The sequence below is a fragment of the Barbus barbus genome (assembly GCF_936440315.1).
Source record: "Barbus barbus genome assembly, chromosome: 23".
Classification (NCBI taxonomy): domain Eukaryota; kingdom Metazoa; phylum Chordata; class Actinopteri; order Cypriniformes; family Cyprinidae; genus Barbus; species Barbus barbus.
In genome coordinates this window covers 26,595,622-26,702,794 of record NC_136751.1, presented here as the reverse complement: position 1 = coordinate 26,702,794, position 107,173 = coordinate 26,595,622, and the positions used below count along the sequence as shown (strand labels likewise).

At 36.2% G+C, this 107,173-nt stretch overlaps 6 protein-coding genes across 7 annotated transcripts; 3 read left to right on the top strand and 3 right to left on the bottom strand.

The window, feature by feature from the left end:
• The first annotated feature begins 1,196 nt into the window (after window positions 1-1,196).
• Window positions 1,197-6,495, top strand: LOC306842554 (interleukin-12 subunit beta-like). The gene is made up of 7 exons (XM_079373494.1): window positions 1,197-1,667; window positions 2,271-2,352; window positions 3,066-3,314; window positions 4,605-4,716; window positions 4,800-4,963; window positions 5,528-5,691; window positions 6,056-6,495. Exons 1-7 carry the CDS (start codon window positions 1,593-1,595, stop codon window positions 6,188-6,190), a joined length of 981 nt encoding a protein of 326 aa, XP_079229620.1. The 5' UTR covers window positions 1,197-1,592; the 3' UTR covers window positions 6,191-6,495.
• Window positions 6,496-7,302: 807 nt separating this feature from the next.
• Window positions 7,303-9,942, bottom strand: LOC306842555 (cilia- and flagella-associated protein 161-like). Its single transcript, XM_079373495.1, has 7 exons — window positions 9,715-9,942; window positions 9,542-9,631; window positions 8,403-8,641; window positions 8,241-8,322; window positions 7,997-8,155; window positions 7,832-7,905; window positions 7,303-7,541 (listed from the first exon to the last, which is right to left on the bottom strand). The coding sequence occupies exons 1-7, from the start codon at window positions 9,784-9,786 to the stop codon at window positions 7,337-7,339; spliced, it is 921 nt and encodes a 306-aa protein (XP_079229621.1). The 5' UTR covers window positions 9,787-9,942; the 3' UTR covers window positions 7,303-7,336.
• Window positions 9,943-12,242: 2,300 nt separating this feature from the next.
• Window positions 12,243-17,876, bottom strand: LOC306843048 (major intrinsically disordered Notch2-binding receptor 1-like; the record flags this gene model as incomplete). Its single annotated transcript, XM_079374283.1, has 3 exons — window positions 12,243-12,425; window positions 13,129-13,317; window positions 15,909-17,876. The coding sequence occupies 3 exons, from the start codon at window positions 17,874-17,876 to the stop codon at window positions 12,243-12,245; spliced, it is 2,340 nt and encodes a 779-aa protein (XP_079230409.1).
• A 2,390-nt stretch (window positions 17,877-20,266) lies between these two features.
• LOC306842929 (CD9 antigen-like) lies at window positions 20,267-30,619 on the bottom strand. Of its 2 annotated transcripts, none has more exons than XM_079374142.1 (8): window positions 30,317-30,619; window positions 24,719-24,824; window positions 24,542-24,639; window positions 24,377-24,451; window positions 24,195-24,296; window positions 23,649-23,738; window positions 22,520-22,603; window positions 20,267-21,634 (listed from the first exon to the last, which is right to left on the bottom strand). In XM_079374142.1, the coding sequence occupies exons 1-8, from the start codon at window positions 30,383-30,385 to the stop codon at window positions 21,569-21,571; spliced, it is 690 nt and encodes a 229-aa protein (XP_079230268.1). In that variant the 5' UTR covers window positions 30,386-30,619; the 3' UTR covers window positions 20,267-21,568. The 2 variants fall into 2 exon arrangements, with proteins under 2 accessions (XP_079230268.1, XP_079230269.1); XM_079374143.1 differs by lacking the exon at window positions 30,317-30,619 and adding an exon at window positions 26,645-26,880 and having other exon boundaries at window positions 20,436-21,634.
• Window positions 30,620-34,175: 3,556 nt separating this feature from the next.
• Window positions 34,176-70,934, top strand: LOC306843198 (von Willebrand factor-like). Its single transcript, XM_079374520.1, has 52 exons — window positions 34,176-34,278; window positions 34,829-34,892; window positions 35,675-35,821; window positions 35,938-36,040; window positions 36,791-36,999; window positions 37,932-38,053; window positions 38,145-38,361; window positions 38,464-38,586; window positions 38,928-39,039; window positions 39,152-39,198; window positions 39,796-39,932; window positions 40,013-40,151; window positions 40,268-40,368; window positions 41,451-41,646; window positions 41,914-42,126; window positions 43,143-43,383; window positions 44,124-44,218; window positions 44,348-44,502; window positions 45,412-45,515; window positions 45,635-45,773; window positions 45,864-45,998; window positions 46,078-46,224; window positions 47,569-47,709; window positions 47,809-47,907; window positions 48,020-48,176; window positions 49,101-49,256; window positions 49,350-49,485; window positions 50,978-52,419; window positions 53,614-53,724; window positions 53,807-53,950; window positions 54,051-54,194; window positions 55,313-55,477; window positions 55,575-55,621; window positions 56,715-56,892; window positions 57,251-57,465; window positions 57,546-57,735; window positions 58,556-58,885; window positions 60,256-60,503; window positions 60,618-60,720; window positions 60,845-60,916; window positions 61,780-61,881; window positions 61,975-62,180; window positions 62,295-62,444; window positions 64,415-64,498; window positions 64,598-64,781; window positions 65,579-65,619; window positions 65,724-65,831; window positions 66,262-66,360; window positions 67,189-67,317; window positions 67,509-67,548; window positions 69,169-69,266; window positions 69,354-70,934. The coding sequence occupies exons 2-52, from the start codon at window positions 34,829-34,831 to the stop codon at window positions 69,543-69,545; spliced, it is 8,457 nt and encodes a 2,818-aa protein (XP_079230646.1). The 5' UTR covers window positions 34,176-34,278; the 3' UTR covers window positions 69,546-70,934.
• Window positions 70,935-72,369: 1,435 nt separating this feature from the next.
• On the top strand, window positions 72,370-106,015 carry LOC306843199 (anoctamin-1-like). The gene is made up of 26 exons (XM_079374521.1): window positions 72,370-72,411; window positions 73,433-73,599; window positions 75,088-75,393; window positions 77,586-77,678; window positions 80,231-80,382; window positions 80,483-80,537; window positions 82,062-82,113; window positions 82,237-82,292; window positions 82,408-82,455; window positions 82,636-82,700; window positions 83,862-83,996; window positions 84,414-84,574; window positions 84,936-85,027; window positions 87,231-87,308; window positions 88,239-88,304; window positions 95,897-95,971; window positions 96,047-96,248; window positions 96,378-96,489; window positions 97,026-97,083; window positions 97,165-97,265; window positions 97,485-97,636; window positions 99,825-99,977; window positions 100,086-100,138; window positions 100,292-100,473; window positions 100,575-100,680; window positions 103,136-106,015. The coding sequence occupies exons 1-26, from the start codon at window positions 72,381-72,383 to the stop codon at window positions 104,249-104,251; spliced, it is 3,867 nt and encodes a 1,288-aa protein (XP_079230647.1). The 5' UTR covers window positions 72,370-72,380; the 3' UTR covers window positions 104,252-106,015.
• Window positions 106,016-107,173: the final 1,158 nt, after the last annotated feature.

Here is a 107,173-nt window from a genome sequence, read left to right as displayed (position 1 = left end):
CCTTTTCCCTTTTAAAAACACCTCTTACACATGCCTATATGGAATCAGTTTAACACGCACAGGTTCAGTAACTCACAAACATACACACAATGCAATAAACATCCATGTTTCGTCTCTTGAAATACCCAAAACTGCCAGCCGCCTACATCAGGCAGTTTCCCCCAGCGCATGCAGCATACAGAAGTGCAGTGTTCAGTTCATTTGCAAAGCAAAGCCTGAACAGAGGAACTGCTGTACTACACATTTACACTGCCTTAACCACAGATATTTATCAGGCATCTTATCTCCTTACACCACATTGCATTTGGTTTCTGTCACACATTTATTTGAGGGGAAATTCAGACCCGATATTTTATCTAGGATTCAGACAGACTGAGCAAGAAAGAGACTGTTCTCAATTATGGCCATTTTAATGGAGTTGCATGCAGGCAAAGTGCAAACTATATAACTTTTATTTATGAGACAAAAGACAAAAAGCGCTCTGAATTCCATGCTTATACAGATACTCGCTGAACTTTACATCTTTCTTTGATGTTTGTGACTCTCTCACTTCCCTATTGCTCTCATTAATAGTGTTTATATTTGCACTTGTGGTTAAAAGTCTGGTCATGTCCTGGTTGACTTATTTTTATCGAAGACAAGAACAAAATTCTCGCACGAACGAAACGCATGAACTTTTCTTATCTCAGTTTCCTCTTCCAACCCATTACCGTGTTCTTAAGCTAAACCAGAAATAACTGAGATCTCACAAATGTTATTATTTTTCAATTACTGATTAGGAAAAGCGTGAAAAAGATGATCCATGTAACAAGGAGCAGCCCAAATCTCTCCTCTCACACAGATTTAATAAATAGTGTTGTCCTCCGTAAAATATGCATTTTAATAAAATAAATATCTCAAAGGCAAGTGTTGTTGAATATTAGGGTTGCTTTGAAGATAAAAAATAATAGCATGATCATAAAGGGGATTGTATTAAAAATCTGTGACATGCCTCTTTAATTTCTGATACTGCAATATATATATATATAGACACTAATATGTGTACCATATTACAGCAGCATAGTAAATATAAGGGGAGAGATGCGTTTCCTCATTTTTAAGGGATTTTATGATTCACTTTGTTTTGTTTACCCATGCATAGTAGTATAGATATCAGTTTACAGAATGTTATACTCAAGGGACATATAAAAATCATCAGACTACACTGAAATTGCTAGTAAATTCCACAGTTAATTGCAGTGGAGACAGCATTGAATTGAAGGTGAAATGTTGATGTAGAAGGACTGAAATATTATTTACATACTCCAGTGTGGATATAACTGCGTCTATAAGACACCTGCTCTCAAATATTTGATTTATTTACTATTTCGTCTACTTATTTATTTTATTATTGTACAGGGGAAACACTCTTTCATTCATCCAAAAATACTGTTAAGGTCGTGAAACTGGTCTAAAATAGGAATGATGACAGAGGCGAAAAGAGCCCATCTCTTAGTAATTCAGCGGTCATTATTTTAACACTTTACCTCGAGGGGAACTTGTTCTAAGAATCATTTGCCCAAGGGTTACGTGGGAGTAATCGTGTAGTGGGAATGTATGGAATAAAAGCGCGCACAGGCACAGACCCCACGAGAGGACGCGCCGAATTTGACGCAACAGCAGTGAAGGTAAGACATGCATTACGAGCTAAACATCTGCACAACCGGCTCACTTCACTTTAATCCCATCATTTTCATTCAACATTAGATGTATTTTAAATTATATATAGGCTATACAGTTTCATAGGATTATATTAATCCGGAGATGTAGAATGTTTAAAAAATATTAATTAATATTAACTTAATTTGGAGCATTTAAACGAACTTCAATAACTAACTAAATTAAAAAGATACAAATGAAAATAAAACATAGGAAATGCCTAATATTCCTTTAAATTAATGTGTTAATATAAATATTGAAAATGTAGATGTTTCATATTTTCAATTTTTGGTCCATGGGCATAGATACCCCCCTTTTATTTAATATTTATTATATATTTTTATGATGACTGGTATTTTTATAATTAATATAGATTAATGTTCAGTATGAAATAATGTTCATGCTACAATAACTATTAATTTTCAGTGCTACATTAATTATTGATGAATGTATTAAGCTGCTTATATACAAATTTTTTTTTTTTGTATTTTACTTTTGCCCAGAGAAAGTTACTAATAAGTCCATAAACATTTTCATATTAAGTATGTCATTTTTTGTGTTTCTTTCTCCAGATGGTTTGGTTGATGAGGTTCATCCTTCTCTTCTGTCTGTCCATAATGAGGATGTCCGCACTTAACTTTTTCCCTGAGAAATGTGAGTGTATTGACCACATCATTATTTAAGCATGAATACACACACACACACACTTTTTATATCATAGTGGGGATTCCCCAGCTACTAGGTTTCTACCCAGAAAAGTATTTACTGAACATATAATATAATATAATGTGACCCTGGAGCACAAAAGCAGTCTTAAGTCGCTGGGGTATATTTATAGCAATAGCCAAAAATACATTGTATGGGTCAAAATTATAGATTTTTCTTTTATGCCAAAAATCATTAGGATATTAAGTAAAGATCATGTTTCATGGAGATATTTTGTAAATTTCCTACTGTAAATATATCAAAACTTCATTTTTGATTAGTAATATGCATGGCTAAGAACTTCATTTTGACAACTTTAAAGGCAATTTTCTCAATATTTAGATTTTTTTGCACCCTCAGATTCCATATTTTAAAATAGTTGCATCTCGGCCAAATATTGTCCGATCCTAACAAATCATACATCGATGGAAAGATTATTTATTCAGCTTTTAGATGATGTATAAATCTTTGAATCTTCATAAAACCTTATGACTGGTTTTGTGGTGCAAGATCACATATATAATATTTTATTTAAATAATATTGATGGTCACAATATAGTTGACTGGTTTTACTACCATTTCACAGACATTTAGTCTCACACACACATTCAGAGAGAGTTCTGGCCCTCATTCTGTGTTCTGGATTGTTTCTCTTTATGCAGTTGAAATTGCTGAGAGACACGCACCCGTTACCCTGACCTGTAAAACAAATAAAGACATAATCACATGGAGACGTGAGGACGCAAATAGCATAGTGAACATATTGCAATCAGAATTTGAAATCCTCAGTGGGAGGAATTTGACCTTGATTGACCTGCAGGAAGACCTAACCGGGAATTACACCTGCTGGAGTGATACGGGTCTCGAAGACTACACCTATCTCCTGCTCGACAAGTCTAAAGAAGCTACAGGTGGGAACATCTGCTGAACATCATCTATCTAACATTCTTATTAAGCAATCACTTTTTATGGTTAACAATATTGCTTGATGTATGATTGTTTAAGGTTTGCCATACACTCTTAAAAATAAAGGCTACAAAAGGGGGGGTTTCACAGCAATGCCATAGATGAAACATTTTTGGTTCCCCAAAGAATCAGTGAACAGTTTCTAAAAGAACCGTTTTTCCTTAAATTCCTAAAAATAAAGCATTTTTTGCAGTGATGCCATAAAACAAGGTTTTTAGTACCATTTCAATTATCTAAGTCTAATCTTTGAATGTTCTTCACTATATCTTTATTTTTATGGGAACATCATCCTAAAACCCCAAAAGGGTGTTAATCTTACAAAGATGTGGCATCCTGATATTCATTAACCATGGCCTGAGTTAGCCATCCGATATTACATTAATACGTTACACATTAAAACACTGTCCACAATGTTTTAAACCGCAAAACCACAGTATTTTACTAATAGCTGAATGAGAGGCTGTGTATACAGAGTTAGGAAGGCACAGCCAAATAAAATGTGTACAGTTAAGCAGTAAATGAGTTCATAAAATCCTTTATTTAATTTACACATTCGTTACACACTCTAGATCGTCGATTTTCATTAATGGTGTCCTCACAGTAAAAAAATTTGCTAGATGCAAATAATAGACACAACTAACCATATAATCATGCATAGCTTAGCGAACAAGAAGAAAATGTTTTCCACACTCTTAAAAATAAAGGTTCCAATAGTGTGTTTTCACAGCGATAGCTCAGAAGAACCATTTTTGGTTCCTCACAGATTCTTCCATTGACCAGTTCTTAAAAGAACCTGGTTTTCTTGGTGTGAAGAACATTTTAATAATTGAACTTTTTTTCCATACTTTTGTGGGATGGAAAGGTTCCATGGATGTTAAAGCTTCCTCATGGAACCACCGATGCCAATAGAGAACCTTTATTTTTAAGATCTTTTGTTGTTGACATCAAAGGCTGCATCCAAATAAATTCTACAATCTTTTGTGCAAATTCTGGTATCAGTGTGTATTCTGAATCATCGCTTCAAAAAACACATTCTAGAACCTTATATTTTTAATAGCGTAGATGTGATGTTATCGACAGTTTGAAACTAGTTTCCTTAAAAAATGACTGCCTGTTGAGTCATTGACTGTCTGGGCCACAAAGCAGGAAGGCAGTTACTTTCGGTTCTGGAAATGGTCAAAGTATTCAAGCTTTATCTGTTCAGCTTTTCAGTGTATTTCGTTCTTCCTTTTCAGCATTTAATATCAACTGCACAGCAGAGACGTTTTCCTGCACTGAAAAAATCAAATGTGCCTGGACCTTAAATGAATTTTCAGATGAATTTGCTTTCAGACTTCGCAATACAAGGTATCAGAAACACCCACACCCACAGATATTGTAAGCTTATTTTATCATTGACTCAACCATGCATGCTTATTGTATCTATTTAGGGATAATGGTGACTGGGTGTCACAGCCCGTGGATGGGGTATTTTTTCTCCCACATTCCACCAATTTATACTCTGAAGAGTCCGAGCGGCTGCTGGTAACAGGGGAGGCGGCTTCCACATGCTGCTATATGAAAACTGACTACAGCTTCTACCTACGAGACATCGGTGAGAACGTGGGTTAAAGGGAATTCTGTCATCATTTACTCATCCTCAAGCTGTTCTAAACCTATATGAGTTTCTTTCATCTGTTGAACACAAAAGAAGATATTCTGAAAAATGTTGGTAACCAAACAGTTGACGGTAACCATTGACTTCCATAGTATGGGAAAAAAACACACAATGGAAGTCAATGGCTATACCAGTAACTGTTTGGTTAACAACATTCTTTAAAATACCTTCTTCTCAAAAGAATGAAACTCATACAGGTGTGGAACAACTTGTGGGTGAGTAAATTATTTTTGTGTGAACTATCCATTTAATGCAGTTTATGCTATTCTACTAATTTTATTAGTAAAGTTAGCTAAAACAAATGGCTCTTTTTACACTTGGCTCTATTGCTTGGTCCAAAACAAAGCTCAAATCTACACTCGGATCTGACTACACTTGAATTGTGAAGTCAAATGAAAAAAAAAGTAATTTTAAGTTTGCTGAGGCCCTCCAGTGGGCCCCGGCTCCCTAGTTAAAAAGCACATCATCACTGATTGAATGTGTTTTCTCTGTTTTTCCTAGTTAAGCCAGCGAATCCGAACATTTCAATCTGCACTATAAAAAATGAGGGGAGTGACAATCAAATTATAGAATTAGAGGTGGAGCCTCCTTCGACCTGGCCGCAGCCCCACAGTTTCTTTCCTCTGAAGCATCAGATCGAGTATGAGATACGACACGACGGAGAGGTACGACATGCTCTTCTCACACACAAACGGTTCACCAAAAATGGAATGAAAATTACATCCCAAACCTGTATGAATTTCATACAGGCCATTATGACCTGTATGAAGTTTATCATAATATTGACTTTAAAAGGGGAACATGCTGTCAAGCTCCGAAACAATACCAAAGAAAAAACCCAAGATGTAAAATAAAAAAAATGAGTCCATATTACATAAGACATTCAAGACTGCTGGATTTGTGCAAGGAACACACTGAAATTCAAGTCATTACTCGCTAAAAGTCATCATTTTTATTTTAAGGTGAACCGTCCCTTTAAGAATGCTGCAGTAATTAATTCTCTTGTTTTTGGCTTCTGTATCTTCTCAGCTGAAGACTAAAGAATGGGAGGCGGGGTCAAAGATCAAAGTTGAGGGCTCCATCACAAAACTGAGGGGCCGCTGCAGAGACCTGCTGCTCCTCTCTCAGTGGAGCGAGTGGAGCGTGTGGAAAAACGTAAACTAGCCATTTAAACCTCCCTTCCTCCTGAACCCTTTATTTATATGTCCTGTCCCATTTTCTAAATCCTTATTTATTCTTTGTTTATGTGTTGATGTATGAATGATCATCTCGTGGTTATATGTGACTGTCCTATTAAAAACCTTTTAAAAACCTTTACTCCTCTGTTCTGTCTCTCGATTGCTTCAGATTAAGCAATATTACAGTTGTGATCATGCTGTCGCATGGCTGTGATTCACTGGCCTTTGCTGACAGGAATTACAGTTAAATGTTGATTTTTGTGCAAACACATTAAAAACACTTCAACATACTTCCTCGTGTTGGCAGCATAATTAGAGAGGAGCTTTTCATTTACAATTAACATGCAATTAGTATTAATATGTATTGCAAATGTACATTACCGTTTAAAAACTTGGGGCCTGTAAGATTTTTTTTTTTTTATGTTTTTGAATCATTTATTTATTTGTTTGATCAAAAATCCAAGAGAAAACAGTAATTTTTAGAAAAATTGTTACAATTTTAAATAACTGTATTCTATTTTCATACAGAAATGCATGAATGTTATTTATTCCTGTGGTGGAAAAATGTCTTTACCTGTCATTAATCAATTTACTGCATCTTTGCTGAGCAAAAGCATTATTTTGCTGACCCCAAGCTTTTGAATAGTAGTGTATATTTGGGACAGAAGGTCAGATATCTGTTTGTGGTCATGACAGAATGCACATGATTTCTTGTTCTCCGTATAGGTGACCAATGGGGGAAAAAGAGGCCGGACCAAAGGACAAAGAAAGAAACAAAGAAACAAGAAGAAAAATACGTGGAAAAATAAAAACAATAAAAAAACAAAGCAGAAAAAAAAAAAAATCTGAATTGGGCATATGTATGAATTTGTAAAAGCATTTTTATGCTGAATGAAACATTGTATATAGAGACAGTGAATGTGTGTTTGAGCATGTTTATGAAACTTTTAGTAGGAGGCAGCAGAGAGTACGGAGGGGATGCTGCCTCCTTTTGGGAGCGATATGGAATTATCTTAACTTTTTGTCCAAGAAAAATCAGCAGAATTCACTAAAAGAAATATAACAGTAAATATATAAAGAAATAAAATATTGTATTTTCAAAAATATTTATTGGTGTAATTTTTATTTCCGTTTAAATGCACTCTTTTACTTGCGTGACTTCTTGGTTTTCTCTCTGCTCATCTGTTATGTCTGAGGTTTTTTTCAGTTGCATCAGGCTCTGATTTTGATTGGCAGGATGAGCCATGAAAAACAGCCAATGGTTATTGTCCCGCTCAGCTTTATGAGAGTCCAAGAAGGTGTGAGCAGAGAGCTCATACTCTTTACCAAAAGGAGTCCTAAACACACAAAACACAAACAAACCAAATAAATGAATAAACACTAGCAATTGTTCTACACAGAACTAAACATACATTAAACTAGACAGACCTGTTTATAAGGTCAAGCAGGTATTATCCTATATATAAATATCTATCTATCTATCTATTTTTTTTTCCAACAAGAAAATAGAATGGGAGTGTATTTTATTCATTAGGAACTGAATTTTGGTGTATCTGTAACATTTGGCTGTTTCCAGCTCACTTTAACTGAATCACTTACTTTTACAATATGAAACATAACATATTACCATAGGATGTGATTGCCTAGAGCAGCCAGACATTGATTGGTCTTACAGTGGGAAATCAAAACCTTGCTGTTCACCTGCCAAAACAAAGCATCCACTCCACATTATTAAGTTACTAAGTAATAACAACAAGTACATCTGGAAAAAGATTTATCTGAAAGTGTGAACCTGAACAGGGTATCCTTCATTTTCAAGCCTTTCTTGGGGGTCAAAGTAAATCACCTTCCACCAGCACAGGAAATCGAACTCCTCTATTAGGCTCAACTCCTGCAGTCGAGACTTCTTAGCACACTTCAGAAATGTTTTGTGATCACTGGCAAGGAATAGCTGTGAGGAATCCAACAGACTGCATGCTGAGACTTGGGAACTCAGTAATTACTTAAAACTGTATACATGCCATTTGCTTGTTTACCTCTCCAGCAAAGCCTGCGGTCGTTCTCAGGGCAAAGCTTTGATCGTATCGGAGCACCTCTCCATCTGAGGTCCCATCAACACTGAACACAGACCACAGATGATAAAACAGGTCAGCCACTGTGTGTGCGATTGAGTGAGTTTGAACGTGCATGCGCGATACCTTGTAATGATAAAGGCGTTTCTAACACAAGGGGTCATGCTGTGGGCTCCGCCTACTTGGAGAGGCCCGAGAAGGTGGGGGACTGAATTCGTGTCAGAATGTGATGTGATATTACTGCTGTCAGAAATGATATTGAGGACACAGGAGCCATGCTGCTCATGCTTTTCACCTCCAGAGTTCACCAGCATGACTGTGTCTCCAAAGTGCAAAAAGCCATCCTGCGACACTGATAAACTCACCTAAACAAAAAAACTAATCAGTCTCACATGCAGCAGACACACAAAAAAAAATAAAAAAATAAATAAATTTGAGCACCACTGCACTACATAAGCTGTAAATAAAACAAAGATTATTGGGGGGAAAAAAATCAGTGTATTACTTGAAGTTTCTTTGTAATCATTTGTGAAGTTTACTAGCAATTTCATAAAGAAAATTTCACCACCAATTTTCAAATCCCATACGACCAAAAATATATATTTCTGTCAAAAATAAATAAATAAAAATTAAATAAATTTAGATAAATGCTACAGTTTCAACATTCATATACAAAAATATATATCTCAAAATGTATTTCAGGGTCAAGAAAATACATCTGTGAATAGAATAGAATTCAAAACAAAATTTACAGTGATTTAATAAAATATTGTTTTAATGTTCCTTGCTGATTTTTATCCCCCCCCCCCCCCCCCCCCTATTTTGCTACTTGTTGATGTGTTTTATGTTCACGTGCTATAGAATATTGAATGCAAATAGGTTTTCTTAAAATGTGACGTGATTTTTTTTTTTTCTTGGATTGAAATATATGGAGGGCAAAGTATATTTTTTTCACTCAATCAAACTTAATTTATAAAGCACTTTAAAAACACAGAAGTGGACCAAAGTGCTGTACAGAAAAATGAAACTCATACAAGACATAAAATACAATTAAAGCACATTAAGAGACCATAGAATATGGCAATATTTAATATTACATTTATATAGATTATATATAGAGAGAGAGATATTTAAAAGGTTTTAAATATTATGTTCAATACCAAATTATATTCATCACAATGTTCAAATTAACATTAATATTTTATCTGATAACTTGTTCATCTTGCAACATTGTTGAATATATTGCAAAAAAGCACTTAAGTTACTGGTTTCAGGATGTTTTGTCTCAGATCTCCTTCTTTCTGAACAGTGAGCTCGCCTCTGTCTTTTTGCAGGATGAAGTTCTTGAGGGTTTCCTGCAGAGACACTGCTCATTTACTCACTTGTTCTCTGTCTGGACTTCACACCAACAAACATGAGATGCGTCAAAACAACAAACCTCTTCTAAAGTCACGTCTTCTTTCCAGTTGCCCACACGGACGCGCGGATTATATGTCCGGACATGAGCCATTTCACAGCTGAGGTAAAGCCAGCCAGACAGATAATTAAGAAAATTTAATTTATAACGCAAAAGGAAACTAACTACAAGCGTCTACTACAGGCAAGAAGTGTTCCCATGGATGCGTAACAACACGTGCGCTACTGAGCGTGCGTACTTTATGTCTCCAAGGTAACAGGGCTTTTTTTTTCTTCAAAGTTTTGTGCATTTCAAAATGATTTGAAAAATAATTTTGATTTTAATTTAATTTGTTGCAATTAATTTTTAAATGTAAATAATTTGAATCATTTTGACTATAAATCAATTATCTTAAATACGCATTTTTAGTAATACCTCTCTTTTTTATGTAACATTTAATCACCATTTAAAAATACAATACTGGCTTCCTGCAGTAATACATCAACTAATTGGGCTTCAGATTAATTTAATCATTATAATTTATTAAGGTTTCTAAGAGCTGACTGGCTTATAAAACAATCCCAGTGTTCACTGTGTGCATATCTTCAATAAAAAACAAACTGAAAATGTATACATAATAGGCTGAATTTATAGAAATTCCTTGATTAAATGAACACATCAGTCCAACACTGCAGAAATTAAATTATGAGAAATGATCTAACAATCATCATTCAATAAGTCTCTTCATATTAATATATTTTATATGAAGCTGGATTTTCTAATTAAATTAGCTCACTCTTCAAAGTTTCACTGGAATCAGTTTGTGAGCGATCTCTATAATGAATTTTGCAGCATTATCAAATATGAAACCAAATCACTTTCACAATATGTATGCAGAGAGAAAAAGGGCAGTGGAGATTTTAGATAAACTACATTAGAAGGAAGCCTCATTTGAGCTTGAGAGACTATGTGTGTAAGTGCTGTTAAGTGCTTTCACATCAATAACGGAACTGACAGATCATAAATAGATAATACACGTTTATGAGAGCTGTGCTCTGAAATATTAAAAATGCTTTGGGAAAAGCAGCAAGTAGCAGTGTGCAAAAGCATTGATGATATTATTAAAGAAAACCTCTCACTCCAACCACTGTCATGATCCACCTGCTTCCTATTCAACTTCTTGCTTGCTTAACTGGCGGGAAAAAATGACACACAAGACACAATCCCACTGAATAACCAAAACCGGCTTTATGAAGAGACAAAGGTATATTTTCACAGTCAAAGGTGCCCTGAAAAAGGAAAAATCCCAATCCAGAAATACATGTGTTTATACAATCATGGAATGAAATGCATAGGCTATTTATACAAGAGGAACACAAAAAATGTCAATCAAAATCAAGTCAAAACATTTCCAACATTGCCTCCTTAAAATAGGACATCTCATTCAATTGTCTTCACATTACAGTATTCAGCTGATGAAAGCATTGCCAAGGCTTACTATGCGTTTGCTAAGTTGCTCTGAGCGGCTGTCAACACTTTGCTTGTGTTGTAGGTGATCACTTACTGGGCTGTGATTGCAAATCTGATCGTTTAGAAAAGTAATTGATTGAGGTATCATTCATTCTGTAGTGCGTAGCGCAAGATGAATTACAATAGTGATCATATATCAAACTGCATGTAAAAATCCCATCAGTTCCAATTGGAAATCCTTTTACCTGAGCAAACAGCTACAGCAGACAGAAGTAGGACTCAGAAAGCTTCAGGCTCAATAAAAGAGGACACACACTCCTTGCTCTCAGTCTCTCCCCTCCCGCACTCACTCAGTCCCATCACAGCCCATTAAAAGTTTAGTGCTGTTGTTCAGCAAATTGAAAATGTGTGCCGGTATTGATCCACCATCATGCATCCATTCTGGATCTCTGGAGGCTCGTTTTCCTTTTCTTTTAAGCTTTTGTGAGGCAGGATATTACGTTTTGTAGCACTATTTTGGTAGTGAACGAGTTCACCACAAATTCAGGCCAGTAATGAAGAATATGCATCAAACGAAAACAAGAGATTCATATCACTCGCACGTCAGCATTTCCTCCAAATACGGGGACATTTAGCAGATTTAAAGGGCAGTTGCATGCAAATTTACAACTAATAATGGATTTTCCAAGCATTTAAATGGAGAGAGAGCAGAGGTGCGGAAGAGAGAAACGTGTGCCGCTGTGCGAGCAAGTGGATGCCGTCTCAGGTTTCAGCAGAATTACATTAGACTAATGGGAACTCCCCAATATCCATCAACAAAGAGGGCATACCGGAACGTTCGCAAGCCATGAACTGCAGAATAAGCATTTAACTGAAAACCTGCTTAAATTCAAACAAAACTAAAGGAAGGGAAACTCCAAAAAGGTTTCAGGAAATGCAGCCTATTTTGCACAGGTTTTACACTGGGCCAGTCTGCCATGCTTCTCGAATTAGGTTCGTGAAGAATTCATGCGTTCATTAAAATCTTGATAATATTATCTAATAAACACGTTTTGTACCATTCAATGTCGCCTCAGGCGTGTCATGTGATTGCATGTACATTACACGGTGCTGACTGGAATTACGATGATGAGGATGAGGATGATGGTGGCAGTGATGCTGAGGGCAGCGATGCGGTACGCCTGGTTCCTGCTGCAACGGGTGTACGAATGCGAACGCCGCAGGAGCGTGTCGGAGGCTGGCGTGTAAATCTCGTCTGTCCAGAACTCCAAAGACTCAGGGGCCTGCAAAATGTATATAGGAAATAGTCGATAAGTGCTGGTTTATCTGCATTCATTTCATTATCTGTTTTCTTTCATGTTCTGTTAAGATTGATTTAATGTTTAGGTTCTCAAAGAACCCAATGAGAATAACCAGTATTATCCCAGATTAAAGGAATAGTTCACCCAAACATGAAAATTTAATGAAAATGTACACCCTCAGGCCATACACCATCACTTGCTCACCAATGGATGCTCTGCAGTGAATGGGTGCCGTCAGAATGAGAATCCAAACAGCTGATAAAAATCTCACAAGTATTCCAGTCCATCAGTTAAGATCTTATAAAGTCAACTGTTGCTTCTGGCCAATCCTAATAACACTTCCCCAAGTGAAAAACACTGTTGTCCTCTTACATCAAAATCCACCAACATATTTGTTTAGAACTGTTTACACTAGTAATTGGTGCTTAATCTGTGCATATTTCTCTCCTGATTCAGAGGAGACAATTTTTTCACTGGAATAAGCATTATTATGGATAGAAGACTCATATTTTAGCCAGAAACTATTTGAATTTTAAAAATGTCTTGACTGATTTGTGGATCATCTTTATCAGGCTCCTGATCAGGTGAACTGTTCCTTAACACAGATTTATAAAACATGTTATGCAAATGCAGATTCATGAGTTGACAATGTTTTCACTCAAAATATTACATTTGGAGGTGTCACCTGAAGATCCAGCGGTGTTAAGTCTGATTGGCTCCAGGTCACTTTGGGGCGTTCAGTCACATGCTGGGTAGTGCTATGGACAGATGTGCGGCGTGGTGCATTGTGGGTCTCAGGTGGCATGAGGTGAAAACCCGTCACTTCCTGCACTACAGAGCCCTCTCTTTTATGCACTCCACCTAAATGATCTGACTGAGAAGCCAAACAAGGTTTATGTTATGATGAAGTATTCATCTTTATATCTATACATATACATAAGGTCCAAATGAGACTACTATCAAAATGTATGTATGTTCTAATTTTGCATTCTACATTAATACAATGTTATTTTCTGCAAGTACAAAGTCAAATTGAAAAATTCACATGAATTTTAACATTTCTTTTCCTTTTGTTTTAATGACAGCAGTGTTCGAGCTGCATGAAATCCACATGTTTGCATGAAACCTGTTGATCATATTCATAAGAATGAGGATCTTGTGCTTCAGTACAGTGTAGCAGGGATGACATCATTTTTTTGGGCCAGCCTTAAAGTTATTATCCTGCATTATCCTGGTTCCCTCAACAAAAACCCAAACAAATTTTTTTCCATTAGCTTCCGAATTATTGCAGATACTGTAATAAGCTCTGTGACCAGCAAAACTGTTTGATTCTTACAAAAAGGAAAGGAGCCTAATATTTAAATGTGTTATAAGCGAATTGATCCATTTTGCTAACTTTAACCACGTCTCTTCAAAACCCTTTCTAAGTGCACAAAATGATTGACAAGCAGAGAGCATTTCCGATTGGCTAGTTTTCCGATGATTGTTGTTTACAGAGTTCACAATAACATACTAGCATACTACTCTTACTAGTTTGTCTTAGGTTACATACTGTTTCTTTATGTGGCAGAAATAAGAATAGTATGCTAATCTGAATTCAGTCAGAGTCTAGTTCTGCCACAAAGACAAGTATGATTCCTCAAGTCATAGAGACATTTTATGTGGAAGAAGCATCACTTATAGCACATTTAAAATATTTTTATATACTTACAGTGGTGGCCAAAAGGATTAGAAAACTAGTATTTCACCAGCTAAAAATGGGTTTAAGTCAGTTATCGCTATCTTTTGCTGTAGTGTGTAAGTAGGAAATATCAGTTTACATTTCCAAACATTCATTTTGCCATTATTTGTAATAATCCAGTGAGATTTTTGTTTGCACAAGGAGTCTGACAACAGCCAGATCTGATCTCATCACCATGCAATCTGTCTGGAATGACAAGAGGAAACAGAACAAACTGAGGCAGACTAAATCCAGAAGAACTGTAGCAACATCTCCAAGATGCTTCAAGAAACCTGCAACCTGCAAAGCTGCCTGAAAAGATATGCACAAGTGCACCTATAGGGCACAAACTGGATGATGATAAGATCAGATCTCTGTGTGGAGCACTGGCTGTTGTCAGACTCCTTGTGCAAACAAAAATCTCACTGGATTATTAAAATTAACCGCAAAATGAATGTTTGGGAATGTAAACTGCTATTTCCCACTGACACCCTATAGCAAAAGATAGAAATAACTGACTTAAACCCATTTCTAGCTGGTGAAAATACTAGTTTTCTAATCAGAGGTGGGTAGTAACGAGTTATATTTGAGTAATTTTTTTTGGGTAACTAGAGTATATTTAAAGATGGGTACTTTTACTCAAGTACATATTTAGTGAAAAAAACGGTACTTTTACTTCATTACTGTGGGCGACACTCCTCTTGTTACTTTATCTCAATGCAATACAATTAGATTAAAATGCTTAAATTTATTCCAAACGCGCCGTCTACTTTTCTCTGGGCACTGAGTGATGCCCATTCGCGAATGATTCATTCTTTTGAGTCAATTCTGTTCAAAGGCTTGATCAAACCAGTGAATCGGTTCGTGAATCAGTTCGAATGATTCGTTCAGTTCCCTGCCGCACGCGCTGAGTCGTCTGAAGTTGTAACAGAGTTTAAGAACATCAAGAGCACTGAGCGCAGCGGCGTGCGACCTGTTCCAGGTGGAAAGCCTTTGCCTAGGCACAATTAATATAGATATTTTCACAATATTTACGCTTGCAGAAATATAGGCTAGTTTTGTACATTTTGCAGAACTGACGGAAGAAGATCCGTCAATGTGCATTTGTTTCTTTATGTTCAGATGCTCAGTAGCCGGTCATGTGAGGAGTTTTCACTCTTCTCCGTGTCAGAGGTACACATACATACATATATAATGCATAATTAATATACTTTGAAATTTAATTTAATTCAGTGATGCAAATCAGAATTTTCATCAGCTGTTACTGTTTTCAGAGTCATATGATCCTTCAGAAATCATTCTAATATATTGATTTATTACCAGTGTTGGAAACAGTTTTGCTTCTTAATAACCTGTGGAACTTTGGAACCTGTGACATTTTGTTCAGGATTACTTGATGAATAGAAAGCTAAAAAGAACAGCATTGATAATAAATCAACATATTGGAATGATTTCTGAAGGATTATGTGACACTGAAGGCTGGCGTAAACGCTGATGAAAATTCTGATTTGCATCACTGAAATAAATTACATAAAAAAACATAAAAAATCTTTGGAACGGCTGTGTGTGTGTAGTTTTTTATCCGATACTTTTTTACTCTTACTCAAGTAACTATTCAGACTATTACTTTTACTTGAGTAAATATTTCTATAAGTACTTTTACTTGAGTACAGTTTTTGGGTACTCTACTCACCTCTGGTTTTAACCATTTTGGCCACCACTGTATATTTTTCTTATCCTGTTACCTTAACAGACTGTATGTGTGGCTCCTTGCTGAAGCTGATGCTCCACTCTCTGGGGGCTTCCGATCCGCTGCTCTCTGTGTGGCTCCTGGAGGTCCTGCGCACAAACAGCCGTCTGCGTTTCGCCGCTGCCTCGTTGATGCCCTCCGCCACTAAATTGGTCCTCGGGGACCCCTGCTGTTGCTGCAGGCTAGGCCGTGGAGTGAGCTGTGGCTGTATGTGCATTTGATGCACGTGTGGGCATGCAACCTGCTCCCGCTCTTCCAGACGGTTCAGTGTGAAGAGCACAAGGGCCAGCTGCTCACGTAGCTCTGCGATCGGCTCTAGCTGTTGCTCCAGCTCTGTGACCCGTTGGAGCAATCGCCCCACGCCCCATCTCACGCCCTCCTCAGGTGCCTCCATGGAGTGAAACAACCTCCGTAACTTTCCCAACCGTTCACGCCTCTCTGGCAGCCCGGCCCCGCCCCCTTCCTGGCCCCCGCCTCCTTCCCCTGGCAGCACTGCCATGGAGCCACACATGCTAATGTCGTCTAGAAAACGGAAAATGGCGCTGATGTCGTCCTCGCCGATGTCAGGGTTGTCGATGGAGAGTTTATCAGCAAGCATGAGGCTTCGTAAAGCACGCCGATCTGCAGGCTCCGTTTGGGTGCCTATGCTAACCATGCCCTCAATGCTCGGTGACCAATCGTACCATGCGTCTAAACTCATGCCGCTCAGTCGCTTGAAGGTATCCCGCACTGAACTGACGATGCGAGGATCAAAACCGGGAATGTCAAAGCTTGATCCGTCGATGCTAAGTTTAACAGATCCTGACTTTCGTAATCCTGACTTCTCTAAGACAGACCGCTCTGATCTGGGTTTCTGCAGCCCAGTCGTTTCCGCCTCAGGTCTTTCGTCCCCCGTCCTGCTGTCGATGTCCAAGCTGTGGCTTTTGATTTGAAGAGCAGGGGTTTGGTGCTTTTCGCTGGAGACCGAAGGGCCGAAGTAGGTGGATGTCTGGAGCTCGTCCAAACTCTCGTGCTTCGCCTGACGCCACTGAGTCTGAGGGTTGTAGGGGTTCGAGGCATCATCGTAGGATTGCGAGTCGGCCACGTGCGCATCCGGTTCAGGTGTATTCAAATGAGTGGTGTAAACATACGAATGGTCATGCGCATGTGATGCCAGGTTGTGCTGTTCGTTTGCGTATGTTGCAGGGTCTGGATAAGGGTTCTTCTGGGGAATGTAAAGCAGGTCCTCACCATCCGATCTTGGTCCATCTGGGCTTTGATCTGATTGGCCGTCGCCTTCCACGGATATGAGTGGAATTTTGTTGAGCCCTTCTTTAAAGGCACTCCTCTTCTGGGAGCAAGAACGAGCGACGCGGGATCCCTGATTGGTCACCAGCAGCTTGCCAGCCTCCTGATTCACCATGTCAATGGAAACGTCCCCAGAATGAGCGTTCTGCATGCTGTCCCGGTTGTGCATGCGTGAGTGAGGATGAGCAACCAACACGGAGGTGGTCTGAGCGTGTGAAGCCTCTGTGTTATGACTGAACGCTTCACAAGGGAGGTTCTCATATTTACAGTCTTCAGAGGCGGTCCCTCCTCCTGTGACGGGTAAGGCGGCCGGCCAGTCGTAACGCACACATCCCTTCCCACAGACCTGACAGGGCGTCAGAGACTGAAGGTTCTGCGTGTATGAAGGAGCCATGCGGGTGTGCATGAGAAGGTTGAACAGGGAGACGACATCGGCGGTCGCTGAGAGCCGGTTGCTGCAGGGGGGGTGAAGTCGCTCTCGGAAGAGGGTGGCAGGGAAGCAGGGGTCTCTACAGGCAGTGGAGTACAAGAGACTCCGTAATTCTAGAAGCGGCTGCAGGCTGAAGCGTCCACTCAGATAAACGCAAATATCCGCGTACGACACACTCCCATGGCATGCACCTAACACTTCCAGGATCTCCAACAATACAAGGGGGTCTTCGGGGTTTTGAGCCATTTGCATCAGATTTGAGCTTGTACTCATGCACACTACAGAAATTCAAGCCTACTGTCCTTTGCTTCTCTCTCTTCGTCAAAGGCACATGCAGCTCTGCGAAAGGGAGCACAGCTGTAAAATCAGGTCAGCCAGAGAAGGATTTCCTCAGCAATTACTTTTGCATTGACTTTTGCATATAAATCCCATGCAAGTTAAAACAGTCCAAGAAAGGAAAGTGCAATAAAAAAACAAGCGGTTACCTCTTGCCACTGGGATGTGGTGCTGAGAACAAAGCTATTCATTGCTGACCTTATTCAAAGCCTTAATATAGCCACTGATCGGAGCATTTGAAAAGAGCAGAAACCATTAGTGAGGGAGTAAAATCGTCCATCTCTGCTGATCGGGGTCCCACTTGAGAGACTCGTAGGTAAAGCAGCGGTCAGTGGTCAATCCTACGGTTGGTGCAGAAAAGCAGGTCATTTGGGCTCTCAAGGGATGCCATAAATCCCGGTTCTCATCCCTCATGAGCTGATCAAAATGCCCCGCACTTGAGAAACAGCATGGATAGGTTCTGCTTCATGTGTGACAGGAGTGTTGCATCCTCTAGCTAGTGTGTTTGCACACGGAGCTGCTGTGGTGAAAGTCACGCATGGCGTTAGTGACTCTTCAAATGCAGGAGAATAAACTTAGAACAGAAGAAAAGTATTTGTAAAGTACAGAGAAATGCATAGAAGAAACCTAAATTGTAATCCCTATACATTTATTATAAAATATTACAATAACATTTTATACATTTTAATAATTAAAAAAACTTTATATATAAACATATATTTAAAATGTATCTCTTATACACGAGTTAATAAAAGACAAATCACTATTCAATAAATATAAAAATAAATAAATAAAATTATAAGTAACCTGTAAAAAGGTACAATGAAATGTATCCATACGTTTATTTATTTACGTTTATCTAGTCTCTGCATTTTTTTTTAAAATTGGTTAATTGTTAAAAAAAAGTCAATTAATAGTTAATACAAAAATATAGCTGCATTTAATTGCTTTGATATATCCATTTATTTTTTTAATAAAAAAAAACAAAAAAAAACTAACAAACCAGTGACTTGCATATTAAATCATTAAATAAAATGTCAATCATATTCAATTCCTGAATACTGTGTACTGAAGAGTAATGTATATTTATGCACAAGCCTCAATTAAAAATGCATTTAAAAAATATTGAGACAAGGTATAGATTTACATACTTTTAAGCATATGACATTTCGGTACCACTTTACAATAAGGTTCATTAGTTAACTACTTTAGCTAACATGTAAGAATGAACAATACCACTACAACACTTATTAATCTTAGTTAATGCTAATTTCAGCATTTACTGAAGCATTATTAAAATCACAAGTTGAGTTTGTTAACATTAGTTAATACACTGTGAACTAACATGAACAAAAAATGAGCAACTGTATGGTATAATAAATGCATTGTTCATGTTAGATAACTAATGTTAACAAATGACACCTTATTGTAAAGTGTAACTGACATTTTTTGATTAAAATCTTAAGAAATAACATGAAAATGGAAGCCCACCTGTACCATCTTAAGATTTGTCTTGATGCACACAGACTGTCCTAATTTGCATGCAAACAATAGTGAAGTCAAACAGCCCCGGCATCTGCTCAGTATTGTACTGAAGTGGATGATGAGAGGTTGACTGTAACACACTTCCTCTCTCTGTTTTAGTATAGCCTACAGCTACATTAAAGTGATCAAACCTTTTAAAAGTGTAATGGAGCTTGTTCACTTCAGACGTCAGATAGTCTGTACTATTAAGACTCATCAGGAACTCAAAGTTCTTTCTCTGTCTCTAACTGATGAGCATACATTAGTTTTAAAATGACCTCAGCACACCGTACAAGTCTATTGTAAAGTTTGTTGTTGACTTATAAAGTTTGTTTGTTTAGTTGTCTCTGGTTCAAAATAATTCATCATAAAGACCACAAGAGGGCAATAAAGTTAATGTTACATCAAATTGCATGTGAATATGAAAAAGGGGGAAATTCCAAGAAAATTTCCAGAAAAAAAAGCAACAATACATTTATAATCATAATTATATATTTTTGATGTAATTTGTTTTGATATACTTTGACACTGATAGACAATATATGTCAATGATTTTTAGTATTATTTAATAGTAATAATATATAACCATGTATCAAACAGTGGCAATTTTTTCCCCCTAGAAAGACAGCACATTTTAATATTTAAGTATTTCATCGCCAATAGAAGCGTTAACTAAAACAAAAACAATAAAAAATAAACAAATAATTGTTACTTGAAATAAAACTAAATGTTAACTAAACTAAAATAAAATTGATAAAATATTTGCTTATATTCTTCTGTATCTTTATCCTTTTATTATAATAAAAGTTCAATAAACAGATCAAGACAAATAAAAAATAAAAACATTTCAGCTAATTGCAACATTTCTCAAATTCATTTAGTTTAACTTGATGTACTAAAGCTGAAGATAAATATATACATAAATAAAAACTACAGACATTTTTAGAATATAATAATTATTAAAAATGGAAAAAAAGTCAACAAAAAGACTATAACTGTAATAGTATTTCATTGATCCTCAACAACACTAGATACCATCATATACAACAACCACTTGGTTTATGATTATATATACACACACACGAGGAAGAAGGTTAAGTCATATGTTTGAGTGCATAACCTCACAATGAAAAAAGTTATTTTTGAGAGATTTTAATAAAATTACAGTAAAGGAAATGTTTTGATGGGTGTGTGCTTTAATTTGCGTTCAAACTCCGTTCTCTTTGTTGCTGGATCTGTTTGGGTTTGTTGGTGAGTCATACGGTCACTTCTTGCGCAGATAAACATTTTTTCACAATGTGTCAGTGTTGTGTTTGAGAAACACAGAGAGCACATAAAATCAACGGCATGAGATTTGCCTTTGTTCCAGTTGTCAAATTCTGTCCTAATTGAGACCAAGTAAGATAAACAGGAAGAAGGGGGGAAGAACGGAAAGAGAAAATCATACAAACAAGATTAAGGAAACCGAGAGGTTGTAAACGGTCACATAATGAAGAGACGCTGTGATTATGGGAAACTGATGAAGTTTTGGGTATCAAGCCCTTTCACAATTACTCTTATCAGCCTGTTGAGTGAAGGCTGTTAAAACAGATCCATGCAAACACACTTCATCCTGGATACTGCAAAAAACATTCCACCACAAAATTCACGAATAATTTGGCTTTTATTTGAGCCGTATGCATCGATGTGGGTAAATCAACTGACCCCATTCACAAATCAGAAACAAAACATTAGAAAAGTTCAAGAACAATTCATATCAAGCATTACTGCGAGTACAATAAAGAGAACAAATGGTTAATCCTTAAAATCTATTATGAACGATAAAAAAATATAAAAAGTCAGACTTAAAGGCCTTTTCAAATGGGATGCTAAACCAACCCTTTTCTCTCATTACTCGTGACTGAACCAGTGATACAGCTGCACTAAGAAAAAAATGTCAATCAGAGACGTGAAGAGATCGTGTGCCTGATGCTGTGATCTAACTGGCTCTTAGCTGATAAGGTCATGTTCAAGACAGTGCTTTAGGACAGACATCATGCAACACAAATATACTGGCAGTTTCCCAGGCAACCGGACCCTCACACAATCTCCCGGGTTTTCTGGATGGCACAGCACAACATCATGCTGAAGATCATGCCGAAGATCTGCGCACATGGAGAACACATTTCTTCAGTGACACGCCAATACATGTGTATGTGACAATTCATGTTTCCAAAAAAAGCATTACAATCAAGGTACTAAGAGAAATATACTTTATTCCATTTAAATCTGCAGTTTGCATTTCGGCACCATTAGTAGAATCTATCATTTGAAAGTTTAGGGTTGGTAAGCTGTTCTGTTTTTTTGAAAGAATGCTCACCATTGCTGTGTTTATTTGATGCGATAAAAACAGTAAAATTCTGAAATACTATTACCATTTAAAAGAACTGTTTTCCATTTGAATGCATTTTAAAATGCTATTTATTCCCGTGATGCAAAGCTGAATTTTCAGCATCATTACTCCAGTCTTAAGGCTCAAGAAACATTTCTGATTAATATCAATGCTGAAAACAGTTGCGCTGATTAGTATTTTTGTGGAAACATTGATACATTGAAAACATTGAACTATTGTCTTTCATGAATATAAAGTTCAAAAGAACAGCATTTATTTGAAATAGAAATCTTTTGTAGCATCATAAATGTCCTTACTTTCAGTTTCAATCAACTTTATGCATCCTTGCTGAACAGAAGTATTAATTTCTTTTTAAAAAATTAATAATGACCCAAACGTTTGAATGGTAATGAGCATATATATACATATATATATATATATATATATATATATATATATATATATATATATATATAATAAATCAAATTAGGCATTTTTAAATTCATGTAATATTAAATTAAGAATCCGCAATTATAAAATATTCAAAATCTTAAAAACAAAACCACAGTAAAACTAACTGATATAAATAAAATGTAAATTATTATATATTAAATTTTATATATGAATATAAATGTATAAAACTATTAAAAAAAATTACCATGATCACTCCAATGCCGATTCCAACGCCTCCAATAATATGAAGTTTGGAGTTAAAGACTTCATCAATGGCATCAGGGCAGCTCTGAACACATAAAACAACATTTGGAATTGGTACAAAAGGATTTTGTATTGTTTTATGCTCTCTGAATTGTTCAAAAATGTATCTTTACATCTATCATAGTATAAAAGCTACTAGCATAAGAATTAATGTCTTTATTTGGTGGAGAAGGAATTCTTATGTCTCATATAACAGGGCTGTGTAAACACTTTGTTCATTAGTTTACTTAAACCCTGCTGGATCTTAAGCACAACCTTTGAAAACACACCATTTCCTTCCACTTCAACCCTTTTCAACTCTTTTCTCAATTTTATAAACAGTTACTACACCGCGATGACCTCTTACTTGACCTTCTACTGGTAGAGTAAACAGCATGTTTCAAGCTGAGCCGTACGCAGGTTAGAAACATGTCCAGTGCATTGATTCTTAGTGAAGCTGGTGTGAAAGCATTCCACAGTCAGACCTGCTGCCTACAAGAATCTCATTAGAATCTCTGAAGTAAAATATAACTTAAATATAAACTCTCTTTTTTTATATTTTGAATATTCAATATTTATAAAAATGGCAAAAAGACAAAAACATACATTACTAAAACATAAAAATTGTAATAATTAAAATGAAAGCTAATTTGAAATATAAATAAATACTAATAGTATATAGAAAAATACTAAAATAACATACATTAAATAATTTCTCAAATAACATCCGAGAAAAAAATTTGACTTTGTACTTTGTTTTATGAAGGACTGTATAAAGGACTGCATTAATATTAAATAAGAACTGTAAAAATATTAAATAAATTTAATAATTTATACATTTGTTTTTTCTAATATTTTATTTCTATATAAATGTAATTACATTTATATTTATCTATACGTTTATTTCCATAGTTCTCACATTTTTGCATTTACATTTTTTTGCTTACATTTATTTTTTATTTTATCATAGCCTTCGTAGTCTACATGGATCTTGTCTAATAATTTATTACAAAACTCTGTAATCAGTGGCATCTACATATTGAATATAAAAACTACCAAACTGCAGCATTTTACCCTGTAAACACAGTTACCTTTGTAATGAGAATATCGAGCCCCTCTTTTCCTGGGCAGGTCTCGTCAAGAACATCCTCGACGCTTCCTGACGGTCCACAGCAGTTAAGCTGAAGATGAGGAACAGATGTCATCACAAATTAGCAAATCATGGCCTAATGGTTAGAGAGTCGGACTCGTAATCCAAAGGTTGCGGGTTCGAGTCTCGGGCCGGCAGGGATTGCAGGTGAATGTCCAGCGCTCTCTCCACCCTCAATACCACGACTGAGGTGCCCTTGAGCAAGGCACCGAAGCCCCAACTGCTCCTCAGAGTATGGGTCACCATACTTGCCCGTATGTCACTTCACTCACTCACTCACTCACTGAGCTAGGAATAATTAGTGCTTGAGAAGTTGAGAAACCATCTGATGCATAGAGCACATAAAAACAGCAAGCACTTTCTGAAGATGTTTACAATCTCCCAGGCTGTTACGACGAGCGCTTCAGAGGAACAACTAGCAGTTGGCGTTCACAAAGCTCAAAGTACTGAATCTTTGAAAGATTTGAAAGAAAAAATGAGATCTTACTCCATGCTGGATGAGACGGAGTGTTTCTTTCAGAGCTGGTTGTTTGGTTTGTTGATAGTTATTGTATGTTTCCTTGTAGAAAGTCGTTATATCGTCAGTAACCTATGGACACAACCATAGTAGCTGGAATTAGGTGCACCATTGGTATGTCTGCGTGTGCACTGAGCATTTGAGACACCCACCTTGGTCTGGTTAGAAAATCCCCAAATTCCAGCAGCCACCTCGACCGCAAAGATAACCAACAGGAAGAAGAAGAACTGTGGGGAAAAAACAACAACAGTCAACAGGCTGATAACATCATAATACTACAAAGTAGTGATATTTGAGAATATAATGAGGGGGTATACCAATCCCAGCATGCAAGGGGACTCCTGGATGGCACCACAACATCCAAAAAAACCAACAACCATCATCAGAGCGCCGACCGCAATGAGGATGTACACACCTACAACACACGCTTCACTTTAACCGGCTGATCATCACATGCAGCGACACAAAAAACATAAAAAAAAACACCTACTGACCTGTGAAGAACACGTAAGGTGAGTTCTCTAAATCATCAAACAAGCTTTTAGTCTTGGGATCAAACCTCAGCCAGAGTCCAATAGCCAAGACGCCTGTCCCTGCAATCTGCAATAAAACAACAAGAGATTGTGAATAAATCACCCTGAGATACCTACAAATGGACTGAAATACACACAGATCGGAACGACCCCTTTAACATTAAATAGAAGCAGCTAAAATGATGGCACTAAATGATCTCAGCAGAGGTTATTGCTTGATTTAAAGCGGTATAAAAGCCATCCGTTTACATTCCCATTCATCTGAACGCCAGTCACTTGGCTGACAAAACACAACCTGCTTGCTGTAAGCTTTGCTTATGGGTTTTGTCTTGGCCTAGTTTTTTTTTTTTTTTAAAACCATGAATGGGTTTATATAAGCCATAAATGCCATGTAGATAATTACTGCCACAGAAAAATTGCATCCTGACAAGCCTCATCACACAGTCCCACCCATCACTAGCAACTATTCATTATATAAGTGTATTAGAGACTGAATTAAAATACGTTAAAATAAAAATACATCAGTTAAAAAAGTCTTAATTTAATAGAATTAATAGTATTATTTATTATTATTTAATGGTCTTATATTATCATTATTATTTTATTTGGACAAATATATTTCCTGTTCTTTAACCCCTTAACTGTCACCATCCCATAAAAAAACATAAAACAATACAAAAATAAACAATATATAAAATAATTAAATGAAAAAATTACAAAAATAGTACAACTAAGTACATCTATTACAATAAAATATAATATTTTGAATTGGTAGGTGGCTTGCAAATAAAATATCAATTAAAATACATACACACACATACATACATATATATATATATATATATATACACACATACACATACATGTACACACACACACACACACATACATATACATATATATATATATATATATATATATATATATATATATATATATATATATATATGCTTATGCTTATTTTTATACCAACAGGTGTGCACTGGCAGTGTTAACCAGCTTGACCACTTTGCTTGTTTCTTCAAACAAAACCAACAGGACACTGCAGGTGCATGAATTTTGTAATAATGTGTACACGCTTAGTAAAACTGAATAGGCTCAGAGGCTTATATCCATCTTTTCTGAAACCAGCAAGCAATATTACATGACAGAGTCCAAATAAAACTGGCAGAAGTTCTGCCAATCTGTTAGACGTGATGCTATATACAGTATGTATGCATGTTTATCAGTCATTTTGGCAAAACCGCATGCCTGATTTTACCTCCTCCACGCAGGGATAAAATAACTTCCGTCACATGGAAAAATCCTGCTTGCTTCCTTTTTTTAACACTAAAAATATTGCAGTATGTGCAACTCATTAGGTCAGATTCAACATCTGTTGGTTTGACCCAAAATGATGGCAGATTAATAATGTCAAGCCAGCTTAAGAGTGTTCAAGGACACCATGAGATTTTGCTTCAAAGTTATGTACAAAAACACAAACAAACAAACAGATGCATCATACCGACCACTCATCTTTCAGCCTTTGATTTAAGAACCTTCTGGACTATCACATGTGCAAACACCACGCTCCTCATTATATCATGTGACTTAGTTTTCTTTCTAGTCATGTCCTGGTTTCATGTTCACGGGGTTCACGTCCTGCTCTTTGATTCATTCTCTCTGACCCAGATCTTTTGTTTGAAAAACTGAAGGTTGACAAATCTGTTCCAAATCTCCATGCCAATGCTTAACTAAACAAACACCCTTAAAACAACCCCACTTCACCCTTTCACCCCATTCCACACACAAACTGCACATAAAAACACAACACTACTCACAAATCAATGATAGTGTGCTACTTTCACACAATCACACACAAAAACACAAATATGAAATTGCACCTACCCAGAAGATAATGTTCAAGATAAAAATGGCGTATTTAATACATTTTGGACATCCATCAACACCCATTTTGCTGTTGTATATATACGTTCACCCGCACAATCTCAACTAAACAGGTCAGTTTCTACAAAGTCTGCTCACAAACATAGTGTTTGTCCGTCACACGCTTCCTCCCATTGTTTGAGGAGAAAGTGAAACTGGAACAATGTCTGTGTGTTGCACAATTTTCTGCGTGTGTCAGTGGGAGGAGCTCACAGGTATGTGGGAGGAGCTCATAGATATGTGGGAGGAGCTCACAGGTATGTGGGAGGCAGCATGTTGTGCGAGTCTGCAGGAGACTTCACACTGCACTCTTTTCTAATGCTCTAGCTGGGCCATAGTTTACCCCAAAATCAAAAGAAATGTATATTTTTCCTTTACAAAAATTAAGATTTACCTTGAATTCCCATTACCATATTGCACAAAAATAAAAAAAATAAAAATCCAGAAATAAAATCTCATTCTCATGACTATTATATACTGATAATAATTTTCTGAACAAATTTTTTTTATTAAAATTAGCATAATCTAAATTCAATACAACACATACTACCATGCTGTATAAATACTCCACAGTATTTATATAAATAATATACAATTATATATAACAATTATTTTTTCATGTTATGGTAAGAATAATGTAGGGGTAAATGTGCTTAATTTTCCTAAAAATAATGTCAAATCTAAAAAAAAAAGGTCCTAAATGGTCTTAATTTAAAAATACGTTTAATTTTAAATATTTTTAACACCTTAAACTGAAAAAATTAATCATCTGCATTAACATGCTAATTTCGACAGCACTAACATACACACATACACACACACAAACGCGTATATATATATGTATATATATATATATATATATATATATATGTGTGTGTATGTGTGTGTGTGTGTGTGCATGTATATGTATGTGTATATAAGAAATATTTGCATATGCACGTGTGCATATATTTATGTATTTTGTTATAATATACATTTTACATATATTTCTTAAATATATACATGTATGTGTATTATATAATACATAGAAATATACACAGTACACACATTATGTGTAAACAAACTTTTATTTTGTATGCGATTAATAGATGTGACAGTCCTATTTTTTATATTAAAAACATTACATAATCAAATAATAAATATTACATATCCATGAGAATAAGGGCTCTTCATATTATAGTAATGTGAATTGAGAGTAAATATTTAATTTCTTCATTTATTGAACATGTTTTCAATATAATTATTCAGAAAATATTCATATTAATAAATAGGCATTCATGTCTTTATGCAAACTATATTCAAAAAAATTTCAATTTCAACAAGTGACAACTCATTAATGAATTGTTATATGTAAATACAGTTTTGTCCTATCTTGTTAAACACATTATTTCACATATGCGATATGTTGAAATCTCTGGTCACTAAATAAATGTGTAGTTTAGTCTCTATGCAGGGAGGGAAGACCGTGGAAAAGCCCATGGAGAGCATGAATACCTCATTATTGCAATGGTTCAATAGACCTGCAGGATCTCTCTCTCTCACTCGCTCTCTCTCTGTGTGTGTGTGAGCTCAGAGGAGGTGTTAAGTAATGCTGATATTAAGTAATATTTACAGAGTGCAAATGAATGAGACCAGATCCATCATACACACACCACACAATTTCATAATGTGCACATTATTCCCCATCAAAACCAACAACAAATACAGTTTACAGTGAGTTTGTCCATGAGATTATCATGCTCTATAAATAGACTTGCAGATTAAAGACAATCACATAAACCCTTGGGCTGGACACACACACACACGCACCATACGGCTCTGGGTCATGTTCACTGTGTTGAAGAATTAGAGATTCATGTAGTGAATTGGTTCAACTCAGTGAACAGGTTCAAAAATTCACATCTAGTCTTTTGTTTCACTGCAGTGTTTAAGGGGATATTTTTTCCCCGGTTTAATGTGGATAGACGACAAAAATAAGCTATTCGTAAACCGGCTCTCCCATAATGTGTAAACACTATGGAAAGATCAATCATTGATCTGTTTGCAGAGCTCTAGACTGCGAGCAAAAGGCCACACTTTGCAACCATTTTCCCGCTGGCGCAATTAAATTTTATTTGAGATGAGGGTACAAAAATACGCCATTCATTTCAATTACGCATACGCTGAACTCTGGCATGAAACTAAACATCCGAATGAACGTTGCAGTATGGTGCGATCTGTATTGCCAAAAAAACAGCGGAGCAGACCCAACTGGATTTCAGCCCAAAACAAACTGTGCAAGCTTGATTGTGTGTTGTTGCTTTCAGAAAAACAACATGTTAGGTGACAATTCATGATGTAAACTGGTTTTGCATGCTATATAGTAGAGGTACATGCATATAAGTATGCATATCAGGATTTGCAATACCATTTTGTGACACTAGAGGTGCATTCATCACAAATATAATTATTTTGAATTTTAATGCAGATTTGTGTAAAACTGTCTTAATGTTAGAACAGATATTGAGGGAAGATGCAGTTTTCAGAAGGTGTGATTGATATTACTTTCCATGTTCATAACCAAAGGTCAGGTGCATTGCATTGTGGGATACATTATTCCACATACTGTGTTCTGATTGTATACTGCGCATCTTAGCATGCAGTAGTTCATCCAGGCATTCTATCAAATAGAGTGCATTAATGTTTGCCCAGTCTTTAAAGTATTTTTCCTATTAATTTTTTCCCATGGGGATTTAAAAAAAATATTTTGTTAAAGAGTTATAAGCCATGAACCAAATCAACTAGCTACAATGTTAATCACAATATGAAAAAATTTGATTTGAAGCAAAAAAGCACTTAAAAATCAGCACGCCCCGCTCTGTGATTGGTGGAGATTCATTTGTAAAATCATGGGTAATGTAGTTTTTACCAGAAGTTTTTGCCATTTAAAAACACACCATTATTTTAAAATATAAGTTGAAAATGCAAACCGATGGCTTCAAAAAAAGGATGCAAGTTAACATGCAATAGATTAACAACCTCAAAGCTTATAGTAGGTCTTCTAAAGTTTTATAAGTTACCGTTAAAAATCAATTTACATCTGGAGAAAATGAATGAGATTTTACTTCCGCAACCTGACTGTTGCGCACTAAAATATTAGCATACTACATACAATATATACTATAAACTGTCTACAAGAGTTAGTATGCTGATTCGAATTCGAGACCGAACACCTGGAGAATCGTTTCGAATGATTAGTTTAAAAGAACCGGTTCAAAAGAACGATTTGCTCACGAATCGGAACGCGCCTGTCCACCTCTCACGGCTGGACAGGAACAGCTGACACACACAAATACGAGTCAAAGGAAACACTATCAAAATTCAGTGCTTGTCCCACCACACACACACACACACACACAGTATTTAAACTACACGACCAGGGTCCTGAAATACGAAGTAAAAACCTTCAAATTAGGTCAGCCAAATGGTTGCAATCCCGCTGCATTGCTTCACACGTTATTAATTGCAATCTAAACTAATTACAAATCTAAACGGGACGCTGTGCTCACGCATTTATCAATGAATCTTTGAGGAAAATCGCGAGTAATTATAAAACAACGTCCCGCGCGCGAGCATCAATCGTTTCTCACTCACCCAGAAGATGAAATTGAAGACGAACATCAGATACTTGACGCACATCTCTCCTCCGGTCAACGCCGCCATCGCAGCAGTCTGTCCTCACACACACAACACTGAATGAAAGAGTAAAGATCCGTCTGTGTCACAGGCGGCTCGCGCGTGCGGCTGTGTGTGACTTCACGCGCGCATGAGTGAGTGTGTAGCGCGCGCGCACACGAAAAACTCACTGCCTCATTCCTCCTGCCAAAGATCAACTTTGCAATCTTTTGCTCGGTGATGCAAAATCGACCGTGCCAAAGGTCGAACACTTTTTGTATTGAGCAGGTTGCTGTTTTTGGAGGATTAACGTAAATCGCGCGCATGCTTTATTTAGTTACGCTTGTTAGGGATTTTCGAGGAATCTTTTTTTTAACCATTTATTTTAACGCAAGATCCACTCTTGGGGATTACGTCATGATGGAATGACGTCACCGCAGTCAGAGCAGAGCCCAGAGGTTTCTTCTAAGGCATAAGATATGCGGGCGTTTATTGCACCTTCCCGCTTTTTGTAGTCTAATTGACGATTAATTGAATATTGGTATCTCTCACTGAAATGAAAGAGAACTAATTTAGTTTTACTGAAACACTTCAGATAGATCATTATGTGATTTTGTCCATTTCTTCTTTTTTTATGATACATTATTTAATCTCACGTTCCTTACCGTCTAGTCTTCTTCATATTTAATTGAACCAAACTAACCCTAACTAAAAATAAGAAAAACAACAAGCACCACAGCAGCTCTCATTGACTCACAGTTCCCACACACATGATTTCATAAACCAGAATTACATCATTATTACAGTCATATGCATCCACACGTTTTATATGTGATGGATGGAGATCTGGAATGTGCAAATATACATACATACATATATAGTATGTATATACTACATACTAGTATATGTAGTATATACATACTACAGGGGTGGTGATGGCGCAGTGCATAAGACACATGCCTTTGATGTGAGAGACCCGGGTTCGAATCCACTGTGAGACACCAATGTGTCCCTGAGCAAGACACTTAACCCCTAGTTGCTCCAGAGGCGTGCGACCTCTGACATATATAGCAATTGTAAGTCGCTTTGGATAAAAGCGTCAGCTAAATGTTTAAAAAAAAATACTATATAATATAGTGGTAGGGCTGTGTTAGTAGTTGTTAACAATTAACTTTACATCAAAACAAGTCTATAGTATATCCTCATTTACATTGCTTAATAAGCATGGTTGTGAAGGAGAGTGAAAGATCAATTGCATATGTCCTCTCTCTCTCTCTCTCTCTCTCTCTCTCTCTCTCTAGGCCTATTAACGTTTTATTGACATCAAATACTGAGCATCCCTCAACTCTGTATTCTGCCAAAATAATCCATAATACACCTTTCTGTAGTTAATATATATATATATATATATATACAGTGCCCTCCATAAGTATTGGAACAGTAAAGACAAAATTGCTCTGTGGAGTCAAGACATTTGCAAATATGATTAAAAAATGAATATGAGACAAAACTACAGAATGTCACATTTTATTATTGGGTGATTCAACACATACATGTTTAACCAAATAAAAAGAACAGCACTTTTAGAGTTCATCCACTCATTGATGTGAGCATAAGTATTGGGACAGTTGAACATAAGGCAGATATAAAAGATTAAAAGCTATTATTTAGTTGCAGATCCCTTGCACACAATCACAGCAGTGAGTCTGTGACCCATAGACATCACCAGACTCTTGGTCTCATCTTTGAAATACTTTCCCCAGCCTTTAATGCAGCCAATTCCAATTGTTGCTTGTTTTGGGGAGTTTCTGCCTTTACTCTCCTCTCCAGCTGGTGAAATTCATGTTCAATCAGATTTAAATCTGGAGATTGACTTGGGCAATCTAAGACTTTCCATTTCTTTGCCCTTATAAATTCCTTGACTGAACTGGCAGGGTGTTTTGGGTCATTGTCCTGATGCAATATGAAGCACTTCCCAATGAATCTGGTGGCAGTTTCTTGAACATTGGTAGGCAAGATGGTTTTGTACCCTTCCAAGTTCATTCTGCTACTGTCATCATACATTAAATAATCAGTAAAGTTGAGAGGGCCTGTTCCAGAGACAGCCATGCATGCCCATGCCATGACACCACCTCCACCATGCTTTACAGATGAGACTGTATGCTTGGGATCATTACAGTTCCTTTCTTTTCTCCACATTTTTGCTTTCCCATCACTTACATAAAGGTTCATCTTTGTCTCATCGGTCCATAAACACAGTTCCAAACTCTTCTGGCTCACCTTTGTGCTTTTTTGCCAACTCTAATCTTCTAGATTAGAGTTTGCAAGACAAACTCTATGAGACAAAGATGAGACAGAATGAGACAATGTTCCTTTCTATTTTTGGTGCTGGTCAGAGGTTTGCATCTTGCTGTGTAGCATCTGTAATTCTGTGTCAAAGTCTCCTGAAGACAGTAGATTGTCAGAGCATCACCCCAGCTTTCTGGAAGTTGTTGGTGATTTTACAGACACGTCTTTTAGGGTTCATTTTCACAGCTTTTAAGATTTGACTGTCATCAACTACAGTTGTTTTCTCAGCCGATCAGGTAGTTGTTGGTTGCTGGTGTTGCTGGTGGTTTCCAAACTCTTGATTTCTCCATGCCCTTTATTTTTGCTAGAGCTCTAATTGACTTCCTCTTTTTTTTTAGCATCCAAATTGCTTGCTTTTCTCTCAAAGTCAGCTCCCTCGTCTTCATCCTGGTTTGTGTGTGTCATCATCGAATGCAAGATTCAGAATACAGAAGTAATGGACATAACTGATACGACCCATTCCCTGCTTTTAATATCTGAAGAATTAATGCAACAGGACACAGCTGATCACTTAGAAAGACCTGTGAGGCAACTGTTCCAATACTTATGCTCACATCAGATAGAGGGATGAACTCTAAAAGTGCTGAACTTCTTAGCTGGTAAAACATCTATGAGTTAAATCACCCCATAATAAAATGTGATATTCTGTAGTTTTTTTTCTCATATTCATCTTTAAATCATATTTGTAAATGTATTGACTCCACAGCCAACAGAGTAATTTTTGTCTTTACTGTTCCAATACTTTTGGAGGGCATATATATATATATATATATATATATATATATGTTATATATATATATTCTGAATCAGGTGAGAAGTATATGCACAAATCAAGCACCATTTACAAACAGTCCAGAACAGTTCTAAATAAATATGTTGGTGGATTTTGATGTGAGAGGACAACAGGGGATGGAACATCGTTTAGCATTATTATGGATTATGGACTAATTTGGGTATTTAAGCCAAAAATAACAGTTTAATGTTAAAATTTCTTAATGATGGATTTAAACATGCAGCTTTTTACTTTACAAGGCATTATTTTATAGACTGGAGTCACATTGATTACTTGTGGATTATTGTGATGTTTTTATCAGCTGTTTGGGCTCTCATTCTGATGGCACCCATTCACTGCAGAGGCTCCATTGGTGAGCAAGTGATGTAATGCTAAATTTCTCCAAATCTGTTCCGATGAAGAAACAAACTCATCTACATCTTGGATGGCCTAAGGCTGAGTAAAGGTTCAGAAGGCTGTGAACTCACTGCATATGCTGCGGTTTGTGTGCGTGTGTGTGGTTTTTAGCTTGGCTCTAATGTTCTCTGTTGGTTTGTCTTATCTGTCTTCACTGCCAGACTAATGGCAGTGAAGTTCCTTCAGTTCCTCCAATGCCCAGACTTCCTTCCTCTCTTAATGAGTTTGAAAACGGAAATCACACCATCCCTCCCTCTCTCGTTCTTATAAAGCATTTCTTTCCTTCTAGACTGAGTTCCAGTCATGTCTTCAGGATTGTGAGACACTGGACAGCGAAGACCTTGCACAGCAAAGCGCTTCAGAGAACCTGTTGCTGGGAGCCTGCAGAGGTCAGAGGTCAAAGGTAACAGGTGTCACACTATCAGCGCGCTGTCCTGAATTTGCATTACAATATGGATTTGTTTCTGTGATTATTTCAAATCCTTGTATTAGCGATTCTGAGGCAATGTACATTTGTTTGGCTGCTTAAGGCTTATGTTTTGATGTTTAGGCATGCTTGTGAATATATTATGCTCGTTTTCCAGTCCTAAGCTCATGCTCAAGAATAACAGCATTCTTTCTGTGCAGTCTATGTGGAATACATGACTTCCCTTAAACTCTCTTTGTTTTTGAGCACCTACAACAGATTTGTAGGTGCTCAGAGAGTTTTGCTTTGTTTCTCACTTCCACCTGAACTTTTGTTTTGTGTCATGCCATTATGTTTCACTAAACGAAACCTCCAAATGCTCACTTCAATATATTGTTGATGGCCAGCAATTGTGCATTAGACTTTTACATTTTCAGGAAAAAAGTACAGAGTGCCTAAACATTGCAATGCACTGCATGCTTTCTAGGGTGTTCTGATTACTAACTGGACTAAGTCTCTTATGATTTCTTTCTCTTTCTTTAATTAGATGGAACTGTGCAGATGGAAAGGATGGAGCAGAATCCTGTGGGTTTTCATCTTGAATTTTACAGGTTAGATTTGAACATGTTTGCATCTCCTGACTGTTGTTTTTGTTTAGATGTTTTTTATTTTGTTTTTTTACTTTTATTCAGCAGAGATGCATTAAATTGATCAGAAGTCATAGTAAAGGCTTAATATATTTTAAATAAACAGTTTTTTTGGGTAACATTTTATTTAAAGCCTTTATGCATAATGCATTATAAAGGGTTATCATAATGCATTATAATAATTCATAATGTGCACTGTAATACATTATATCTTGTCGGAAATAATTATAACCAAATTTAAAATGCATAGTGCAACAATGAATTGACAATGAATAAATTGAAATGAGTGCAATGCATTATAAGGTGCATTACAATTTTTTCAATGCATTATGCATATAGGCTTTAAGTGAAGTATTACCGATTTTTTTTTATTCAGAATTAAATCCTGAAAAAAAGACATCAAGGCTTTAACAAAGATATTAAGTTTTTTCAACATAATAATAATAATAAATGTTATTCTTGAGCAGCAAAACAGCATATTATAATGATTTTAAAGGATTATTTGACACTTAAAATTCAGCTTTACCATCACAAGAATAAATTACATAAAAAATGTATTTACATTAAAATAATAAACAATTATTGTAAATTATAATAATCTTTTTTTCATTATATTTTTGATCAAATAAATGCAGGCTTGGTTGATTTTAAAATCTTACCGACTCCAAACTTTGAAACATTAGTTGTTGCTTTGATTAAAAGCAAGTGTGCAAGTGCTTGACTCTCTTTACCTCTTTGCTCTGTAGGTTTGGTGTCAGTGGAGGGGTCTGGTCGCTGTAGTCTGTTTAGCCGGCAGCACATACACACATTTGACGGTGTGATTTATGAGTTCCCTGGAGACTGCAGCTACATGCTGGCGGGAGACTGCCAACACAGAAGCTTCTCCATACTGGGTAAGAGCCAGTCACACACATAAACACAGTTTTTCATGAATTAAACAAGCTATGGCAAAGTTTGTACACTGTCAAGATGATAAAATGCCTGCTTTTGTGTGCATGTTTACGTCTAGGTGATTTCTCTCATGGAAAGAGGAAAGGAGTGACTTTGTTTCTGGGAGAATTCTTCGAGCTTCACCTCTCTGTTGATGGGACGCTGTCACAAGGAGCAGAAAGGTACAAATTGCAAATAACCCATTTAAAATATAAAAGTAAATGCTCATGGATTGCTAAGTGAAGGCGAATTCAAATGCGAATGATAAACTGAATAACGATTGAAAAACATCTTTTGAAAACTGGAAAGTGAAAATCAAGGATCAAGGATTTTTTTTTTTAAAGAAGTCTCTTCAGCTCAACAAGGCTGCATTTATTTGATCAAAAATACAGAAACAACAGTAATAGTGTGAAATAATAATGGTTTTCTATATTAATATACTTTATACCTGTGATGCAAAGCTGAATTTTCAGCATCATTACTATCTTCAGTGTCACATGATCCTTCAGAAATCGTTCTAATTTGCGGATTTATTATCAGTGTTAGAAACAGCTGTGCTGCTTAATTATTTTTTTTTTTTACTGATCCCAAACTTTTGAACGGCAGTATATATATTTACAGTGTACTTTCCTTATTTTATTTTTATTTAATTCAAAATCATGAAAATTAATTTAGCATTCTTTAGGATTTGTATGTACTGTACATTATTTATCACTATACTCTGCTGAAAATACCAGCTTAGACTATCATTATCATGACATTATCAGACATTATCATGGCTGGTTGATGCTGGTTAGTGCTGTCATTGCTAGTCTAAGCAGCCTGGTTTGCGACACCAGCTCACCAGCATATAAAACACAACTAGTTATGCTAGTCTTTTCAGCAGGGTAGAGCATATAAAAATACTTCTTAAAATAATTTTCCCCCTCCAGGCTCCCACTGCCGTATGCATCGAGCTCTGTGTTCGCAGGGTATGAGCTGGGGTACATTCGATTATGGAGCGAAGAGTTCGGGTTCTCCATCCGTATAGACCCCTCACATAACATTCAACTAACGCTCGCCAAGCAGCACAGCAACCGTACCTGCGGCCTGTGTGGAAACTACAATTATTTGGTGGAGGATGAATACACCGCACAAGAAGGTGAGACACAAATGCAGGAAAGAACACAAAAACATACCTTTCAAACTCTCTTTTGGTAATATCATGTGTTAAAACAGTGCACAGGATGCTGATTAATACGAGCTGGGGAAATAGGTGGCGTCAGTGTTGGTCCTGAAGACAAAACATTCGAAAGTTTGACTAGAGAGCCCTTTGTTTCAGAGATTAATGTGTGCGTTTGGGGGTACAGTATGTTAGTGCCCTGTCATCGTTCTATAATGCAGCTTTTGTAGTTAACGGTGCACTTATCAGCTGTGTTTAAATTTAGAACATAATCTTTCACATGAGTTGACCACATTATACGGAGAGCCAGGAAAACTGAGAAAATAGAGCTGAAAGAGAACATGTTTGAACAGGTGAAACCTAAGAAGAATGTGTTCGGGTCAAAAAACTCATAATTAACTTAATGTGTCCAGATGATTTATTTTTAAGTTTTTCCTGTCTGGACACAATAATTTTTAAAAAATTAAAAAGAGCATAAATTAATTATTTTTAAAAATATTTAAAACATTAAATAATTACTGTACTATTAAAAAATTAAAAAGAAAGTACTCAAATGAAAATAATGATAATATTAATATATTAAATTTATATTTTAATTATATATATATGCACACATACATATATTTTATATTAAAATAATAATGTAACATTTCAATATAATAATAATAATAAAAAATAAGTGAAAATAAAAAATTTTTTAATCTCTTTCTCTCACTATGTATGTATGTATATCAAGAAATAGAAATAAGTACTATATATATGAAATATATCTATATAATAATAAAAACATTTTTTCACAATATTGCAATACAAATAATCATAAATATATATATATATATATATATATATATATATATATATACAGTATATAGCTTCATGATATTCATAGATTTAAAAATGTGTGTGTTCAGGTTTCCTGACAGACGATCCATATGACTTTGCAAACTCCTGGGCCATGAAAGGAGCTGATGAACCCTGCAAACGTGTCTTGCCACCATCTCAGAGCTGCAACAGCACAGGAGAATCAGCTAAAGTCAGATGCTCGCATGCAAAACAAAAACAATATTCTGTGTGCCTTATCATATATAGATTCCTCTGTTTCTGAGCATATGCGTGTGTTTCAGGATCAGATGTCACGGTGTGAGGCCATGAGCAGCTCTGCACTCTACCTGCGTTGTGCTCGCCTCGTGGATGCGGCTGCGTTTGTGTCCGTGTGTGAGTCTGATGCCTGTCACTGCAGTACGGGAGAGGAGTGTGTGTGCCAGGCCATGCTGGAATATGCCCGTACCTGTGCCAGTCGCGGCATAATACTGTCCAACTGGCATGTACAGAGCCAGTGCTGTGAGTAATACATACATACTCACTTTCACAAATGTATAAATACAATTCACATAAGTAAGTCTGATATTGACTGTGTGTAAATGTATGTTTCCATTTGCTCAGCCCCTAAGTGTCCCATTGGCATGGAGTACAGCGACTGCACCCCGACCTGTTCCACTTCCTGTCAGAATGTAAACATCCAGGAAGTCTGCAAGGAGGAGTGTGTTGATGGCTGCAATTGTCCAGGTGAGAGAGATACTGATTCACCAATCTAGAAGAATTTATATACACACACACACACACACACACACACACACACACATATATATATATATATATATATATATATATATATATATATGTGTGTATTCTTATATATATATATATATATATATAAGAATACATATATATGTATATCTGTACATATATATCTCTGGTGCAGTCTTTCACAATTTTGCTTTTTAGATAAATTTACCTTTAGATATTTTTACTGAAAGACAAGACACAGTACGATGACCACGAATGATTATTTTTGTAGTGTGCTCAGTTTCCTGCTCAGTGTTGAATGTGTGAAATCTGTGTGTCAGCGGGTAAGGTGCTGGATGGAGATCGCTGTGTTGAAGTCTCTCAGTGCTCCTGCACGCATGCTGGGCGCCGATACCCTCCTGCTTCCTCCATATCACAGGACTGCAACACATGGTGGGACACACACACACACACACACATATGCACACATTACAAAACAATGCATTCAAATATGTCTGGCTGCTGTATCTGTACAAATTGTCTTAAACTTTACCTTAACTTTTAGTGTCTGTCGCCATGGATCATGGGAATGCACCAATGAAGAATGCCCTGGTAAATGGGAATTTGGAACTATTACTGTAATTTGATGTCAATCTAGCTCCATTCTAATAACAAATACAAAATATCCTATTTCACCAGAAAATACGTCACATTATGACACTGAAATGTGTAGGAAATGCAGCTTCATGTTGACATTAAATATTTCTGAATGCCTCAATTAGCAAACATTGCTATAGTGTTATTTAATTATTATTGATATATATTATATAGATATATAGATACAATATAGTCACAATTATATAGTTTTTGTCAATAGTTTTTGTTAATATTTTGAATTAGATTATAATAGATTTTATAGGCCTACTTAATGTTATTTTAATATTATTATTATTATTTTAATTTTATTAATTTTGTTGTGTTTTGTAATTTTTATTAGTTTATTTTTTTAAATATGCCTATATATGTTTTTTTTGTCATTTGTATTTATTGGTTTATTTAGTTTCATTTATTTTATTTAAGTTAAACTAAACGAACATGAGGAATATTGATTTTGCAACTATCTGAAATACTTTATTTCAGGTGAAGTTTATTTAGTTTTATTTAAGCGAAAATGTTTTCTAATCACTTTCTTGCTCTATCTCTCCTTAGGGGAGTGTCTGGTGACAGGACAGTCCCATTATAAGACCTTTGACAATAAATTCTTCACCTTCAGTGGTATTTGTCAGTATCTTCTGGCTAAAGACTGCCAGGGCAACTCTTTTTCTGTCATCGTTGAAACTGCACAGGTCTGAAATCTTCCCTATGGTATATATACACTTGTGCTTTTTTTAGGCTGTGTGCTTATGGTTGTATTTTCCTGTTTAAGTGTGCTGATGACCAAGATGCTGTCTGCACACGGTCAATTACACTGAGGTTCCAGGATCTGGCCAATCAAACAATGCGCCTCAAGCACGGGGGTGTGGTCTCTGTGGATGGAATGGATGTGCAGATGCCCCTAATTAATGGTCTGTCAGTATGAAATACACAGAATGCATACACAGAACATACAGAAATACATGGACAGTTATAATGTAATAATATTGAAGTAAAAATCATAATGCTGCATTGTGTTTGTGTGTAGGTGCATTAAGAATCCAGACTACTGTGTTGTCGTCTGTGAGATTGCATTATGGTGATGATCTACGTCTGGATTGGGATGGCAGAGGACGTGTTTTGCTCAGGGTAAGTGTAAAAACCAGGATACACCAGCTTAACATGGTCAAGCTTAACCAGCTCTAACCAGGTTAAAGGAAAAGTTTACCTAATAAATGAAAATTGTGCCATCATTAGCGTTGCTATTGATATCAAAAACTAAAAATAAAAACTTGAACTGTTAAAAATTTTTTTTTTAATTGGTAATTAGAAAAATGCTGAAATAGAATAAAACATAAATATTAGATGAAAAATGTAAAATTACATGAAAATCAGAAAATTTGCTTTGCCAACTAACTGAAATAAAAAGTTCAAGTACAAAAATGACTAAAACTAAAATTTTAATAAAAAATAAATTACAGCTAAATTAAATAAAATGATATATTTAAAAATTAATTAAAAAATATTTATAAAAATAAAAAAATGAATAAATACTATAATAGTTTTATATATATATACATATATATATAGACACACGCTACTGAAATAAGATTTATTTACTCTAATTCTACTCTACTTATTTAGCATAAATGTATAAAAGTAGTGCATATTACTTGCGTGCTGTAATTCAAATCTTCTGAAGCCATATGATTGCCTTGTGTGAAGAAAAAATGTCTTATATTGTCTTATATAATAATAATATAATATATTGTCATATTTACATTGGAATACATTCAAATATTGCACCTCATGACACATTGGAATATTGTTATGGACCACTTGTATAATAACTGTGATATTATTAGTTTTATGGTGTTTTCTTGTGATTTTTTGAAGCTTTGAATGCCTCTGTTTCCATTTATTTGCATTGTATGGAAAAGAGCAGCGTGAACATTCTACCAAACATCTTCTTTCAGTCACCTAAACCAGTTTGATTCAGTTTTGACCATCCAGAAACCCTGTAAAACAATCTGCCACCTTAAACTGGTTTTAGCTGGAATTTCCAGCAGTCAGGATCAGATGTCCTGGGATGCTTTAGGCGCTGAAGATAATGCATAAATACTTCCCATGTACATAATATGCCAAATCTGGGACATGTATCAAATACTCCCGTGCTGCAAACCTGATATGTGAGCATATGCGTGTGTGTGTGTGTGTGTGTGTGTTTGCAGCTAAACCCAGCCTATGCTGGGAAAACATGCGGCCTGTGCGGTAATTATAATGGTAACCAAGGAGACGACTTCTTAACAGTGGGCGGGCTGGTGGAGACACGCGTTGAAGGATTCGGGAACGCATGGAAGATGAATGCAGACTGTGACAGTGTTCAATTGCAACCCTCAGATCCCTGCATTTTAAACCCTAAGAGAGGTATACACACACTCACACACTCATGCAGATGCATGTATAGGAACAAATATTCTAAATCAGTCAATGTCATGTCAAAGTTTAAGAATTTTGCATTCAAAAACACTAATTAATGGCGATTACAGACCCCTAAAGATGCATATTTATAGACTATAAATGCACTTTTAGGAATTTGAATGAGTAAGTAAGATTTGAAGCATGATTTATATATGCACTGAACACCAGAGGGCAACACAGACCATCAGGTAACATGTTGTATTGTGTCTACAGTGCGTTTCGCTGAAGAGGCCTGTGCTGCGCTCTCTGTGAAGTTTGAGCCCTGTCATTATGTGGTCAACCCAGAGCCATATGTGAAAAACTGCCGCTATGATGTCTGCTCCTGCGCAGACGGCCAAGAGTGCCTGTGCGATGCTGTTCGCAGCTATGCAGCCGCCTGCGCAGCCAAGGGAGTGCTAGTCAACTGGAGGGGACATGGATATTGTGGTATATCTCATTCTGTCTGTTTAAATGCCATATAAAATATTTTTTTTCTTAGTGTTTTTTTTTGTTTGTTTTTTTATTTTATCTTATTTTTCAGTACAAAAGTATCATCATTCTGAAACTGAGATCCATTTACTTAAGAATAGAAGATGGATGATATGTATTGTTTTCTGAAAAATATATCCAAATTAAGTAAGTTTTGGCTTACAACAAGAAAGAAATATCTGCCAGTGTGGTAAGATTATTTTTTTAATTATTACATTATGTTTTTTTTTAATAAATTTAAATTTCCCTAATTTCAAATTATATTTTTAAATTTTTGAGTTACATGTATTTTTCTTGCATCATTGGCAGATATTCTCTAATTTGACCCTGGACCTAGTCATAAGGGTCTATGTTTTTTAATTGACCTGAATAAAGCTGAATAAATAAGATTTCCATCGATGTATGGTTTTTTATGATAGGACAATATTTGATCGAGATACAACTATTTGAAAATCTGGAATCTGAGGGTGCAAAAAAAATCTAAATATTGAGAAAATCGCCTTTAAAGTTGTCCAAATGAAGTTCTTAGCAATGCATATTACTAATCAAAAATGAAGTTTTTATATATTTACAGTAGGAAATTTACAAAACATCTTCATGGAACATGATCTTTACTTAATATCCTAATGACTTTTGGCATAAAAGAAAAATAGATAATTGTGACCCATACAATCTATTGTTTCTATTGCTTCAAATATACCTGTGCTACTTATGACTGGTTTTGTGGTCCAGGGTCACATATTATACAATTTCTTATGCTTCTAAAGTAAATGTATGTTGATTTAAGAATGTTTAGATATTTGTACTGGAAAACAAGACAAAAATGCTGTTTATTAAAGACATTTTATGCAGTATAATAACACTGCTGAATAAACATACTAAAAATGCATAAAGGTTTACATAACAAGAGTCAATGGAAGGTCTCCATAAGGACAGAAAACCAAACGTGTGTGTTTGTGTGTGTGTTTGGGCAGAACTGACCTGTCCGGATGACCAGATTTATGAGGTGTGTGGGAGCGTGTGTAATCAGACGTGCCGCTCTCTGTCGCTGCCTGACGGTGATTGCAGTGGCTTATGTGAGGAAGGCTGTTTCTGCCCCAGAGGACTCTTCCTCAGTGACTCGGGCGAGTGTGTGCCCCCCGAACATTGCTCGTGCCACCATAAGGGAGAGATCTTTGAGCCCAACGACATGATTGGTGACCATCACTCCATCTGGTTAGCAAGAAAAAAACATCACAGTTATTTATCATGCAGATGCACATAAGCTTTCTTTGGTAGCCTGATGTTTGGTCAAGCACCTGTGTCTCACAGAACTCATAATTCATTATTATATTTGATATTAAAAATTAAAGTATGTACAATGACACAGACTACAATATTATGTCAGCTGTCTTAATCATATTACTAGTAACCAGAATATTGGCCATATATACTGTATGTACAGATAAGCTGATAAATATATAAAATGCATTGTATGTATATATTATATATATACAGTATATATATATATATATATATATATATATATATATTTTTTTTTTTCCCCAAAAGAAATTAATACTTTCGTTCAGCAAGGATACATTAAATACTTCAAAACAGACAAAGACTTTAATATTGTTACTAAATATATATATATTAATTCTATTTGCACTTCGTAATCATCAGAAAACCTGACAAAAATCTGACATTTTCCACAAAAATATGAAGCTGTACAATCGTTTTCAGCATTGATAGTAATAAGAAATAAAATGACATTATATTTTATAATATATTAAAACAGAAAACAGTATTATTGTTTTTATTGTATTTTTATTAAATAAATGCAGCCTTATTGAGCATAAGAGACTTTATTAAAAACACACTATAAACATTTGTAGTGTGTATATACGTGTGTCTATATTTATGATTGTTTTAAATATCATTGTGTTCGTGTTTTTCTGTCTATGTTTTTGTAGTGTATGCGAGAGTGGATCCATGAAATGCACTTCTAATGAAGCCACTGGATCTACTCTGTCTGACCTCTTCTTCGATGTGCATTCTTCTTCAAGAGGTATTCCTCCTCATGCTCATATCTCTGCACACTTCTAATGGAGCACAATTGCACAAGTGGACAGAATAGTGTCGAGTGGCTCAGACAAGTACATATAATTAATTCTTTGAGTGTGTGTTTTACCTGTAGGGCGGCGCTCTATCTCTTGTCCTCCTCCGCTGCAGCAGTTTGCGTGTGAGAGTGCGAGGGATGCTGGGATAGAGTGTGCCAAGACCTGCCAGAATCTGGACCTGGAGTGTGTCAGTCAGGGATGTGTGTCTGGCTGTATGTGTCCACCTGGAACAGTAAGTGTGAGAGTCAACACTAGGAAACACTGCGATGAACATTACATTTCTCTCACAAATTTTATTTGTTTATATTAATGAAATTAAATTTATTAGCCAGGCCTTAAAATCACAGTAGGACTGGTAAATTCATATCAGATGAGCTTTACTATTGTTTCACAAATTTTTACAGTTTTGATAAATATTTCTGGAGTCAACTGTTGGTACAGTTGTTAATGGTACAATACTTAAATATAAAAAAATATAACTGAAAAAGCACGCATAGAGTGCAGATCTTTATACGTCAACTGCCAGTGACTTATAATTAAATTTGTTTGGAAATGAAGGGTATAAATGAACATTTGTGACTCTGGACCACAAAACCAGTCTTAAATCGCTGGGGTATATTTGTAGCAATAGCCAAAAAACATTGTACGGTTCAAAATTATCCATTTTTCTTTTATGCCAAAAATCAGTAGGATATTAAGTAAAGATCATGTTCCATGAAGATATTTAGTAAATTTCCTACTGTAAATATATCAAAACTTAATTATTGACCAGTAATATGTATAGATAAGAACTTCATTTGAACAACTTTAAAGGCGATTTTCTCAATATTTAGATTTTTTTGCACCCTCAGATTCCAGATTTTCAAATAGTTGTATCTCGGCCAAATATTGTCCCATACATCCAAACCATACATCAACAGAAAGCTTATTTATTCAGCTTTCAGATTATGTAGAAATCTCAATTTCGAAAAATTTACACTTATGACTGGTTTTGTGCTCCAGGGTCACATTTGATATTACATAAAGTGCTTACATGACACATATTTGCATGTGAATTTGAATGGAATGATTTGCAGCTTTATAATATATTATCCTTTTGAAGCTATAAAAAAATCAGGATTGATTTTATGGCTGTTTGCAGGTTCGACACAAAAAAGAATGCATTCCACAAGACCAGTGCCCTTGTTACCATAACAACCGTCCCTACACCTCAGGACAGAGCATTAATGTGGACTGCAACACCTGGTAAATCAGCCAATCACGGCTCACCCTGACACTGTAATGTCACTTTGTTGCGAACACCAGCTGACAAGTATTATCATTCAGATTACTGATTAACAATTGCATTTCCCTTTGTGTCCCAGTGTTTGTGAGAAGCGTCAGTGGAAGTGTACGCAGCGTGTGTGTGACGGTGTGTGTCATGTGATTGGAGAGACACACTACATCAGCTTTGATGGACTCAAGTTCTCCTTTCCTGGACCTTGCCAATATGTACTAGCTCAGGTAAAGCCAGTATCCTCGCTCTCTCGCTCTCTTTCCTCCTCTGTCCCTCATATTCACCCGCTTTCCCTCGTTCTTCTGTCTGCCGAGCAGGATTACTGTAACGGGTTGGACGGCACTTTTAGGGTTCTGGTGGAGAACTCGGCTTGTGGGATCTCAGGCTACCGCTGCAGTAAAAGCATCACAGTGTTGTACATGGGAGGACTGATTGTCATGGAACACAATGAGGTAAAACAAACACTTTTCATCTTCACATCATGTGTGATGTAAAGCATACAGACCTCCTTTTTGTCTTTTTCTTCTGCAGGTGAGGATGAAGAAACCCGTGTTGAAAGAGACAGCGGTTGAGATTGTGCGCTCTGGACAGTATTACATCATCCTTCTGGGTAAACACATCTCCATCACCTGGGACACAGGAACCCGAATCTCACTGCAGATCAATGGACAGTACAGGGTAACACACACACACACACACACACACACACACACACACACACACACACACGCACGCACGTCTAGTCAGCTATCCTTGTAGGGACTCTCCATAGGTGTAATGGATTTTCTACTGTACAAACCACATTTTCTATGGCCCTACACCTAAACCTACCCCTCACAAAAAACTTTGCATTTTTACTTTCTCAAAAAAACTCATTCATTATGATTTATAAGCTTTTGTACCCATGGGGACCTCAATTTAGGTCACGAGTCCCAATGAGTCTGTGTGTATTCAGGTTTAAGTCACACACACACACACACACACACACACACACACAGTCATGCACACACATCTGTCTAGCTATCCAAATGAGCACATATCATAGACTTTCATTTTAATTTTTAATTAAATAAAAAGTAATTTATGAATAATTTTAGCATATCCCCAAAGTGAGTAATTATAATTATTTATTAATCAAATTTTATGAATCAAAAATTATTTTTGATTAATTTTATCTTTAAGCTCAGTGTCCTCAAAGTGAATTCTTGTCAGATTTATTAAGAGGTAACAAAAAATGTAAGAGTTCAAAAAGAGTTTATGAATCCCAATTTATGAATAAAAATTATCTTTTTATCTTTGAACATCTCTCCAAAGGGAGTTTGTGACATTTATGAATGAAAATGTATTATGAATCACATTTTATTAATAAAAATGCTTTAGGAATAACTTATTACCTTTGAGCTTGTCCTCAAAAGTGAGTTTTCGCCATGTTTAGCAAGTTAACTCTAAAAAGTAAAAATATTTTTATATTTAGAAATGATTTATGAATCCAAATGTATTTATATAATATGATTTACTAATAATTTTCACCTGGGTTTTTGTCAGATTTTACTAGTTAAATAAAAAAAGATGAAAATGATTTATGAATAAAAACATAAGAATATTTGTATATATTTAGGCATATCCCCAAAGTGATATGTCATATTTAGCAAAAAGGTAACAGTTAAGTTAAAAAATAATTTATGAATTTATGAATTTATGAAACCACATTAATTAAATATAATTTATTAATATTTGTTTTTGTTTTGAACATGTCCCCAAAGTGATTATTTGTCACATTTAGCAAAAGGTAACCCTAATTAAATAATGGTTAGAGTTCAATAATCATTTATGAATCAAAATGTATGAATTAAATATGATTTATGAATCATTTATACCATTCAACATGTTCCCAAAGTGGAGTTAATTCCTAAATGAGAACACACACATACATTCTCTGCTTACTCAGCTTAATTATCTAAGGTGAGAAATTAAGAAATTAAGAATAAGCTTAAAATATTTGTGTGTGTGTGTGTTTTTAAGGGGAAAGTCTGTGGCCTTTGTGGAAATTTCGATGGCAGTCAGAATAATGATCTGTTGAGCAGCAGTAATCAGATGGAGGTGGACGCTGCAGACTTTGGAAACTCCTGGAAAGTTCGACCCAGCTGTGCTGATGCTGTTCCGGTGGGTTCATGGCATCACAGCCTGAACTAAAGTGTCTTCCTACAGTGACTCTGAACATAGAGGCATCAATTGACCTCCTATTTTGACTTCTGTGTGCAGGTTGTGTCTCAGTGCAGCACAGACCTTGTGAAGCTGGTGACAGTGGAGCAGTCCTGCCGTGTGCTCACTAGCACCATCTTCAGGGAGTGCAATAGCGTGGTTGGTAACATTTATACTCAACAGTCACAATTAAAATGATGAAAATACATTGCCACATGGCCATTACTCTTATTGCTTATGCTTTTTTTACTGATTTCTCTGACTGTGTCAGGTGGACCCGGAGCCGTACTGGGACATTTGCACTCATGACACATGCTCGTGTCCGTCTGTGGGTGATTGTGCGTGTTTCTGTAACACTATTGCCGTGTATGCTCACGAGTGTGCTCAGAAGGGACTGGTGGTGAACTGGAGGTCCAACGACTTGTGCCGTAAGTTTATCCACTTATTTACTCACCCACATGCGGTTTCAAACCCATCTGACTGTTTCTTTTGCAGAACACAAAAGAAGATATTAGATAGAATGTTCATAATCTTGTATACAATAAAAGTAAAGGGTTATAAAAGCTGTCAAGCACCAAAATGACAAAAAAACAAATAACTACTAAAAGTATCATAAAAGTAGTTCAAATTAATTGTTAATTAAGTGTTAAAAAGCTGTGTAACAATAACAAAGTAAAGGTCAGTATTTACTCCCTGGCATAGATTTTCATCAACAAATATACATAAATAAAAATACATACATAAAACTCTCGTGGACTAAACCCATAGCAGTGTGGTCCTATAATACAATAAATTAAATGTATCAAATGTTTAGTCTTAAAAAATATATAAAAGAAATAAAGTAATAATTTTAGCATTTCCACAGAGTGAGTTTTAGTGAGCTTTACCAAGAGTTTTAGAGTAAAAAATATTTTATTAATTTATTAATAAACAATTATCTATGAATAATTTTTATCTTTGAGCATGTCCTCAAAAGTTTTTGTCAGGTTTAGATTTTTTTTTTTTTTTTTATGATTTCTGAATCCAAATTTATGGATAAAATATGTATGGAAATGATTTTAAAATATGAAATATGATGTGAAAATATGATTTGGAAATGATTGTAATTTTATATATATATATATATATATATAGTTATTTGTATATATATATAATTTTTAAAGAAAGAAATAAATTATTTAAATACATAAAAATGCACTAAACCTATAACTGTAAACTGTATAGGCCTAAATGCAATGAAAAATATCAAATGTTGGCTTATGAGCTTATGAGAATCAGTTCTTAAAGTTGGGTAAACTAACCCTTTAATCACATTGTGTAACAGTGTGTTGTAACTGACTGTTTACTTGCAGCACTGAGCTGTGAGGAGTTGAATAAGGACGCAGGGGTGGAGTGTGAGTGGAAATATAACGCCTGTGGAAGTGCTTGCCCTCCCACCTGCCAGCACCCTGAGCCTCTGAGCTGTCCCGTCACATGTGTGGAGGGATGCCATGCTGTCTGCCCACCAGGTAGTGCCAATTCACACATACTCGCAGGTAAATAGACTTTGTAGACTCCCAGTTCTCTTTCATTCACACATTCTGTCTGCTTCGATCCCTCAGGGCAAGTTTTAGATGAGGTGCTGAGGAAGTGTGTGGAACCGTCACAGTGTCAGGTGTGTGTGCATGACGGACAGAGAATCTCCCATGGAAAACAGTTCATCCTTAACCATGACGATCCTCATCTCTGCCAGATATGGTACGCCACGTTCTGTTTTTAATCTCCATCACTCATTATTATATGCAGTGTGTGAGAGAATCTCACAAAGAAAAGTTTTCATCTCAAATTAACATAAAAGCAAAGACAGTTTTTCTTGTTGTTAGGACCATTGTTTTGTTTACATTATTTTCATGATTTCATCACAAATTCTCATTACTGTAAAGCAAAAATATCATTCAATAACATTCTCTGGAATCATGAATCATGATGTTTAAATATTTATAAGTAAATGTCATTTTAAAAGTAAATTACATTGTTTATTATATAATATTATGTACATTTATATACTATTATAATGTTAATTCTTATTTATATTTTGTTAGTTTGTATCTTATATTTTATAGTTTTCCTTTTAATTTCAGTTTAAGCTTTATTTAATTATATTATGTGTTTTTTTAAGTTGTGTTTTTTTATTTTTTAAATTTCTATTTAGCTTTATTTTTAATTTAATAATTTAATTTAATTTCAGTTTTGGTTTCAGCCATTTTGGTACTTCAATTTAAGCTTATTTTATTTCAGTTAGTTGCCAAGGCAACATTTCTTTCAAGTGTTCTTTTTCTAATATTTTTATTTATTTTATAAAAATATATATAATAAATGTATTAATTTTTTATTATATCTTATATCAGTTAACAAATGTTTTTCAATAATTTGCTATCAGTAACAGCACAGATATAAACACAAGAAAGCTCCTTCTGATTCTGATACACACAGACAAATTATATGAATAATACATCGTATTATGTTTATATTTTATTAATTATTATTTTGACATTTATTTTAGAATTTAAATGTGTACCATTTTTATATTATATATTTTGTATATATATATATATTCCACATAAAAAAATGAGAATTGTGGAGGGGAAAATATGCCTAGTTGACCGTTCGCAAAGAGCTTGATTGACAGGTGATCTGACCAATCATAACGCCAAATCAGCCATCTTGCCCGACAAACAAATCAGACAGGAGAGTAGATTATTCGGTGGACTTAAACTTGAAAAATTGTGTGTATTGACATCTTTCTGCGGTTGAAATTAAATACGTTCTGATGTTCATTCATGTTTATTTCGTGCTTTAAGTAAATATGAAAAGGCAATCGGTTCACGTGCCACTTGAACTGAGGTGCTACAGTGATCTGTCACGACACATTAAAGAGCCACAAAACAGTATTTATTGTATTTATTTCTTAAAAAATGACAAATTGTTTCATACCAGAAGTAACCTGTTGTCTTTTGCTGTCAGTAATGTATTTTTTACTGCGTGATAACATGGTGTGTAGTGTGAGAGTGGCATGGCTTGTCGGACATAGCAACAGTAACTAAGGAGGGCAGGGTTTTTTTGCGAAGGGTCAATTGTCATGAAAATAACTGTAAATATTATATTATTTTTTACATACATTAACAAAAACTATTTTCCTAAATTAATCAATTTAAGTATATAGTATTGTCATGTTTGTTATTTTTTTCAGTCACTGTGAGAGCAACACGTTGACGTGCGGCCCGTGTCCCGTAACTGGTTTTGCCTCCACATTAGCACCAACCACCATCAGCAACACCCCCACTCCGCTCCCGTTTTCCACCCCAGTGCCTGCCGACGCCTGCGACAGAGCGATGGACCTGGCCTTCCTCATAGACGGCTCCTCTGCCCTGAGTGAAGAAGACTTCAACTTGGTCAAGCTCTTCATCCTCCGTGTGGTGGAGCGCTTCCGAATGGGTTCGGCCCACACCCGCGCCACGGTCCTGCTCTTCCACTCCGGTGTGAAGAGTTACGACATGCAGGTGCAGAAGTGGATCTTCAAGAAGACGGTGCGCGAGCTGCCTTACAGCGGAGGTGATGTTGCGTTCATGGACGAGGCTATTAAATATCTAGCGGTCTACATTTACGATAAAAACAAGCGTGAGCATGCGGGTCGCGTCGCTATCTTGCTGACGGCGAGCGCGAATCCTCGGCCCATGCGTAGTACTCAGCGTCTGCTGCGTAAGAAAGACATCACTATCCTCACGGTGGCTCTTGGGCCTGACGTCAACATGGCACAGGTTAATGAGATCACGAAAGCCACGCCTAGCAGTCGCTCATACGTCGTGAGCAGTGTGACAGCGCTGGACGATGAAGCTCTGGCCATCACCGACTACCTCTGCACTTTGGGATTGGATCCTGAACCCCCAAAGAAACCCTCTACTACAAAATCCAGCACCACTTTGGTCACTCCAACAACTACCACCACCTCAAAACTCACCGCCGCCACAATTCCTCCAACCGCTGCCATTGTGACAGAATTTCCCAGCATTCCCAGCCCTGGTACAACACTTCCTCCACCTACTGTAACAACATACGAGGTTGTCTTCCTGTTGGAAAGCTCAGATGCAGTGGGCGAAGAGGGCTTCAATAAAACACGCGACGCTTTGGTCGACGTCATTGATTCGCTTGATCAAAAAGAGGTGGAGAATCTACGGATCACGGTGATGCAGTACTCCTTCACGGTGACTGTGGTAATCAGCCGCATGGAGCTGCAGCACAGGGAGCAGGTGCTGCAAAGAATGCGACAATTACATTGGACCAAAGGTGCGGAGGTCAACACAGGCCATGCCATTCGTTCCATATACGAGACGGTTACTACAGACACGCCCAGTAATACACCAGACCAGATGGTGTTTCTCATAACCCAGAGCCCTCCGACAGACGTCATTCAGAGGCCTCCGAGCTCCGCTCATAAGAGAGTGTATCCCATTGGGATCGGCCAACAGATTCAATACGAGGATCTGGTGCAGTTGAGCTTCCCGGATGAACCGATCATGCTGGACAATCCTTCGGATCTTAGAATACTGCGGCCTATGCTGATCAACATCAGTAAAACCATCAGAAAGCCTGTGTTGCCCACTCTGCCACCGAGAGCCACGCTGCCCCCTTCAGGTCAGATACAAGCGATACGCTCTTTTTGTATACTGTCACATTCTAGGGCTGCACAATTTAGGGAAAATATTAACTGCAGAAAAAAAGCTCTAGGTTTGCTGTTCTTTTTTTGTAGGGCTACACAATTTTATATATCAATATAACTGTAAAATAAAAATTGATAATTTATGATTACTATATTATTACTAAATTAAAATATGATTAATATTTAATTAATATTAATTTAATTAATATTAATCTAACAATAAATAAATATAGTAATAAATAAATTGTGTGTGTGCATATATATATATATATATATATATATATATATATATATATATATATATATATATATATATATATATATATATATATATATATATATATAATTTTTTTTTTTTTTTTTTTAATAATATTTTTTACTAAATTTCTACTGAATGGAATAACCATAAAAATTTACATTTTATTTTTTTTAATTAGGATACAGCATATATCCAGGTTTTCCAAGACTGGGGGAACCCTGGTTCTTCAAATAAAAAAAATAGTTATAAAATCAAATAATATATAATATAATATGGTCCAGAAAATATATAAAATTATATATTATATTTAATATATAAAATAATATAATCTTTTTACTTGATTTAGCTGTTTTTAATGATGTTTTGTCTTATTTTAAGTAATCATATATGCTTTTTTTTAAACTGCGTTTATTTACCATGACTTTCTATTTCACTGCATGCTGTTTTTATCTCAGTTGTCAGATTTGTTATTGACAGTGAGTGTAACTGCTGTAATTTCAAAGCTAAAGGAACAGTGAGGCAGCAGAGAGAGTGACTGCTGTGAAACAATTAAATGCAATGATGTAATTCTCTAAATTAGTGTGGAAATTGGCTGTCAGGAACCCATGAAGAACATCTTAGCAACCATCTACCAACTTCCTAGTAGCTATGCAAAGCTCCCTATCAGCTACCTTGCAAATACTTAAAAAATCTCACCAAGAACACCCTAGCAACCACTTAGAACACCTTAGCAACCATTTATCACTTTCCTAGTAACCCATGAAAAGCTCAAGCCAATTTTTGAATTTTGTCATTTCTAGCCATTGAATGCAAAGAGAGTCAATGCATGGATGCTTAAGGAGTGAATACATATGCTTTCTTTGTTCTTTTATCTCTGTGTGTGTGTGTGTGTGTTTGTGTGATTGAACAGTGCCGTGTTCAAAGCCTATGGACGTGCTGTTCCTGCTGAGAGCTTCTTCTGATAACCAGTTTGAAGACTTGAAAACATTTGTGAGAACCTTCATAAAGAGCACAAATATCGGTAAGTCTCCATAAGACTGATTTTGTATTTTATGTATACATTTTAATGTTTACTTCTAGAGTTGTACTTCTGTGTGTTGCAGGCCGCAATGACACACAGGTGTCGGTGATAGTGTATGGGGCGAAACCAGCAGTTGCAGTCACATGGAGAGATGAACAGACAGAAGACAACCTTCTCAAGCTTTTAGAAACCTTACAAAGCAAGACAGACAACAAGCCAAGACTGGGTAAATATGCCACGAAGACACAGCAGGTACAGTACAGCCTGACAGTTAAAATATACGCCACGCTATATACATGTGGGCGTTCCTTCCTCTGTCTCTGCAGGAGCTGCTTTGCGATTGGCCGTGCAGACAGCAGTTTCCTCCACCAGCGGGGGACGGATGGGGATCCCTAAAGCTGTGGTTATGGTGGTGACTGACAGGTCAATAGACTCGGTACAAGAGGCAGCAAACGAGGCTCTGACCGCTGGTGGGTGAAATTGTTCTACAGCTTTATCAATGCACTCTTAAGTAGCCTTTAAAATGATGTTCAGGGTTCAATAGAAATGCAACATGTGGTTGATTTCCACTCTAATTTAAACTCCCTCAGATTGTAAAAACAAGCCTGTTTACAGTAATGCATGGGGCAAGATATTCCAGATTTAAAACCAAATCCGTGCAGCTTGTATTTTTGTTTAAAAAAATTTACTGTATGCATGAAATGTAATTTATTTTTAAGTTGTAGAGTTAGAGATGAGGAAGTCAAAATGAATTAATTTCTGTGGTGACCGACAGGATGCCACTATGTCTTTACTAACCTTGGACACTCTAGCAGCCACCTAGCAAGTAAAAGTACATTAGAAAATAAAATATAAAAAAATAAATAAATCTATGGGAAGTTATTTTAGATTTAAAAGCAGAACTGTTCAGCTTATTTAGTTCTAAACAAGCTTGTTTGGTTTTCTTTTCTATGTACAAAAAAATATTTTAGAGATGATGTATCTAAAACAGAGGGATGAGTTGAAATAATTTTCTGCTGTAATCAACAGCTTGTCACTACAAAAGTGTTTTAGTATCATGTTAATATAAAAAAATACAATCTAAATCTATTTTGAGAATAAAATCATGGCGTTTTGAAAAAAAAAAATAACATTATGAGATGAAGTCATAGCATTATTATGAGAATAAATTCATAAGGAACGTAACATCAATGTGAAGTGCAGTCAGCCACCGGTTGCTACTTCAGATTGCACAAAAGAGGCAATTTCCTGAATGTCTGTCTTGTTCCTTCTTATGAATAAATTCAATTTCCTAGATAACTGCTCCATTGTCCTCATACTAATGACAGTTGGTGTTGATGCAGCAATAGACCAAGGATTTCTTAGTTAGTAAATCCTACACTATGATATAAGTAAATGCACCACATTCAGTTCTTGCATTTATAAAGCTTCTGACTCTGTGCTCTACTCCTATTATAACCTTTTTACAGTAATATATATATTTTTTTGAAATATCTACTTTATTTAGACAATATTATGCACTTCTACTTTTATTATTTTTTTCTAATAACATTATGACTTACAAGCAACACATGTTTGTTGTATACAGGTGTGTCAGTGTTTCCTATTGGACTGGGTAACCAGTATGACCAAACTGAACTGAGCACGCTCGCAGGACGGCACGCTCAGGACAACATCATCCGGCTAAGCAGCACAGAGTACCTGCTCGCCATGGCTGCCCTCGACCAGTCGTTCACCGACAAACTCTGCAGGGGTGAGACTCACATATACACACTCACACAATAAATAAAACAGGAATACCCTACCAGTTTGATTATGATGGTGATGATGATGATGATGATGTCCCTCAGCGGGTCCTCCTGGAGTGTGTGTAGATGATGAAGGGAATGAACGGAAGGTGAGCTGTGTTTTTTAGCAGGATGCAAAATTCCCATCATTCTATCAAACTCCCATGAAAGACCCCTACCTTACAAACATCAGCTTCTAATATTCTACCATTCAGCCTCTTGATCTGATGCAGACTTTCAGAGAAACAATCCATCTTTCACTGGATCTATAATCTCTTTCACTGGATCAGGCATTCTGTCTGTCAAAAAACCTTTAAGCAACAGCTGCTCACTAACGACTCATTTAATATAAAGCTAGTAACATGTTCTGTGCATGTATGCAAACATGAATGCTTGTCCGATACATTACATGCATGCCTGGTTCACGTGCATTTTTGGGTGATGATGGCAATAGCTAACCTCTGAACTCAAGGGGGCGATAGGGTTACATTTAAATGTTAATGCCATTAAAGCTCAATTTAATGTTAGGCAGTTAGGCGGTTAGCTATAAATGTCAACATTTGAACCTGCTTGTTTTTAAAGAATCTCTTCAGTTTGTTGGCAGCAGATGTCCTTAAAGAGAAAAATGACCTCTGAAGACAGTTCATGCTAATGCACCCTTTAGTGCAACATTTCAGAAAACAACAAATGCATACAGTAGCTTACATAGACAGAAGTGTTTGCATTCACTTACTTGCATGGAGTATCTTTTAACCTACCTAGGGCTGCACGATTTAGGGCTATTTGGAACATTTTCTGAAACTGAATTCATAATGCTATAAAGCTCTGGGTTATAAAGTTCCAGGTTTGCTGTGCCTGTTTGTAGAGCTGCACAATTTAGCCAAAAATGTTGTGATTATATATCAACATGACTATAATAATAATAAAAAATAATCGTATTGTATTGTAAAATAATTATTTTTATTATAATGATTATTATATATTAAATATTAAACAAAATAACAAATATTACTTCACTCTGAAACACACAGCATATACTGTATGTAAATAAATTGCAGCCTTTCTGATTTGATATTTTCACTTAGCTATTTGATTTCGGATTTATTTTGATTAATCATGCAGTGTCTACCGCAGACTAACAAAGGCTCCTGATGTTCTGGTTTGTACAACTAAGTATCTATTCTGATTATTTCTTTCCATCAGCCCGGTGAGACATGGCTGTTGCCAGATGGCTGTCACTCAGTGCTGTGCAACCCATCAGGCACGGTAACGGTGCAGAGCCACCGCATCAACTGTGAGAAGATGGAGCGTCCCGTCTGCAAAAACAACCTCCCGGCCCTCCGCTACAATCACACCTGCGGCTGTACCTGGACCTGCCCCTGTACGAATACACATCCCTCACTATACAACAACCAATCCTGTTACGAATCTCACATTCAGCACCAGTATATCACACAATACATTTACCACACCTTTCCTTTATTAAGTAATATCATCTGTGGGTTTCAACAGTTGTTTTCTTGACTGATTATGTGATTGGACTGCCAATAATTTTTTCTCAAACTTAGCTTAAAAATGCAAACTAGTTGAAACTGAATTAAACATGCATTGAAGCCAAGTAAAAACAACAATTTAGCGTACTACTTTCAAAAAACTTGTATCACTGCATAATACATTATAAAAATTGCATGAAAATGAATGAACTTCTAGCTTTAATATGCATAATTTCATTCCTACAGGTAGTTGCATGGGCAGCTCCACCAGTCACGTTGTGTCATTTTCGGGTGCAGCTCTGAAGCTGAGAGCCGCTTGCTCCTATCTGCTGCTTCGCTCAGGAGGGGCAGAGCTAGTGTTGCATACAACTACCTGTCAAAGCTCGCCCAATCAGATCTGCATGAAGAGTCTGGAGTTGAGGGAGGGCAGGATGAGTGTGATGCTACAGGATGACATGAAGGTTGATAAATTGCAAAAGCATGCAAAGTGAAAGAGTTCACTAAGCTAGCAGAGAGGGTCAACATGTTGTCTGTATTGCAGGTGACTGTGGGCGGTGTGATTACCGCTGTTCCATTCAGGAGTGAGGGAGTGACTGTGACACAAATTGGTGCAATACTGCACCAGCTGAGATCAGAGCAGCATGGATTCACACTCACCTTTACTCCCCACAGCAATGAGTTCATGCTCAATATGGACATCGCCATGAAACCCAACACCACTGGCTTATGTGGTAAATACACTTCCTTTAAGCTTACGACCGTAGTTTTTTGTTTGTTTGATTGCTTAGGAGAGTATTAGTCTGCCTGTATCATGTTGTGTGCTATTCCAAATGAATTATTCTAAATTTAATTTAAATTTATAAAAAATATTTAAGATTGCATGCAAAATGATCAAATTCATCAAATTATTGAATTATGAAATAGGTATATATATATACATTTACATTTACATTTAGTCATTTGGCAGACGCTTTTATCCAAAGCGACTTACAATTGGGGAATACAAAAAGCGATTCATCTTGAAGAGGCAGTCAGACAGAGGAAGTGCTCGTAACACCAAGTCTCAGTCATTGTTCAAATAAGTACAAACTAGTAGGTGGAGAGAAAGATAGAGGGAAAGTTTTTTTTTTTTTTATATATATATTTGTTAATAATTATTTCAATAGTTAAAATGGGTTTCTTTAGAATTTTAGAATTATTTTTAATAATATATATACAAATATATATATAAATATATATATATATATATATATATATATATATATATATATATATATATATAGTACTCTTGACAGTGAATGAGAGAGACAGAGTCAAGAGTTAGTGGTTACCCAAGCGGTCCTCTTTGGTTGTCTTTAATAAACATTGTATTCCACTTTGAATCACAGTAGTCATTAACACATAAATATTTAAATCAAATCACAGTAAACAAATTAATAGATAATCATACAGAAATGTTGTAGATATTCCACACATCTGGATTTACTCATAAATATCTCAGATCAACTATTTGTGTGTGTGATGTCCATAACTTGCCCATCTCTGTCTCAGGTTCCTGCTCTGATGATCAGACGGGTCTGGTGTTATCTGATGGCCGTGTGACCACAGACCCTGACGTGTATCTGAAGGGATGGGCTCTGGGCGAGTGTGTCCAGCATCAGGAGGTTCAGTCGTGTGCCGCGGGGGTGGCGAAAGGCTGCGATGTGTTAAGATCTGAGGTGTTCAGCCGCTGTCACGCGCTGGTCCCCCCGCAGGACTATGTGCAGATCTGCCAGACCGTGGCCTGCCAGCCTAATGCGGTGTGTGACCTTGTTACCGCGTACAGCAGCATGTGCCGTCAGCAGGGAGTGTGTGTGGACTGGAGGACGCCCACCCTCTGCCGTGAGTCTTCTGTGATTAATGAGTCATGAAGTGAAGCCGCGAGGACCCTGCGTGTCTCAGTTCAGTGAGATGGTGGTACATTGATCAGCGTGCCTGAGAAAGAACAAACAGGAGTTACTACAGATCTGTGTGCCGTAATGAAGTCTCAAGCTTGAAAGAAAGTTAAAGTGGAAGCATACAGCATACAGTGGCTAGTATTAAGGAATAGTTGCCCCAAAAATGAAAATGATGGCATTATTTAATCACCCTCTTGTCGTTCAAAACCTTGCTGTAACAACCACAAAAAGAGACATATTTACACAGATCTTGCCATCCAACAGCAGTTCATAGTGACCAAACTCCAAAAAGGACAATAAAATACTATACAAGTACTATAAAAGTAGTCTTCTCAAGACATACCATAGATTTTTGTGATAAAAAAACCTTTAAAGATTTTTTAATCATTAATCACTGATAATCTTCACCTCTGTTAAATTAGTATTATTTCTACTACTATATAGTATTTATTAGTTAGCTTTGATTATTTAGTGCTGTCAAACGATTAACTGCAATTAATTGCATCCAAAAGAAACGATTTTGCTTAGATTATATATGTATGTGTACTGTGTATATTTATTATGTATATATAAATACACACATACAGTATATATTTTCTGAAAATATTAACGTTTATACATTTATATATTCATATTCTTATTTTATATTATATATAAATATATTTAACATAATATATTTTTCTTAAATATATACATGCATGTGTTTGTATTTATATATATATATATAGATAGATATATACATATAATAAATATACACAGTATACACACATGTATTATGTAAACAAAAACTTTTATTATGGATGCAATTAATCACGATTAATCTTTTGACAGCACAAATATATTTATGTATTGTAATTTTAAAAGTTTTGTTAATTTTTTAATATTTCTTTTAATATTTTGCTTTAATTTAATTTTATTTCTGTTTTAATAATTTTAGTACTTCATCTTAACTAAATAAATTTAAAGGGTTCGTTTCAGTTAACAACACTGCTCTTTAGATTAAAAAATTAAAAAAAAGAAGATTTTAGATTAAAAGAAAAAAATTCTAAAGAATTAATTAAATATTTTAAGATAAAATAATCCTTTAAAATAAAAAAATCATTTTGTGTTTCATGGAGAAAAAAACAGGTTTATTCTAAAAAAGAATAAGGCTTCATGAAAATGTAAGAACTTTCTCTACCTCCATTTCTCCAATTTTCCTTTCTGCGATTGGAACCAATCACACGTTGTGAATGGCATTTTATGTCATTAATAATTTAGTGTTCTACTTGAATGCAAAATACTTGAATTTCCCATTTTATTTTCTGTGTGTAGCCATGTCATGCTCAGACTCAATGGAATACGCTGCGTGTCGAACCGGATGTTTGGAGCAGTGCGGACGGAGCCAGTTCAGTCCTGGTGACATGATGGGTGATGGTTTAATGAAGGGCAATGGATCAGTGTGCTTGAACACTCCCACAGAGGGCTGTTTCTGCCCTGAAGGGTCCGTGTTAACGGGAGATAAGTGTGTAAGCAAAGAGACCTGCAGCCAGTGTGTGGACCACCATGGGAAAACCCACAAGGTATATAGATTTTACCATTTATTAACTGCTAACTGCTATTATTGCTATTGCCACCACTTTACAAAACCAATAAGCCTCTGCCAGTCTCATGATCCTGGTGTGTGTGTGTTTCAGTTTATGGAAAGCTGGAATCCTGAGGAAAACCCCTGTCTTCTGTGTGTGTGTCTGGATCAGCAGCGCATCAACTGCACAGCGTTACCCTGCACCAATGCTAAAGGTAAAGTCACAATGCGTACACATTCTCGCTCACTATCGCTCTCGTGCACTACACGATTAACAGCCCCATTTCTTGAAGTGGTTTCTCAGTGTGTGTTGTCATGGAAACTGTTGCTGTGCTACAGCCCCAGAGTGTGGACAATGTGAGGTTCTTCAGGAGAAGACGGGATCTAAGTGCTGCCCTGAATATGAGTGTGGTGAGCTGAGAATACACATCTAACACAGAGAATACAAAAATGATGTGCATTTATACATTTAACGTATCCATAATGTACATTCTACTCATTCTTCTCACATATTATTTTATATATATCAAGTAATCAATTAATTGCGATATTATATATAAATATATACTAAATATACTAACACAGAGAATACAAATTTGTACTTTTAAAAATACTTCTTTCATTCACCTTACTTTTTTAATGGTTAAATGAAATTTTAGTAATCAGTAATTAATTGAAATTAGGAAACTTATACAATTTAACAACAATTTATTTAATAAAAATTATACTTTTAGGACCCCCATATAAATATCATGTTTTCCTAAATTCTGTGGATTCAGATTTTTCTAGATACTTTAAAAAAAAATTTTTTTAAACTTAATAATCAAAAAACATGTGTAATCAATTGATTTCATAAAACTTTAATAATGTATGACATTTTTACAATAATAGAGCCCTTCGAATTTTTATTTTGTTCTCAGTTTTATACTTTGTGCTTGCATATGTGTATAAAACCGTGCCACACAGAGATGCAGAATATGCAGACTTCATATTTAAATAGCAGTCTTTTTGTGCTTTAATATTCACAGACACTAGTCCATATTGTGGTCTGATTAGGTGTACAGTCATACTTATGATAAATTCGTCCAAAAAGTGTCTTATACTGTAAATTCAACTTTTATGACTGGATTCCGCAATTCCAGTCACGTGTTCTGAGACATGAAAATCATTGCGCCTTAGATATGTGATGCTTTTACCACCCATACTTACAGATATGATACACCTGATGGCTCTACCACAATATAGCGTTGTTAAACTACTGTGTGTGTCTATAGTGTGTGACCCCAACTGTAAGCGGTCAGATCCCCCTCCCTGCGCTCATGGACTCAGTGTCGTCCTCACAAACCCAGGAGACTGTCTGCCAGTTTACCAGTGTGGTGAGAGCACACACACATACACACACACACACTCTCATTCGTTTCACAAAGATGGTTTCAATCACATCAATCTCTTCCACCACCCTCTCTCAGTTTGCAAAAAGGATCAGTGTCCTGTGACAACAAAACCATCCTGCCCTGCATACAAGAAGCTGTCGGTCACACCGTCGGAGTGCTGCGATTCATACGAATGTGTGTGCAACTGTCAAAGCATCACTCGCACCTGCCCCCCGGGTTACATCACGAAGACCACCACCAATGACTGCGATTGCATAGAGGTCACCTGCACGCCCGATAAGGTTGGCACGCTTTTGCGCTCTCCCTGCGCTTGTGTTATTCACTTGCCCTTGCAGCTCCATGTCCTGATGAGTGTACTCTGCAATCAGCATGCAATCGACTATTTATATGTGCAGGTGTGTGTGGTGGATGCTGTGGTCTACCAGGTGGGAGGCAGGTGGGAGGAGAAGTGTAAAACCTGCACCTGCACGGAGCAAGCAGACAGACAGACTGGCCTGCACATCGCTCAGTGTGTGGACCCCGTCTGCAACCAGATCTGTCCTCTGGTGCGTCCTTTCTGTTTGAAAAATATCACCGCCCTGCAGCATATTTGCTGGATTAAATCCACTATTTGTTTCTTTATAATCTTAGGAGAACTTTTGACTATTGACTGCTTTTGTTATTTTGATATGTACATCAATGATGATACATATACTGTATATAATTAAAAAATATATTCATTCTTTTTTTATGAAAAAAACCCCACTGTGATGGAAAGTTTGGTAACACTTTACTAAAAGCCTTTACGTATAATGGATTATAAAAGTAATGCATTAATTACGCTTTGTAATGCACATTTTACAATATGAATAATTGTAACCACAGTTAATACATTTCAACACTTACTAATTCATTGTTAAATTAAGAATTTAGAAATTAAACATTTTACAAGATATAATGTCTTACAATACACATTACGAATGATTATAATGCATTATACCCTTTAATAACCCTTTATAATGCATTATGCATAAAGGCTTTAAGTAAAGTGTTACCGAATGTTTTTAGTAATATTTTTAACTCAGCATCCTCAAATTAGATGTTATTAGGCCTTTTTGGCAATTCAGCATTTCAAGATGTGAACTGTTATGAATTTTATTTATTTTTATGAACAATGAATATATTATAAAGTCACTTTAAAAAATGACATGGAGCGGCATTTACAATGCATTTAACTTCTGTATTGTGACATTTTGTGTGAATATTCATCTGGACTTGATTTCATCAGATTCAGGCTATGATATTATGACTGATTTTTCATAAAGCATGCAACATTATTATGCATACTTTCATAAGGGATTTGAACTAACTCCTAACTTCAAGTATTACATTTTTATGCACTTACGAATGCACAAAAAAAAGAACATTAAAAGTGGTTTCATGCAAGGTCGCAATGAAATGTAAGTAAAGACAGATCTTTTCTTTCATATTGTGTTGTGCATCCAAGTTTGAAAACAAAAAATTAAGGGTGGGGACTATCTATCGGTTGTTTAGTGGATTTTGAGATGTGAATGTTGCACTCAAAAATAGGATAAATATGTAAGAACGAGACCGGGTTTAAGCGAACTGAATGATTGGAGAAATCCAACATGCATCACCAGAGAGAAGTCATTTAAGAGAAGATTGAGTTATTTTAACAAGTTAAAAACAATAACATGCATTTAGAAAACAGACAGAGCGAATTTTAATTTCATGCTGACTTTAAGGCAAGCCAGTCAACTCAGCGGTCTATTTCCTGTCATGCAAGTAGCTCTAAACAACCTGAATGGAAAAGACCTAAAATGTTATGCTTAAGTAACATATCAAATCAGGAATAAAATCTGGCAACAATCATATCGTGCTGCTTTGTAATCACACAAAAATACTATATTTTTCAGTCTGCTCCAGCTAATACATATGCAGATTAAACAGAGTAAACAAACAGTCCATTCTTTTATGAGAAAGTCGACTGGCTCTTTTAATCACAATGCAAAGTGGTATAATTTCTCCCATTATTTTCAATACGAGTGGACCATCTCCCAATATAATGTCTCTTATAATACCTCAAATTATGCGGGATGTTGGATGGTGAGCTATTATTTCTTTTATAAGATTTACTAAAAAATAGGGTTATTTTACACATAAATTGACTCCCATATAGTGACCAAAATATGATAAACTCTTTTGATTGAGTCAGTAATTAACCACCTGACAACCACCAAGAACATCGTAGCAACCAAATACCCAGCCAGCTACTCACATCAGTATTTTGTTCAGAAAATTAAAAAATCTAATATAATTTCCCACACCCCTCGGTCATAGAAACAAGAGGAAACAATTTAAAAGTGAAGAAAAGCTATTACATTTTGATGAAAGACGCAAATACGTTTTCTCTTACAATAACAGGCAGTGATGAATCATGCACAGAAAGCCCGTGGACATTTATAGCTAAATAAAAAAGGCCGGTTATGAGTTCACATTGATTTTGTGTATGCAGGGAACCACATACTCTCACTCAGAGGGCGAGTGCTGCGGTCACTGCCGTAAATCCAGCTGTGTGGAAGGAGGACGTTTGAGACAGGCGAGTATTTAGTGTCTTTGTCCTCCTACTCTCTGTCTGTGTTCGAATATTCTGTATTTACATGTGAAAGACATTCTCTTTAACTCCACATGTGTGCAGGTGGGAGAGCAGTGGGCGTCTCCGCAGGACAGATGTGTGTGGAGCGAATGTGTTCAGGTCAATGAGGAAGTGTTCATCCAGCATACAAACGCATCCTGCCACCTCATGGACATGCCAACCTGTCCACTGGGCACAGAGCTCCAATGCAATACAGTAGAAGACTGCTGCCCGACCTGCCACTGCGGTACAAACCGTTTCACACTAACACAGAAAGTTAACTTAATAACTTAATGTCACACCTACCAATGATCAATGAACTGATCAAATTTACATTTTTTAAATACTTCTTAATATTTTTAACTGTATTTTTATTTTACTATTTTAATATTTATTAAAATATGACAATGCAATTTTCTTTGTATATTTGTTGCAAAAAAGCTAAATATTAGGATTTCACACTCATTTGAAGAGTTAAATCTTTGCCATAATCGCTATTCCTTTAGGTGAGTGTTGCATGATCATCTAAATCTTAATTTAGATGCCAACAATTATATATACATAATTGGTTAATACCGATAAACAAAAGCCAGTATTGGATATATTGAATTTAAATTAAATTAAGTTTTATCTCAATTGAGTTTTATTTAAGCAATTTATAAGAAACATTTAATATGTAATATGTATTTATTTAATGCCCTATAAAGCAGTAAACGAGCAAACTCACAGTACAAATTTTAAAATAAAAACATAAAATGTTAACATAACATAATACAGTGATATAAAAATATAGCTATTATATGAGCTCTTTCCGTTTGATATTTTATAAAAATATTGTTTTTTGAAAAATGTCCATTAAAAAAACAATTCTGACTAAAGCTGATGATTTTTAATATTAGTAAAACCAGGAAGAGGCATTATTTACTTGCCACATCCCATTTGGTGTTTGAAGTGTTAATTTTGGGCCCTGCACACACATTGCTCGCTCACCGCTGCTCCCTGTCATCTTTCCTTATATATTAATGCTTTTTTTTCTTTCTGCAGTTCCAATGGATGTCTGTGTGCTGAATCAAACTGTTATTGCGGTAAAGACGTAGAGTTAACATTCATAATACTAATGTGCCGTGTGCAGATGTCTTGGTGCATAACAAATTGACTTTGGGGTGTCTTGCTGTGTGTGTGTGAGCAGGCTGGAGAGCGAGTGATGGTGGATGTGTGCACACACTGCGAGTGTGTGAGAGATAAGAGGAGTTATCGGCTCTCTTGCAGGAAAATGAGCTGCTCCCCCTGCTCAGAGGTAAACCCCTCACTCTGAAGATTATTAAAGGGGTAGTTCACCCAAAAAATGGCAAATCTCTCATCATTTACTCACCCTCATGTCGTTTAAAACCCATATGACTTTCTTTCATCCAGCAAAAAAGCAGACGTTTTCCCAAGCTGATTTTGCATGCAATGAAAATACAATAAAAGGAGCATAAGTTTTAAAAAGCAGCTCTTCGATTACATTCACATTTTTATGTTGGATATGCTGCACTTAGATATGTCAGGTTTTGACGTCCATAAAGCCTTCTCAAACGCCCTTTGAATAAGATGAGAAAGACAGTCATTAAATATGACATGAGGATAAGTAAATGATGACAGAATCTTCATTTCTATGAAAACAGCCACTAAAAGGACTGTCAGCTCTATATGTATGAGTACAGTCACATGTGTGCTTTGTTTTGTAGGGATACACGCTGGAGCCGATACCTAATGCTTGCTGCGGCCGTTGTGTACCAACTGCATGTAACATCCGACGACCTGACGGACAGCTGGTGACTCTGAAAGTAATAAATATGGTTCAGATAAGAGTCATAAGTCAATGCCACAATAGCCAGAATAATCTGTGTGGAAGACACAGGTTTGAATTCCCCCTCTCTTGCCAGTAATTACCTCTATGTGCCAATGAACATGGTTGATGGCCAAAAAAAAAAAACAGCCATATGTTAGCTTAAGAACTGCAGCTTTGCTAAGAAGAACTGTTTCAAACATTTCAAATGCATCCATGAATTATATACACTGCCATTTCAAATAAATAAAAACTTTCATTCATCAAGGACCCATTAATCTGATCAGAAGTGAAAAAAAAAGCTTCCACAAAAACATTTTCAACATTGATAATAATCATCAGAATTGTTTTTGAGCAGCAAATCGGCATATTAGAATGATTTCTGAAGGATTATGTGAAACTGGAGTAATGATGCTAAAAAAATCACAGGAATAAAATAGATTTTTGAAATGTATTCGAATAGAAAACATAGAATAATGTTTTACAATATTACTCTTTTTACTGCATTTTCAATCAAATAAATGCAGCCTTTGTGAGAAAAGAAATATTTTAAATCCTACCAACACCTAATCTAAGAACAGTAGTCTATATTAGGCCATTGCTTATCAATCATTAAAGAAAACTACAGAAAAAATCAAATAAAATGCAAAAAGTGAAGTGATCTGCAGGCTAAATTTAAAAATCAACTATTAATGCTTGAGGAGTCGTATGAAACTATCTTCCGCTGTGAGCCAGTAGTTTGAGACCCCTGCTTTAAATGCTCCAGATGTTCTATTGATTTTCAGATAGATAAGTGTCATAAATCTGTACATATGTGTGTATTCAGGCAAATGCAACGCGTACAGATGGCTGCACTAAACACACATGCAGTGTGAATAAAGATGAAGAGCTGGTGCTGGAGACGCTTGTGACAACATGTCCTCCATTTGACCGCAAACGCTGTCAGGAACATGGGGTACACACACACACACTTTCCTAATCCTAGAACAACACTGCTATGAAACGATTGCCTGTTTCAAACCCTATTTCTAATCCTAAATCTACCAAACCCTAAACACCACTCCAGGAACATATTCTACTTCTAATAAACCATATTTATTGTTTTGCATAATAACGAAAGTGAAACAATGTATTCTTTATCCACAGGGTAAAATAAGCCAGATTGGAGACACCTGCTGTGAGATGTGTAAGAACAACCACCAAAACCATCATTCATACATCCTGCTCAGTTTATAAACTCCATCCTATGGCTGCACGATTAATTGTAATAAAACCAAAATTGTGATATGCATTAGTGAGAATATCAAATCACAAGTCTGCCACTTAATTAACCCATTTAATCCCACCGGTCACAATAGTGACTGTAAAAAAGTTTTTCATTTATAAAGCTCTACAAACCGTACCGACTGATGTTTTAGTGCACTTCCTGCAAATATGGAACAAATAAAGGGTCTCAATTAAATATGTGGCGTTTCACATGATTAGTGCAAATTGTCACATGACCAGAGCAGTTTATTTACTGTTTGCTCCAAAACAAAAGGCTAGTAAAGTATGTTAACAAAGATATGACAAAGAGTTTTGGTACATATTATCTTTAGAGTGTCTAGTATTAATATATGCATTTGCATATATTCAGTTTTGTTGAGTGTGGTCATAGAATAAACGTGTTGACGGTCACAATAGTGACCGGTGGGATAACGGTGAACTTTATTTTACAATATAATCCAATGGCAGTTGCTAGTGAAAATGACAATAAAATGTTGCAATGACAAAATATTGCACTAAATAAAAAATTCAAATGTTAGAAAAATTTTACAATAATGATGTTGTAAAAATTTGACGTTATATTTTAGAAAAAAGTAACAATTTTGAAATGCGGTGATGGTTGAATTGTTTAGTTTTTTATCTCAGTGCTCCTATCAATGTTGCATAAGGTTTTTTATGCATAATAGTAACCATAGAATGTGATCAATCAGTTTAAAATAGCTGAGCTAAGATGTATAACAATTTTTATGACTGCAGAAATATGTGATTTCAGTACTCTCCAAATCCCACTATTGTGACCGAACATAAAACACAATTTTTTCCAACTTTTCCCCAATTTTTTTTTTTTAATAATTATTGATTATTTCAAAGGGTTACTAATGACACATCATTTGGATATTTTCATGTCTGGGAAAAATTTGGGATTAAATGGGTTAAATAAATATATGCACAAACACGTGCGCATCACAGCTCATGATCCAGTGTTTTTCAGCATCTCAGAGCTGCTCAGTTTGCTGTAAATGCTGTACCACACAAACTTCATTTCTGCTCTGAGTTTGAGTCGCCCACTTTAACTTCCTAGATTTGTAATGAAATGCTCATCAACAAAAGAGAAGCTTTAAGTTAAATACATTGAATACAAATCAGAGGCTCCCCACAGTTTTACGTTAAAAAAAATTTTTGGTTTAAACATTTGGAAATGAAGACATAACTGTTAGTACTGTAATTTTAGTTGTAATATCAAATATAATCAATATATTTTTTCTTAAATACTGTTTTTTTATTTTGCAGTGAAATATTACAAGAATAATATTTATTGTATTATTTAGTTGTTTTTAGGATATTATTATTATTATTATTGTAGTGATATTGATATATAATCACATTTTGGTCACATTTTGCACATCAAAATAGGCATATCAATCCTGGACTTTTTGTTTTTGTTTTTTTATCAGACAAAAATACTGCATTTGTTCCTTAAATCATGCAGCCCTACTCCATCCCACTGATCTGAACATGATGGGTGCATATGTCTGTTTAGGTACTGAGCCAGAGTGCAGAAGGACTGTGGGTTTGCTGAATTACATTAGAGTGGATGACTGCCAATCAGAAGAAAAGATAGAACTCACTTACTGCGAAGTAAGTTGATGCATTTTCGTGTTTTATTGCAACAATACCATGAAACTATGTACATATTCTTTATCTGTCTTGTTCTCTCACCCACAGGGAAACTGTGGCAGCAAGTCTATGTACTCGCTGGACAAGCACAAGGTTGAGAGCGAGTGTGTGTGTTGCGCAGCTACAGGCACGGTGCCCATGAATGTTCCCCTGCGCTGCGCTAACGGCACACAAACACACCACCAAATCCTCGCCGTCACCGGCTGCGACTGCATGTCACACGCTTGTCCGACCAACTGAAAGCAGACACCTGATAAAATAACATTCAAGTGAAAAACTGCTTGAATACACTTTCATATATGCATCTACAGCCGGTATGTGGCTCAGTGGAGTTTTTAACCTCTGATAATTGAGCACTTTATCATACATTTTTATTTCAACATATAAAGCATTAAGACACATCATTAATCAATAAACAGTAATTTCTGATTAAACAACCTGTCTATACAAATATATTCTTAATCATGCACAGCTATTATGTGTGGTTGTAGTTTATGGGTGTTTATTAGACTGACCAACAATAAAGAACAAGGCTAAACAAGTACTCGACTTGTGCCACTCGGTGGTGCTCTGGACATTTGAACTCATTTGTGTGAGAGCGTTCATGTGCACGGAGAATATGATCAGTCAATTAGTTATGAAGGGTGTTGAAGGGTACAATTCACACATTAAATACTTGTCGGCCTCATGAAATATTGAGTAATATCAAGAACAAACATTACATTTCCACACGTCTGTGGTTCTATGGCGTTATTATATTCAACAGGGTTGAAATAATATTTGATTAAAATGCTTTGGGTTTGTAACTAAATGATAACATGAAAAACTTGTTGTGTGCAGTAAAGGATTAATCTCAATTCCAGCTGCCATGACCTTAATAATAACTGTACAATCATCTGGAAATCATGTCAGAAAGTATGTTCATTAAACCTGGTGAGTCACTGCATTATTATGATGTGTTTTGAAGGTAATTATGAAAGTGCATGACTAGTCCATGCATTCTCTGATGGGATTTAATACACTATTAGTGATCAGATTGCTGGCTAAATGATTGCTTTAGTTTTCTCATTTACAGCCATTTAATGTTCTCTCTTAAATGAACTGACTGATTAAGCAATGTGAAATATGCATAAGTGAGTGTGCTGAGGTAGTGCTTGTTTAATGGTTGCTAACACATAACTGCAGGTTCAGTTCTGTGAAGATATGACCCAAGAAAATGTCAGTGTGCTCTTAAAGCACATAACCCCGGGTGTATCCAAGCTGACAATAGGCTACAAATGAGTTTGGACATAAAAAGAATAAGATAAAAGTTTAAATGTCAACAGCCTTTAGTATATCATAACTCTTTATCTTTATAGACAATGAATTCACTATTAAAATGTACAATTACATTTAGTTATATTTAAATATCCAAATATTGTTTAATTATATAATGCATACAGCAATAGTTCACCAAAAATGAAACTTCTGTCATCATTTACTCGCCCTCATGTCTTTCAACACCATATGAATTTCTTCCATAAACACAATGTTGCTGAATTTCGAGGTTCTCTCTTTCCCATACAATGAATGTAAAATGTGACCAGGACTGCCTAAAAGAGACAATAAAGCACTATACGTGTCATAAAAGTAGTCCATACGACTCGTGCGCTATATTTCGTATTTCTCTACAGCATTCAAATAATATTTGCGTATGCATATTAAAATATGTGACCCCGGACCACAAAACCAGTCTTAAGTCGCTGGGGTATATTTGTAGCAATAGACAAAAATACATTAAATTGGTCAAAATTATCCACTTTTCTTTTATGCCAAAAATAATTAGGATATTAAGTAATTTATTTGAATATATTTCCTACCATAAATATATTCAAACTTAATTTTTGATTAGTAATATGTATTGCTAAGAACTTCATTTGGACAACTTTAAAGGCGATTTTCTCAGTATATATATATATATATATTTTTTTTTTTTGCACCCTCAGATTCCAGATTTTCAAATAGTTGTATCTCGGCCAAATATTGTCCTATCATAGCAAACAATACATCAATGGAATTTATCCAGCTTTCAGATGATGTATAAATCTCAATTTCGAAAAATGTACCCTTATGACTGGTTTTGTGGTCACATATGGTGCATGAAGACTTCATGTAAGTTCAAAAAGCAGTACATAAAATATGTAGCATGTCCAAATATGTGGTATTTGAACAGTAGTAGGCATATGAGCTGAGGAGCTGTCAGATTTAAAAATGCCAAGAATTGTTTTCTCTTTTAAAGTAAATTATTTTCACAGTTGTTAATACAACAAAGGTCAAAGGCCAATATCAAGATAGCTACTACCTTCATGTCTATGGAATATCCTTCATCTGTGGTCGAGAAGTAAATAATTCATTTAATGCAGGTGGTATATCTCTAAAAGTACAGAAATTTGGTCGCAGCACGTTTTTGAGTGGAGTCATCTAGTTCATGATCGAACCGAATGAATGTTTAATTTCCTGCCCTACTATGAGAAAATCGCTATTTATGTAAAACGGCGCTTCTTTTTATATTTATACATTTGTAAGCGACCATGAAACCTGGTTAAGACCTTTATTTTTAATGGTTGGAGGACCACCTGCAGAAGGAGTCACTGAATGAATCAGTGAACGGATCCCAAATGAATCTTTTAAAAAGTGATTGAAACTGATTCTGCCTAATGTTTGGAGCAACATGAGGGTTAGTAAATGATGATAGTATTTTCATTCCTTTCTAAACTACTGCTTTATATAATGCTTGATCATAAACCATATTATATATTTTTATGTTTTAAAATATTTTCCACGGTTAGTTCGTAATAATTAGACTTATGCACTTAGCGTCTGTTTGTGAAAGATACCTTGTCTGTGTGTGTGTGTGTGTGTGTGTGTGTGTGTGTGTGTGAGGGGGAGGGGGTTGTGTCGGCTGTCACTGTTCTCTCTGTGCACGCGAGCTGGAAGTTTGAGCGTCTCGAGCGCTCCACGGAATTAACTGCAGAAGCACGAGCGCGTTAAGCTGCGCGGGGCCGCGAGCGGATTGTCCACCATATCACCGGGAACATGGCACTGAACAGGTCGCCCTCTGCCACGGGTGAGTACCAAGTCCTAACACTCGGGTGGATGTTGTTTGTGTGCGAGTGCATTGGATTCTCTAAGCCAAAGGGAAAATGCATTTGCTGTATGTCTGTAAAATTGCCACTTGAATAAATTGGCTTGTTTGGTTATCGTTTTATATTCAACTGTTGCAAATGCATGCGTGTTATTTCATCTACTCATGCATTTATAGTCAATTAGTCTGATGTGGTGAAAACTGAACATTTGAGTGGCACCAAACTGGTCGTTGATGTTAATTGCAATGAGGCGCGCGCCATTATTTGCCCCTTCAGACGGGCTGTCACACTTTAGCACTCGTTAACGTTGTAACTAATTGTGTTAGAATTCATCCTTTTGCTTTGGAAAACAACGAGAGGGCTCAGTGTGTCGGAGGGGGTTTGTATAATTAGCTGGGGCAATAAGCTGGAGCTATTTCAACCGCAATCTGACACCATGTGTTGTTTTCTCACAACAATCAAACACAATTTATGATCTTTTTTCTCTTTTGACATTGACGACAGAATGGAAACTGTGATTTGATATGAAAGCACCGGGAAATAAACGCACAAATAGACTGTGGTGTGATGCATGGTTTGTTCAGGTGGTGTAAATGCGCTTATAGCTTTCTCTAAGAGTCATGAATCCCTGTGTTTGTTTACCTGAAGGCATGAGGCATATTTAAGTGACGCGTTAGTCAGGTGTGAAAATGTTTAGAAAGACTAGAGGTGTACGTGCTGCTGTTTGTGTGATCAGAGTCATTTTTACAGGTTTTGAGCATTGCATTGACGCACAGCCTTCAATTATGTCGCTGTCCTTGGTGCTGAAAGGTTTTCTGGTCTCTACTTTAATATGGATGCGTTCTCTCTCTCTCTCTGTTCTCTCAAAAGCAAATTATTGGCACGATTGTTTTGCATGCAGTATTGTCAAAGCACATACAAAGAAACTGACATGCCATAAAAAAGACTTTCAGTAAGACATTATTAGACATCAAAATTAACCTGTGAATATCTATCTAACAGAAAACTGGAACGGGGCCCCTGAGCGCATGCGTGTTTCCGCCGTGAGGACTGAGTCTTCTTCAATGCAGAGCGAGAAACTCCGCTGTCTTGCCCGAGATATCTCTGAACTGGGCCAGCAGGGCACGGCCAGCAGCGGGCATGATGCCAATGACATTGCTGAGGACACGGTGCGTGATTTCTGTTGTCTAATGCAGGATTTAAGATCAAATGTTGTTTATTATCAATAACAGGAATTATTTTTAGAGCACTTTATGATAAATTATTAACTGACATTGTTACATTAAATAATAGTTCTGGTTAGATCATATTAAAATTTTTGTGTTGCATATGTTATGTGCATCTTCTCAATGGACCCTCTGCAGAAGCTTCACGGACCCCCCAGGGGTCAAGTAAGGTGACATAAGAAAATGTAATGATTTTGCAATTTTAAGCTGGTCACACAAAGATTGTGGGTTGGAGTCAGTGGGAAAAAATCTCTTGATATTGGCATCGACCACTGAAAAATCCATATCACTACTGGACTGTTACAGTCTGAGAATCCGTTCTCCAGTGGAATAAAACACTTCCCGAGATCCCAACATGCTTTGGTGGAACTTTCAAATGTTTTTTTTCCAAAATCAAATTAAAGAAATAAGAAATTAGAATTTTCATTAAGGCATTTTAAATATATGTATTTTATATTTTAAAAATTTAAAATGAAATGAAAAAATCTTATCTGCATAAATTAAATATTTATACTTTGTTGTAATGAGTTTTTTTATGCTTCAGTGGAACTTGCAATGTGTTTTCAATGTATCACATTGGAAAGCATCTACTAAAAGGCGTCAGTTAAATATTTACACTAGACGTTCACATTGCTTAGCCGGTAGAAATCCCAAGGCATTTTCTTTTAACAAAATTCATATTCCATTGCATTTGATTATTATATAGTTCTTTAACATACAGTAAAAATGCTCCCAAGAACAGACACTGGTAAATATTACCCCTAAAACCTTTTTTTTTTTTTTTTTTTCAAAACTCAAAAGGTAAGAAAAAAATGACACAATTTTAAAGACGTTTTAGTTATATATTTTGTATTTTTATAATTAAAAAAATATATATCTTATTTGCATAAATTAAATATTTATGCATACAGTAAACTTGTTTTTTGCTTACAGTAACAAAAATACTTTATTTATTTATTGGGGTACATGTCAGTAATTTCATAATGCAAGAAAAAAAACCACAAAATGTCTTTTTGCAAAATATAAGTTTTAATTTGTTCTTATTTGGGGTAAAATATATTATCTTATATTTTCTGATCATAAACTTTTTGAGGATCTTTTTCTAGCATGAAGAGAATATTATGAAAACCACTATATCAGCTGACAGTTTTATCCACTAATTTGCAAACCACAGGGACCCTCCTAGTTATGCACCTTGCTCAAAAGCAGAATTCGAATCAAACACGAGTATGACAGGAAACATCCAAAAGCTTTGAACCACCAGCCAATCAGTGGATGACCCAGATCCTCAATTTTTTTGCTGAAACTGCCAACTACACTCTGTGCAGCTTTGAAAGAGCTCCAGGAATCTGTAATTACAGCTTTCGCTGTACAGCCATGCAGATGTGTCTAGATGTTACTGAGCTGAAGAATGCTTGTGTGTGTTTTCAGGAGGAGCCGGGCCCTGGTCCAGGAGGAGGCCTGTGTTTTGCAGACGGCCACAGAAGAGTGGACTATGTTCTTGTTTATCACTGCAAGAGACGTCAGTCCCAACACCGCCACTCTGTTGTCTCTAACGGTAACGTGCCGTCTCAAAGCCCCACCCCCTCACGCAGGAGTACGAAGGGCGATATTTCGGAGGCGGTGCTGGAGGTGGGGCTTGCAACAGAACCCGCCAACGAACTACAAGATAAAATTAGGGAGGAATTTGAAAGAGGACTTCAGGAGGAAGGCTTGGAGATTGAACATGACAAAGAGGTTTGTGTTTATGTGTGCATGGTAATGTTCAGAATGCTAGAATATCAGCACACTGCATACTACACAGTATGCACTAAATACTGTTCTGCCTACTATTTTTAGTTCTTAAATAATATGTAAGAAAAGTGCATTATGCAATATTTCAAACAGTTAGATGCTAAATTGTTGTCATGTGATTTCTTTATATGCATACACTACTGTTCAAAAACATTTTTTTTAAAGTCTCACCAAGGCTGCATTTAAGCAAAAATACAGAAAAAGCAGTAATATTGTGAAATACAGTATTATCACAATTTTAAATAACAGTTTTCTATTTTAATATATAAAAATATATAAAAAAATTATATTATAATTTAAAATGTTATTTATTCCTGTGATGCAAAGCTGAATTTACTCATCATTACTCCAGTCTTTAGTGTCACATGATCCTTCAGAAATCTTTCTAATATGCTAATTTGCAGCTCAAGAAAGTTATTTTTCTTATGAAAAATGTGATGCATTGTTTTCAGAATTCTTTGATTTAAAGACAGTTCAAAAGAAAAGCATTTATTTAAAATAGATTTTACATTATAAATGTCTTTACTGTCACTTTTCATAAATTTAATGCATGGTTGCTGAACAAAAGTATTCGTTTCTTTAAAAAAAAAAAATACTGACCCAAAACGTTTGAACAGTAGTGTGTGTAATTTCACAAGTGGTGTCCAATTATCATTTTTGGAAATTAAAAGAGGTTTTGCATTTATTTAAAATCCATTTTGTGTAAAAGTCCTTAATTCAATTAATATGATCAGATAAAGAAAATGGTGCATAAAATAGGCCAAAAATATGCATATTGCAAAATTAGTGTGAGTAGCATAGTATATTCTGAACATAGCCAGTGTGTGTTCTTGTTTGCCCATGCATGTCTCTATATAATTTTCCTGGCAAGCATGCATCATTGGCTCATGTGTTGAGCCATGGAATAATCAGGGATGAGCTCAGTTTTAAGTGCAATACTAACATAATGAACACAATCAAGAGATTCCAAAGGTGACCTTGAAACTTAAGAATTGGAGACCCAGTTTAGAAAAAGCCCAAACCCTCCCACACTAAGAAAAGTCTATCTTTTTTGATGGGGGAGCTAGTTTTCATTTTCAAGCAATGCAGCATATTTTAATACTAGTTAACAGATGCCAAAAATCATTTCTTTGCTTTCCTGCAGTGCTGCAGTGGTCGCCCCCGGCAATATATTTGCGACAGATGCAACTGTGGTTGTCACAAGAGATGATCGGTTCCCCCTGCATCATGGATTTTCCCAAGTTGAAGCAGGGAGAGCTTAGTATTTCTGAATAGGAGTAGATTGGTTGACTCATGCAGCTTTTTTTTCACCAAAAAAAGCTTATACTCAAGCAATACCCTCATGAATCCAAATAGAGTCCCTATTATTATGCAGGTTTGAGTACACCTTAAAATAAACTACATGCTTATGCGTGAAGAAACGACTAGACGACTGTTTTAACCTAAAAGAAATTATATTTTGCACAAAGAAAATAAAGCCTATTTTTAGGACAATGATGATTTTTAGTTTTTGTTTCAATGATAAAAATAATGAATAATGCAATGAAAATTTGCAATGATTTGAATTAATCAGCATAAATTTAATTTAAAACAAATTCTACCATGTTACTTGCAAATGATTTTTTTAAGTGAAAAACAATCTTTTTTGATATTGCATAACTAGCTATAATAGTAAATTAATTCTGAGATGCAAAAACATTGTCCCTATGTCCGATGTCTATCTAGATCTGAAATTGGCCCCAGGGTTCATTTTAGCATAAAGATTGACTGATGAGAGCGAAATCCTGAGTGAAAGCTGTGACGTGGGTGTACGTTTGATTGTTGGTGGTGTGATGGTGGTAGATCAGTTGTGTTATGTTGGTGTGGATTAAATTTGAGTGCTGCTGTCTCCAGCCTAAAGGCAGATTATGGTTGATCCTCATTGCCAGAGGTGTTTGTGTTTGATGTGTTTGTGTGTGTGTGTGTCATTCATCCATGCTAAATAAGACCATTTTAGTAACAGCTGCTTGTTAAACTGTGTGTTTTTGCACCAATCACCTTATTTTGAACCGAGTTTTCAGTTGCATCCTGCAAACCAACTGCATTATTCAGTGGTGCTTTGCTCTAGTCTTTACACTATTTTTTTTTCTTTCAAGATGAGAACGGTCCGGTTTACCCGTCTCCATGTTCCCTGGTCCGTTCTCAGTCGCGAGGCAGAACTTCTTAAGATCAGAGTGCCGACTAAAAAGGTGAGTTACTATAAAAGGGAAACAGACACATAAAATGCTGCCATTTGAGAATAAAATATAAAGATGTGTCAGAGCTTTGATGCAGTGGGTGATTTTTGAGGCTCATAAAGCTCTCAGGGACCTAAGTTTGAGTCCGGTCTGCATCATGTTCTGATTCCGTTTACCCTTGATTCTCTTTAACATCCCCATAGAAAAACAAATTACCAGGATACAACATTTACATGCATGCATTTGGCAGAATCTTTAATAAGATATATTATATGCGTTTTCTAAAACTCCTTGTGTTGCTAGTGTATTAAACCTAAAATGCTTTCCATTTTTTTAAAGAAATTAATACTTGTATTTGTTACAGTCTCTCATTAAAGGTAATGATGATGAAAATAATCCACAAAGAACTTTAATGATAGCTCACAAGTATATAGCTGAGTAGCAGAAACACTGATAACATAAACAATCACCGACAAAAACTGAACAGAAAAGATGACTTTAAATAGTGTAGCTGACAAGGGGCAAACAGGTGATGGGAGTGAACTAATAATGACTAATGAGCAAATGAATCCTAAAGCAAAACTGAACAGGAATAAAACCATATAAGGAAAAACAGGAACAGACAGACGTGACAGAAAAAGACAAAACTCAAGTCCAAACTCCTAACAGTATTCAGCAAGGATGCTGGCGCAGTGGATAAGACACAGGCCTTTGGTGTGAGAGACCCGGGTTCGAATCCACTGTGAGACACCAATGTGTCCCTGAGCAAGACACTTAACCCCTAGTTGCTCCAGAGGCATGCGACCTCTGACATATATAGCAATTGTAAGTCGCTTTGGATAAAAGCGTCAGCTAAATGAATAAATGTAAAATGTAAGGATGCATTAAATTGACCAAAAGTGATGGTAAAGAAATTGGAATGCTTCTATTTCAGATACATTCTTTTGAATTTTCTATTCATCAAAGCACAAAAATATTAGGCAGCACAAGTGTTTTCAACATTGATAATGTTTCTTGAGCAGCAAATCAGTATATTAGAATGATTTCCAAAGGATCATGTGACACTGAAAACTGGAGTAATGATGCTGAAAATGTATTTCAGTGTTTGCATCAAAAGAATAAATTATAAAAAATATATTAAAATATATAATGTTAATAATTTTTAAATTGTAGTACTATTTTACAATATAACAGTATCTTTGATCAAATACATGTAGCCTAAGTGAGCATAAGAGACAATTAGTGCTGTCAAATGATTAATTGCATACAACATAAACATATATGTATGTGTGCTGTGTATATTTATTATATAAATACACACAAATGTATGTATATATTTAAAAAAATATGTTATGTTTATATATTAAATATATTAATTTATAATATAAATTATATGAATATAAATATAGATTTGTAAATATTTTCAAAATAAATGCATGCATGTGTGTGTATTTATATACACATAATAAATATAAACAGAACACACATATATTATGCAAACAAAAACTTCCATTTTGGATGCGATTAATCTTTTGACCAATACATTTTTTTTATCAGTTTTCACTCATTTATTTATATAATTTGAATCGACTGAATTAATAGATTCCTACAAACTTATTTCATCTTTTGTCTCTAATTATAAATGTCTTTTTTTCTGCTATTCTAAATATGCAGTGTTCCTTTTTAGACCGATATCTTGAAAATAAAATAACAGATTATTAACATAACATTAAATTTGACCCATTGTACTTATACTGAAAGCTGATTCTGAAGTCTCAGGCTGTCACACTGCAACTCATGGTCACTTGCAGTGTCGGCACAATATTAACAATGAAAGTAAATCTGAAAGACTAAAACATTAAATATGTTATATACACGTTTTTCTCCAGTGTTTTACTGGTACAGATTGCACTCACAAACAAACTAATGCCAATGATTAGAAACAATTCTGTTCAAATGTGTCAATCCGAGCTGACTCAACAGTCACTCTAAATATGGACACCGGCACAACCCATGAGTGTCATGTTTTTGGTGTTAAGAGCTTTGGCTCCATGACGATCTTTGTAAGTGCTCCGGGTTGGCGCAGTCTAAGAGCAGTTGTAATGCCAAAAGTCAATTCTCAAAAGTCTGAACACTGCAGAGAAAAAAAGTTATCTGATTACACGGTCAACAAGCCGATTACTTGTAAAATGTTTTCAAATTCCTGCAAGAGGCATTTGTCATACACTGCATACTAAGATGACTGTTAACGTCACATTTTCCCATACATTTAAATTTGGCTTATAGAGTGACATCCCAAAAGAATGATTTATCCTTTGAGGTGGTGAGTTAATGTGAATCTGATAATGGTGGATCTGATAATGGTGGATTAGTTGTTGAGACATATGGAGCAACATCCCATGTGCTTTGTTTGCCCGCAAAACAAGATATTTCCATTCCACACATGTGGTGTTAAATCACCTGACCCTGGTCTCAACTTCTAGCGTGTCTCGTCTCTCTTTAGCTCTGGATATAAATGGATTAATCTCTATTTAATTTTAGTTCCGTTTTGGTTGTTTTTCCAGACATATCAGCTGAAAGAGAAGACGGGGCTCATGGGCGTAATAAGCTCGTTTTGGATGAAGATCAATCAGCCGTTCCAGCCGGGCGTCCCGGAGCCCCAAGACCCACGCACGCGTGTGCTATCCCAACCGTTCAGCAGAGACAAGCTACACCTGTGCGTGCCAGCATTCGTAGACAGCCAGACTATCATAAAAGAGCATTTACAAATAGCAAGCCCATGCATTGGCCTAATAGGCTGTCTTTTTATTTTGCAGATTTGATATAAAGTCGAAAAACAGCTTGTTCAGCAATGCAATACGAGGTCGAATTGTAAGTTTCGGTAAAATTGAAATAGCATGATTATACACATCTGGACACATCAGAAATGGTTCACCCAGAAATTATGTCAAATTATGTTGTTCTAATGGTTCATTTTGCTGTGGAACACAAAAGGAGAAAATTTGCAATGATGGTAGTTTTTCCTCATACAGTTAAAAGGATTGAGGACTGGAGCTTTGAAGCATCAAAAAATGACACAAAAGCAGCATAAAAGTATCATTAAACTATTCCATTTGTGTGCCATACAATATAAGACAAAATGTATGTCTGTATTTGCTTCCATTAGGCTTTTAAAGGGTTAGTTCTCCCTAAAATGAAAATTCTGTCATTAATTACTCACCCTCATGTCGTTCCAAACCCGTAAGACCTTTGTTCATCTTCGGAACACAAATTAAGATGTTTTTGATGAAATCTGAGAGCTCTCTGACCCTCCATAGACAGCAACACAACTGCAATGTTCCCAGGTCCAGAAACGTAGTAAATACATCGGTAAAACAGTGACATCAGTGGCTCAACTTCAGTTTTGCGACGCTATGAGAATACTTTTTTTGTGTGCAAAAAAACCCCAAAATAACAGTTTACTCAATCATTCTTCTCCCCCGAGTTACGTCTTCTGCCATTTTGGAGAGTACCTAAGAGCGTATTTCATGTAATCAGCATTGTTTACATTCGGGGGAAAGCGCGAGTATGAACGTAATCTGCGTAATAAGCGTCGTTTATGCTTGGGCAAAAGCGTGCATATGCATTGTGATACTTTCTAAAATGGCAGACGACGTAACTCGGGGGAGAAGAATGGTTGAGTAAATTGTTATTTTTGTTTTTTTTGCCCCCAAAAAAAGTATTCTCGTAGCGTCGCAAAACTGAAGTTGAGCCACTGATGTCACATGGACTGTTTTACCGATGTATTTTCTGGACCTGGGAACATTTCAGTTGTGTTGCTGTCTATGGAGGATCAGATGGCTCTCCGATTTCATCAAAAACATCTTAATTTGTGTTCCAAGGATGAACAAAGGTCTTACGGGTTTGGAACGACATGAGGGTGAGTAATTAAAAACAGAATTTTAATTTTGGGGAGAACTAACCCTTTAACCTCTGTAATTGGATCATTGAGTCATTTGGAGCATTGAAAGAATCGATAATGAATTATTCAAATTGATTTTGTCAGCCAATTCACTGTAAAGAACTGGCTCAAAAAGAACATTTTATGAATGAGATTTCACTACATAGCTCATGAAATCACATGAACATGCCCAGAAGAACTGAGCTGAATGTTTAGCGAATAACATCTTCAATTTCTGTCTGTTTCTCACACACAATTTAAATATCTTATGACTAGATGCACATTTCCCATGGGCCATTTTTATGATACTCTATGGTGTTTTTTAGTCATTTTGGATTATACTGAAATAATGACCAGATGGGAATAGATTACATGGTTATTTTTGGGTGAACTATTCTGTTAATGTATGTTTGTTTTTTTAATTCTATTATCGTTGTGTCTACCCTCTTTCATAGGTTTATGAAATTCTGAGGCGCACAGCCTGTACACAGTCCTGTCAAACTATGGGTACGTTCTTGAAGTTGCCAACTCTACAAATCTACCAAACTCTTTTAGATTCAGTGTTTTTTTTTTTTTTTTCCGTTAAATATTTTTACTAGATATTCAAATTCTCTCTCATTTCTGTCTCAGGTATTTCATCACTGCTAGCTAAAGGGGTTTATGATTCTGCCTTCCCTCTGCATGATGTAAGTTTTGCATTGTACCCAGCTTAATACAGCTGATTTGTAATTCGTCTGTTAGTTCGGTGTAAATGTGTGATGTAGTTTGGGTAAAGCTCTGTGTGTGTTGTCATTGCTGCAGGGAGACTTTGACAGCTCAGAAGATAAAGAGCATCGCAACGACAGACAGGTGAGTCCTGCAGCCTGTTGTGATTGGACGGCAGCGTGTCACACAGTGACATTTAGGAAAAGCTTTTATTTGATTGATAAAATGACAATAAGCTGCTTATTACTGTAAGATATACTTGTGTGTGTCATCTCTAAGAAGATGCAAAGGATTTGTAATGAGTGATATTTGTGTGTATTGCAGATGCTGCATGAGGAATGGGCCAATTATGGAGCTTGCTGCAAATATCAGCCAATGGACCTTATAAGGTATCAGACACGATGTACATCCCTACCATCTGGGTCTGTGAAAGATGTTATTCAGCACTCTGTGTAATCTGGTTATTTGCTGGTTGTCTTTTCTGATGTGTGTGTGTATTTTTGTGGCTTGCTGTAAATAGCTCTACTTTAAATCATGTGGCTCATTGAGGAGCGATGTGTCACTTTTCATTTTCAAGATTTCACCTGGCTGGCAGGTGATAAAACACCTGAAACAAAATCTCATTCTGCCTATCCCAAAATGCTTATCAAACAAGCATTTTCAGCATAATAAAACTAGTGCTGTCAAACAATTAATCGTCATTAATCGTATCCAAAATAAAAGTTTTTGTTTACATAATATATGAGTGTGTACTGTGTATATTTATTATGTATATATAAATATGAACACATGCATGTATTTATTTAAGGAAAATATGTTATGTCTATATATTATATATATTTATATATAATAAAAATATAATATAAATATATAAATGTATATACATGTGAAGATTTTCAAAATATATATACAACGTGTGTATTTATATATACATAATAAATAAACACAGTACACATACATATACTGTATCATATAAACAAAAACTTTTATTTTGGATACGATTTAATCACGATTAATCGTTTGACAGCACTAAATAAAACATTATTAAATGACCTGCAACTTTCTACAATCCAGATTTTTTTTTGCGTAAAAGAAGCAAAATCTGGTGAATTTAATATGTCCGCCGGGATATCACGAATATTAAACGCATGCTCACCATATATGCATGCATGCTGAGAACAACAGACAGTATGTCTTTGATAATACAATACTAAGACTACTTAGTAAATGGCATCTTACCTATCATTTGGCTCACATGGAGTCTGCAAACTGACATATTCTGAGCTGATTATGAGGGAGAAGCTCTGGAATGCACTGCAGTTGCCATTGGCTGCTGAAAGCATAATCAAAATAGCAAAAATATTTTAATAAATGAATACAAGTGTCGAAAGATGTGTAAAACTTTTGAATGGCATTCAATTTCAATTGTAGGTTCATATTCCCTGCAGTTGTTTTTTGAAAACAGCGTTTTTGCGTGTGCTGGTGTTCAGTGGTTGTTAACCGTGTCAAATTCGTAACAGTTCTGTAACCCGTTTACCTGTATTCAACAGGAAGTACTTTGGAGAGAAGATTGGCCTGTATTTTGCCTGGTTGGGAGTGTACACACAGCTGCTGATTCCAGCCTCGGCTTTAGGAGTCGCAGTATTCCTGTACGGCTGCCTCACCGTAGACACCAATGTGCCCAGGTAAACACATTCACATGATGAGGTCTTTGCCTTAATTTCTGATGTTTTTAACAAACAAATATTTTGCCCTATGCCCTAATCCTGAATCTAACCCTCACAGGTTTTCATTAAGACTTTATTAGTGTGTTTATTAAGCTATTTAGCTTGTGGGGACTTAATATTGATATAATTTTTTTCATTATATAAGCTAATTGCTTTAGATCAAACCAAGTAACTCTAATTTAATGTATTCTGGAATATTTATATTTGAATTGCATTGATTTATTTGCTTCACTAAGCCTTTTTCCGGGGATGTTTCTTGAGGTTTAGTTTTGATTTTTTTTTTCCAAAACAACATTTTTCAAAGAAAATAATTGTTTATGTATTGCAGTGAATTTTAATGATATAATCAATAGTTAATTTCTCCCTCTCTTTCAGTCAAGAGATGTGTGATGAGCGTCTTAATTTCACGATGTGTCCTCTATGTGATCGTGTGTGTGATTACTGGCAGCTGAGCAGTATCTGCAGTACGGCGCGTGCCAGCTATCTGTTTGATAACCATGCCACCGTGGGCTTCGCCATCTTTATGTCCCTTTGGGGTATGAGTCAATTTGATTTCACAGATACTATTTAAACTAAACTGAGCTAGACAATGACAACACTGAATTCAATAATGAAATGCCTTTAACTGAAAATTGAGCGTTTAATCTTATTATTATACATTACTGACACTCTATCCTCCAATTTGATACTGTTAAGTGCTTTGACACAATCTGTATAGTTAAAAGCGCTATATAAATAAAGGTGACATGACTTGAGCTATAGGAATGTGTGCATTTGATGATAAATTATGTGTTTACTGTACATTTATAATATATTGAGAAGAAATAAGGTGGTGTGAAATTGAATAGATAGTGTCGTGATAATTGTGTGTGTGTGTGTGTGTGTGTGTGTGTTCAGCGGCAGTGTTTCTAGAACACTGGAAGAGGAGGCAGCGATGTTTACAGCACAGCTGGGATCTGACAGGCATGGAAGACGATGAGGTGAGAAAAGTCCAAAGCATTTCTGAATACTAGAAACATAATCAAAGTCACAGAACACCTCTTAATATTCATTATTAAATAGCGGCAGCTCTAAAATCAGATTTTCGAAGCTGTAAAATAGCAGAAAATACTGCTCGCTCAGTGGAATTCTGATTAAAAAACAGAAGTTTGGGCAGGCACATCAAAAGATTTGTCCTATACTGTATGTATATATAAAAATAATATATATATATATATATATATATATATATATATATATATATATATATATATATATATAGAGAGAGAGAGAGAGAGAGAGAGAGAGAGAGAGAGAGAGAGAGAGAGAGAGAGAGAGAGAGAGAGAGAGCAGTATATATACACACACACTTTAATATCATCTAGCAAGTAACAAATCTTTGCTCATTGCTGTGACTTATGTTGAAGTATATGTATATATATATATATATATATATATATATATACACTTTATTATAAGTCACAACCATGAGCAAAGATTTGTTACTTGCTAGATGGTTGCAGTTTTTAGTAAAAGAAGGGACATTCTCATTGTACAGAGTAGTTGATTGGACAAAAACTTGTCACAGTGTGTCAATATTGTGAAATATTATTACAATTTAAAATAACTGTTTTCTATTTGAATATATTTTCAAATATAATTTATTCCTGTGTTGCAAATCTGAATTTTCAGCATCATTACTCCAGTCATGATCCTTCAGAAATCATTCTAATAAACTGATTTGGTGCATACATACATTTTTGTGATTCTTTGATGAATAAAAAATGTAAAATTTTAGCAGCATTTATTTGTAATGAATAGAACTCTTTTGTAATAGAACTCTCTTTGTTGATTAATTTAATGCATCCTTGCTGAATAAAAGTAACAAGCATATAGATCATCCTCGATGCACCTGTATTCAGTATGTAATGATTGTTATGCATGACCTCCAATATAGCTGCCTTCTTAAAAACCACTCCAGAATCTATAAGCATCAGCGCAAACTCGCAGCAACACAGTTCATAAAGCATTGCTAAACATAATCCAACATAATAGCCGATTCTCTCTAGTGCGTCTCTAACAGACCCTCGCACTGACTGCTGATGGCCTGCTCTTCATTAGGTTTATGAAAATTCAAGATTTCATTGTTCTTGAGGGTTTGAACCGTTCATCTGGAAGCTGATTCAGTCTGAACATGTGTTGTGTAAGTGGTGGGAGACGGCGGTGTGTGTGTATGTGTGTGTGATAGGACATATGTGTGTAATGAGATTGTGTTCTGCTTTAAGCATTGAGCTGAGTGGATGAAGGTCTGCGCTCTCAACAGGATGCCATGGAGATCATGAGCGACATGCTAATGTGAACGATAATGCACTTCAATTACCCCGCATATTAAATAGTGAAAACGTGTGTCTAATGCTATGTTTTCTTTGCTTTCATGCTCACCGATAGGAAAGGGCTGAGGTAAACCTATCTCCTGCTCTCTTTCTCTATGTCTGTTTCTATATGGTTCCCTGACACACTCAAACACACACCATATTTCTCTCCACGTCCCTCACACTTCCCCCACCCTCATCATCACTCCATCTCCCTTTACGTTTTTCTGCGCAGCAGGAGGGTCAATTTTACATCGGCGTGTATGGTGACGCTGTTTGATGAATCAACCCTGAATTCGTAGGAAGAGGGGAGATTTACAGTGGATTAACGTTGTAGTAACCTGTGTGTCAACGAATCCTTTACCGTGATTTTATACCATTAACCTCGATGCCATAATCCTGACCACAATGCTCTTGCCAGATAATCATGACCTGAAGTTGAAAATGCTACCTGTCTGGTTGAAACACATTTTATGTCATAAATATATCATCTTAAGTATTCTATGGTACAACTATATACTGTAGCACTCTTGTAGAGGATATTGGTCTGATCGATTGAGTCTACTAAAGCAATGTGTTAGCGAGAAAAGCCCTGAGGGTTACATGCTTTTTAATGAACTTGCAGTTTTGTACCATACTGGCGTCTTTGCCTTAAGGCAAGAAAACGATTTAATGTAGAACCAAGATAATAATTTCTATTTGTGCATGTGCTTGTGAATCCTGTTTCTATGGAGACAGTTTTGCTTATGCATGTCTAAGTAATTGATGTTGGATTTGCTGCTTTTTGACATCTTTGGAGTCCTTGATCACTGAGCTTGTTGTGTATGTGTTTGTATCACAGAATGAGCTACGACCAGCATATGAGGACTTTCTCCTTAAGAAACAAGAGAAGAAGGCAAAGAATAAGAAGAAGGAAGAGGTAAACTGCATCCTTATGTACAAAACTATACGGTTCTTATGCTTTGACCAATGAATTTCCAACATTTTCAGTTGTTTGTGATTACTGACTAATTATTTTAAAATACAAAATAGTAATTTTATAAAGATTGTACTTGCAAAGAGTAATAATTATAATTGTAAAAAACTATTTTAGAGCTGTAAAAATGTACATCCACTATGACTAAAGCTTTATCATGTCTTCTTATAATTGTAATAATTTCTATAACTTTTCCAAACTTGGAAATCACAATTCCCTGATATCATGCAAATATCATACCTGATTTTTCAAAAATATCCAAATATTATTGAATTATTAAAATATGAACAAGGATGCAGAGTCATCAACGATAACTTAAAACAATATTCCTGCAAAATATTTGAATGAGAACAAGCTTCCTTTAAGAATTTTTATTTCATTTCAATGAACTCATTAAATGAAATGTTATTTTAATGTAATCATTTGTTTAATATTTTTGAAATATATAATAATTATATTCATTTTCATTGATGACTCTTGGAGAATTGAAGAATCTTGGAATTACATGAGGAATTTTAATTAGGAATAATTTTTTTATTAAATTCCTATTAGGATTTTTTTTTAAATAATAGAAATGAGCTTATCTTACATTATCTCATAGAAATTATCAGTGAGCAGAAAGTATGATAGATATTCCAATAGATACATATTTTAATGATTTATTTTGTTTAATAAATATGTGTTTTAAGTTCTTTTTACTCACTATTATCAATTCAGGATCTGAAGGTGAAGTCTTAATTTTCACTTTAATTTAATTATTGCGTAAAAATGCACTGAGCTGAAATACCTGGAATACCACGCACATTTTTCCAGGTAGATGTAAGAGAATGAGTGCGTGTGCGCAGTGCTTTTAATCTCTGGTCTGTGTTCTAGCCGGACGCAGGAACGGATGACAAAGGAAGAGAGAAGCTACTGTCTGCTAAAGGAGGACAGTCGCCGGTGAGGAGGGGGGAGATAATTTGAGAGTTTACTGTGTGTGTGTCTGTCTGTCTAGGAGAGAGCTAGCTAATCAACTTAACCAGAAGAGGCGGGGCTTCAGGGATAATGCAGTTAGTTTTCAGCTGTCAGTCACAGAGTGGTCACTGCCCTGACCTCCGTTGGACCCCTGCTGCCCACCCGGCTCATATCCGACTTTCTTCTTATCACACGCCGCATTAGCACTCTCTTATCTTTTTCTTCTCATTCTTTCTGACAATTGAATTAATTAGGTGAATTACTCAGTCCGGTGGATAACACTGGGGCCATGTTTTTCCCCTTTGAAATGAGCAGTTTGGTCGCAATTTCACTTGATGTGATTTTGCGGATTTTTGTTACTGTCATTGTGCCCTTGTACGTAGTGTCAGGCCTGCGGCGCGTACACACAACACACGTATGCGCTCAAACACTCTCTGTGGCGTACACGCTTACTACACACGGCACTCAAAGCAGATTACCTCTCTGGGTATTCCACACTAGATTATGCAGGATTAGAGTCAGAGCGGGATTAAAACACGCAAGTTAGAGTGGTGTCCTTCCTCTAATCAAAGACACATGTTCAGTGTGTATGTGCGTGTACCTGAGAGAGTGTAGTGTTTTAATTCAGATTTGATGCGTGCGAGTCTGGGGGAGGGTAGGATCCGTGCTGGTCATTAACTTCAGCACTTCAATTAAATCAGTCCCCTACTTAGTTTCAATGATTAGTTTGTTCCAAGTCCAAAACTATTTCCTGTCCTGATGCACAAAGTGTTAAATACTGTCATGCTTCTTTAAAAACTTCATCTCATATCCTAACATTACATTTTAAAATTATTATTTTTTTTTTTTTTTTTGAAATACACCAACTAAAAGCATATAATGGCCAGTCTTAGGGGCCGGGCCGTTCACACCATCCAATAAAACAATAATTCTAAAATTTAATAATCATTCTAATTCTGAGAATAGGGAACTCCACACCATAACTATAACGATAATGACACTGAACAACGATATCGTTGATACGGAAGTTCTAAGCGGCCATGCATTATTATAATTTTTCTGTCTTGTTTTCTCGTGATCTTGACATAACGAAAGTTGTTTTCTCGTGATCACGACTTAATTTTCTCGTGATCTCGACATAACGAAAGTTGTTTTGTCTTTATCACGACTTAATTTTCTAGTGATCTCGACATAACGAAAGTTGTTTTCTCGTGATCACGACTTAATTTTCTCGTGATCTCGACATAACGAAAGTTGTTTTGTCTTTATCACGACTTAATTTTCTCGTGATCTTGACATAACGAAAGTTGTTTTCTCGTGATCACGACTTAATTTTCTAGTGATCTCGACATAACGAAAGTTGTTTTGTCGTTATCACGACTTAATTTTCTCGTGATCTTGACATAACGAAAGTTGTTTTGTCGTTATCACGACTTAATTTTCTAGTGATCGACATAACGAAAGTTGTTTTGTCGTTATCACGACTTAATTTTCTAGTGATCGCGACATAACGAAAGTTGTTTTCTCGTGATCACGACTTAATTTTCTCGTGATCTTGACATAACGAAAGTTGTTTTGTCGTTATCACGACTTAATTTTCTAGTGATCGCGACATAACGAAAGTTGTTTTCTCGTGATCACGACTTAATTTTCTCGTGATCTTGACATAACGAAAGTTGTTTTGTCGTTATCACGACTTAATTTTCTCGTGATCTTGACATAACGAAAGTTGTTTTGTCGTTATCACGACTTAATTTTCTAGTGATCTCGACATAACGAAAGTTGTTTTGTCGTTATCACGACTTAATTTTCTCGTGATCTTGACATAACGAAAGTTGTTTTGTCGTTATCACGACTTAATTTTCTAGTGATCTCGACATAACGAAAGTTGTTTTGTCGTTATCACGACTTAATTTTCTCGTGATCTTGACATAACGAAAGTTGTTTTGTGGTTATCTGGACATAACGAAAGTTGTTTTCTCGAGATCACGACTTAATTTTCTAGTGATCTCGACATAACGAAAGTTGTTTTGTCGTTATCACGACTTAATTTTCTAGTGATCTCGACATAACGAAAGTTGTTTTGTGGTTATCTGGACATAACGAAAGTTGTTGATCTCAACCTAAAAACCGTTTTCTCACGACGTAATTGTAGCTATCATGAGAAAATCAGGGTCGCTATATTGTCTTCGACGATAAAGTTGCAGACCCAACAGCCTCCTTCTCAAGTGTCGAACACTTGTGTGTAAGTCGTCAATCACTGACAGACACAGAGCTAAAATGGAGTATGAATATGCATGAAAAGTATTCTATCATGGATCAATGTAGTCGGTCACACACACAACACCTTCAATATTTGGGATGGTACCATATTTTTATTTTTATTATTTCAGTTTGAGTGAGTCCCTGATCAAAGTAAAAGTGAATACGATCATCCATGATGCTGCGATGATGCTGCTTCTATAGCATTTTCTCAGAAAAATTATAATAATGCATGGCCGCTTAGAACTTCCGTACGTTGGAATCACTTTCAGAATTATTTTTTTCCAGCTGATGAACAATAAAAACATTGAAAGCCAATCAGAATCCCTCCTGCTTTTTTTTTAAATTCATGTTTTATTTTTTTCTCAAAAGCATCATATTTCGACTGTACATAATGTACATAAATAACATTATATAATGTACTTATGTCAGAGGTGGGTAGAGTACCCAAAAACTGTACTTGTAAGTAAAAGTAAAAGTAATAGTCTGAATAGTTACTTGAGTAAGAGTAAAAAAGTATCGGATAAAAAAACCACTCAAGTAGTTAGTTACTCGCTACTTTGGATCATATACTGAATATAGTCTATTTTTATTTAGATGTATAGATATTTAGATAAAATTTATATATATACACACACACACACACACACACACACACACACACAACTGCCGTTCAAAAGATGTTTTTTTAATGTAATTTATTTCAGTGATGCAAATGAATTTTTATCAGCCTTCAGTGTGACATAATCCTTCAGAAATCATTCCAATATCTTGATTTATTATCAATGCTTTTCTTTTCAGCTTTCTATTCATAAAAGAATTGTGAACAAAATGTCACAGGTTCCAAAAAAAGCAGCAAAACCCTGTTGAAAAAAACTGCATATACTGGTATAGGTATGTTTTGAAGCATGGGATGCTGGTTTAAGCTGGTCCTAAAATGGTCTGACCAGCTTAAGACCAGCACATGACCAGCATAAACCAGCAAAAGACCAGCATAAACCAGCATCACAGCTTCAAAACATACCAAACTAGCATATACTGTTTTTTTCAACAACACTGATAATAAATCAATATATTAGAATGATTTCTGAAGGATCATATGACATAAATCATAAAAATTCAGATTTGCATCACTGAATTAAATTATATTTTAAAGTAGGCTATATTAATTATGTTATTAATTAAGTATATTAATTCATTATTAATTATGTATTTTGTATGTATATAACCTCTGACACGGAGAAGAGAGAAATCTCCTCACAAGACCGCTACAGAACATCTGAACGTAACGAAATAAATGCATATGATTCCGTCTGTTCCGCAAAATGTAAACAAATGTAGCTTTTATTTCTGCAAGCGTAAATATTGTGAAAATAGCAATATTAATTCTGTATAAGCAAAGCTTAGTAACTTATTTAATGAATTAATTCTAGATTGTATTTAATGTAAGGAACATTTACAAAAAAATGGCAATGTCATAGTGGTTCGTGTACTGTAAACGAATCTTTACCTGTGGAACCGACAGCACACGCGGTGTTCATCTAATGAAGATCTTCATAGCTAGCAAACCATAGCCTTTGCAGATTTGCTTTCAACTGACTGTAGATCCAAAGCCACGTCTTCAGCGCTCTTGATGTTATTAAACTCTCTGTTATCTGAGTGAGAACCGCTTCAGCGACTCAGCGCGTGCGGCAGGGAACTGAACAAATCATTCAAACTGATTCGCGAACCGATTCACTGGTTTGCCAACTGGTTTGATCGAGCCTTCGAACAGAATTGACTCAAAAGAATGAATCATTCGCGAACGGACATCGCTCGTTGCCCAGAGAAAGGTAGACGGCGCGTTTGGAATCAATTGAAGCATTTTTGTCTTTATTATTACGTATTGCATTAAGATAAAGTAACGAGAGGAGCGTCACCCACAGTAACTAAGTAAAAGTACCGCTTTTTCACTAAAAATGTAGCCTACTTGAGTAAGAGTAAAAGTACCCAATTTTAAAAATACTCTAAAAGTATTAGTTACTCAAAAAAATTTAAAGTAAATGTAACAAAGTAAATGTAACTCGTTACTACCCACCTCTGTGTATATGCACGTACGTATATAACGTTTTGTTGCCAGATTTGTTCAGAAGCATGTAAAAATTCTAGAATAGAGATTAGTGTGAACATTGTTCATGTTCTGTTTAAAAAAGGACTAAATAAATCAGTCCAACCTACAGAGTACATACTAACCCTGATCAAACACACCTGTCTGTAATTATCAAGTGCTTCTGAAAAGCTTAATTAGCTGGTTGAGGTGTGTTTAATCAGGGTTGGAGCTGAACTCTGCAGGTACAGTAGATAGATCTCCAGGAACAGGACTGGGCGCCCCTGGTATAGACTTTTTATTGTATGGGCCATCATATTGGTTATTGCCATACCATAAAAATGTGATCTGTGCTGGAGTCACAATGAACAAATGTTCAAAAATTTGTTCTTTTTCTTTTATTTTAACCTTCAAAATGATGTACGGGGGGGGGGGAGGGGTTATTTGATCCCCTGCTGATTTTGTACGTTTGCCCACTGACCGAAATGATCAGACTATAATTTTAATGGTGGGTTTATTTGCATTTTAATGAGTGAAATAAGTATTTGATCCCCTGTCAATCAGCAAGATTTCTGGCTCCCAGGTGTCTTTTTATACAGGTAAAAAGCTGAGATTAGGAGCACCTGAGACACCTGGGAGCCTGATACTTATATCAGATTCCAAACTCAGCACCATGGCCAAGACCAAAGAGCTGTCCAAGGATGTCAGGTACAAGATTGTAGACCTACACAAGGCTGGAATGGGCTACAAGACCATCGCCAAGCAGCTTGGTGAGAAGGTGACAACAGTTGGTGCCATTATTCGCAAATGTAAGAAACACCAAAATAACTGTCAATCTCCCTCGGTCTGGGGCTCCATGCAAGATCTCACCCCGTGGATTTTCAATGATCATGAGAACAGTGAGGAATCAGCCCAGAACTACACGGGAGGATCTTGTCAATGATCTCAAGGCAGCTGGGACCATAGTCACCAAGAAAACAATTGGTAACACACTATGCTGAGAAGGACTGAAATCCTGCAGCGCCTGCAAGGTCCCCCTGCTCAAGAAAGCACATGTACAGGCCCGTCTGAAGTTTGCCAATAATTCAGAGGAGAACTGGATGAAAGTGTTGTGGTCAGATGAGACCAAATTCAAGCTCTTTGGCATCAACTCGCCGTGTTTGGAGGAGGAGGAATGCCTATGACCCCAAGAACAACATCCCCATCATCAAACATGGAGGTGGAAACATGCTTTGGGGGTGTTTTTCTGCTAAGGGGACAGGACAACTGCACCGCATCAAAGGGACGATGGACGGGGCCATGTACCGTCAGGGCCAGGGCATTGAAAATGGGTCACTCGTGTCCATTATGACAATGACCCAAAACACACGGCCAAGGCAACAAAGGAGTGGCACAAGAAGCAGCACATTATGGCCCTGGAGTGGCCTAGCCAGTCTCCAGACCTTAATACTATAGAAAATCTGGGGAGGGAGCTGAACGTTCAAGTTGCCAAACGTCAGCCTCGAAACCTTAATGACTTGGAGAGGATCTGTAAAGAGGAGTGGGACAAAATCCCTCCTGAAATGTGTGCAAACCTGGTGGCCAACTACAAGAAATGTCTGACCTCTGTGATTGCCAACAAGTGTGCCACTAAGGACTAAGTCATGTTTTGCGAAGGGGTCAAATACTTATTTCATTCAGTAAAATGCAAAACCAATTTATTACTTTTTTGAAATGCGTTTTTCTGATTTTTTTTTGTCTCTCACTGTTCAAATAAACCTACCATTAAAATTATAGACTGATCATTTCTTTGTCAGTGGGCAAACGTACACAATTAGTAGGGGATCAAATAATTTTTTTTCCCCACTGTATGATTTGTTAGAATCGGACAAAAAATGACTGAGCTATACCCGTTTGAAGTCGAAAAAAACAAGTTAATGTTTTCTGATGGTTCCTATCACCTACAACACTGTATCTTTTCCTCCACCTCTTTTCTAATTAATAATCACAATATAGCGGTTTGTTATTTTATCTTTATTAATAAAAATTAGAACAAAGATGCAAATAAAGAGTATAACAAAAACAAGAACTTTTCTTTTTTCATCTTACATCTAAAGATTCATTGAATTTCTAATTTTTTTTAAGGTAAGTGGTCGCAATCAAATTATTTTAGCTACATTTAAAACTAATTTAGTTGATTTTTTTAGATTTTTTATTTAAATGTAGCTAAAATAAATTGCTTGCAACCCCTTTTTGTCACGATCTGCTGGAACAAGGGAACAAGGAGACAAGGAAGTCCTCAAATAACAATATCCTTTAATCAGAATATTCACAGGGAATCCAAACACGGAAGACAGTCACGCATCCTGGTGAAGGCAAACAATACCGGATATTAGAGACAAGGAAACAGTGCTTAAGAACACTGGAGAAAACTAGATAATTAATGAAACACAGCTGGGTACTAATAAACTAATGATGAGAACTAAACGAGAACAGGAAACTAACCAAATAAGGACACAGAGGGAGAAACTAGGGCAAGGAAGGCACACGGGGAGCAAAACAAAACACAAGACAGGACAGAAGTCTAACACTTACCTTAAAAAAATGTAGTATAATTTTTTTTGGTGCAGAAGCATTCAAGTAAGAAAAACAAATAGACTAATCAAATGTAAAAATCACTTCAGTGTATTCAATACAAATGAAAAAACTACTAAAAATAATATTAAAACTAAAAAAGCAGTTCAATCAAGAGAACTGAGTGAATCCTTTATTTCTTTTATTGTTAGATTAACATTGAGACAGAAGGCCTATATATTAAGACCTACTGTAATGCACAGATCTAATATAATGTTACACATTAGATGATTTTCCCCAGCAGTTCCCCAATCGTACACTTAAGACATAACAGATAGTGTTTGTGTGAATACTCACCAAGACAGATATTTTGAAATACTGTAATCTATATATATTTTAATTTTAGATGTTTGATTACTATTTGGAGCATTGGGATCGTTAGAAAAGGGCTTAATGAATTATTTTTTGTGAAAACCTTTCACTTTTTACTTTTTTTTTGTTTTGCTTATAGCTATAGCAAAATCAGCCCATGTGCAATCCAACTCATTTTGCCAGCACGGGTCACAAATAATAATTGCTTGTCAGTATCAGGTAAAATGTGATTACGGTACTCCAGTATCTAGTGTATTGACAGCTGAAATGGTGAGCATTAAGTAACATTCTGTTGGTCTTGTAGCTTGCCTCTGAGTCTTTGTCATGGACAGACAGGCTGCCGGGATACTGCATCAACATATCCTCTATACTCCTTATGGTAGGTACCTTTCCCCATAACGATATTTGTCGCATTATTTTTACAGTTAAAATTCACATTTATCTGTTTTCTCAGGTTGGGGTTACGTTCTCTGCCGTGTCTGGAGTGATTCTCTACCGCATCATTGTGTTTGCTGTTATGTCAATGAACCCTGATCACGAGGCCAAGGCTAATGTGCGCGTAACCGTGACAACCACCGCAGTCATCATCAACTTGCTGGTGGTTCTGGTGCTGGATGAGATCTACGGCGCCATAGCGGCCTGGATTACAGAGCTTGGTGTGTGTGTGTTTACATGACAAAAGATGAAATGTTTCTGTTTTCTTGATAAAAGGTTGACTGTAACGAAGAAAAGGTCATGCATTACGGATGATTATTATGAATATAATGTTAATGTCATACTTGCAGAGATTCCAAAGACTGAATCGACATTTGAGGAGCATGTGATCTTGAAAGCTTTTTTGCTGAAGAGCATGAATGCATTTGCACCTGTCTTCTATGTGGCCTTCTTTAAGGGCAGGTAAATTGGCATCCCATTAGCATACCCACCCAAACTAATGTGACGTTCTGTCTCTGTTGCGGGCAGTGATAATTGGATTATTATAATGTACTTGGTTGTTGTTTGTCATGTCCAGTGTGTTGCAGTGTTGTCATGTGCTTACTGTAGTATTGTGTTTGTATGTAGTGTTGTGTCTACACTAGTGTCTATACTGTATATTATAGTGTTGTCTGTCTGTCCTTGTGTAGTCCATTGTTTTTTTTACCCCTTTTTTACACAATTACAAAAGATATTTAACATGTTTTATTAATGTATTACTTTTTTGGAGAGTTCATGTCAAAATTTCCATATGAAAATTACAGTTCTATAACAACCTTTTTTGTGGTGTCTGTGTGTTATGTGTTGTGCTGCTGAACTACTATGTAGTTTACAATATAGTGTGTCACTGTGTAGTATGCTTTAGAGTCTAGCACCAAAATGCAGAATTTCTGGGTTACATTGTTTAATCCAATTGTCGTTTTTGTTAAATATCTCATAACTCTGGTGTGCTAATTTAGGTTTGCCGGTCGTCCGGGTGACTATGTTTATGTCTTTAAGGATTTCCGCATGGAAGAGGTAATAATTAAAATGACAATATGTTTGTCTTCAGTGTTTTAGCATAGTGTAACTAACGGTTTGCATGAACATGTGTTTTAGTGTTCTCCAGGTGGTTGTCTTATTGAAGTGTGTATTCAGCTGGGAATCATTATGTTGGGAAAGCAGCTCATTCAGAATAATGTGTTTGAAATTGCCATTCCGTAAGTGTTTTACACACACATACACACATGCAAAGTCTTCCCCGTGGTCCCTCTGCTAATTTTCTTTGATTCTGTACCCCCAGTCTATTACAGGAAGCCCCTAACTCTCTTGTTAAATTAAATTTGAATTCTCCACACTGTTTAACATTATCAACGCAGTGCACAGTGAGTGATGGAAGAGGTGTTTAAAATAACACAGCCAAATCTGTTGACATACAGAAAGCTGAAGAAGATGTATCGCACATATAAGGAGGAGAAAGATGGATCGGCAGATAAGGAGGACAAAGATTCTAAACGAGAACCACAGCGCTGGGATTTGGACTATGATCTGGAGCCATATGAAGGATTGAGCCCAGAGTACATGGAGATGGGTGAGTACCATATACTCGAATTGAACAATAGGGTCAAATGTCAGCAACATTACAACCCCAAAAACATCATTACTATGTGCTTTGTAGCAACTTCAAAGCCTTATTTGACTGTTTAATGATAGTGTTGTGGCTTAACATTTTTTTCTAGAATTGCTCTTTGTAGTCAACAACAAAAAAAATGATTGGCCTTATTTTCAGTGATTCATCAGTGTATATTCCAAAGATTTCTTCAAAATGTATGATTTGCTCCATTACATTTTGAAAGGACAATGTGAATGCTGTTTAAAGTTGGTTTAATAACTGTAATAATGAAATAACTTACAATATAATTGTTAGGCATTTGACATCACCATGATGTACTTCTTCTCTGGGTGCTATTGACCAATCAGAATGAATTTTGCACTCTGCCTGTACAACTAGTTAGCCAAGAAGCTTGGTATAAATTTTGTTTTAGAAATGATCGATCTTGAAAGCAAGATCTGGCTCTTATTAAATTACATTTACATTTTTTTTTTATATAAGTAGGCCCCTTTAAAATAAAGGCATTCAATACAAATTTTCAGTAAAATAAACATTTTAAGTTTAATAAATGACTGTTAATTCATATGTTTTGACCATCACAAACATTTTTTTTTTAAACGAGGGGCTTTGAATCAATTTTCTATCGCACTATGAAAAATGATGCCCAACCAATAAGATTTGTGCAAAAAATGAATCACTCCAATACACTCGAAATTATAGTGCTTGCTTTTAATGTAAAGCCATGTGAATAAAGGCTTTTTCATTTTTGCACTATAATTTAAAGTGCTTAGGAGTGATTCGTTTTTTGGATGAATTTATAAATTTGTAAATAAATATAATTTATAAATAAGATTTGTGATTGCCTAGGGCCACTGCTGTTGCATTAAACTACTACTTGATGTATTTTGCTAAGCAAACCTCCTTGTATAAGAAACATGGGGGAAACAGAATCCAACAGTGAGCCATCCAGCTATTGGAATCGGATTCCCCCACCACTATGGAGAGTCATGTTAGGGTTAGGGATATATATATATATGCTTAAATGTTGTTGAATCTATCCCATATGGGGATGGATCTTAACCAGTATCTTGTTCAGAAACATTAGAACCTCCTAGTATATGAAATATTGGGGAGCAGTCCATCTGTTGGAACCTATTCCCCCAAATCCAGGGTGAGAGATGTTGATGTAGTTGTTGATTCCCTTTATGAGGATGGATCTTAACCAGCATCAGTTTGATAAATATTAGAACCTCCTTGTATAAGAAACATGGATCAGATGCAAACCAATCCATCTGTTGAAATCTGTTCCCCCACCTCCATGGAGTGATATGTTGATGTAACTACTTAAAAGTAGTTGAGTCTGTCACAAATGGGGATACATTATAACATTTATTAGTTTAAAAAATCTTATAATCTCCTTGTATAAGAAACATGGGGGGAACAGAATCCAATGGTGAGCAATCCAGCTGTTGGAATCCATTCCCCTAATTTATGGCTTAAAGGTTGTTGATTCTGTCCTATGGGGATGGATCTGTCCATTTTCATGTAGACCATTAGTTGTTTTTTATGCCTTGGTCTGAGCAGACAATTTGACCAAATATTTGCTTGGGTTGGTGTGAACAGACTTTAAGCTTTGTGATATGGAGAGAGCGTAGACATAGCTTGGTTGAAGGAATCAATACAACAGTATCATATTGTCAATGACCTATGACAGATGTAAATAAATGTAAATCGGGTTAACCCTGAAGTTGTAGACTGGATCAGTCATGCTGATTTACAGTTACCACTGAGCTGAATCTACTACACCTACAACTTCAGAGACTCTGACAGTGGTTGGTAACCTCCTGTCACAAAGAAAGAGGAATATTACATGTATTGTTTTATTTAGTTGTTAATTTTGAAATCCCCAAATCTGCATGGCAAGTAACGTATGTCATTCTTGCAGTAATCCTTCACCGTAGTCAAAGAGCCGTATGGGAAGCACTGGTGGATTGGTGATTAACAAGAAATATAAAAAATATCAAAATGGATGCCAACATCTGCTCTATACAAACTATTATTCGTTTTTCCTTTGAAGAGGTTTAGTGATGGTGTTTAAGGATGTCTGTGATGACTTTGAGGAATTGGGTTTGATTAAGGACATTGGTGTGTGTTTGTTTGTCTGCAGTTATTCAGTATGGATTTGTCACACTCTTTGTGGCCTCCTTCCCGCTGGCACCGGTCTTCGCTCTGCTTAATAATGTCATTGAAATCCGACTAGATGCGGCAAAATTTGTCACTGAAATACGCAGACCTGATGCAGTCAGTGCTAAAGAGATTGGTATGAATTTTTTGCAGCAAATATGCACAGACTTACTCATGGTTACACTTAACATAACTGTTATTTAATCTAGTTCACACTGTCACATATTTATCTTCCCTTTACCAGGCATATGGTACAACATCTTGAGTGGAATCAGCAAGTTTGCTGTCATTACAAATGTGAGTGTTAAGATTTTGACTTATAATGAAACAATATTATAGTTGCTGCAGATGACATATTTAGTTGCTGTGCTGGCTGTGTTTAGTATGATTTATCTCATTGCGTGCAGAGATTTAAAGGTTTTTCTTCTTTCTGTCTCTCTTTCCTCCAAGGCATTTGTGATCTCCTTTACGTCTGAGTTCATTCCTCGGATGGTGTTTCAGTATTTGTACAGTGAGACAGGCACCATGCATGGTTATACCAACCACACACTGGCTTATTTCAACACGAGCAACTTTAAACCTGGCACTGCCCCGCATGACACTGACTTTGACAGACAACTCCGTATTTGCAGGTACACACGACACACATGCAACACACTCATACTCATGAACTCTGCTCCCCTATATTATCTGATACAATTTGTTCTTTCTCCTCTACAATTCATCTTTACAGGTACAAAGACTATCGAGATCCACCTTGGTCTCCTGAGTCTTACCAGCTTTCTAAGCAGTACTGGTCTGTGCTCGCTGCACGCCTGGCTTTTGTCATTTTTTTCCAGGTCAGTCTTTGCTAAAGTGCTTTTCTTGTTGTTCAATGAACACTGCAAGTTAAATACAACTTAAGCTCTCTCTACCATTAAAAAATAATAAAGTCATGGCCATGTCATCCCGGTCTCATATACATGATATCCATGCAATGATACAAAGAAGGGTTGTAATGTAAATATCTCTAAAGCATTTTAATGACTTCATATATTAATATAATCTTTGCGTGATAAAGGCAAGCAGATTTAGTTTTTATTCTACATTGAGGGGGCTCAAGCTTTAATTTCCCCTCCTTTGTTCTACTAGTAGGAGATTAAAATAGAGCTGAAATATTAGATATAAAGGGGAGGTGGGGGATGCCGGAAGAAATGTCACCTAAGTGATAAAAGCAGCAGTGGCCTATTAACCTTAAAGGGTTAGTTCACGCAAAAATGAAAATTATCCTGTTATTTACTCGCCCTCAAGCCATCCTAGGTGTATATGACTTTATTCTTTCAGACGAATCCAATCGGAGTTATATTAAAAATTGTCCTGGCTCTTCTAAGCTCTATCATTGGAGTCAGCGGGCGTTTCTGTTTCTAGCAACTAATTCAGTTAATTGACATCAGGTCTGTAACATGATTAGCTATAAAAGGGATGTCTTAGAGAGGCAGAGTCTCTCAGAAATAAAGATGGGCAGAGGCTCTCCAATCTGTGAAAGAGTGCATAAAAAGATTGTGGAATACTTTAAAAACAGCGTTCCTCAATGTCAAAGTGAAAAGGAGATTCAGAGAAACTGGAGAAATCTCTGTGCGTAAGGGATAAGGCCGAAGACCTTTGTTGGATGCCTGTGGTCTTTGGACCCTGAGATGACACTGCATCACTCATCGGCATGATTCTGTCATTGACATTACTAAATGGGCCCAGGAATACTTCCAGAAACCACTGTCGGTAAACACAATCCGCCGTGTCACCTGCAGATGACAACTAAACCTCTATCATGAAAAAAGGAAGCCATTTGTGAACATGGTCTAGAAGCGCCTTGTGTCCTGTGGGCAAAAGCTCATTTAAAGTGGACTGTTTCAAAGTGTAAAAGTGTTCTATGGTCAGACAAGTCCAAATTTGACATTCTTGTTGGAAATCACGGACGCCGTGTCCTCTGGGCTAAAGAGGAGGGAGACCTTCCAGCGTGTTATCAGCGTTCAGTTCAAAAGCCAGCATCTCTGATGGTATGGGGGTGCATAAGTGCATAAGGTATGGGCAGCTTGCATGTTTTGGAAGGCACTATGAATGTTGAAAAGTATGTAAAGGTTTTAGAGCAACATATCCTCTGTAGTAGAAGAGTCCGGGTGCTGAATTGGCCTGCCTGCAGTCCAGATCTTTCACCTATAGAAAACATTTGGCACATCGTTAAACAAAAAATACATCAAAGACGACCACAAACTCTTCAGCAGCTGGAAACCTATATCAGGCAAGAATGGGACCAAATTCCAACACCAAAATTCCAGAAACTCATAACCTCGATGCCCAGACCTCTTCAAACTGTTTTGAAAAGAAGAGGAGATGCTACACCATGATAAACATGCCCCGTCCCAACTATTTTGAGACCTGTAGCAGTCATCAAATTTGAAATGAGCTCATTTTGTGCATAAAATTGTAAAATATGTCAGTTTAAACATTTGTTATGTTATCTATGGTCTATTCTGAATAAAATATTGGCTCATATGATTTGAAAGACTTTTAGTTTTCATTTTATTCAAATTTAAAAAAACTTCTAAACAGTTCCGGAATTCGGGTTGTAATATGTATATATGTATTATAAAACTCTTAATGAAGAATTCATGCAATTGCTGTATATAGCCAAGTATAAATTAAGCTAGCTAAATAAATGAATAAATAATGCTAATTCTGTTTTAAACCCAACATGCCCCATAGGCAGTGATAATTTTTACATGGTTTTCATCTCAATCATTCGGAATTGTCTTATGATAAAAATGTACTTTAAAATTTAATCAGTATTTCATCATTTAATATGCATAAGTTTTAATCCATCTTATTTTTTTATTTTGTTAAAATGGCACATAATTTTTGTTAATGGCATTTTTTGACTAATATGCAAAATAAGAAAAATGTGTCAAACTACAATAGGCCAAATTTTTGAAAAATATATAAATATTTATTAATTACCATGTTCAACATTAGATTTATCCGCATAAAACCTGCAAAAAACATATGTTTTAATTAAAGTTTTACTTTGATATTGTTGATGAAATAATAAAAAAAAAACCTTGATCAGCAAACATTTCATTAACAAGATTAACACTGCCCACAAACTTCCACTATAAAAGTGCATTATTGTACAAGGGTTTTCTTATGTTCTTGTAAACTGAGAAACAAATCCAAATTACTTCAATCTTAAATTGTATTTAACCCAGAATATTCCTGTGAAATAAGACAGGATGTTTGATTCTGTGTGTTGTTGTGTTGTAGAACTTGGCCATGTTCCTCAGCATGTTGGTGGCATGGTTGATCCCAGATGTGCCTCGTTCTCTGAAGGAGCAGTTGAAAAGAGAGAAAGCACTCCTGATGGATCTTTTGCTCACCGAGGAGGCAGACAAGCAATGCACCCAGTCACACACAATGACAACTACCAACAATGATGTAGTCATCAAGGGTCTAGAGGAAGGATCATCGGAGGAGCTGCCTGGCTGCAGTGGGGTAATGCTAAGCCAGTCAGATGAAGAGCTGAAAGAACTACAGGTGACCAGCGGAGAGGAGGAAGAACCTGAGGAACAATCAGCAGAGGAACCCATCACATCCACCAGTGATCTGCCTGATAGACCTCAACCTTCGACCTGTGAAAGTCTCAATACAACTTCAGAGTCCCTGTCTAAAATAGCCTGTCATGATGAATCACCCACCACACTTTCAGGATGTTCAAACCAGTCTGTTCATTCAATCAAAACTGGCTCACTATCAAGGCACCGAGAGTTTGACTCGAATGGACCTCCACCTCAAGATCCAAGTTCCAGGGCTAAGAGCCGTTGCCGAACCCTTCCGCCAAAGCACGGAGGACCTGAAGCTGAAACACATGTAACCAGACCTAGCCACTCAACCACATTCACACATCTCGACCAGAAAGTTCCTCCATCTTCTAGCGAGCTCACCCGAATGGCCTCTAGAGGACCATCTAAAACCAGGCCCTCTGAAAGTCAAACGTCTGTCTCGGATTCAATGGATTCAGAGCTCACGAGCAGCCATTCCATAGCGCTCCCTCGCCCACCATCCAGACCGGAGCTTGCTAGCAGCCTTTTGACAGTCTTGCCACGTCCTCCTTCGAAACCAGAGCTTGCGGGCAGCCAGTCAACAGGACTACCACGGCCGTCCTCCAAACCAGAGCTGTTGGGAAGCGCAACGAAAGGGCTTCCACCTCGTGATCCAGGCTCAAAAGTTAAGGGCCGATGCCAGACTCTTCCTCCGAAGTATAGAGGCGGAGAGACTTCTGGGGAGACGAAGACCAGGCCTAGTCACTCCACCACCTTCACACACCTCAGTCAACAGATCCCCCCCTCACCCAGTGATCTCAAACGTAACACTCCCGTATGAGTGGGACAAGATGAAGTGGAGCAGCACTCCACCTTTTCAGCACCTTGCATCCGATCACAATTCTCAGTGCCAGGCAACCCATGCCAACAACAACTCATCTTTGACTTCTCATTGATGGCTGAACGAGTATCTTCAGTAACTCTGGATGTAGATCAATCGTTGATGGCTTGGTGGAGGTTCACTTGGTTGGTTAACTAGGCGGACTTCTTTTGCACAGAATCATCAACTTTTCTGGAGGACCGAGTGCAGACTTGTGCATTCTGGGTATTCTTCTGGAGTCATTTGACATGGCTCGATGACTCTTAAACAATGTCTTATACTGTGACTTGCCATTCTTTCTTTCGCATATAAACTCCTGTACAGACATACGCAGATATACACACACCAAATCTCATTAACCTGACCTCTTGAACCAGAACAGGCGAGAAGAGAGAGAGGCTTAGGAATATGGGCCAAAGGGCTTTGCAGTCCATACGATTTGTTACTCAGCAAGTGGAACTTTCATTTCGTGGTGTGTTCTTTCATGAGTTTTGCTAAAATGTACTTAACCAGAATAATAACTAAATGTGAACTTAATGACTCAATACGTCAGCTTCAAAATGAGCCAACTTGTTTGTGGAATTGTCTTTTTGTCTTTGGTGACAACATCAGTAGTGTCTCATTCACATGGCAATTTAGCACGTAGCTTGGCAGCACGCTCATGACATGACAAAGAAATGTGATGTTGAAATGGATTCAAAGCCAATTACATTGTACATTTTAAATACACTGTAGTATTTTACATAATCCCATTTAGCACTATGCTAGCACAGCTAAAGCTAATGTAAAGCATGCTATATTCACTGTGAAGAGGTTTTCAGGGATTTAGACCCCAATTGTCACTTTTTAAGTTGTTCTTCACTGACGAGGGACAAAAGGTATGAATGCATACAGGCCACGTTCACACTGCCAAGTTTTTGAAGTGACAAATGCATTTATTTGCAGGAATGAAGTTACCGCTCCATTTGTGTATGGAATACAAAGTGTCAATCCTACCACTCCAAACAAGCAATAGTTAATGTCTCACAGCTGTAAAGATGCATACCAGCAGTTTAGCCTGTTTGGTGTTTTATATTTTTCCGCAAACTAATATTAGTGTACTGAGATGAATTAGCATCTGGCAATTTTTAATGCGTCATTAGTTGTCACTAATAACCAAACTCTCTGTGTACAGAACAGGATTAAGGGATTAGTTCACCCAAAATGAAAATTATATCATCATTTACTCACCGTGATGGCTCAAGCCAATATTAGTTTCTTTCATCCCTGGAACACAAAATAAGAAATGATGTTGAGTCTCCAGGCTTCTCTTTGATGTAATAAAGTTAATGGCTATTTATACTTTACAAATTCTATAAAAGACAAAAAGCACCATAAAAACAGACCAGACGACTCATATGCTCTATTCTGAAGCCATACAACAGCTTGTGTGACAAACAAACTCAAATATTGGGTTTATATTTATCTATTAAAACAACTGGAGTTGACATTTGTATTTAGCTGCAATGTGGGCATGGCCTCTGTGTATTCAGGTCTATGTGGCATGGCAGGTGTGTATGATATGCATTGTGCTAACAGGGATCAATTAGCTAAGAAGAGTTACAAACAGCAGTCAAGTAGATCATTCACGTCTATGTTATTTCTAGAGGTCTTGAGAAACTCTGACAATATTTTGATATTATAATGAAAAAACATGATTACTGTTCATAATAAAAAGTGGAAAGGAAGAAGTTTGTCTTATTTTATTTATTTATTTGTTTGTTTGTTATAGCATGGTTTTTCAGAATGTACTGCTACTTTTTTCCTTGACAAACCCCACCTTAACCCTGATAGCATACGTACATCTCGGAGATGTCTGCATTTACATCTGCAAGACGTATTTTTTAGAGTGTTTGCTCATCTGCAAGACATCTATAGGACGTTTCCTTTTAGATGTCAAATAGACGTCTATTAGATGTCTTTAAGATGTTCATGATTTAGAATGTATGTAAAACATCTGAAAGATGTCTGTCAGACGTTTGTAGACTGCAGATGCTTTCCAGATCAAGAGATCTTTAACCGACATCTTGCAGACGTACGTGTGCTATCTGGGAAAGGAACACTCCACTTTTTTAACTCCCCAAGAGATAAACATTTGAGTCTTACCATTTTTGAATCCATTCAGCCGATCTCCATGTCCGGCGGTAGCACTTTTAGCTTAGCTTAGCATAGATCATTGAATCGGATTAGACCATTAGCATTTGGTCATCAAAAATGATTAAAGAGTTCCGATAATTTTCCTATTTAAAACTTGACTCTTCTGTAGTTACATCGTGCACTAAGACCGATGGAAAATAAAAGATTTTCTAGGCTGATATGGCTAGGAACTATACTCTCATTCCGGCGTAATAATCAAGGAAATTTTCTGCCGTACCGTGGGTGCAGCAGGCGCAATGATATTACGCAGCGCCTGAAAGTAGTCCCCAGCTAGGTAACTAGTTATGATATATTTTGATTATTACGCTGGAACAAGAGTATAGTTCCTAGCCATATATGCCTAGAAAATCGCAACTTTTCATTTTCCGTTGATCTTAGTGCACGATGTAACTACAGAAGAGTCAAGCTTTAAATAGGAAAATTATCGAAACTCTTTGGTCATTTTTGAGCGAGATGCTAATGGTCTAATCCGATTCAACAAACTATGTTAAACTAAGCTAAAAGTGCTAGCGCCAGACACGGAGATCAGCTGAATGGATTCAAAAATGGTAAAACTCAACTGTTTAACTTTTGGGAAGTTGTAAAATGAGCCTATTTCAAAAAAAAGTGGAGTGTTCCTTTAATTAATGAATTTATACTGAAATTATACCGTTTTGACCCTGCACCTACATTCCTTTTGAAACACTG

Excerpts from the sequence above, each read along its gene's own strand:
- LOC306842554 (XM_079373494.1), top strand. The coding sequence starts at position 1,593 with ATGTATGGAATAAAAGCGCGCACAGGCACAGACCCCACGAGAGGACGC. Across the intron at positions 4,964-5,527 it reads CTTCTACCTACGAGACATCG|TTAAGCCAGCGAATCCGAAC; the intron begins GTGAGAACGTGG and ends TGTTTTTCCTAG. Across the intron at positions 5,692-6,055 it reads AGATACGACACGACGGAGAG|CTGAAGACTAAAGAATGGGA; the intron begins GTACGACATGCT and ends GTATCTTCTCAG.
- LOC306842555 (XM_079373495.1), bottom strand. The coding sequence starts at position 9,786 with ATGGCTCATGTCCGGACATATAATCCGCGCGTCCGTGTGGGCAACTGG. Across the intron at positions 8,642-9,541 it reads GACAAAACATCCTGAAACCA|GTGAGTTTATCAGTGTCGCA; the intron begins GTAACTTAAGTG and ends TTTTTTGTTTAG. Across the intron at positions 8,323-8,402 it reads AACGCCTTTATCATTACAAG|TGTTGATGGGACCTCAGATG; the intron begins GTATCGCGCATG and ends GTCTGTGTTCAG.
- LOC306842929 (XM_079374142.1), bottom strand. The coding sequence starts at position 30,385 with ATGGCGGCGTTGACCGGAGGAGAGATGTGCGTCAAGTATCTGATGTTC. Across the intron at positions 23,739-24,194 it reads TCCGTCTCATCCAGCATGGA|CTTAACTGCTGTGGACCGTC; the intron begins GTAAGATCTCAT and ends CCTCATCTTCAG. Across the intron at positions 21,635-22,519 it reads TCGGCATTGGAGTGATCATG|ATCTTCGGCATGATCTTCAG; the intron begins GTAATTTTTTTT and ends CCATGTGCGCAG.
- LOC306843198 (XM_079374520.1), top strand. The coding sequence starts at position 34,829 with ATGGAACTGTGCAGATGGAAAGGATGGAGCAGAATCCTGTGGGTTTTC. Across the intron at positions 46,225-47,568 it reads AGATCAATGGACAGTACAGG|GGGAAAGTCTGTGGCCTTTG; the intron begins GTAACACACACA and ends TGTGTTTTTAAG. Across the intron at positions 60,504-60,617 it reads ACCATGGGAAAACCCACAAG|TTTATGGAAAGCTGGAATCC; the intron begins GTATATAGATTT and ends TGTGTGTTTCAG.
- LOC306843199 (XM_079374521.1), top strand. The coding sequence starts at position 72,381 with ATGGCACTGAACAGGTCGCCCTCTGCCACGG. Across the intron at positions 88,305-95,896 it reads CTAAAGGAGGACAGTCGCCG|CTTGCCTCTGAGTCTTTGTC; the intron begins GTGAGGAGGGGG and ends TTGGTCTTGTAG. Across the intron at positions 96,249-96,377 it reads GGCCTGGATTACAGAGCTTG|AGATTCCAAAGACTGAATCG; the intron begins GTGTGTGTGTGT and ends TCATACTTGCAG.